General features: G+C 37.5%; 4 protein-coding genes and 2 pseudogenes across 4 annotated transcripts; 1 reads left to right on the top strand and 5 right to left on the bottom strand.

Annotated features, from left to right (window-relative positions):
• The first annotated feature begins 46,993 nt into the window (after positions 1-46,993).
• LOC113333296 (S-adenosylmethionine synthase-like) lies at positions 46,994-49,213 on the top strand. The gene is made up of 2 exons (XM_026579804.1): positions 46,994-47,111; positions 47,787-49,213. The coding sequence occupies exon 2, from the start codon at positions 47,797-47,799 to the stop codon at positions 48,970-48,972; it is 1,176 nt and encodes a 391-aa protein (XP_026435589.1). The 5' UTR covers positions 46,994-47,111; positions 47,787-47,796; the 3' UTR covers positions 48,973-49,213.
• A 58-nt stretch (positions 49,214-49,271) lies between these two features.
• LOC113333297 (major pollen allergen Ole e 10-like) lies at positions 49,272-51,019 on the bottom strand. The gene is made up of 4 exons (XM_026579805.1): positions 50,877-51,019; positions 50,049-50,101; positions 49,622-49,880; positions 49,272-49,497 (listed from the first exon to the last, which is right to left on the bottom strand). Exons 1-4 carry the CDS (start codon positions 50,965-50,967, stop codon positions 49,469-49,471), a joined length of 432 nt encoding a protein of 143 aa, XP_026435590.1. The 5' UTR covers positions 50,968-51,019; the 3' UTR covers positions 49,272-49,468.
• Positions 51,020-51,447: 428 nt separating this feature from the next.
• LOC113333203 lies at positions 51,448-59,188 on the bottom strand (annotated as a pseudogene).
• A 9,003-nt stretch (positions 59,189-68,191) lies between these two features.
• LOC113332689 lies at positions 68,192-76,400 on the bottom strand (annotated as a pseudogene).
• Positions 76,401-79,012: 2,612 nt separating this feature from the next.
• LOC113332690 (pentatricopeptide repeat-containing protein At3g06430, chloroplastic-like) lies at positions 79,013-81,592 on the bottom strand. The gene is made up of 2 exons (XM_026579209.1): positions 80,577-81,592; positions 79,013-80,446 (listed from the first exon to the last, which is right to left on the bottom strand). Exons 1-2 carry the CDS (start codon positions 81,111-81,113, stop codon positions 79,337-79,339), a joined length of 1,647 nt encoding a protein of 548 aa, XP_026434994.1. The 5' UTR covers positions 81,114-81,592; the 3' UTR covers positions 79,013-79,336.
• A 14,223-nt stretch (positions 81,593-95,815) lies between these two features.
• On the bottom strand, positions 95,816-101,646 carry LOC113333369 (squamosa promoter-binding-like protein 1). The gene is made up of 10 exons (XM_026579879.1): positions 100,517-101,646; positions 99,822-100,003; positions 99,034-99,638; positions 98,870-98,944; positions 98,678-98,785; positions 98,472-98,589; positions 98,202-98,343; positions 97,869-98,019; positions 96,884-97,510; positions 95,816-96,504 (listed from the first exon to the last, which is right to left on the bottom strand). Exons 1-10 carry the CDS (start codon positions 101,167-101,169, stop codon positions 96,040-96,042), a joined length of 3,126 nt encoding a protein of 1,041 aa, XP_026435664.1. The 5' UTR covers positions 101,170-101,646; the 3' UTR covers positions 95,816-96,039.
• Between the last annotated feature and the right edge of the window lie 42,533 nt (positions 101,647-144,179).

The raw sequence follows: 144,179 nt of genomic DNA, 5'->3' as shown, positions 1-144,179 counted from the left end.
TGCGGGTGTTACAAGTACGATAAACCAACCTAGACGGGTTTCAAACTCGGAACTGTACAGAACCTGCAATATTTGTTCTTGAGAATTTTCATCTTGAATAGACTACAAAACTTGTTCTTGTTATAATTAAGTTTGTATACATTTCGGATATATACTGGGCTGATTCTTGGAAATTTATTTTAAGATCCCCCAAGTAAACTTGTTCTACAACTCGGGTACAGGATCTCATGTGTTGATCTATACTATTGAATGTGACAAGTTTGTCCATACAGGTTTCCAAACGAAACAATTGGTGGTGTACTTGGTACCTCCTTTTCATATCATATTACTAAAGTCATACGGCATTGTTTCATAAGATAAAAGTATAAAATATGAGTAAATAAGGTATTCAGTCTTCAGATACCTTTGTTGATGAACTCCCCGTGAATGTCTCCTTTTTTTCAGTCTCCAATCTTTAATATTAATTGGTGAATTCTGATACTCATATACCATGCTTTATTTCTAGTCCAAGACTGACTGTAGTAAATTATAAATCAAGATATAGTATTAGTCAACTACATTTGGCAACAAGCTTGATATACCAAAATTTATGAGTTTGATCGAGCAATGCTTTAACAATCTCCCCCTTTACCGATTTTTAATGATAAAACTATCAATCATATATGGATTTAAAAATGAATAACCTTTCAGCTCAATCTCCACAATGCTTCTTGATTTATTAAATCTTTAACGCTCTTGAATTTTGCGTTCTTCAAGTTCTTATATAGTTTTGCATGTGTTTGTTCAGCACCTTGTTGTCGAAGATTCGTAGATTGATAACAACTTATGAGTTTTGAAGTTAAAACATTTAGAATGATTAATCAATCTACTCAATGGTTGTTATGCTAGCGTATAGTATTTTTACCTACTTCAAAGTCCATTATACTGAAACTTTAAAGAAATACTACGGTAATATGTTCTCTTCCTTATTCTTTACTTGTCTCTCTTTGCTAGATTTGAAGTTCACCTTCGAACAAATAATTCAATCTTCCTTAGACAATACGTTGTAAAGCCATATGTATTAGAAGGGACTACAGGAATAAGGAAGGAAATGCACAAAAAAAAATTCAAGAACCCTACAATTTATCCAAGATATCTACTATGAACACACATGATGAGGATGCGTGGAAAAGAAAATGAAGAATGAATGACTAAGTTCAAAGAGGACATAAGTAATTTAATTAAATTGTTATGGAGCAGGGGAATAACAGTTCCTGGAGGAGTCAAATCATCGCTAAGATTGGACTCGGGAGTAGGAAAGTAATATTTCAAACTGGTAAAGTAGTAGTCGATTCTAGGGAGTCATACAAGTGTAGCAAGGAGTGATATGTTTGGTTTACGCGAGGGACGGAGCCAAGGATTGACTAACCCTGGCTCTAGCCCCCTAAAATAATCGTAAAAAACCCTTTGTTTTATGTTATATTTTGTATTTAGCTCACTATATGTATAACATTTAGTCCACTAAAACTCCTTACACTTTTGTAAAATTATCTTAGCCCTCTCGAAAAAAATTCACTGATTTACGTTGTAATTTTGGTTACACAAGCATTATGGTTGTAGATTCATAGCTAGAATGGTATGCGGAGAGAAGAGTTTAACCTTTGACCTTTTCTAATCCTTCACCTAGATAAAAACAATTAGGTCCTGTTTGGTATAGTTTTCAAAAACAGTTTTCTGTTTTTAAAAACAGAGAAAACAGAAAACAGGAGAAAATGCGTTTGGTAAGGACATTTTCAGAAAATGTTTTCTATCTGTTTTCTGTTTTTAAAAAACAAAAAAATGAAAACAACAAATTATTGTTTTCTGTGTTTTCTCTTTTTTTCTTTTCTTTATTCTTTTCTTCTTTTCAGAACAAAGTAAGAGATGGGGAATGACTGCAAGTGAGTCATGGCTAATATCACTATTTCTTAGACGAATCTTTACATTTGATCCGATTTAGTTGGTTTTCCTTGTTTTCAAAAACAGTTTACCAAACAATTTTTAGAAAATGAAAACAAGGAAAAAAGGGTATGTTTTTAAAACAGTGGAAAACTATTTTTGAAAACTGTTTTTCAAAACTGTAACAAACAGGCCCTTAGTTTTTCTCTCAGAGACACAAATATAATACTAATCCACATGATTTCTCGTGTATGTTTATTTTATTTTCAAGTTATAGTTGTTGTGTTTTAGCTTGTAAATGATTGTAGTGTATAATTGTTTGAGATGTAACGTAAGAAAAACAACCACGTCATCCATAGAATACGGGTTTTGCTAGACTTTTTTTTTTCTTTTTCTTTTTTACCAAGGATAAAATTTTATTAGAGAAAAAAGCTAGGCAAAAAGCCCAATACGGGAGTTTTGGGAACTAAAAGCCCAGAGGAAATGCTGAGAAATCAGATACAACTACAGTTAACCATTATCTAAAGCTATTTTCCAGTTTAAGAGAATATCTCTGAAGCTAGTGAAACAGAACCAATCGTGTTGATCTCCCCAATTATAGATAATCCTCTTGATCTCTATGATGACCATCTCCTTGTCTCTGCCAATCTTTTAAGCCATTATCCTTCTGTTTCTTTCCTTCCATAAAACCCATACAATGGCAAAAGGGAGGATGTACCAGATCTTCTGAGCTAGATTTTTGCATCTGGAGGCATGCCATAATTTGAATTGTTCCATCCCACCTTGATGAGTCCAATCAGCCTCCAGGGGAAGAGAGAGATGTTGCCAAACAGAATTTGCAAATGGACAAGTTAACAATATGTGGTTCACATCTTCTTCCTCTGTGTTGCAGAAGCAACAAAGAGATTCTTGTATCTGACAGCCTCTCTTATTTAAATTGTCAACAGTTGGGATAACGTTTTGTATAGCCAGCCACACTAGTAGCTGAGCCTTTGGAGGGACCTTTTTGTTCCAAACATATTTGCTAGACTTATTACGGGATTTCCCAAAAAAAAATCCGAGTACAAATCGAATGGGCAGACCGGCATTTGGATGTGCATGTGTGCTGGACAAAAAGAACTTCTGCTTCTCTCACTCGGAATTATCCCTTGATAAGTGTATCATTTCCGTAAAAACACGGATCACAAAAAGACGGTTTAAGACAAAACAAGTATGAAAAGAAAGACACACTTTCGACAATTATTTGAGTCTCTGGCTGGTCATCAGCCCATGCATGCCCACGCGAAAATGTATTAGCAATCCACGAGTTACATTTCCAGCGACAATCACTTCTTCTCTCTTTATATCAAATATAAATGTAAAGGGGAAAAAAAGTAGAGATTTACTAAATAAAGAATCCACAATTGGGGATATCAAAATTAATTGGGGGATAGAGGAAAAGGACAAAACCTAGATCCAAATATCAATTCAGGGTCACCCCTTATCTAAGTGTTTTACGTAATACCTAATCTACCCCTCACTAATCATGTTTAGTGGTTAAATATAATTAGGTAAGTTAATAGTTCAGTTTGATAATCATTAAAATAAATCACTATCATTGAATTTGTTGATGCAACAACATTAAATCAATATATTTATGATCATGAAAGTTTATGGGAAGAACCAACCATGAAAGTAAACAAGCTGAATATACAAGTGCTCCAATTAGTCATATATATGTATTAATGTATTGAAATTTGATTTTTTTTCATTGAATTCGCCATTGTTACGCCTGAAAAACTCAGTTCCGGCATGGTAAAAGTATTATCGAGCATGCCAATAGTGGTGCCGGCACGGTCGATTCCCAAATGAACCATGCCGGTTTGAGGACAAAACATACAAAAAAATTTTGTCTGAAATAGCAAGTATCGGCATGGTATTCATCCTGAATAACCATGTCGGAACTCAATATCGGCATGATCTTCATCCTAAATAACCATGTCGGTACTAAGGAACCCAGTATTGGTATGGTCTTCATCCTAGATAACCATGTCGGCACTCAGTATCGGCATGGTCTTCATCCTAAATAACCATGCCGGTACTAAGGAACCCAGTATTGGTATGGTCTTCATCCTAAATAACCATGTCGGCACTCAGTACCGGCATGGTCTTCATCCTAAATAACCATGCCGGCACTCACTACCGGCATGGTCTTCATCACTTCCGGCATGGTTTTCATCATTTCCGACATGGTCTTCATCACTTTCGGCGTGGTCTTCATCACTTTCGACATGGTCTTCATCACTTCCGGCATGACCTTCATCAGTACCGGCATGGTCTTCATCACTTCCGATTGTGAAAAAAATAAATTGTTTTCAAAGTGAGGAGCCGGTAGAGAAGGAGAAGAGAATTTGAAAGGGAGTGGGGAAAATTTAGAATTTGAAAGGGAGATGGAAATGGGGGAAAATAAGAAGTGGAGATGGAAATGGGGGATATGATTTTGTTTTTTGATTTTAAATTTTTTGATTTTTATTTTGAGGGAAGGGTACTTTAGTATTTTTGTCTCCAAAACACCCCTTAGCAGACACTATTGGTTGGGGGAAGTAATTCATATCCCAATTAGGTTTCATATCCCAATTGTGTGTTCTAAATAAATAGATAAATCAAGATACAAAGGCCTACAAGAATATAACAGTTGCGTAAATGTTTCTTTTTTGATTTTTGATTTTTGATTCTTTTTTGTTTGCAAGGATTTTGTTTTTACCCTCCTACTCTTTTCCGAATGATTTAGTTTTTGTTGTAGTCTGGCTGGCAGACAATTAAAAAAAGCAAAGCTTAAACATGCGGAGAATTTGGGCAAAATAGATCCCACGTAGTTGATTGAGGCTGGTGCACCCGTCTCCAAGTGTTAGCTCGTGTCTTTTTTAAACGAGGGAAGCACACACCGTGATTGGATGGTAGCATATTAGTATGAGTGAAAAAAGTGATATTCCTGCATACCGGTACCGATTTATATTAAACAAAATAATTTTTCATTTTGTTGGAAGAATTAGAATCCTTCAAATTTAATTATGAGATAATCCGATTCTTGGAATTGAATTCTGAAAGATGGAATTCAAATCCAAAAGAATTGGCGTTGGGTTAAGGCTATTCAATTACTTTTATTTTTACACTGAAGTTCAATTTCGTTGCATTATATTTTTAGAGGGAATCGAATTTCTAAGAAACAAAATTTTTAATTATGTAGAGTTGATTTATGTTATTTGGTTTAAAAAATTTGCCACATTTTTCCGAAATTGGATTACCAAAAATTTGATTCCTTGAACAAAACATGCTGTTAATTACTCGGTTTGGTTTAGCACCTACCCTAACAATGTCGTCGATATATACCGTAAGACTTAGTCTTATGGGGTGCTGGTCTAGCAGCTAGATTAGTAGCAGGACTACCTCCTAAGTCTTATGGGAGTGCTAATCTAGCAGCTAGATTAGCAGTCCACGTCAGCCCAGCGATGAACCATTCAGCGCCCAGCGATGAATGGTTCACCGCTTTAAATCTCAGTCGTCAGATCATAAATAAATCTCTCAGCGTTGAACCATTCCGCGAAAAGGTGGTCTTTCAGACGCTGAATCATTCAACGTAACTATCTAGCATGCTAGTTCACATGCTAGCAACTGGTAGGAGAGAACTAGTGTTAATTTTTTTGCCACACTTTTTTTTTTTTGAATTGCAACACTTAAGTAGTAATCTAGCACCTCCAACTTAGCCCATAAAAAGCAATCATGAACGTTTATTCATATTATATGGACAGGGAACCACGTTTCACTCGCTGTTTATCAGGAGAAAAAAAGGCAAAATTTTAATGTTAGAGACAATTTTGACGATGTATGTGCCGTGGAGGAGTCCAACAACCTCAACACTACATGCGCAGTTACTAAATGTTAACTTTCAATAAAATAAAAAAATAAAAAAAAAAAAAAAAAAGTTAGCCTTTGGCCCAGTTAGGGTGATATGAATATCCTCTACCGAGTTGACAAATCCTGAGACGAGATTAACTGTGTATGTTGTATATATTGTTTTCTTGGTGGCACTTGTGCACATTGATTGGGCGCTGTTTTTATGTTTTTACCTGTTATTGGTGATTATTTTCGACAGCTTTAACTGTTAACTGTTTGTCTGGAAACTTCTATTGTGATGAGATCCATCAACCAAAACGTCTGAAATCCATAGTCAATTTTGATTGTAAGACTTGCCCGTGCGCAAAACAAAAAAAATTAGGATAACAAGTATAACTGCTGGTTGATTCAATTTGATAATTGCTAAGTTATGGGTCTTATTTCCCAGCAACACCACTTTGTTGTACGTTCCATTTCTCTAAGCTCTAGTTGGGCTGACTGCCCGATGAGAGCGAGTTCCTTTTATGATTATTTTTTTTTGTAAAATGAACAGTAACCCAGATGTGTAATTTGATAAATAGATTGGATATAATATTTCTAAACGATTCCCGACACAAATAAAATTACGTGTGGCTTTTTTTTTTTTTGACTTTTTTCACTAGCCAAAATTATCTCTACCTTTTAGTCCAATTACTATAGCTCTTTATAGTATCCAGTTTTTTCAGGGACAATCATTATGCAATCAGGAAAAGTAATACTTTCACTCGGTTTCAGGAAAAGTGAAACTTTCACTCCGTTTCAGGAAGTGATACTTTCGCCGCATTACAGACAAAGTGATACTTTGGTTCCGCTTCAGGAAAAGTGATACTTTCGCAACGTTTCAGGAAAAGTGATACTTTCGACCTGTTTCAGAAAAAGTGACACCTTCGTCCCGTTACAGAAAAGGTGATACTTCCGCTCCGTTATAGAAAAGGTGACACTTTCGCCCCGTTTCAGAAAAAATGATACTTTCGCCATGTTTCAGCAAAAGTGATACATTCGCCCTCGTTTCAGAAAACGTGATCCTTTCACTCCATTTCAGGAAAAATGATGCTTTCACTTTTTCAATTTGGCATATTCTAGGCAAAAATGAAACTGTGAAAATATTTCTTTTCAGAACGGAGGTAGTATATGCCTCAAAATATCATTCAAAAAAATGCATAACGAATTATAGAGCTACCGCAAAAAATGTATAACAGTTTATACCGTCGTATTTTGGTTTATGCATCCACTAATTTTGTTATGCAATCACTAAAATGATGTATATACCTCAAAAATAATATTCCAACAAAAAAAGACGTATAACGTGTTATGCAGCGCTGTTTCGTTTTCCTTCGGCCGACTCTCCTCATCATGAAAGTGGTGTTCTAGTAGTTTACGCCAGTTTCCTTGACCCTCCGAAGGAGATATGAAATATGTAATTGACAAATCCTTTTTAGTTCGCTCTACAGATAAACCAACTCGAGAAGACACGAAAGAAAATTAAAAAAAAGAAAGAAAAATAAAAAGGTTTGGTGACAATTGATTAGGACAAGCTTGTGGCATGTGGACGGACTAATATCAACACTTAGAGCAAGTCTTATGGTGGAATCCAAGGTATTCCAAGTGTGGGAAAACTGTGGAATGTCAAGTCTAGTGGCTTCCAAGTTGGGGTCTTCCACAAAAAATCCAAGCAGTGTTCCATGGTTTCGTGGGAGGTCCCGTGAAATCCATGGGAACGCTAATCAGATTAGCGTAAAACGTTATTCAGAATAGCACACTAAAAGACAAAAAGCGACAATCAGTATAGTGCCCAACGCTAATCTAAATAGCGTCAAACGCTATTCAGAATAGCGCTTTTCTTTAATCCATAAATTTAAAACGAGCCCTTGAAATCTAATGGCTGAGAAAAAAGCGTTAATCGTAATAGCGCTAGGCGCTATTCTGAATAGCGCTATTTTGATTAGCGTTTTTGTTGTTCTACCACTACACTTGCACTTCCATGCGCAATTCCAAATGTTGAGGTGGCGTGGAAGATGGAAGATGAAACTCTTCCACCATAAGATTTGCTCTTAGATCTCCCGTTACTTCACCAAATGATTTCGGACAGACTCCAGAAAAAACTTAAAAGCTCCTTATACTCACTTAAAAGGAAAAAAAAATTTTTGCAGGGAAAGCTAAAGAGTTTTGAGGAAAATATGACTTTGGTGGACCAGAAAGACTTTTGGTTAAGATGGGGAAAATATAAAATCTTTAACTTTTTTTTCTTCCTTGTCTATGATCAGTGTATGATAGACTGATACTACTCATATCTCTATTTGATGTTGAAAAAGCGAGGGTATAACAACCACACCCAATATTTTGATTAGCAATCTGTATGGACTAACTCCAATATACTTTTTAGAGAATCAACTAGACAGTCAGACTCAATCTAGAGAAAAGTATATTGAGGAGTTAATATCTCTCCCACTTGATTTGATCTTTACTCAAGCAAATAGAAATCTGCGAGTCTTTATCAAATTCAAGGATAACAACTTGGATGGTACCAAAGACCAATATCCAAGGATCAATCAATTTCCCATCAACAACCAAAGGTTGGATTTCACAATTGATCGATACAACGCACAACCTGTGATATTTCTATTATATAACAAAATATAATGTGGAATAGAAATAACACAAACACCAGAAATTTTGTTAACGAGAGAACCGCAAATGCAGAAAAACCACGGGACCTAGTCTAGATTGAACACCACACCGTATTAAGCCGCTACAGACACTAGCCTACAACAAACTAACTTCGGTATGGACTGTAGTTGAACCTTAATCAATCTCACACTAATTCAAGGTACAGTTGCGCTCCTTACGTATCTGATCCCAGCAGGATACTACGCACTTGATTCCCTTAGTTGATCTCACCCACAACCAAGAGTTGCTACGACCCAAAGTCGAAGACTTTGATAAACAAATCTGTATCACACAGAAAAGTCTATGATAGGTAAATTTGTCTCCCACAGATAGACTTAAGAGTTTTTGTTCCGTCTTTTGATAAATCAAGGTGAACAGGAACTAATTGATAATTCGTACTTATATTCCCGAAGAACAGCCTAGTATTATCAATCACCTCACAACAATCTTAATCGTACGGTAGCGAAACAAGATGTTGCGGAATCACAAACGATGAGACGAAGATGTTTGTGATTTATTTTTATCTTGCCCTATCGGAGATATAATCTCAAGTCAATTATTAAATTGAACTCGTACGATAGAAAATGGCAAGATCAGATCGCTCAACTACAAGAGAAGTAGTTTCGTCTTCCTTCACAATGCCAATGAAGTCTTTCAGTCGTTAACCTACAGGGTCTCGGGAATAAACTTAAGGTTAAAGGAGAATCGACTCTAGCAAACCAACTAGTATCATACAGAAGGTGTGGGGATTAGTTTTTCAAGTTGCTAGATTCTCCTTTATATAGTTTTCAAATCAGGGTTTGCAATCCAAGTTACCTTGGTAACAAAACATTCAATATTCACCGTTAGATGAAAAACCTGATTTCTCCAAGCTAATATCTTTCAATCGTTAGATCGAAACTTAGCTTGTCATACACAAATGAAATGTGTTTCATTTAGGTTTGAGTAACCGCACCTAAACGTGTGCACTTGGTTGGTTCAAAAATAGTTAACCGAGGTTAGCCATATGAGTACTTTCATATCAACCATATTCATCTTTCTCATAACTAGTTCAAATGACTCATAAGAACTAGTTGATAGAGTTGTTCAATAGCTTAGGTCTTTACTCATAGACACAATCGAAACACAATCGGTTTGATTCATTTGAATCAATTCATGAGCAATATAGCCATGGTTTGCAAAGATTGCATTCCTTATTGATTTATTGTTTTAAGTTCATGAACTTCCGATTTGAGAAATAACCAGCTTGGGTACGCGTACGGGTACGTGTACCTTAGCTACCGGATTTGAATTTGGAAACTCAGCAGAAATTTTCTGTTCGAAAACTTCCGTGAGTACGCGTACGGTTACGCGTACCTAAGGTGACTGGTTTTCCAGTTTGTAAACTACAAACTCCAGCATAAGTTTTCGGTCAGAAAACTTCCGTCACTACGCGCACCCAACCTGTCTCCTTTACCAATGTCGCATGCACAAATGCACACAATTGGTTTCCGACTCATGGATTTATACACTAATGTGCGAACACACTATATATGCTTATATCCATAGTTGGTTACATAATCTCAACTCTATATTTTAATCATTGAAACATTCTTCTATAATGTTATAACAATCGTTATTCACGACTATCGTCATCAAAGATATTTTCAAGATTGAAACGTCATCATGACTTTCGTCACGGATAAAGATGAAAAGTGGTTAAAGCAAAAGCTTACCAGCACGTATTTCGAGAAAAAGATAGGCGAGTAAACTCGGCTCGAAATAGCAAATGTGTATGTATGAAAACTATCATACTTATACGATTTTGTCTCAAGAGTAGGAGATAGAGAGATAGATTTTTGAGTGATAGATAAGTTCAAGTCTCCACATCCTTTTAGTCGGATGAAGTTCCACTAGTTCCTCGAGTAGTTCTTCGTCTTCGTAAGATAATCGCCATGGAGTCTGGAGCTCAACTACACTAATCTGTCCTAAACCGAGACTTAGCTATAAGTAGTCTAGAAATCAAGACATATAGTATTGGCAACCAAACTTGACAAACATGCTTGAGATAGCAACGCATGCGTGTTCGACCGAGCAGTGCTCTAACAATCTTCCCCTTTGTCAATTTTAGTGGCAAAACTATCAATACATATGGATTACAAAATAAATAAAACTTTGTAGTTTCTCGTCCACATGCTTGATCTCCTTGGTGCTTCAACATTACTCGAAAACTTCGTCTTTTCCAAGTACTCCCATGATTCGGTAGATGTTCAATTCAACATCATAGTTGTTGAAGTTCCGTATCCATAACAATGAGAAAACAAAAACTCTCGATCATTGTTATACAGTGTCATAGTATTATTACACAGTATCAAAGTTCTTATATCACAACTTCGGCAACAATACTATGGTGATATGTATCACTCCCCCTTAGTCAATACTTCGTCTCAACACGAAAGCCACTCCCCCGTACATAATGATCCGAAAACCATATGTATTTGTAGTGTGAACTACATATTAATTCTCCCCCTTTTTGTCAATAAAATTGGCAAAGGTACGAAAACGGGATCCTAATGAAATTTTCATGGAGACACTTCAAGACCAAATAAAAGCACATATCAACTTGTTTTGATGCAATCATATAGCCGAAGATAAATGCATTCATCACGGAGTTTATAAAGATACAATATAACTCCTCAAAATTCCACAACCGCACTCCCCACAAAGATATGGAAATTAAGCGCAAGTTCAAAAGAATTCTCCCCCATTAGATGTCATTCCCGAAAAAACAACAAGAGCGACCTTACTTTTACAAGAAAAGAAGGATTTCTTTGGACATCAAAAACCACAAATGATTTTGTATCCAAAAAATTCTCAATTAAACTAATCACAAGAGAAACCATGATTAATTTAATCGGAATACACAACCAAAATAATCACAAACGAATATATGATTAGTTTAGTTGGAAATGCTCACACAAGAAGACTTATGGAGCCACACATTATATACATAAAAAATGAATCAGGGAAAGATCAATAATGCGGAATATACAAGGATTCATTCTATCTTCATCACTATTTGCATAATGACATACAATAGACATAATCATCGTAAACAAAAGATTTTAACCTATCTTTCATCAATGAATTGACATAATAGGCTTAACTTTTGTTTGTTAAAAAGTTCATCGATCTTGTATCAGTACATGCATATCGACATATAAACGAGATAACTTTTGACATTGTATGGGACAATAATAATTCTCGGATGCAAACACACATATCCCATAACATATTGCAATATATAAAACCATAAATATTATTAATACTGCAAAAATAACCTTCCAAATCAACTTTAGAATTTAACCAAATAAATCTAAAAACATGAAGATGAAAACGTTGTACATAGCTATGTGTACTCACAATAGTGGCTATTCCAAACCCTAGTTATCCATCTTAAATAAAAACAAGAATAAAATTCTCTTAAGAAGTTTCCTAGACAAATCTATCCCAGACGGGCAATCAACGCTCGAACACTTTTTAAGTTACTCATTGGATTCCTTTAGTTTGATCTTCACAAACTCGAGATTCTTAGAGGCAATGACAAATTGATCACGCACGACTTCAAAATATTTAAGAAATTTTCCTAAAGATTTCTTAAAACTCAACAATGTTGTTTCCTTCATCCTTGACTTCCTTCATGCTTCCATCCATAGTTTGCACCATTATCTCAAGGGGAACTATTGTCGTTACCGTACGAGTATATATCAATGAGTAATTTCATGATATATATATACATGTTTAAGACACATATAATGGAACCCTAGGGTTACTCGTTTAAGAAACGGTAATGGGCCAGGTACGCAAACGTTTACAGTTATGAACCAAATACTAAACCGTTTAAGCAAGGGAGCCTTAATTCAAAAGGCTTTGTCAAAGGATTTTAAAACAAGACATGATTTTCTCAAGAGTTTAGATTGATCAACTAAGCTTTATTATGAAAGGAAGGCCAGAACAGAATTCTTCATAAAAGGAATCAGTTCTAAAGAATCAGACGAGCATTACAACCATTTTCTGTCAAGACAAGTTGTATCTTGAACTCTATGTGCATTCTCCTAAGGTTTATATGAGAATGCACATTTAGAAAGTTGGTTAAGTTGTAATCTGAGCATGTATATCATCATCGTTTTCCTTATCTAGGATACAGGGAGAAATAGCGGAAATATTTTCAAGAGAATTATTACATGGAGGACAAGTCATACCTGAATATGTTTTCTTCCTTAATTTTTTGATTTTACGCTTGAGATTGTTTATACTGGTCCTTAGATCAGATGCATAATTATTGATGTGCATATAATCAGAGACTGATACTTTAAAAGCAGTGTGATCCTTTCCAATGGATGATATTCCTTCCTTGATTGAACCATCCTTCTTCCTTTGGCGTATTTTTCTCTTTACTGGAACGTCAACCAACTTAGTTGTCCATATGATTTTCTTTCCTCTAAAATTGTAGAAAGAGTCAGTATCATACATATAACTAAGAGAGGACTTGTCACTGTGCTTTTTTGAGTTCGAGGCACAAATGTTCTCAGTGTGGAGAGAAACATGTTTGATTACTTCTTTCGACATCCATATATGAATGTTATGAAGTTTTTCATTCCTTTTCCGAAAACGACATTTCCGTTCAACATGACCTTTGTTTCCACAAATAGTAGCAGTTAACGATAACGTTTTTAATGGTTCTCCTATGCCCTGTCTTTGAAGTATGAAAATCTTTCTTTATAGAAGAATCAGATGTAATAGATGAATTTTCACATAGTGAGTTATTACTAGCACATACAAAATTGATCTTTCCAGTGCTTGGAGCGTCTATTCCTTTATAGCCCATACCACGTGTATCACGATGTTATTTACATGCTCCTAACATGGAAGATAATTTTGTAGAGCTAGTATTGAATCTTTTCAGATTCTCTTCCAGTGATTTTACCTTGTTAACATCTGTAGATAGGTCATTCTTCAATTGTTTTTCTTTGGCAAGAAAAAGGCATTCTCTGTCATTATATTAGATCTGTTGAGAGTCATACTTTGTCTCAGATTCAGCAAGTCTTTCTCTCAGCACAAATAAACTCTTCTGAAGTTTTTCACATTTAGCAACCTTTGAATGGACTTCTTCAACACGATCTTTAAGGATTGATTGTAAAAGCTTATAACCACTATCATATCCCTTAAAGAGTTTTTTTAGTTTCTAGTTTTCACGACAGAGAGGAAACAGATATTCTGCCAGATAGGCAGTTGATCCCTTTTTTTCTATGATATCGTCAAAGAGTATAATAAACTGTGAGATTTCTTCATCAATACTTGGTCCCTCGTCTGATTCACTTTCATCTGAAAGTTCATCCAATTGTTCATTTAGGCTATTTTCCCAGTTAACATTAGTTTCTGACAGAGGGGAAGATATGATAGATTTCTTGGAGGTCTTAGAACTCTTATCATCATCAAGTGGATCCTGATCTGGTTTTGCGAAGACAGAGATATCACTACTGTCCATAGAGTCAGATCGCTTACAAACACATACTTTTAAGGTCTTAAACGTGTTTTCCTGCTCTGATACCAATTAAAAATACGGGGGTATAACAACCACACCCAATATTTCGGTTAGCAATCTGTATGGACTAACTCCAATATACTTTCTAGAGAATCAACTAGACAGTCAGACTCTATCTGAGAAAAGTATATTGAGGAGTTAATATCTATCTCACTTGATTTGATCTTTACTCAAGCAAATAGAAATCTGCGAGTCTTTATCAAATTCAAGGATAACAACTTGGATGGTACCAAAGACCAATATCCAAGGATCAATCAATTTCCAATCAACAACCAAAGGTTGGATTTCACAATTGATCGATACAACGCACAACCTGTAATATTTCAATTATATAACAAAATATAATGCGGAATAGAAATAACACAGACACCAGAAATTTTGTTAACGAGGAAACCGCAAATGCAGAAAAACCCCTGGACCTAGTCCAGATTGAACACCACATTGTATTAAGCCGCTACAGACACTAGCTTACTATAAACTAACTTCGGTCTGGACTGTATTTGAACCCTAATCAATCTCACACTAATTCAAGGTACAGTTGCGCTCCTTACGTCTCTGATCCCATCAGGATACTACGCACTTGATTCCCTTAGCTGATCTCACCCAAAACCAAGAGTTGCTACGACCCAAAGTCGAAGACTTTAATAAACAAATCTGTATCACACAGAAAAGTCTATAATAGGTAAATTTGTCTCCCACAGACACACTTAAGAGTTTTTGTTCCGTCTTTTGATAAATCAAGAGAAGTAGTTTCGTATGGCTTCACAATCCCAATGAAGTCTTTCAGTCGTTAACCTACAGGGTCTCGGGAAGAAACCTAAGATTAAAGGAGAATCAGCTCTAGCAAACCAACTAGTATCACACAGGAGGTGTGGGGATTAGTTTTTCAAGTTGCTAGATTCTCCTTTATATAGTTTTCAAATCAGGGTTTGCAATCCAAGTTACCTTGGTAGCGAAGCATTCAATATTCACCGTTAGATGAAAAACCTGATTTCTCCAAGCTAATATCTTTCAACTGTTAGATCGAAACTTAGCTTGTCATACACAAATAAAATGTGTTTCATTTAGGTTTGAGTAACCGCACCTAAACGTGTGCACTTGGTTGGTTCACAAATAGTTAACCGAGGTTAGCCATATGAGTACTTTCATATCAACCATATTCATCTTTCTCATAACTAGTTCAAATGACTCATAAGAACTAGTTGATAGAGTTGTTCAATAGCTTAGGTATTTACTCATAGATACAATTGAAACACAATCGATTTGATTCATTTGAATCAATTCATGAACAATATAGCCATGGTTTGCAAAGATTGCATTCCTTATTGATTTATTGTTTTAAGTTCATGAACTTCCGATTTGAGAAATAACCAGCTTGGGTACGCGTACGGGTACGTGTACCTTAGCTACCGGATTTGAGTTTGGAAACTCAGCAGAAATTTTCGGTTCGAAAACTTCTGTGAGTACGCGTACCTAAGGTGACTGGTTTTCCAATTTGTAAAATACAAACTCCAGCAGAAGTTTTCGGTCAGAAAACTTCCGCCAGTACATGTACGCGTACCTGTAGATGGTGGATTTTCGACAAAGGCTAAAATCGTAAACCCATAATTATACGAACTCCTGATACAGCAATCAGATGTGAGTATTGATACACGGGTCTCTCATCGAATCCTCTGACTGAGAATACTTTCTCTTAGAGTACATGCGGATATGTAGTCTCTCGGCTGGACAACGGCATATCTCATGAATACTGAACACTTCAGTAATCATTTCTATATAGAATCACGAGATTGATGGCTCCTAGACAGCTTGCTCTGCTAGTATAGAGCGATAACGTCTTCAAGATACAAACAACAAGTTTTCCCTGACTATATAAAGGATATGAAGCTCCAGTAAGCTCATGTCAGAATAGTTAATGCTCCTAGACAGCTTGCTCTGTAGTGTAGAGCCATCAGTTAATTATTCTTAAATTCTTGGATTCATCCATTGAATTTCCGAAAATATTCAAATATTTTCGCAATATTTCGTTAATTCAATCTATGGTTCTTCCCAGCAGAATTCCATGGGTTAGTAATAAATATTCAACGCACGGGCGTCTAAGCTACCTCTCAGTAAGCCCCGGCTCAAAAGGTGCAAGTGTACTCAACGTTGATGCACTAACAATCACCGCACGAACGAGTATTGCAGAATACGACGAAACGATGAACCTATACAAAATAGGAAGGAAAATAATAAATAATTAAAATATTGACCAAGGCGCTGGGAGCTGATAGACGCATTTATGTGTCTAATTTGTCCTCAATGTTTCGTATTGTTAGTACTTGTTTTCGTCCTTATTATGGTGTTTTGTGTGTTTGTAGGTATTTTTGGAAAATAATTATTGTTGGAAAATTCGGCTCGAAAAGTTGCACGGAGCACCCCCAGGTCACCCCCAAGGCAGCTGCTATTCGCACCCCAGTTCTGGTTTGGGGGGAGGACATCTTCTTCCCTAATTCAAAAACCAAAAATTGGCGGGAAAAAAATACTATCAACTGGCAGATGTTTTGTTGGAATTTTTGAACGTGTTCTAGGGAGATTCAATGGCTGATTTTTGGTAGGAAGTTGTGATATGTCCTAGCAAACACGTTTTGGGCTTTTGGTTCGATCAAATTTGGCAAGAATTAGCTGGATAATTCACGGAATGAAAAACAGGGAAACACGGGTTGGACACGGGATTGGAGAAGATTTGAGCGTGTTCTGCTCATGCATGAGGGCTCTAGCAACATTGTGAGTCGTGTGTAAACATTTCTAGAGTGAACAGAATGGAAATCTACGCGTGAGAAGCTAAATCAGGGAAGAAAATATTCCCAGAATATTTTTACATCAAACCGAGTTAAGAGAGAATTATCTCGAGTTATAGCGAGACTTCTTGATCCTGTGGAGTATATATATAGTGCTGGGGACTCATAGAAGAAGAGAGAGAGAGAGAATTGGGAGAGGTTTAGAGCACTACAGAGCAAGAAAATTGAAGTTGCAGAGATTCTGGTTCTGCTGCTGCTGCTGCTCGAGGAGGAAGAAGAAGAGGAAGAACAGACTACCAAAGGAAGTCGTTTACCAACAAAGAAAACGACTGACGTTTGTGGGTCATAGTTTTCCAACGACAACAGCACTTCATCTCTATCGTTGATTCTGGACGCCTTCTGTGGGTCGCAGAATCCTGTTTTATATCATTTTCTTGTCTTTCTCTTAATTGTAAAACACTTTTGAGCATCAATGAAATATTTTGAGAGGTTTTTCATCATGAGTAGCTAAACCCAATCCCAGGGGTGACAGAGGAAGACATTCTCACAATAATTATGTGGTAATCTCTATTTTTTTATGCAATATTTTTATGTGATTAATTGCATTGATAAAAATGAATTAAATGATTTTTATTAATCAACTGTGTTTTCCCTTGATAATGCATGCTTAGTTTTAGACTCTCGATGCATTATACTTGTGATTAACATTTGATATTTTGGAAATCTGCTTTTGGCAATATTTTGAATCAAACCAATTATTTAAATTGCATAGTAAAAAAAAATATTAGATCATATAAGTATTGTTGAATGGTGGAATCTTAAACCCCTATTTGTCCACAAAATTTCACATCACTTTGCTATTTAATTTTGCTACATTCTTAAGTTTTAAAAAAAAATCTAAAAATTTTATTCCCTTCACAAATCTGAAAAGAACCCATTTTTACCACTATCACTACAACCATTTGAAAATACATCAAATTTTTGGCGACGCCGACGCGGATTTGTGCTTAGGTAGAATTTTTAGGTTTTTGTTATTTTCTATTATTTCATTTGTTCCTCTTTACGTTTCTTTGTTTGTGTCTTTGATTTGCAGGTCTGAAGATTGGACACTAAGGACTTGGAACAAAGCTCAAAGCTAAAAGAAAAGAAAAAAAGAAGACAAATAATTTTTTAGGATTTAGTTTTTTTATTATTTTTTTAATTTTTAATTTTTAATTTTTTTTAGAATTGTATTAGGAAATTTTTGTAATATTTTTGCACTTTATCTTGGACTTTGGACATTTGGACAATTTTTTTTAAACCCTACGGAAGGGTACCCTTAAATACAAACTGTTGGCAGGGAAGGACGACGATTACAATATCGTCTCGGCCCCTCGGGTTCGTACACGACATAGGAGTCGTGGCCCGAGTCGACTTCAGCGGTTCTTCGCCCGTCTGGTACTGGAGGTAAGTCTTTCGAAACACCCGCGAATATCCTGCAAGCGGGTTTACTGTATGCCTTAAGGTGATTATATGCTGAGGACTGAACCAGTTGCTTTAAATTCCTAGTAAAGGGCAAGGACTTTCCATACAAGATAAGGGTTCGGATTTCATCACCGTTCTCTTCTTGCCCGCCTTAGGAAAACGAAACCAAACGCGAACCTAAGCCTAAAATTTTGAATAGAACGAGACCTATAGGGTAACGAGCTTAATAGGACAGTCATTCGAAAAATATTGGTTACTCTTTTGAGCATACTTCGAAGTTCAGGATGGATTCTGTGAGTTGAATGCGTGACTGCGCCGCCTTGAATACCGGTGAGGCCTTGGGTATCAAAGCTCCACTGAGCTTCCCTCGCCTCTATTCAACTCACTTTGACTCGTACTGATTCCAGAGAATTTGCTCAGATTGTAACGAGTTCCTTTTCGAAGGATTAGAAGTTGGTCTAGAAACAATCTAAGTGGAGCCATCATGCTTTTTGTTTGCTAGAAATTTTTAGGTTTGATTTGGTGGAGTCGGCCTGCTGTGTGTTTGCTTAGAACCTCCCTTCCTTAGGATTTTTGTTTGTGTATGCCAAGAGCGCTCGATTCCTTTACAGAGCGTGCTTGGAAAAGAGATAATTTTGGCCGTTTGATTAGTGACGATCCTAAAAGATATTATTGTGGAAGCGGGGAGCTCGAAGACTCTTCTTTTGAGATCCCATTTTTGGAAACTTCAGTTTTGAGAACCTATCTCTTCGTGAGGAAACTACCCCTAGTACTTCTGCTGTGCCACTGATGGCAACTTTGAAAGATTACATGTTCCCAACTATGTCCAACCGAGCTTCGTGCATTAAATTGCCATCCACTACGGCTAATTTCGAGATAAAACCTAGTATTCTTCAGATGATCCCTATATACTTAAGAAAGGATGATGAGAACCCTTATTTTCATATTAGAGACTTTGAGGAAATTTGTGGGACAATTAGAATAAAAGACCTTACTGATGAGGTCTTGAAACTTAAGATGTTTCCCTTTTCCTTGAGAGATAAAGCCAAGACCTGGATAAACAACCTACCATCTGAATCCATTGAAACATGGCAGGAACTTATTGCTGCTTTCTATATGAAATTCTACCCTAAGCATAAAACTGCAGCTGTTAGGCAGAAAATTAGTGCTAGTATGCAACAAGAGGGAGAATCTCTTTATAGGTTTTTAGAGAGATTCAATGATCTCCTATCCCAGTGTCCTCACCATGGATTTGATAAGATGAAACTTGTAGAGATTATTTATAATAGTTTAGACTATTCGACCAAAGCCATGGTCGAGTCTATGTGCGCTGGTGAGTTCACTAGTAAAAATGTTGATGATGCTTTTACCTTCTTAGGAGCTATCGCTGAAAAATCCCAACAATGGGAGTCTTGTGTTGAACCTCCTAAAAGACTCTTGGTCAATAGAAGTAGCACCAATATGGTAGATACGAGTTTTGCGTCAGATGCTAAGTTTGTTGCTTTATCTAGAAGTTTAGAAGCATTGGAAATGGTTCAATCTAAAAATAAGTCCCTTGTTGAACCTAATAGAGCCTCTCAAGTCTCTAGTTGTGGAATAGAGCCCGATAACACTCATTCTTGGAAGGTCAGGTTAGTGAAGAGCAAGCTCATGCTGTCTATAACAATGCTAGGTTTGAAAACCGTCAGAAGTTTGACCCCTACTCAGAGACCTACAACCCTGGTTGGAGAAACCATCCTAATTTCTATTGGTCTAAGGGCCAGAATCAAGGCCAGTCTAGTAATTCTCAGCCCCCCCCAGGTTTTGGTTATACTAAGAACTCTTCAGGTCAGACCCAGAACCCATATGAGAATAGAATAACTAGCTTAGAGGAAACCCTTAGTATATTAAGGAAGAGCCAGGAGATGCTATCACAAAGCCAGTAAATGTTAGTAAAAAGCCAGAGTAATTTTCAAGAGGAAACCAAACAGAATTTTAAGAATAGTGCCCAGTCTTTTGCTAAATTAGAGCTTCAAGTCGGCCAAATATCTAAGTTTATCAATGAGAGAGAAGAAGGAAGGTTCCCTAGTCATACTGATCCTAAACCTAGAGGAGAGAAATCGTACAATCATGTGAACTCTGTTACAACCCTTAGGAGTGGAAAGAAAGTTGATAATAAGGTCGACATACCTGAAAGTGAACATGCTGTAGTTCACCCTTATGAGCCAGAAAATGAGGAGACTGATAGAGTCTCCAAAGAGACCAATGAGGGTCTTGATGAGCCCGGCTTTGTTCCCAGAGACCCGTTCCCCCAGCTGCTAGTTCCGACTAAGATGGAGTCCAACTTTAATGATATATTGAAGGTTTTTAAGCAGGTTAATATCAACCTTCCATTATTAAATGCAATTAGGCAGATTCCCTCTTATGCCAAGTTCCTTAAGGACTTGTGTAAGCGAAAGCATAAGCTCAGTGTCCAGAAGAAATCCTTCATAGCTAGTCATGTGAGTTCTATTATTCAGAATACCACTACTCTTAAGTATAAAGACCCAGTGTCTCCTACCATTGCTTGTACAATAGGTAAGTACCGTGTTGAGAAAGCGTTGCTTGACTTAGGATCCAGTGTGAACTTACTGCCATACCATGTGTACCTTAAGCTAAGACTTGGTGAGATGAAACCTACACAGATGACACTTCAGTTAGCTGATAGGTCCGTTAAAATTCCTCGTGGTGTGATCGAGGATGTTCTCATAGAGGTCGACAAGTTTATATATCCGGTGGATTTTGTTATCCTAGATACCCAACCTGTCCCTGACCCAGAGAACCAAATACCAGTGATTTTAGGTCGCCCGTTTTTAGCTACATCCAATGCGATCATTAACTGTCGAAATGGTATTATGAATTTGTCTTTTGGTAATATGACTATTGAGCTGAACATTTTTAATATTAGTAAGCTACCCTCTGAACTAGATGACTCGAATATAGAAGAGGTGAACATGATAGGAACATTAGTCGAGGAGTCATTACCAAACACTTTGTTAGAAGATCCATTAGAGAAATGCCTAGCTCACTTTGGGATTGATTTTGATGATGATAAGGTGATTAATGAGGTGAATGCTTTGTTAGATTCAACCCCTTTGTTAGATACTAGTAATGGATGGAAACCTAAGTTCGAACCACTACCAGTTTCTAAGTCTACCCTAGTTCCTTCTTTAGAAGAGCCTCCTAAGTTGGACCTAAAACCATTGCCAGATACCCTGAAGTATGTGTTTTTAGGCCCGTCTGAGACTTTACCTGTGATTGTTTCTTCCGACTTGGATAGAGATCAGGAAAGTAGGCTAGTAACCGTCCTTCAAAACAACAAGGAAGCTTTAGGGTGGACCATAGCAGACATTAAGGGTATAAGTCCTACTGTTTGTATGCATCAGATCTATTTAGAGGAAGACACCAAACCTTCTAGGGAGATGCAACGTCGACTAAACCCCAATATGAAAGAAGTAGTTCGAACTGAGGTTCTTAAGCTATTAGATGCAGGCATTATCTACCCTATTTCAGACAGTAAGTGGGTCAGCCCGTTCAGGTTGTTCCCAAGAAATCTGGTATTACTGTAGTCCAGAATGATAACAATGAGTTAATCCCGACCCGAGTGACCACGGGTTGGCGTGTTTGTATTGACTATAGGAAATTGAACAAGGTCACTAGGAAGGACCACTTTCCCCTTCCCTTCATCGACCAGATGCTAGAGAGATTAGCTGGACATAGTCACTACTGCTTTTTAGATGGCTACTCTGGATATAATCAGATCGTTATTGCCCCAGAAGACCAGGAGAAAACCACTTTTACCTGTCCCTTTGGTACCTTTGCGTATAGACGCATGCCTTTCGGGCTATGTAATGCCCCTGCGACTTTTCAGCGTTGCATGATGAGCATATTTTCTGACATGGTAGAACGGTTCTTAGAGGTCTTTATGGATGATTTTTCAGTGTTTGGTTCGTCTTTCGATGAGTGCTTGCATCATTTGTCATTAGTTTTGACTAGGTGTAAGGAAAAGAATTTAGTGCTTAATTGGGAGAAATGTCACTTTATGGTTCGTTCAGGAATTGTTCTAGGGCATATTGTATCTTCAAAGGGTATAGAGGTAGATAGAGCCAAAGTTGACCTTATTAAAACTTTACCGGTCCCAAAAACCGTAAGAGATATTAGGTCATTCTTAGGGCATGCTGGTTTTTATCGTCGTTTCATTAAGGATTTTAGCTTGATGTCTAGACCTCTTTGCAATTTGCTTGCAAAAGATGTTAAGTTTGTCTTTGATGATGCTTGTTTAGAGGCTTTTGAGAAGCTTAAGTCATTACTCACTACCGCCCCCATAGTCCAGGCACCCAACTGGAACCTACCCTTTGAGATCATGTGTGATGCTTCAGATTATGCTATTGGTGTTGTGCTAGGTCAGCGAGAAAATAAGTTACTTCATGTGATTTACTATGCTAGCAAAACTCTGAATGATGCCCAGTTGAACTATACCACTACCGAGAAGGAACTATTAGCCATTGTGTTTGCCTTAGACAAGTTTAGACCCTATCTCTTAGGTTCTAAGATCATCATATATACTGATCATGCTGCTTTAAAATATCTTTTGTCTAAGAAGGATACTAAACCTAGATTGATTAGGTGGATTCTGTTGTTGCAAGAGTTTTCTCCAGACATTAGAGACAAAAAGGGTGCCGAAAATGTTGTAGCAGATCACTTGTCTAGGCTAGTTGTTAGTTCCCCAGATGATTCCCTTCCTATAAGGGATAGCTTTCCTGATGAACAATTGTTCTTTGTTACCCAATTACCTTGGTATGCGAATATAGTGAACTATCTTGTTACTGGTCGAATGCCCCAACATTGGGGTAAACAAGATCGTTCTAGATTTTTAGCTGAGGTTAAGCACTTCTTTTGGGATGATCCTTATTTGTTTAAGTATTGTCCAGACCAGATTATTAGGAGATGTATACCTGAGAGTGACCAGTCCAGTATTATTTCCTTTTGTCATGATCATGCTTGTGGGGGTCACTTTAGTGCTAAGAAAACTGCTGCTAAGATATTGCAGTGTGGATTCTATTGGCCTTCGTTGTTTAAAGACTCCCACAGTTACTGCGTTACTTGTGAACGATGCCAGAAATTAGGAACCATTTCCCGTAGGAACATGATGCCCTTGAACCCTATTTTAATTGTTGAGGTCTTTGATGTGTGGGGTATTGACTTTATGGGTCCGTTTCCTAATTCTTTTGGTAACCTATACATCCTTGTCGCCGTAGACTATGTCTCTAAGTGGATTGAGGCGGTTGCGTGTAAAACCAATGACCATAGGGTTGTGATTGAGTTCTTGAAAAATAATATACTTACACGTTTTGGTACACCACGAGCTATAATTAGTGATGGAGGGTCGCACTTTTGTAATGGGCCTTTTAAGCTTCTGATGAAGAAATATGGTATTACACATAAGATAGCTACCCCGTATCATCCACAGACTAGTGGTCAGGTAGAGGTTTCCAATAGGGAGATAAAACGTATATTAGAGAAAACAGTTAATCCTAATCGGAAAGACTGGTCGTCTAGGCTTACTGATGCCTTATGGGCTTACCGTACTGCGTTTAAGATCCCCATTGGAATGTCGCCTTATCGGCTTGTTTATGGCAAGGCATGTCACTTACCTGTTGAGTTAGAACATAGAGCTTATTGGGCTGTTAAGCAGCTAAATTTTTCACTTGACGAGGCAGGAGCCCATAGGAAACTCCAGCTCAATGAGTTGGACGAGATTCGTATAGATGCTTACGATAGTGCGAAGGAGTATAAGAACAAAATGAAACTTGTGCATGATAGAAACATTTTACGGAAGTCATTTTCTCCAGGTCAAAAAGTTCTTCTGTATGATACCCGCTTGCATCTTTTCCCTGGGAAGTTACGTTCTCGGTGGACGGGTCCTTTTATTGTTCGCACTGTTTTTCCTCATGGAGCTGTTGAGATCGAGACACCGGATGGTAGTAGTTCTTCGAAGGTTAACGGTCAGAGATTGAAACCCTTTTTAGAGCCCTTTCCTACAGGTGATGTTGAGGAGGTCCCTCTGGAGGACCCTGTTTACCCTTGATTGACCATCGAGGCAGTTGTATGTTGTATATTAGTTTTTGATTTTCTTCACCCAGGTACTATCTTTCCAACTTCTCCTCGTGTTATTTTACTTTTGGTACTGCTCTTTAATTAGAAACATTGAGGACAATGTTAGATTTAAGTTTGGGGGTGGGGAAGAAACTTTTTGTTAGCTTTTAGTTGCAATAAATAAACTCCAGAGCCTAGAAATTTATGCGTATTCAGGATGGCACTAACTAATCTAAGTGGATGGAAGCATCTTGGTTGTAGGAGTTGAGGAACCAATCTGATTAGATGGAAACATCTATAGAGTCTATTCATAAAAGCACAGAGCTCAGGTGTTAGAAATAACATGATAGTTGCACCATATCTCGTTGAGTCCTTTTCATTTCTTTTTTATTTTATTTTTTCATTTTAAACTATGTTTCTCTAAGTGATTAGGTGGGGCACACGATTCAAGTTGTTACCACTGCTAGGGTGAATTAGAGTGACTGAGTTACTAAAAAAAAAAAAAGACCGGACCAGTTAGACCAATCGGAATAAGTATTAACACTTGGATAGCAATATGCGTGTGTTCTCCCTGTTTCTGTCGCCTAAGCAAGCGTGGAATGCAGGACCCGTGGGAACTATCGTGTAATCTTCTGACAAGAAGCATGCGCTTGGATCAAAAAGATCTACTCATGCCGTTGAGTTAAAAAAAAGGTTATTGTTCTGTGTAGTCAACTGCTGGTTCCCTTGTATTTGCCAGTTTGTTGATCTAGATTTAAGTTATTGACCACTGGTTCCCTTGTATATGCCAGTTGTGTTGATATTAGTCAAACCGGTATCTCAGTACATTAGGATAGGTTCATTCTGGCAGTGGCATTCAGACAGATATGTGAAACATCGATCATTTGGTTAACATCAAAACCATCTACATTTTTCTATTTCCATCTCCTTTTTCTATCCATATGATTAGTTTGACTCCGAATATGATGTCCATAGTGCAACTATCTGAGTAGAGCTCTGTCATTTTATATGAATTTTAGTATGCTTGAGTGTAAACTCGTGTACAACAATTGGAATTTCGCATCAGGGTACTTCCTCCTGTAGTCAGTGATTGTAAGCCAACCAAGGAGATTCTTTAGTGCCTTCCAAGGTTCGACATAGATAGCTAGGGTCTGGAGTAATGGTTTTGTGGGTACACCTCTGGTAAACCCTCCCGAGATTAACTCGGTTTTATTTTTATTTTTGCTCGAGGACTAGCAAATAATAAGTTTGGGGGTATTTGATAGACGCATTTATGTGTCTAATTTGTCCTCAATGTTTCGTATTGTTAGTACTTGTTTTCGTCCTTATTATGGTGTTTTGTGTGTTTGTAGGTATTTTTGGAAAATAATTATTGTTGGAAAATTCGGCTCGAAAAGTTGCACGGAGCACCCCCAGGTCACCCCCAAGGCAGCTGCTATTCGCACCCCAGTTCTGGTTAGGGGGGAGGACATCTTCTTCCCAAATTCAAAAACCAAAAATTGGCGGGAAAAAAATACTATCAACTGGCAGATGTTTTGTTGGAATTTTTGAACGTGTTCTAGGGCGATTCAATGGCTGATTTTTGGTAGGAAGTTGTGATATGTCCTAGCAAACACGTTTTGGGCTTTTGGTTCGATCAAATTTGGCCAGAATTAGCTGGATAATTCACGGAATGCAAAACAGGGAAACACGGGTTGGACACGGGATTGGAGAAGATTTGAGCGTGTTCTGCTCATGCATGAGGGCTCTAGCAACATTGTGGGTCGTGTGTAAACATTTCTAGAGTGACCAGGATGGAAATCTACGCGTGAGAAGCTAAATCAGGGAAGAAAATATTCCCAAATATTTTTTCATCAAACCGAGTTAAGAGAGAATTATCTCGAGTTATAGCGAGACTTCTTGATCCTGTGGAGTATATATAGAGTGTGGGGACTCATAGAAGAGAGAGAGAGAATTGGGAGAGGTTTAGAGCACTACAGAGCAAGAAAATTGAAGTTGCAGAGATTCTGGTTCTGTGCTGCTGCTGCTCGAGAGGAAGAAGAAGAGGAAGAACAACCAAAGGCAGTCGTTTACCAACAAAGACAACGACTGTCGTTTGTGGTCATAGTTTTCCAACGACAACAACACTTCATCTCTATCGTTGATTCTGGACGCCTTCTGTGGGTCGCAGAATCCTGTTTTATATCATTTTCTTGTCTTTCTCTTCATTGTAAAACACTTTTGAGCATCAATGAAATATTTTGAGAGGTTTTTCATCATGAGTAGCTAAACCCAATCCCAGGGGTGACAGAGGAAGCCATTCTCACAATAATTATGTGGTAATCTCTATTTTTTTATGCAATATTTTTATGTGATTAATTGCATTGATAAAAATGAATTAAATGATTTTTATTAATCAACTGTGTTTTCCCTTGATAATGCATGCTTAGTTTTAGACTCTTGATGCATTATACTTGTGATTAACATTTGATATTTTGGAAATCTGCTTTTGGCAATATTTTGAATCAAACCAATTATTTAAATTGCATAGTAAAAAAAAAAATTAGATCATATAAGTATTGTTGAATGGTGGAATCTTAAACCCCTATTTGTCCATAAAATTTCACATCACTTTGCTATTTAATTTTTCTACATTCTTAAGTTTTAAAAAAAAAATCTGAAAATTTTATTCCCTTCACAAATCTGAAAAGAACCCAATTTTACCACTATCACTACAACCATTTTAAAATACATCAGGAGCATGGGCTTACCGACTGGCCGGCGGTGTCGGGGTCAATCCCATGCCAGTTTTATATTTTTGTCATATTTTCTGTTATTTTCTTTGATCTCATGAAAATCCTTTCATTTGAACAAATATCCTTCGTTTTGAGGAAACTCCTCGATTTCGTGGTATTTTCACAAAACCATGGGAAATAATATAAAATTAGGGAAAATATTGTGGGGCCGTGATTATTGGCCAACCGACCATGCCTTGATCCCATCCGGCCCCACACCTCATGGTTCCTCATTATTTTATTATTATTTCCCTAAACTCATGAAAACTCCTTAATCTCATGGTATTTTCACAAAACCATGGAAACATAATATAAAATTAGGGAAGCCCGTGGGACTGGGCCCCAGCCGGCCGGCCATGCCTCAGCCGGTCCCACACGCTCTATTATTTTATTATTATTATTTTAAGGTTTCCTTGATCCCATGAAATCAAGAAATTTCATGGTATTTCTCTCAAATTATGAAAATTCCTTCAAATCATGAAAAAATACACATAAAATTAAGGAAACTCGTGGGACCGGCCCAAGCCGGCCGGCCATGCCCTAGCCGGCCCCACACGCCCTTATTTTAATATTTTAATATTATTTGCTTCCTTGATCCCATGGGAACTCTCACTTTAAGGAAACTCCTTAATTTCAACAAAATTCCTTGATTTCATGATATTTTCATAAAATCATGAAAAATATTAAAAAATTAGGAAAAGGCACCGTGGGACCGTGGTAACTGGCCGTCCGACCATGCCTTGGCTCCAGCGGTCCCACGTCACATATTCCTTCACTTTATAATTATTTTCCTTCATCTCATGAAGTTTCCTCAGTTTCAGCAAAACCCTAATTTTGTCATATTTTCTCGAATGGATGCTCAACTGCACGCCAGAAATATCAAGATTCTTAGGATTGAGACACGGACATGAGCATGTTACCTTGACTAACCAGGGTTGGCTCCTTGGCTCGCAATGAGCCGGTCCCACGTATTTTCATGATTTGACCTAATTTGCGCAATTGCACGTATTAGGTCCAAAACTCTTCCAAATAATTTTGGATTTTCATGGAATGATCGTCAGTCGATCCCGTGACCACCCAGGGTTGATTTCATGACCCCTTGGTTGGTCCCTCACATCTTCATAATTAATTAGATTTTATCACCTAAGGCTCAGGCGAGCATTATAGGAGAAATAATTGAACCATCATTTAATCATTCTTTCATCAACACGTCACCAGCTCTTCAAGAGACCTTGGTATTTTCTCACATGAGCATATGGGCGCTTCATGGTCGGTCCATGATCCCATGTAGACGGTCCCTCCTTCGTCCCATGGTTGATCTTGAAATAAATCATCAATTGGTCATCAATTGATCAAATTAGGTTTTCTAAGTCCAAGGATCATAATTCCAGATTCGAACACTAATAACTTTACGAAGATCTCATGATCAGTATTCTTATTAATTGTGCTCGGTTCAACTACCTACCAGTATTCTAATTAATGTTTTATTTTGGTCACACTACCAATAATTCATCAGACGAGCAACACTTGCTTAGATGAGCAATATTTGCTCAAACCAAGGAATATTGATTCAACCCTCAATATTCAACAATTCATCGAATGAGAAATACTTGCTCACCTCAACTATCAACGTGAGAATTATACCTCCGTCTCAACAGACACGTTCAATTCATGAGCTTCAGAACATTTTGCAAAATCATGTTCAACTCAGCAAGTACATGGACTCATCGTCCCATAAAGTCATGAAGTCAACAACTGACTAATTAACCACGAGACGTCAATCGTGTCACATGGGGGATATCAACTAGGGTTTTGGTCTGGCGGTCTACGGCACGTGTGTTCATACACACGATCGAATGTGAGCAAGTCGTGCAATCAGTTGAAGGATTTAACAAAGTAGTGGATGGAAAATCGACCAAGTCTCCGCACGATGAGCAACTAGTTTCAAACACGATTTCCACCTGCCCACTCTTTGATTCCATCAACTGTCACACTTCATGGGATCATGGTGTCTACAATTCCAGCAATATACATAAGTTTCTGAATCATGATTGGAGAGGGGACGATCTCACGTCTCACAGACAACACGAGATTAACTCAACATCTGAGTAATTACTCTCAACAGAGATTCAATCATTCAGAACTTATCTTATTCAGAATTCACAACACACCCACAATCTTTGATTACCATTGATTCCACACATTTCTCCGCTTCCCTCCTACAGATCAACCCATCCTCTCTTGTGACCGAATTTACACTGGAACGACCATTGTCTTGATTTAGGCCGGAGTACTACAGATTGATCTCTCGAATTCAAAGCACTCCCTTCTTGCAGTGCATCTGTGTGAGGTTGAACATTTCGCTCGGTTCAAGGAGTCTCCTCCGTACGGTCGTCTCCTTAATCCCGTGAAAACCAGCAAATCGTTTTGCCCCATCTACAGATTGGCGACCACAGTGGGAGATTAATCTCTCGGTTGAAATCTCAAGCTTTCACAAGATGGTTGATCTTAGGTCACGTACGATCGCAGATCCTAACAAAAATAATGGTAATACCAGCAGCAACAACAACAATGAGGATATCCCGGAAACAATTCCGGCCTCTAACACCGGCGGTGATGATATTACTCTTCCTCATGCTAACACGGAAGGTCATACTCTGTTCGGCCGACACCCCGAGGAAGTCAGAGGAAACCCACCACCTACCATTGCTGATCTCATCAAAGTGCAAGAGACCCTTGCACAGAATCAAACCGATATGGCTGCTACACAAAAAGAGCTGTTTAATTATCTGAAGACTCTCACTGACAAGATGTCAGAGAAAACTCAAGAAAAGGGAAAAGAGAAGGAAAAATCCTCAGACGTTGATCCTTAGGTAATCCCGATTCATACAGTGGATGATGAAGAAGTCCGCAAAGCTGCAGATGATCCGTCAGCGAAGGAGTCGTCAAACTTCATCACTCGGTAGGATTTGGAACGCCTTCTGGAGAATCGTGGAAAGGACAAGACCCCGCATGTCCATCGTCACCAACCTCCATACCCTGCCGCTACTCAAAGGATTCCTCTTCCCAAAGGTTACATCTCTCCAACTTTTACTTTGTACGATGGAACCGGCAATGCTCGAGAACATGTTTCTCGGTTCCTGGAAGCTTTGGGTGAACATGAGCATAACCATGTTGTTCGCCTCAAAGAATTTTCAAAATCCTTGAAAGGCAGAGCATACGCCTGGTACAACAACATCGCACCAGGAACTATCAACAGTTGGGGAGAAATGGTTAATGCTTTCTATAGGAAGTAATTCTTCGTTTCAGAGCAAGTCACTCTATTTGATCTCGAAAGGATGTTTCAAAAGAACACCGAACATCCTAACGACTACGTGAAGAAGTTCAGAGTTCAAGCGTTGGATTGCCATGATCTGAATGTCATAAAACAGCAACTTGTGGACCTATGCATCAATGGAATGATTTTAGTCTACAGAGCCTTATTGGAGAATCTCAGGTTCCAGACTTTCTCAGAACTCCATGAAGTAGCCAAGATGTCGGCAACTACTGCACCCGCTTTACTAGAAAGAACAAAAGCTACAAAGGCTGGAGAACCGCGAGACACTCGAGGTAGCAGACGTCTGATCAAGAAGCAGTAAAACCTACAGCCTTCCACAAACACTGTTGCATAAGGGAGCAAACGGAAAGCCAAACCGCCGCGCAAGCATACCTCATCTCCTTCAAAAGCACAAAGGAAGGATAAGCAAGATGCACAAGCCTCTGACCAAAGCACAAGAGTTCCTGATCAAGAAGAACCTGACTTTCCTTTTTCCATTAAAGAGATGATCGAACTCCTGGATGTCTGGGTCCAAGATGGTGCAATCAAGTTGCCATATGTCAAGAAAGAACCAATTGAAGAAGACATGGAAAGTCCTCGTTACTGCCGCTTCCACAGGTTCGTCAATCATCCCACAAGCTACTGCGGAGTTTTGAAGCACATTTTCAAAGAGAATGTTGATCCACAATAGATTCAACTTGGGACTGAAGGAGTACACAAGAATCCTCTCCCAGTCAAAACCTTACACTCTCTAAACAACCTATCAAAGAGGCAGTTCAATCCTTGGTCGAACATGAATTGCGTTATCTGTCGAAGGCACAAAGGAGAGACATGTTCACAGTACTGAACCACATCGTGTCAAGAAGTCCATTTCGAAAATACTTCTTGAGCCTCCAACCACAGACCAAGATATGTACGACTGAGGACTGCTTACCGCAGTCAATCTCAGAAGAAACAAATTTGGAAGAACGTTGATCGATGTTGACACCTCCATCAACAACATTCCACTGAAAAACATAGGATCCACGTGCATCACTCGACAAGAAGATACTCATGCTCCATATCAATCAGAGACCTTGAAGGAGCGATCGAAAATACTTATGGCTACATCATTCTCAAAGTGAACATAAGTTCAACCTGGACAGAAACCAAGTTTCGCATAATCAATCAAGAAGATCCAGGATATGACATGTCCTTTAGACGAGCGTGGATCCATGCTGAAAAGATGAGTACTTAAAAAGCACCTTTGGTTACACATCTCTCCAACGAAGAAATTTCTAATCCAGAAGATTTGACGTACATTCCATCATCAGCGTACTTTGAGTAATTTCGACGAGGTTGAAGCAAGAACCTGCAAAATATGCATAAACATTCATCAAGAGGTTCCGCGCTCAGGAAAGTCTCATTCCATGTCTATGTCATTTATTTCCCCACATGCTATCCTAGCATGGGGACTTAATTATACTAGCAACTCTACAAGACGTTATGAATGGTAGCTTCACCTCATTAGTATTTTACCAAGTGGTTGAATCTGACGTTTCTCCGAATCAAGCACTGAAATATTCATTACTGACGTTCAAACATGGCAAATAACACTTTGGGCGTTTCTCCTACAAGTCCATGTGTTCCACAAAATCAGAAAGCTCTGATGTCTGCACAAGTGTCGAATCCCACTACTGCAACGAAAGGGATGCTGAATCAACAAAAGATACTCCAGGACCGAGACGATCAAACCCCTAAGACATTTAATGCTTAAGGAATATACGCTTCAACGCTCAAGCATCTAAAAAAGCCATCAAATTGTACTCTCAATCAAAGAGTACATCTTCAGCACAAATATCTCGACGATGACACATTGATTCAACACCAGCACGATCAAAGTGTAACTAAACGATAAGTCATCATTATCCCATGATAAGACTTATGAAGCATATGCAACATCATGGATGGCGCTAACTCCTTCAATATACACTAGGCAACCTGAGGTGATTCTGTGAAACTTCATCAATGGGTTTCCGCTACATCACAAGCCCCTGCATGATTGAGGAACTTTCTCTCTTCACTAATCACATCCAGTATGAAAACTCTTGATGCCATCTACCGCAACAATGTCGACTCACTGACAAAGCCAGTTCGTGGTAAAGTTATGCTTTCAAGAGCATTCAGGTTGAACTCTCAGTACATCTTCATCTAACGGACGCTCAACTCATCAACTAGTTCGTGAATGTAAAAGGCTCACTGGATGAAGTAGCAAAGATTATATCTATAATCATGGTTCTAGCCTTTTGGGTCTTTGGAACAACTACAACCATGACATCAACATCAACAATAATCTCTAGAGGAACACCATCCATGATCTCATCATCGACAAGGATCTCTGGAGCGTAATCATGGTCTAAGCACCAACAACGGTCTCAGGAGCAACATCCTCAGGGCTTCATCAACTAATCATTCTCTGAATTATTATACATGAAGCGGACTCCTCTAAGAACCAATGATTCATATCAAGATGTGTAGACCTGATAACATGCTCACATGAAATTCTTCCCAAAGCTGGCACGACTGGTGCGCATAATCCAAAGCCTTCTACAAGATGTTCTCATCACCTCTACAAATGAGATACAACACACTTCAGGCCATGGATTTGCAAAAACGTACCAATGGGTGAGGAATGGGACAATGCTTCATCAACAAAAGATGTTCGTTTATGTATCTTCTACAACATACCAAAAGGGCGCATTGATCGGACATACGAGCTGAAAGATATGGCCTTTATAGTCAGGTTTATGAAATATGAAAAATATGTAGGGGATTACAAATCAAAAATGTGCACGCTTCGTTGGCTGACCTCTACAACTCCGAATTAAGTGATTATTTTCTCATGTGACAACTCAGTCTCTTAGCTTCAAAAGTTGGGGTCAAGCATCAGATTCCGACGTCGTATGAGGTTCCTACAGCTTCCTGAGCATACAACATGCAAGCAAAAATTCTTAGATGGGATTCATGACTTCCACAGTCGATCGATGTCCACCAGGTCTTTTCGCTAAGTCCTTCACCAAGGTACCTACAATTTAGACTACCTGGGTCTTTACATCAATTTTTCTACCCGGATCCTCTATTTAGGTCCTGCCATAAGAAGGGAAAACGAAAGAGAGAGATTCAACAAAATACTGGGGATTGACGGTCCACTGGTCAAGACGATCGATTTCACAATCCAAAACCAACCAAGAAATCAAGACCAGAATAAAACCTCACATCTCTCAGAAGTCCAAGGTTCAAGATATCATGGAAAGAAAATTAAAGAAAGTCAGCAAAATAAGATTTCTGCTTTTCTGCATCCTCCAAGACTTGCAAAGCAGCTTTCTCCGCCTCCAGCTTCTTGGTCAGCTCAGCAACTTCATCCATCTTCTTCAACACGGCATCAATGGTGGTGAAAGGAGTGTCACCTTCCAATGCTTTCCTGATAGCATCAATCTTTTGACGAAGCCACTTCAGATTGAAGCCAAGTTCTTCAGCTTTCTTCAAGTTGTACTCCCAATCAAAGAGTACATCCCGGGTGACAGTATTTCCAGCTGTGATGCGGATATCATTTATAATACTCAAGATGGCTTCTACTTTCCTCGTCAAGCAATAACTATGCTCCGGATCCTTGGTAATGACGATGTGCCCATACATCTTCCACGGTTTCTTGTACATATCAGCATATCCAATGAGAACGCTAAATCCACCAACGAACTTGCGATATGGGAGTATCTCACCAAATGAGGAGTAAAAGCAGTCCCTGCGTTGGGATACTCATGCACTATTATCCGGTTCTCAGTCGCTGGAGCAGCGTCAGCAATCATAGGAACAACTTCGGTTGGAGCAGCTTCTTCCATTCTCGATTCGGGTTCCACCATCTCACGAAAAATTGGAGTTTCAATCACCTCCACGGCATCAACAACAAGCGTTCCATGACCTTGAGGTACAGGGGTGGAGGTCTCATTATCAACGGCTCCATAGTTTCTCAATTCATCATTATTGGATCCATTATTCCCAACTTCAGCGTTTGGCACCTAATGTGAAGATTACATGGGATTAGAATGATTCAAGCATGGAAACCCAACACAACCATAATTTAAGAGTTTAAGTGAACTAACATCATCTAAGTTCCTTATTATGCACCCAAGACATGCACAAATAGTGTAGAAGTCATGAAACACGTTTTCAAACAAGCTCAGCTGAAGAGATTATACACTGCCCTGTATTCAACAGAGAACTGGGAGCAATTGATAAGGAATTTAAAGGTTGGATCATATACCATTCTCTTATTATGGATGTTGACTACAACATATCAAAATTTCATAACAATCGGATGAATGATCTAACAGATGTGACCAAAACATTGGACAACATGCAATCTGAAAAAGTTCTGAAGGTCTCCTGGAAGTTCACTATTTCGCCTTTTTCAGGCCCTAAACATACTCAAACTTCAAAGAGCTTCTTCACTAAATCATGGAAATTTCCTGGGATTGAAGATACATATGCAAACCTATAAAATCCGACTTCGGACGAGGATTCTACAGCGTTTCTAGTAAAATCTGAAGTCTGAAATTTTCTGGTGACGTATTTCGGCAAAGTTATCCATAAATTCACATGGATTTTCATTCATTCATTCACGAATCAGCGATGTCATATTTCTTTGGAGAAATTACAGGATATATACTTACTAAGGGAGTCTCTAACTCATTTGAAGCCTCGACAATGCCAGAATCTCCGTTGACAACAACGTTATCTCCATTCGGTTCGGGATTTCGGGAATTCTCCATATTCCCATGTCCCAAAAAAGAGTGTGCTTCATCAACATGCTTTTTATCTACAATGGTTTCTTCCTGGATTCATCAACAAAAGTTATTATTATTTTATTCAAGGAGATGCCGCGATCACCTGCACGAAAGAGATATTTACATCGACTTCTTCATCAGTACCGGATTCCTGAATTGTTCGCCTAGGAACAAGTTGAAGACCGTCAATCGATGGAGAGAAGGTATGAAAAGAAATAACAAAACCTTGGTCTCGTGATCCTAATTGCACGGGCAGGAAAAAGTCATGACACAAGGAGCGCTAACAACTCACCAAAGAAACGGCTGGGACTGCACGTCATTTGCTAACATCTTGTAGTCCTTACTTCTGGGTGCTCCACCCCGAAGACTTTCTTCCATTTCCGAGGAGTCTACATTGATCTGAAACCTCACTACACGATCATCCTGTGGTATAGTTGATGAAATAACCAGGAGTACAACTCAGTATGAAGGATCTCTCACCATTACTCAGAGGTCCCAGAAGTACCATTTCTTGAAGTTGCACCCGCGGAGATGTCATCCCTTGAAACATCGTTTTTGAAAGTGTCATCATGGGAGTCAGTCATTCTTGCAAAGTGGTTGTGACAGATGCATAACATTCAGCGCATCATTCAAAGCGCAGGATTCAACAAAACAACGAATCATGGAATAAAGATGCTCGCATCAGCGTCTGCAAAAATGGTAACTTTCAACTCTTACTTGTTTACGATTCCACTAACAGTACATGAGTTAATACTTCAAATCTTGCTCGTTCCTTCAAACCTGCTAAGACGAGCAAAATTCTGACATGATTTTCATAAAACCGTGAACAACCCACGTAAATTTACAATGTGAACATTCACTGGTTTCTCAAAATATGGACAGACATCCATTCTATGATTGTGAAAACTCACATATAGACATTATTTTACCATGTATAATGGTCTACATTCAACAGTTGTTCAAAATCAAAACATGATTTTACAAACTATATAAATATTTAACGTGAAACTCACGTAAATTTGGAAAATATATCTATATATTTTTTTGCTCCCTCGCACGAGCATCTGTCTCTGAAGCGAGAGTATATTCTCAAAGATTTTTGAAAGCTCGAAATAAAAAAAAATTCATGAAAGCTCATAAAAAAAAATTTACTACTAACAGACGCACGTCTATTTAAAAAACAAAAGCTTTTCTCTCGTACGAGCATCCACCTTTGAAAGGAGAGTTTATTCCACTTTGTGAAATCTCACATATTTAAAAAATAAAATTTTGTTTTTCGTGAAAGCTCATAGACAACATTTTTATCTTTAGACTCAGGTCTATTTTGTTGTTTCTTAAACTAACGAACGAACAAGTGTCCGTGCTAAAATGGATTCCTTTCTTAGGCCCGGCCCGCGAATCCTAAACGACCAAGGTTCCATCACCAAATCAGCGGTGCTACCACTTTATGCTCATCAAAAGATGCTCTATCATGCCACTGAGATCTTCATTCAAGTCATGGTATGCTCGCACTATCAAAATCCGGTAACGTCTTAACTTACGACTAAGTTCAATTACTTATATTGTTTATGACCGGAAAATCACCATTCAATGTTGACTGAGGAACATGGCTTTCCTCACTAAGCAGGGGACTCAATGTAGATGGTGGATTTTCGACAAAGGCCAAAATCGTAAACCCATAATTATACGAACTCCTGATACAACAATCATATGTGAGTATTGAGACACGGGTCTCTCATCGAATCCTCCGACTGAGAATACTTTCTCTCAGAGTACATGCGGATATGTAGTCTCTCGGCTGGACAACGACATATCTCATGAATACTGAACACTTCAGTAATCATTTCTACATAGAATCGCGAGATTGACGGCTCCTAGACAGCTTGCTCTGCTAGTATAGAGCGATAACGTCTTCAGGATACAAACAACAAGTTTTCCCTGACTATATAAAGGATATGAAGCTCCAGTAAGCTCATGTCAGAATAGTTAATGCTCCTAGACAGCTTGCTCTGCTAGTATAGAGCCATCAGTTAATTATTCTTAAATTCTTGGATTCATCCATTGAATTTCCGAAAATATTCAAATATTTTCGCAATATTTCGTTACTTCAATCTATGGTTCTTCCCAGCAGAATTCCATGGGTTAGTAATAAATATTCTACGCACGGGCGTCTGAGCTACCTCTGAGTAAGCCCCGGCTCAAAAGGTACAAGTGTACTCAACGATGATGCACTAACAATCACTGCACGAATGAGTATTTCAGAATACGACGAAACGATAAACCTATACAAAATATGAAGGAAAATAATAAATAATTAAAATATTGACCAAGGCGCTGGGAGCATGGGCCCACCGACTGGCCGGCGGTGTCGTGGTCAATCCCACGCCAGTTTTATATTTTTGTCATATTTTCTGTTATTTTCCTTGATCTCATGAAAATCCTTTCATTTGAATAAATATCCTTCGTTTTGAGGAAACTCCTCGATTTCGTGGTATTTTCACAAAACCATGGGAAATAATACTCCCTCCGTCCCTAATAAGATGACCTACTTGGTTTTAAACTTTCTCCGATAAATAGATGACCTATTTCACTAATCAAGGAATATTTCTAAAACTACCCTTTTAATTGATTATTTTTTCTATAAGAAATATGTATAATTTGATAGTCATGTTTATATTCATTGCGTAGGTGTTTTAAAATGCTTTTCAACGGTATAAAGTTTATAAAAAACCGTGGTATAATTTAAGAGATAAATCGTTCCTAAATTTTACTAATTATTGTCCATAAGGGTATAATTGTAAAAAATAATTAAATATACTCCACTTTCCTCCTTGCCTTCAAATTTGTGCAAACTACAACTAGGTCATCTTATTAGGGACGTAGGGAGTATAAAATTAGGGAAAATATTGTGGGGCCGTGATTATTGGCCAACCGACCATGCCTTGATCCCAGCCGGCCCCACACCTCATGGTTCCTCATTATTTTATTATTATTTCCTTAAACTCATGAAAACTCCTTAATCTCATGGTATTTTCACAAAATCATAGGAAATATAATATAAAATTAGGAAAACCCGTGGGACTGGGCCCCAGCCGGCCGGCCATGCCTCAGCCGGTCCCACACGACCTATTATTTTATTACTATTATTTTAGGATTTCCTTGATCCCATGAAATTCCTTGATTTCATGGTATTTCTCTCAAATTATGAAAATTCCTTCAAATCATGGAAAAATACACATAAAATACATAAAATTAAGAAAACTTGTGGGACCGGGCCCAAGCCGGCAGACCATGCCCTAGCCGGCCCCACACGCCCTTATTTTATTATTTTAATATTATTTGCTTCCTTGATCCCATGGAAACTCTCACTTTAAGGAAACTCCTTAATTTCAACAAAATTCCTCGATTTCATGATATTTTCATAAAATCATGAAAAACATTATAAAATTAGGAAAAGGCACAATGGGACCGTGGTCACTGGCCGGACGACCATTCCTTCGCTCCAGCGGTCCCACGCCACATATTCCTTCATTTTATAATTATTTTCCTTCATCTCATGAAGTTTCCTCAGTTTCAGCAAAACCCTAATTTTGTCATATTTTTTCTCGAATGGATGCTCAACTGCACGCCAGAAAATATCGAAATTCTCAGGATTGAGACACGGACATGTTGATGACGTGAGCATGTTGCCTTGACTGACCAGGGTTGGCTCCTTGGCTCGCAATGAGCCGGTCCCACGTATTTTCATTATTTGACCTAATTTGCGCAATTGCACGTATTAGGTCCAAAACTCTTCCAAATAATTTTGGATTTTCATGGAATGATCGTCAGTCGATCCCGTGACCACCCAGGGCTGATTTCATGACCCCTTGGTGGGTCCCTCACCTCTTCATAATTAATTAGATTTTATCACCTAAGGCTCAGACGAGCATTATAGGAGAAATAATTGAACCAGCATTTAATCATTCTTTCATCAACACGTCACCAGCTCTTCAAGAGACATTGGTATTTGCTCACATGAGCATATGGGCGCTTCATGGTCGGTCCATGATCCCATGTAGCCGGTCCCTCCTTCGTCCCATGGTTGATCTTGAAATAAATCATCAATTGGTCATCAATTGATCAAATTAGGGTTTCTGAGTCCAAGGATCATAATTCCAGATTCGAACACTAATAACTTTACGAAGATCTCATGATCAGTATTCTTATTAATTGTGCTCGGTTCAACTACCTACCAGTATTCTAATTAATGTTTTATTTTGGTCACACTACCAATAATTCATCAGACGAGCAACACTTGCTCAGATGAGCAATATTTGCTCAAACCAAGGAATATTGATTCAACCCTCAATATTCAACAATTCATCGAATGAGAAATACTTGCTCACCTCAACTATCAACGTGAGAATTATACCTCCGTCTCAACAGACACGTTCAATTCATGAGCTTCAGAACATTTTGCAAAATCATGTTCAACTCAGCAAATACATGGACTCATCGTCCCATAAAGTCATGAAGTCAACAACTGACTAATTAACCACGAGACGTCAATCGTGTCACATGGGGGATTTCAACTAGGGTTTTGGTCTGGCGGTCTACGGCACGTGTGTTCATACACACGATCGAATGTGAGCAAGTCGTGCAATCAGTTGAAGGAGTTAACAAAGTAGTGGATGGAAAATCGACCAAGTCTCCGCACGATGAGCAACTAGTTTCAAACACGATTTCCACCTGCCCACTCTTTGATTCCATCAACTGTCACACTTCATGGGATCATGGTGTCTACAATTCCAGCAATATACATAAGTTTCTGAATCATGATTGGAGAGGGGACGATCTCACGTCTCACAGACAACACGAGATTAACTCAACATCTGAGTAATTACTCTCAACAGAGATTTAATCATTCAGAACTTATCTTATTCAGAATTCACAACACACCCACAATCTTTGATTACCATTGATTCCACACATTTCTCCGCTTCCCTCCTACAGATCAACCCATCCTCTCTTGTGACCGAATTTACTCTGGAACGACCATTGTCTTGATTTAGGCCGGAGTACTACAGATCGATCTCTCGAATTCAAAGCACTCCCTTCTTGCAGTGCATCTGTGTGAGGTTGAACATTTTGCTCAGTTCAAGGAGTCTCCTCCGTACGGTCGTCTCCTCAATCCCGTGAAAACCAGCAAATCGTTTTTAGCAGCAAATCTTACCTTATTCTTCTCATTACCTTATACATGAAATCCACAGAGTATAGATCTCTTATAGGTGCTTTTCAGTACTTAACATGGACTAGGCCAGAGGTTAGTTTTGTTGTAAACCACGTATATCAGTTCATGCGTAAACTTACTACCACTCATTTGGTTGCAACCAATTAAGAGAATCCTGAGATAAGTAAAGGGTACAATAGATCGTGGTTTGTTTTTATCTAAGGGTCTAACTACTTTACAAGGTTGCAATGATGCTGATTGGGCTGGTTTTCCAGATGATATGCATTCAACAAGTGGTTTTGCATCTTTTTTTTTGCCATAATCCCATCTATTGGTCAGCTAAGAAACAATGTACTATTTCCATATCAAGCACTGAGGCTGAGTATCGTTCTCTTTCTCAAACTGCATCTGAGGTGGTTTGGTTATGTCAGCTTCTCCATGAGTTGTACATTTTCCTACCATCACCTCCTACTCTGTATTGTAGTAACACTAGTAGTCGATCACTTACATCTAATCTGGTTTTTCACAACAAAATAAATTTTATGGATTTGGAATTTCACTTTGTGCGGGAGATTGTTCAAGCAAAGACACTGAATGTTTCATACATCTCCACTATTTCACAACTGGCTGATATTTTTACAAAGGGTCTTCATGGATCACAGTTTTAGTTACTTAAAGAAAAACTGAATGTTTACAGTCTTTCTGACTTTCAACGACTTCAGTTTGCGGCGAGGTAATGGTTTACACTATTTAATTTGTGTCAGCATGGAGATCGTGCCTCTATTCTGATAGCTATGGTGTTTGTGGTTGTGAGTAAGGTTGTGAAATCGTGAATCGTGAAGCAAATCGTTTTTCAATTTTGAGAATCGAATTGCATGTTAAATCACGAACTGAAGATTCATGGTTGATTTTTAAATGGCCACACACACATATATATATAAATATATATATATATATATAAATATATATATGTGAGTATCGTTGAGCTAAATAAAATGGTCTTATGTTTTGATCTTTGACGTACAAATAATATAGATAAAAATATGTTGAATATTAACATCACCAATTAAGCTGTTACAATGGTAGAGGGTATACTCAATCACATGGGGCTCCCAGGTTCGACTCTCTCCAGCCTTTAAAAAAATTCAAAAAATAAATTTCACTTTTCAAGGGTCGTTATTTGTTTGACTTGGTCCAATAAAGTCAAAATCGTATCAAAAAAAGTCAAATAGCCGATTCCAGAAAAATTCGATTCAGAAGCACGATTTGGATCAATTTCGGAATTTTTGGCGCGAATCATACGATTTAACTCGTGAATTGCACGATTTTTAAAACCATGGTTGTGAGTGATTGTCAGGAGCGTAAATAAACTCCTTGTCGGATGTATTATCTCTTTGAGATCACCATCTATTAATGGGAAGAATCTGTTTTGTTATCTATATGAACCATACAGAAGAAATCTACCATCTAACCAGAACACTTTTGAATGAGAATAAGATAAAACTAATCCTCTGCAAAATTAGAGTTTTATAAATTAAAACCATCGTACTAAAATATATATTTTTTTGATCGTGAAAAGAGATTGTATTAGAGAATTATGAATTGTTTACAAACAGACCAGAAAATAAAAATTACAAGGGATACCCTCAACTGAGAGTAAGGAGTCAAAGAGACCCAAAAGACACAACGAAGCCCAAGAAACCAAACAAGATATTTCCCATAAAGTTAGAAGGCCCAAGACAGATGAAACCCTAACTAAAATCATCTTTTCCAAAGCCGTCAGTCACATTTTGCACCACCACTACAATTGCAGCACTGCCGCTTGCTTTTGTGATCGTCAGAGACCAGCACCGTTGCTGATTAAGAACTCAAGATCGGAATCCAGATCATCACCTTGGTTGGTTAAGAATTGATGTGAGAGATTGGTGATAGGGGATGTATGAGCCACTTGATTATGTGGTCAACAGAAACCAGCACATTTGCTGATTATGAATTGAAGATCGGGAGCCAGATCATCATCGGAAACCAAGACCTTTCTTGGTTAAGAACGATGTGAGAGATTGCTGATAGGGGATGTATGAGAAGTCTTTAAGGGATGTGAGATGGGGTGTATAAAGAAGTGGTTGATGGAGGTTTCGTTTAGGTTGAGATTAAGTGTGGTTGTATTGGCTTTGATTGATGAAAATTAGTCAAGAATTTCACTGATGAAAAAGTAGTAAGATGGGAACTAAGATGAGGTGAGATTGGCAGGGGACAACATCGATCCAGGGATATCAAGTGAGATAAATGGAGAGAGAACTTCAATCAACCTTGTCTACTTGACCTTTTTTTTTTTTTTAACAATCCAGACATTCCAGATGATTAACAACCAAAACTACAGTGAAAGAAGAGACAAATACTTGAAGTCCTGCTCGGATCTAGTCCAAACCTAGATCCGAACAGGCAAATGGTGACGGCGTTTTCTTTCTGGGAAGATTTCAGAGAGGAGAGGAGGAGAGAGGAGAGAGAGAAATAGTTGAAGCCCGGCTTAGCTGCTTGAACACATGACTTTTTCAAATCGTACTAAAATATAAAAAAACAATCAAGTGAACTTTCAAAATTGTTGGATGCTGAAACTTATTTTCAGATAGATAGTCGTTGGTGATACTTTCCCTCGGTAGAGGTGGATAAAGGAAACAAAGTGTTTTTTTTTAAATTTCGATTCCTGCATGAATATCTCCTTTATCAGTTTGGTTTGTTCAGGTCTCTTGCTTGATTTTGGCTAATTCTGCCTTACCTTTTTCATTTAAATCTCCTTTTTTAATAATGACTTTAGATCAACCACGTTCGACCAATGTCAGCTTTCCTCCGAATTTTTTTGGCTTCTCTATAGCAAAAATCAAAAAAAAAAAAAAAAACAAGAATGAGGACCTTTCAGAGGGAGTGGTTGGTCTATGTGGAGACGGTTATGCAGTTGTTTAGTTGGTTTGTTTGTTAGAAGAATATATACTTCTAACAAACGATTTCACCAATAATACCTCAATGCCAGTATTTCACCAATAAATGATTCAGCTCTCGTACGTGTTGATAGCCCCAACCTTTATGGAATCTTATTCTTCCTGAGTCACACCTCATTAAAGAATCCTTATTCTTTAAGCCACAGAGCTCTAGTGTCATTTGACTGACAAGACGTTTAACAAATGGAGTCGGAATAAAAGAATGATGTATTATGCGGTAATGATCCCATCGTGTAACATTAGGAGGCAGCGTGGAGTCACTGCCTTACCAATCCGTTTAGGTACATTACATGATTTTAGCTAAATAAAATTGGTTAAAAAGCCAAAATCAATAATTTTTAGATGAAAAAAACATGTAAAATTTGATATTGTTTAAATGAACGAGAATGTAAAAATAGTCAGGATGTAAACAGTTTCATCCTATTCATTTTCAAATATTTTTTTTAATTTTTAATTTACAACAGGATGCATCCAGTTTCATCCTCGCTCTTTTTTAAGTTTATGCTAGGATGAATCAAGTTTCATTCTTGCTATTTTTTTGAAGGTTATTATTGGGGCGTCGCATTCCATTAGAGGAGCGTCACCTAATAGGACAAAAACGGGTCACCCATAAGTAATATCAAAAACCCCTTATCTCAAATAATTTTGTAATGACTAAACAATCCTTATTTAGTTAATTTTAATTTAATTTAATTAGATAAAAATTAAATTAATGAATTTTGTTGTATACTTGGTGAATTCTGGGACAGTTTTTGTGGGAAGAAAAACTGGCCGTAAAATAAACTTCTACGGTTGAAAATAATCCAAACCTGGACGTAAAATCACTTCTAGGGTTGGAAATAATCCAAACTTTGACGTAAATTCACTTCTACGGTTGGAATTAAAAGAAAACTAGACATAAAATCAAATTCTACGGTTGGAATTAAAAGGAACCTGGACGTAAAATGAGCTTCTATGGTTGGAACTAATCCAAACCTGGACGTAAAACTACATGAAAATAAAATTCTACGGTTGGCATTAATCCAAACCTGGACGTGAAATCACCTACGGTTTTTAAGTTTTTATTTTAGTTAAAGGGTAATCTAGACATTTTGTATATGTGTTAGGATATCCCATAACCACTTTTTTGTACATTAAGAATTCAAATAAAGCCCCTCTATTGGAGTGTGACACCCCAATAATAACCTTCATTTTTTGGTATTCATTTCACTCATACTAGTTTTTAATCGTCCATTAGAACCATGTTTTAAAAATATTTGGACAAATGACCGATTTTCCGTTTTAGCTATGCAAGATCGTTTTTTTTTCGGAAAAAATAAAATCCTCTCATTATCGACAATTTGAACAGCGCCGGAACAATTTTGATCCAGCTCCTTTTAGTTGGATCACTAGTCGAACCAATCCAACCGATTGGTTAAGGATTGATGAGATCTGAAGTGCACTGCCACATGGCAAACATGCACTGCGTAACCTGAACCAATCAATAGGCGCCGTGTCACTGAAGTTCAGCCTAACTAGCTAACTGTGTGAGGCACTGAGGCCAGAGTTGGCTTAAGTCTAGTTTGGTTGGTGTGAGTGTTGAGTCTTTTTGACTTTTAGTTTGACAAATATTCGGTAAACAAAGAAACATGTCTCAATTTCCAATTATGTGCTTGTTATGGTTACTACTTACTAGTAATGTTAATCAGGAGTTTAACTAAGCTAAGCATGATATTCCAACCAAACACCTCACCAACTCCGTATCTTGACTTGACTCACTTGTTACAGTAGAGAAATTTCTCATTTTATTTGCAAATCATTTTACTTTCTCATTTAATTTTAATTTACAACATTGTATATATCGCGTATCTGCCTTTGTCGTGGATTGTTAAGATACTTCCAAATAGAATAATTAACGAGTAAATAAATTTCGATTATGGAGTAACCAAAGAATGAAAAGAAACTAAAAGAAGTAGAACTTTTTAGGTGGTTATGACCAGAAAAGGTTCTCATATGCTCACATATGCCGCCACTATGTGATGAACCTTTATTTTGCTTTCCTGTTTTAGTGCTTCATTACCTCATGATGAAGACAAATTAACAAAAAGACCTCTATTTTTCGATTGATTAAATATTTAGCACATTTATAGTTTATGCTTAATAAAGACATCTTTTAACAGTAATATGTATAGGGGTTTTCATCAAACTTATATTAATATTCATTTTAATTTACATATGTTTGTGATAAAAGAAATCCGATTATCATTGATTCAGGTGTCTTCGTAGTACACAAAAAAATTGATGCATAGATTAGTTAAGTTAAAATCTTAAACAACCCATTTGATGTAATTTGCAATTTGATCAACTCTGCCTGCAGTGAAGCTCTAAAAAGTTGTCCTTCCAAGAAAAGATATTTATTTATTTTGATCAGAAGAAAATATATATCTTACACCAACCTAAGTATGAATACGAAATTATTCCATGGCAGTGTCAATTCCATTGTATATACATAACTCATTATTAACTTAAAATGTTTAATAATAAATTTTTGATACAAGGGAAATATGGTCTTACTTGCATTCCATGACAAGGATGTATACCAACTTCAGTTTTTAACAACTGTTTTACCAACTTCACATATTATCAGTGTCGAGTCAAATTCTAACTAGCTTGCCGGAAAGACCAAAATACCATCACTAAAAACTACACTATGGTGCCGTTGTCACGCTAATACAGCTTAAAAATAAATAAATAAATAAATAAAACCTCCATTATGGTCTATGGTCGAGTCTGATTTTGTGCTCACTTGTTACCGAGCGTTTGCTTGACATCTCAATTTAGCTCACTTGAATCGTCCATAGGATTGACGCGGCCAGCCGTTATAGAGTTTTCGCGCTCGGTTAAACAATCGGTCGGGTTGTTGAATACCTGCTATCACCAGTAAATAAACTTCAAAAATAATTGCTACTCCCTCCGTTTCGATTTACTTGACGTTGTAGAGTTTTTCATGGAGATTAAGAAATACCATAGAGAATAAAATCTTTCTGATTCTACCCATATTAATTCTTCTTAAAATTTTAAATAATTAGTTTTTAGTTTCTAGATTTTAGAGAAAGTTATCAATTCCCTAGTAATTTACTTGGGATATACTACCAAATTAGAGTAAATTTAAAATTAGAGTATTGATTACAATAAAAATTAATGATATTGTATGATTTCAAAGCAAGGAAAAATTAGTGAGAATACGAGAAAAATACTAAAATTATCATCTATTTTGGAACATAAAAAAAACCCTAAAACATCGAGCAAAACGTAACCGAGGGAATATTTACTACGTCACCTAATCAACAGGATCTCAACCGCACACTTAATCCAACTCTTACATTTTGACGGTGAAGTTAAATTCTATCCGTTAGATGTTGATTCCGAATCAGAATTTCAAAATGTTGAGAGTCTATAAATAGTGAATTGAATTCTGAATGAAAACTTGTAAGAGTTCCGCAATAGGAAGAAGGAACTAAAAGAAATTTGATCTTTACAGCACTTGCTTTGAAGGGTTTTGCTCTTTTTCAGGTATTTTTGAGTTTCCTTCGTGGGTTTTCATTTTTATACTCTGTTTCTTCTTAAAATCCTCTTCAATTTCTTTAAGAAATCTCAGTTTTTTACACTGTTTTATCATGTAACTGAAGGTTTCGACTCTTTTGAAGTTGTAATTCAGCATCATTCAGATACTTTAGATTTTGGGTTTTGTTAATTCAGGGTTTATTGAAGTTAAACCCGTTTAAAAAATCGAAGTTTATCGAGTTTTGGAAGTACTCAAATTTATGTTCAATTTGATGACTTATCTTTTATTCTGATAGTTATGTATTGGACTAGTGTTTGAATGGTGACCATGGATTGGATGCTTAATAATCTGACAGTAAGTTGCTTGATCTAGATCAGTATATGAGGTCTTAGGGTTTAGAATGTTTAGATCCCTTGGATAAAGTTATCAACTCTTTATCCTGAAAAATTGGAGAATATCGAATCAATACTCATGTTTTATATCCGAATTTTAGAATATCAACTTTGTGGAAAGATTGTCGATGCCCTGTTGCTTTTGTTGCAGCTGTTCTGTTTGTAAAAAGTTCGAAGAGACTTATTCGCTTACAGTTAAAGTTATCTCTTGATGAATTGTTTTGTATTTGAAATTGAACTGGAGTTCTTTGGTACTAATATGACATGAATTGTTTGTTCTGATTTTTATAGTTTGGGAGAGATGGCTTTGGAAACTTTCCTATTTACCTCTGAATCTGTTAACGAGGGACACCCCGACAAGCTGTGCGACCAGATCTCCGATGCGGTTCTTGATGCCTGCCTTGAACAAGACCCTGACAGTAAGGTAGCTTGCGAAACTTGCACCAAAACAAACATGGTCATGGTTTTTGGAGAAATTACAACAAAGGCTGATATCAACTATGAGAAGATTGTTCGGGATACTTGTCGTAATATTGGATTTGTATCTGATGACGTCGGTCTTGATGCTGATAAATGTAAGGTTCTGGTTAACATTGAACAACAGAGTCCCGATATTGCTCAGGGTGTCCATGGTCACTTAACCAAGCGTCCTGAGGACGTTGGTGCCGGTGATCAAGGTCACATGTTTGGGTATGCCACTGATGAGACCCCAGAGTTGATGCCCCTTAGTCACGTTCTTGCAACTAAGCTTGGAGCTCGTTTAACCGATGTTCGCAAAAATGGTACTTGTGCTTGGTTGAGACCTGATGGTAAGACCCAAGTCACTGTTGAATACCAAAACGACAAGGGTGCCATGGTTCCCATCCGTGTCCACACCGTTTTGATTTCCACACAGCACGATGAAACTGTCACCAATGATGAAATTGCTGCTGATCTTAAGGAGCATGTCATCAAGCCAGTCATTCCCGCGAAGTACCTCGATGATAAAACCATCTTCCACTTGAACCCATCAGGTCGTTTTGTTATTGGTGGTCCGCATGGTGATGCTGGTCTTACTGGACGTAAGATCATTATTGACACCTATGGTGGTTGGGGAGCTCACGGTGGTGGTGCATTCTCCGGCAAAGACCCCACCAAGGTGGACAGAAGTGGGGCCTACCTTGTAAGACAGGCAGCAAAGAGCATCGTCGCTAGTGATTTAGCTAGACGATGCATTGTCCAAGTTTCATATGCTATTGGTGTTCCAGAGCCTTTGTCAGTATTTGTCGATTCTTATGGAACTGGAAAGATCCCTGACAAGGAAATTCTACAGATTGTGAAGGAGAACTTTGATTTCCGACCAGGAATGATCTCAATCAACCTTGATCTTAAGAGGGGAGGAAACAGCAGGTTCTTGAAGACTGCAGCTTACGGTCACTTCGGTAGGGACGACCCCGACTTCACATGGGAGGTTGTGAAGCCACTCAAGAAGGCTTAAGTTAAAAGCTTGTTTACAGAGGTCCATCTTTATCCATCTCGGTTGATTGTTTGCTAAAATGTCTGTGTTTTATTTGTCTAACTTAAAGTTAGATCTTGAATGTTCGTTCTACTTTGTGAAGTGTTTTTCACAGTTTCCTTCTTGTGTACTTTCTCTGCGATTTGTCTCCTAGTTAAGGAATGTGAATGGAATTTGTTGAATTTAAGATTTCAATGAAAGAAAAAGTTTCCATTTGCTTAAATGTTATTGTTTCATTGCAGATATCTCTTCTTCTAGCTTAATTTTGCATCTTCTTTGTAGGTTCCCGGAGAGTTCAAGGAATTCATTACTCCAATTAATAATCAAGTTCATCTAATTATTACCCTAAAATGCATCAGTACATTTATTTAATTTTGATCTAAAATAAGAGAATGCATACAATTTTTGTAACACATTTCAAATCCTGACATTCATGATGATGGGCCTTAACTATTCCTACCAAGTTTTACTCCACTTCTCAGAGTTCATAAATACAGTCACCAACAGCTGCAATGAAAATGAAAGAAAAAAAATCAGAAAATGATAAGAAATTATTCGAAAGATCCAGAGCTACAAAAGAACACAGCTATGAATTGAATTTGTATATATTGAGGGAGTTAGTGATACTAACATGGATCAGAAGTAGTAGTGAGACCAGTGCCATTAAAATAGCAATCCCAATCATGTTTACCAGCAGCTTTGAAATGAAGATTCATGACAACTGATGCATGGGCATATGTAGTGTTAGGGTAAAAACATGACCCATCTCGAGCTATAGGACTGCAATCAACTCCCAACTGAGTGCAACCAAAATCAATATTGTTGCGTAGGTATTTCTCTTCTGTTGATGGTTTCGCAATACACCATGTGTCGACATTTGAATTTGCCATCTGTATTTACAGCAATTAGTAATTGTAATGTAAATAAACACTGCCAGGAATTGCAAGAAAATTTCATGTATTTCCAATGCAGCAATGCTTAAAATTGTGCTACATTTGTAAGGTGGTTATGATGTTGTTGTGAACCAAGCAGTTCTTAGAACTTGTAATGAGACTTACTGGCCTACTCTGCGCATATCGATATCGATTACTGCTAGGGCCAGGGGCAGATTCTGCATCAAACAATTATTAAAAAAAATATCAAAAATATAATCTTGATTTGTTTAAGCAACTTGGTAAATGGAAGTATCTGTCGAAAGAAAATGCAATGGTGCATAATTGGTTATGATATTTGTTAGACGAAATGACACTATTAATCACTTTTTCCTCTGTCTTATGTGGAATTTAGTATCTTTAGCGGTGAACTGGTAGCCAGTTGGCAATGTTAGTAAAATAGCAAGTAATATGCGAGCAAGACAGATAGAACTCAACATTTTTTATACTTCAATGTTTGGCTCTCTTTTTTTTGCAAGGGGCAGAGCAATAATAATGACCCACACTGCATATCAGATTTTAGATAAAGAAAACAATTTGTCCACTGATAACAAGGTACACAAACACCAATGCAGAAGTTTGGGTCCATTTTTGCCCTGAAATATATTCCAGGTTCGGAAAATGTGAAAACTGGTGCGATAGTCTCGATGTGTAAAGAGAAACAAGAAATGGTTCTTAGGTGCGACTTCATATAGGTAAAAGAATGGCTGAGATCTCATCGTCCTCGTCGTCATCAAGAAAGTCCATCATCGTTTGCATCTATATATCAGATGTGGATAATAGCCACAAAGATGCATAAAAGATTAAGTAGATCAACAAGAGAATCCACCTCATTAGTCCTATACATTGATCAATATTGTAGCAAACCAAATTAAAAAATCAAACATCCAAGGAAGAAGAAGAAAAATGTAGGAACATCAAAATACTAGGCCAAGGATATGACTGATAACTTACCAGTGCAAGCTGCAAAACACAAAACAGATGCTAAAACCAGTGGAAGAAAACCCAAGTAGAACATTTTTGTACTAGTTTTAGTACTTGCCATGTCTAACTACCTGGTACTAAATGATAGATAAGATGGTTAAAGAGAAAACACACAGAATGTCTAGAAAGAGGGTTGTGATGGGTTAGAGGGAAGCAATGGTGGGGGGTTTAAATAGTGGATAATTTGGGTCTTGATTTCAGAATATCATTCACGAGATCAATAAGTTTTTAAAATAATGCAATACATATGTTTTACCGGTTCTCTTCTTGTTCAACAAATACACTCTGTTCGAGAACCTGGACCCATTGGCCAACAAGGAAAAGAAAAACAAGAAAGCTTGCATGTCATCTCTCTCTCTCTCTCTCTCACTGTACAGTTCAAGCATGCAGTTTTGAACACTAGTGTGCTAATTGCGTGATCTCAATGCCACTTGCTATCTCTCTACCTGATCTCCCTTCATGATTCTCTCTTAACATTTCAAAAATGAGCGGTTTCTTCTTACCATGACAGGCTAACAACAAGAAAACGGTTCTAACAAGATGATGCAAAATAATTGAAGTTTCTATTTCTTATTGTCGTATGTAAACAGTTATTCAGTATACGACATGTCTGCTACCACGTTATAAAGCACTCATTACACAAATTCAACTTGCACACCTGCATATGATCCTTGCAGGAAATATACAGGCCTAATAAGCACAAAATTGCCTCCCTTGCTCGGCTATATTTTCTGGACATTTAACTAATTACTTTCGCTTTTGGTGAACTATAACTACGATGTATATATTTTTTTTCAAAGGGTATCTATGTTACCTCCTCTGGAAATTCAGTTTCCCAATACAATAAGCAAACAGAGAAGCGAAGATTACGGGGTAAGCGAGAAGAAGAACAGCAACAAGCGGAAGTTGATTATGGTGAAACCCAAAATAATCTTCTAAAATTTAGAGACCGTCTTTTCTTCGCCGAAAACCAAAATCTCCTTTTCTACATCCCCATATTGGGAAGTTAGTAAACCATTCAGCGCCGAAGATGTTGGGGTGAGATAATAAAACCACATCCACCACTTCGGAATGTTCTGCATTTGAAACAGATGATTAGCTAGTGTACAACATCACAGTTCAATTGAATCGTTCTGAAACATGATAATAATCTACTATCAGAATAGTAAAAAGTTGGCTTACCGGTTTTGGTATTGGAAACCCAGAAAAAAGAGACTGCATTGTGTAGAATGTAGATGATGATATGGCAGCGACTTGAATGTTTGGTGTAATGGACACAAGCAAACATTCCAAAGTAGTTGAAGTAAAGAAGTGTACAGAACATTGCATAAAAGCTCCAGAAAATCTTGTAAGGTGAAGAGATGTAGCCGACCATTGGATAAGCGATTATCACATACAGAACCGACTAAATCAACAGGTAAGGAATTTCGACCACCACCTATAAATAAAACAAGACACATCCAGTTAAAGAGAGAATGCACAATCAGAAGCTCAAACTCGAAAACACTTTTTGGAACAAAAGAAAGATAAGGGAAATGTCGTGGTAGCAAAAAGAATATTATTCTTGAGAAAACAAATTATATGACAAGTCTGCACCATGAGTTCAGGTCTGAACCTGCGCAAATGCATAAGCCCATGAAGAATACATTCCTGCAAATCTTTCCCGGTAAAGAACGGTGCGCTCAGTTGAAACAAATGGCAAAACTGTTGAGCAGTTGTTTACGCCCAAGAAGATTACGGCGGAAAACATTGAACCAAATACATTGAACAAACTCTGCTGATCAATTCTACAAAACAAGAATATGCTGGTGCATGCTTCATTGAGTTAAGCGGGTAAAGTGGGTGAGGTAAGATCTACTTACATATTCTTCCCTTGCTGCCAAAACAATACTCCAAAAAGCAAAGATGAAACAATCATGTGCACAATTCGCATCAAGTTATAGGCAGGACTCCTCCAATATGACAAGTTTTGTTTCCAGAGACAAGCTTTGAACTGCCCCCAACCACTCTGTGCAAATTGGGTAGCAAAATGCAAGTCCCTCGAACCAGGAGGCGGACTGCATAATTGTTTAACCAGTTCGACCTTTTCTCTACAACCAGAGGAATAAATAAGAATTTTACAAATCGAAATAGAAGGTGCCGCAATCCGTCAAAATTATGACAGACAGTTGTAACAATCTCCAATCACTTGCACGTGAATATACTTAGTTATACAAAGTGGACTCTCTGTAAAGATTAGCAAAATCCACTCCAAGCTGATTTTCTGCTGATTCAGAAGTGACTTCCAACATCCATGTTGCTGGATTGTACTTATCTTTAATCTTCGGGACGCCAGATATACCCTGTCAGGAAATAGGAGGAACCAAGTCAACATTCAAATGACATTTGCTTTCCCCAATTCTTCACAATGATAAGGTGTCTACCTCAAAGTACTCGATAACCCTATTTGAATGATGACCTAATTGTCCTGAGTAGATTATGCGCCCTCCACCTTTCATTAGAATCAACTGCAGGAAGAGTAAATACATGACATTGAATAAGCATTGCAATAAAAGTAGACAGTGCAAGATAATATTTCACATTAACTAACTATTAGTACCTCATCAAACGCCTCAAATATATCGATACTTGGTTGGTGGATGGTGCAAACAATTGTTCTACCTGTATTGACCACATTTTTAACTGCCCGCATGACTATGGCGGCAGCTCTTGCATCTAAACCAGACGTTGGTTCATCCATGAAAATGATTGAAGGGTTCGCAACAAGCTCCACAGCTATCGTAAGCCGCTTCCGTTGCTCAGTTGATAAGCCACTAACACCAGGAATACCTACTAAAGCATCTTTAATTCCATCAAGCTCAATCGTTTCAAGGACTTCATTCACAAACGCCTGTAAATAACATTTTAACCAATTTGAGGAAAAAAATCTATTCACTGAAAATAGCATTAAACCCAAACCAAAAATTTGAACTCTTTCCAAGATATCATACATTCTTTGTATTTGAAGAGATATCAGATGGGAGGCGCAGCCCAGCTGAAAATATTACTGATTCTTCTACAGTAATTTGTGGTGAATGTATGTCTGTCTGCTCACAATAACCTGATATCCGAGAATATGTTTCTTGGGATTTAGGATATCCACCAATGCTTATGTTTCCTTCGATAATACCACCAGTTTTTCTACCAGAGAGGACGTCCATAAGAGTGGTCTTCCCAGCACCACTAACACCCATTAATGCGGTGAGAACCCCAGGTACAAAAGCTCCTGATATATCCCGAAGAAGCTGGATCCTGTTCTCTGTAAAACCCTGTTCCTTCATTTCCTAAATACAAAACAAATACATAGGGAAATCATTTGTTTATATCTTCCCATCCAACTTCTTCAAAATTGTTTGAAAGATTATCCTAGCAATGATTACCAAGGGGGTATCGATGAAGTACTGCACATCTTGAAATGCTACTGTTAGAGGCACAAAAGGTAAAACCATCCCTCCTGTAAAATGAGCCATAAATAAGAACCAGATTTTGATAGCATATAATGTCTCAATAACTTTTGATAAGCACAACTATTATTTAGGTTTTACCCTTCTTTTGAGCACTTTTAGAAGAAAGAGATGATTCCTGCTCGACATTGCTCTTGAGTTTTCGTCCTTGAACTTGAGAGAGTTTCTCTTGTGAAATAATAGCACGAGACATCCCAGGAGCTGCATACATTGTAAAATTTAGGTAATGACACGGATAACTCGGAAATTATTTAAATAGTTAACTGAGGCGGATCATCATCTTACCCTTTAAAAATGTCAAGGCTAAAGTAAATCCGATGTTGAACAGAATTGCGAACCCAAGTAATGCACCCAATGATATCCAGTAGAAGCAACTATCAAAGCTTAGGCCACGACTTTCTAAGGTTTGACCCCCTAGAGTTGTGTTTGATGACATCTGTAAATGACAATCAATAGCACATAAGAAATTTGGATTACCTATTAATTTAATCCTCACATGCCAGTCTAAACATCTCAACTGATTCGAATCTCACTTGTTGCCATCGTGGAGCAAGAAATTCACTCACAGTTATGCCTATCTCCCCATATGACATGGGAGAAATCCAGAAGCCCCACCGCACCCAAGCGGGCATGGAAGCTGCATAAAAAAAAAAAAAACATGTAAAGGAAGCTAAATATTCCATTTTTGAAAATGTTAAAGAAGCTAACACCAAATAATAAAGGGCAGGCCAACTTACGCTGTGGGATCACGAAACCTCCAAATAGCAGGACAAATAATACTACATAACTAGCAGCTACTGAAGAAGCAACTACAGTTTGGAAAAATGCAGCAACCAAACGATACATGGATATAGATGCCAGATGCATAGCAAAAAGTAGTACGAACTGACTGATGAACCTAGAAAGGACAGTCCAGGAATAAAATTTTAGAATAAATTGTAGATTATCTAGAGATACTTTATATATTTTTGTATGAAGAAGTAATTTTTCCATGAGAAACTCACCTTCCAAATTCAGGACTGAAACCAATGACATAGTAAGTAAGAACAGTCCATACAATAGCTTCCAAGAGTGAAAGAGGGATCTTAAGAATAGCAGCTGGAACTGCATAAGCCCAAGCTGGGTAAAAGCATAGTTCTCTCTGCTTGTAGAAAACAGCAAGTCTTGAGACAGTCATAGATAACTCAGGGAATCCATCAAACAGAAGTATCATAAGTGCGTAAAACAGGGCACCCAGATAATAATTTGCATGGATCACGTCAACATGCATTCGAGTTCGCAGAAAGACAGTCATGGTGACAAATGCTATGAAGACAAGCTGCAGCAGAAGACACATGAGGTACGAGTCCACCGTCAGATACAGATGTTCCTACATAACATCTTATATAGAGAACTGATCCAGAAAGTAGGAAGCTTTACAAACCTGAGCTGTTTTGAAGACATATATGAAAGAATTCCTCCTCATGAGAAGATATTCCCTACTCATGCAAGCTTTAAAGAGTTCCCATTTGGGTAGCGAATACTTGCTAAAGGATAAAGAATCTTTGTGACTTTGGGATTTATCAAATGGCTTAGAAAGTTCCTCATCTAGCCTCTTCCCAATTTTGAATGCCTTGAATTTTATACAAAATTGATCAACGGAACAATAATTAAACTGCTGTTCAGTATCATACCAGTATTGTGCCTGATCCTTCCTAGAGATAACCTGAAAAATGAAATAGTGAATTAATAAATGGTTTAGAGATTGCACTTTGAAAGAATAGGAAATAAGAAACCTGTCTTCTTACCTCCTGGAGGAAATCCGCGGCACCTTTTCTTTCTGGGCACCTAAATCCACATTCTTCGAAAAACTCAAGAACATAACTGCATGGGCCATGATACACTACTTTTCTTTCTGCCATCAAAATAATATCATCAAAAAGATCATAGGTCTCTGGTGCCGGCTGGAGAAGTGAGATCAATGCTGTAGCATCTGTTATATGCACCAATTGCTGAAGATATGCAACAACTTGAAAGGTAGTGGAACTGTCTACGCCATTAGAAATTTCGTCCATAAAGAGAGCTTTTGTTGGTCCAACAATCATCTCACCTATTACAAAAAAAAGAGTGAATTCTTAATAAAATGGAATTACAACCAACTGAATTTGGTAATGATGTAGATGTGGTGTACCTGTAGTCAATCTTTTCTTTTGACCACCAGAGAGGCCTCTTCTCATGGCATCACCAACTAATGTATCACCACAAATATCAAGTCCAAGTATCTGATAAACCAGGGACACAGCAAACAATCAGAAAAAAACTATTAACGTTTTAATGCTCCCTATATGAAGTAAGAGAAGTTTCATTGTGGTTCTGTTATAAAGAACTACCTTTACAATGTAATCAGTCTGAAGACTTCTCTGAAGTCCGTCAACAGAAATCGCCTGCTTAGCATGCATTGACCACATCAATCAACATTAGAAAGTACAAAAGCTAATCCACGCTCGGAATAAATGAAAAGTGTGTCTGAACATGTGCTTTATTCAAAACACTACTGCATACTTCTTGTTGAACTCAGTCGAGCTTCTATTGCATTCATTCATACATAGACGAGATAGAAAAGATGGAAGAGAACATGAAAATGGTCGATGTTACCTTCATCTAAGTATCTAAATCTGGGTCTGGAACAATCCCTGCTTCCTTTTCTCTTCGACTGACCTCCAACATAATATCTACACATGCAGAAAAAAAAGATCTTCCTCTTTCGTAGCTTATAAATGATATTACATCAATGGCAAGATCACAGTTTAAATAAAAAGCTACCTGCACGGCTTCCAACACCCTGACAGCAAGCTGAAAAATCAAGTGTTTCTCTTACAGTCATCTCAGGAATATGCAGATCATTTTGGCTTATATAGGCTGATGTTTTCTGGGGAACAAACTCTTCCAATTTGTAACCATTGTAACAAATTTCTCCTGTCACCTAAAACCAGGCGAAGAAACAAAGAAAGATAAGTCATCACACTAATTACAGTTATAGAACTTTTCTTACCAGGGCCTAAAAAGAAACCTCGAGAGAGAAATAAAACCTTGAGAGACTGGTCTAGTTTCCCGGAAAGGGCTAATAAAAAGGTGGTTTTCCCGCATCCTGGAGGACCAAGCAACAATGTCATCCTGCATATCAGACAACCATCCATAAATGAAACTGTATTAGCAAAACACACAGGTTCAATCTCATTAGTGGAGAATAAGATGAAAAAGAAAGTACACAGAAGTTCAGTTTTTGAGAATGTTTTGGAATAAAACCGCTCCAGCCCTTATCACTGACTTAGCAGGGTTTTCTCCATACATATCTCACTCGTAGCCTCATGCCTTGATTGGTTAAAAAAAAGTTACTGAAGTTTCTGAAACTGGCAAAAAAAAAAATCTTACCTTCCCGGCTTAATGATGCCACTGACATCTTCAATAATGCTTATCTTGGCTTCTTGCAACTTTACACCTAATAATCTGGGGAAACCCTGGTAAATAGGAATCCTCAATAGTGAAAGAAAGAAGGAAAAAGCAAAGAATTAGAAATTATATAGATCAACTAACCAATAAAGCCTCAATCCCTTGGTCAAACATCACTACATAATACCATCAAGCATATTTCTAGTATACTCGAGTCAAGTTTCAGGAATGCTAAATAGTGGAAAAAACTGGGAAGCATTTGTTTATTGACCATAACTAATTTATCAAAAACACCATGTTTACTAATATGTAATAAGAAGTAATAGGTACATTTTTGTGATAAAAAAATGTTGCAGATTACTTATGTTGCGAAGTAAGCAAAGGAAAAAGAGGAACAGGTAAGAAAAAACGAATTGGTGAAGTCAATAATAGTTTTGCCTAATAAAAAGAATTTGACAACTTACAGAAATTGTACTTTTGAGGAAGTTCCATATAGTGGGGAGGGGTTTCCCATGAACGACTTCACAGTCTGCTTCAACAAAGAGATTCTTATACCGCACCTCCACAGTGGGCAACTTCACACAAACTCTGCAAATATACTGTAATGTTAAAGAGATAATATCTAATTTATGCAAGGTTACACACATTAAATCCTTCCCGGCAGATAATGGCTGATACTAATATGACTATGAATATGTATATGGACTGCGTTCTCCGAGAAAGTAACCTCATTTAGGCACTCATTGAGAATGGCTACACAGTCAGTTGAGGTAAGGAATTAAATGGCACATTTTCTAACTGGTCTGCTTTCATAGAACTTTGTATGGCCAGCGCAAACATATTAAAAAAAAAGGCCCTGTATCAATATCGGGCAGTAGTGATGGGAATCTAAATTAGCTCAGAAGAAAAGAAAGCTTACTTGTCTATTCTCTTTTTAAGATTCTGCAACAAGCGTAGATTATCATACTCAATGTGCTTGATGAGTTTCTCTATAAACATATGTCGTTCTACAGGTCCAAGCTTAGTGACATCAATCACCCTCTTCCCTGTAACATCCCCACCATCATCAAAAAGAGAAGATCTTAACTTTCTAAAGGTGGGTAATCTCTCAATTGCAGCCCATTGTAAAGCAACTCTTTCATCTTGATTCTCAGCACTCTCATCGACATCTCTGACAGAATTTTCAACAGAAGAATTGCTTCTAAAACTTGAAGTATGCTGTCTGAATGATGATCTTATGCTCCTTCCAATCTCAGCTAATTCAATTCTCAATGTTTCTACGTCATCAGTTCCAATTAACTGATGAGCCATATCTCCGAACTTGAGCAGAGTTCTTCTAACTCAATGGACACAGAGATCCTTACTTTAAATTTACTGATGAGTGCTAAAAAGTGCATATTTCTATATATTTTTGTTGGCATTTAACTCATCTTTTGTGCATTAATTCTACATTTTATCCCATATTCTGTATTTTCATTGTTTTCAAGAATAAATATTTTTCTTACTTAATTTTGCATTTTTAGGTAATAAATAAAGTCTGGATGACTTGCGGAGCAAAAAGAGCAGAAAAGTAGTGAAAAGCCGGGAGAAATCACGCAAGGAAGCCGCGAAGAATGGTGCGCACAACCTCATTTTCTACACACAAAAACGCCTCCGTTCTCAGCCATCAGATCAGTTCTCAGAAGCATCCGATGGTCGCTCCTTCATAGAGCATCAAAATCTGAAGTCTCTGCCAAGCACCACAGCGCTGAAATTCCAAGCCTTCAGATTAGATGGTAGTTGAATCCAACGGTTGCTCCCTTGCTGTTCATCAAAGTTTGATATCTCCGCCTTACACTACAGCACCTAACCTAATCTAGCACCGTTCGTTTCGTTGTATCACTTCATCCGACGGTCGCTCCTCGCTTGCCTCCGCATCACCGTCCGATCTACCTACCAGCTCCACATCTCACGGCTTAGTCTTGCTGAACAGCAAAAATCGATGAACCCGCCACACACTGGAACACCAAACCCTATACCAGCTACCCAAACGCACCCTTCTCCCAAACCATCGACTTCTTCCTCTCCACCTTACCATGTGCAGAGAGCTCTGCAACCACCATGTACGCCACCACCTTCTTCAACTCCACTGCCACCACCACACCTCCACCATCATCACCCCTATCTTTCTCCATCATTACCCCCTTGTTCTAGCCTCCTATTATATAGTTTTCTCCCCTAATTTCTCTCTAAAAACCTAGGGAAGAAATCAATAAAATAGGACGAGTTGGAAATTCAATTAGAAAGCATGGAGAGGAGCAGAACAGCAAGGGGAAGAATGGGTCGAAAGAAGACTCGTCAAATCACATGTTAGGTGAGTTTAATTTCAAACCCTAATTTCTCTGCCAAATTAGGTATTTGGGAAATTGCCCCCAATTTTCAATTGAAAAAGCATGGAGAAGAACAGAGATGATATGGGTATGGCCGAATTAGGTGAATTAGGTGAGAAATCCCAATTATTTTAATGTTTTCAATTTGGGGATTATTTGGGTGAAGAACCCTAATTTTGTATTTTGGGGAAATGGGGTCTGTGGGTATAAATAGCCTTGTGGGTGTTGTTGTAAAACTTTATGCCTGGATTAGCCAGTGTGTCCAGAACCAAGTTCTGTTAATGATCATTTTTGTGCTGTTCATGTTGTGTTCATGTTTAGTGTAATATCCTGTTGTGTTCTGTGTGTGATGTTTGTTCCTGTGATGTTTTGTATCCATCTGTCATGTTATGTTTGTGTTAATTAGCATGTTTGTATTGTTTCTACACATGATCATGTATTTTCCCTGTTTAAACCTCAGAGAAGACCTTTGAACCATGATGGTTAGCTATTAGGATGGTTTTTGTTGAACTCAAAATAGCTTAGGCTAGTTAGATTCCTAAAAGCCCAACTGATTTGTGATTAGTGGTGCTGTAAGAAGACCACTAATGCTAGGGGTCAGTGGTGGCTCTAAGGAGTTAATCAACTACATTAGTTAGTAAGCCACTGCCTAGTTAGTCTGTGATTGGTTGTGCCTTAAACAGACAGCCAATACTAGGGGTTAGCTAAGGATGTAAGGTTAGTTAACTAGACATATGACAAAAACTTAACCTAGATGAACTAGCTAGGTGAAGGGAATTCTCATCCATCTCCTTACACTTCCCATCCACAATTTCTTTCCCATGTTCTGTTTTGGTTAAGTTTTTCTTTTTCTTTGCCACTGCCTTTGGCTCACTGCCACTGAATTTTCTTTGTTTCATTGTCTCTTAACTTCACTGCCTGTCACTAGCTCAGACTATCTAGGAAACTTCAATACACCCCAAGTCCCTGTGGAATGATCCCTTGCTTACTTTCTATACTAAAACTTGGCCTTGTATACTTGCAAGAGTTTTTGTGTGTTTTCCAACCACACCAAGTTTTTGGCGCCGCTGCCGGGGACTTGGCTGCCGTGTTTTTGAAGTTTTTCTTGCTGTTCTTTGCATGCTCATACCTGCTGTGTAGTTCTGATAAGCATCTTAGTGTACTCATCTTGCATATTGCATCTGTAGCTGTAACTTAGTACCACCTCTAGTGCATCTGCATCATTTGCATAATCTCTTCTCCTTTGCTTCAACTGCATCATTCTAGGAACTGAACCTCTTCTCTGAGTTGCCAGGTGCTTGTGGTGCTGCTGTTGCAGCCTGTTGCTGCTGAATTGCTCCTGTTGCTGAAGCTGTTGCCCCTGCTGTTGTTGTTGTGACCTTGCTGTGAGGCTGAGAACAAACCTCTGGTGCTGATGTGTGCTGCTGTGAAGCCCAAATAGAGCTGAGCTGCTTCTCCTGCTGCTGTGCTGCTGATCTGCTGCTGTGCCTCAGCTGTTGTGCTGTGCAAAGGCAAGCTGCTGCTACCCCCTGCTGGTCCTGCTGTTGCTATGATCCAAAGCCCAACTGGGCTGATTCCAAGCAGCTGAAAAAGAACAAAGCCCAACTGGGCTTTGCAACAAATACCCAACTGGGCCTCAGAAAAGCCAAAGCTTAGGATGATATAAAGCCCAACTGGGCTTTTGCAACCAAACTGAGCAGCTGGGCTGTGCTTCAAAGGTAAGCCTAAACCCATTAAGAGAACCCAACCTGTGGGCTTCCATTTTTAATTTGTGGGCTTGTAATAATTTTTTCCATTTTTTTTGTTGGGCTTGTAATTTAAGTTAACTTTTGGGTTTGTATTTGAGCTTAACTGTGGGATTGTCCCTATCAAAATTTTGGGTTTCAAAAACCCAACAAACAACCTAAACAAGGTTAACTGAACCTACCAACTCAGCTGGGCTTCATTAGTTTCTGGGCTTACTAAAGTCGTTAGTGGGCCGTGTACCCAAACTCTAGGCCGAAAGTTGGGCTCTGTTTCACAACAGTTCTCCAAACCCATTGCCTCACCAAAGCACAACCAAAACAGTGGGCTTATCCCCATAAAAACCAAATGTTTCCCATCAAAAACCAAATGTTTTTCATTCCCATAAAAACCAAATTTTTCCCAAAAATCCAAACCCATTAAAAACCAAATTTTGGGCTTTGTAATATAGTTACTTAGCTTTTGAGCCCAATCATGTCTAGATCTTTCTACAGTTGGGGAATACAACAAATCCCTTAGAGAACTTGCGTGTGGACAACTTCACGTTATGAACCTCCCATAGACCATGATGTCAATAGTTAGGAATTATTATGGACATTTTCAAAGTCCCGAGCCTCAATACATGAACCCTAATGACTATTCGCACATGCATCGTTTGCCACAACGTGAAAATGAACATTTTGCTAGTGCCTCACTCACACAATCATCTCTTGTGGATCAATTAGAAGCTCGAATCGCAGCTTTAGAAATGCAATCACATGAGGAATCTGTCACATCTAATTTTCTTAGGCAACCTGAAATCTATGCATGTCCCGCATGTGGTAGTTTAGACCACCCTGTTGAGAATTGTCATATTTTGCATAATTTTAGGCAATCTAGAGAAAATCCAAGGTATGAAATGCCCATAAATTGTGAGAATGGTAGTCATTGGGACATAATCAATCCTTTGAGGGTTGCGATCAATCTTTTATAAACCCTAATGACCATGCACACATGTACCAATCACCACAATTTGAACATGAAGAATTTTGTACTCCCATGAATTTAGACTCCACCACAGAAGCTTTCAGACTCAGTGAGCAAAACTTCGATAGATCTACATCACGAATTCAGGCATATTTAGATCAGATTTTGCTTCACCTACAAAAGGAGGAAATTCATGAGGAAATGTATGTTGTCCCTAATGAAGTGTCTAGTCCATTCATGAAATGATGTTGAATATGAACCTAATTTAGAGGAACATGAATCGACTAACGACACCACCACTTTTAATGAGGACCAATATGCATGCTACCATGATGATGATTATGATGATTATGATGATGTTAGAAGAACATGAAAATATTGTGGAACCTGTTGGTTCAATAACATATGGCTTCTCGCCCTCGACCTTCATGAATGTTGTTTTTTCTAATACTCATTGTAATTCATATGATTTTGATATTGACATGGGATTCGTACAATTATTCTGTGAAGATGCATGACATAGGAATAGTTGAATCTTCTGTAGACACTAATATGCATGAAAATATTATGTGTCTGATTCTCTACCTAGGTCACATTGTGATATTTCTCCTGATTGCCATGCATGAGAATGAATCTGTTGATGTTGATGATCTGATGTGATCTTGCTAATTTGTTGATGATTGTGAGCATGTGTGACATTGTAGATGATTAGGAGATTGATTGATTATAATGATGTGCCTATCTCCTACATGAGTCACAATCTGTGGCCTTCCACCCAACCTAGATTTGGTTTGTACCAATATTGTAAAACCAATTTTCTGAGAATGCCCTAATCTAGGTTTGGAACTGTGTGCTTCCCAAGTCCTCTTGGACCATTTTGCTTCTAAGTATAATACTTTGAGGAACCACAGTTGGAATTAGCATGTTTGCCCGTCCCTAGCAGTTCATTTCGAGCTAGACCTTGTACATGATGAACCCCCAAAACTGCGAGATTTTGTTTCCAAAATTTTATCGTTGAAAAATCCAGGTTTGGGGGTAGCTCATTTTGTTTCACAGTTCACTTGCGCTATCATATTATTATTGTGTGAAGTGTTGAAACCGCTACACTTTGTCTTTTGGGTTGATCCTCAACTCTTTAGATTGTTAGTGTATGGTGAATTTTTGTATATAATCCAGTAGATAAAATTTCTTAAAAACCCTTTTGTTCATTTTGTATATATTTTGCTAATCCAATATGATCTCGGCTGAAATATGTTGGATTTTTGCCTTGAATAACGGAGTTTTAATTCTGCTTTCGCCGAAATCGGGTATTCTCTCTCCTTTTACTCTACTCAGCATGTCCCTTTCCATATGTTGCATTTTAATTTTCCATATTTTGAAACATTGAGGACAATGTTTAGTTTAGGTTTGGGGGATAGAGTAGATACCATATATTGCCATAATTGAAAACGAACTCCTTCTTCTTTTGAAAAAAATTGAAAAATTCCAAAAAAAATTAAAATCAAAATTCAAAAAATTAAAAAATGAAAAATCATAAAAATGGAGCTCATTTACCTTGAAATGTTGACTCTTGTGCAAATATGTATTTTTATTAGGAGTCTTAGTCTAGATATTTAGGCACCCTGATTCTAGCACAATTCACATATGATAAGAAATTTGCACGCGCACGATCTACCAATACATGTATGGCCTCGATCTTCAAGGTGTTTGATAGGAAGTTACGATTGCCAATCACTTTAGAATACTGAACGAAACTTGACTAGCTTGTTCTTTGGTTGGTTGGGATAGAAGGTGGAGGTTACATTAAGAAAGACAACCATCGAATTTAACTGGGTGCATCAAAAAGGGCTACCTCTTGCAAAGTGTCATGTAATCTTTTGTTTCTTTTTGTATATGTATCAAAAGTGTTTCTTAAAAAAAAAAAAAAAAAAAAAAAAAAGAGAGAAAAAAATATCAGAAAAATACAAAAAAATCAAGTACTTATCAATTCCATCATCTCTTGTTCCAAAAATAAAAAGAGAATAGTCAATGTAAATAAGAGTCATGTAAAGAGTCATCTTTTGTTGTTTCATTGTAATAAGCAAGGAGGGTGTATGCCATTGATGTACAACACGAGTAATTGTGAAATACCTCCAACTCATTCACAATTCTCGTAAAGTCCGGACAGCTAGCTAGATTTCGACCTTGGTTCTTAGCCTGAGAAACTATCTCTTGGTGATTAGTAGTCATAACTTCAGATCTTTCTTTACACATGTGTAGATACACTTTACACTCTTATCACATGTCTTTTTTTGTTATCAGTGCTAGGATTGTGCCTTCGATAGCTAGATTGACATCTCCATTTTGCTGTGAGCTTAAACTGTTTTGCACATATCACATTTGATGGAATCTGAGCTCATATTTTGTCCTTAGGTTTTGTAGGTACACCTCTGGTAAACCTTCACGAGACTTCAACTCGTCCACTAGGGACACTTAGTGGTTTAAAAGGCTTAGTGCATACGCTAAATGCATTCGAGAGACCAGCGACAGTGGTATAGTTAGGATTTCCTTAGTTTTGTTTTACTTGAGGACAAGTAAAATTCAGGTTTGGGGGTATTTGATGAGTGCCAAATATTGTATATATTTATCCCTTTTTGTTGGCATTTAACTCATCTTTTGTGCATTAATTCTACATTTTATCCCATATTCTGTATTTTCATTGTTTTCAAGAATAAATATTTTTCTTACTTAATTTTGCATTTTTAGGTAATAAATAAAGTCTGGATGACTTGCGGAGCAAAAAGAGCAGAAAAGTAGTGAAAAGCCGGGAGAAATCACGCAAGGAAGCCGCGAAGAATGGTGCGCACAACCTCATTTTCTACACACAAAAACGCCTCCGTTCTCAGCCATCAGATCAGTTCTCAGAAGCATCCGATGGTCGCTCCTTCATAGATCATCAAAATCTGAAGTCTCTGCCAAGCACCACAGCGCTGAAATTCCAAGCCTTCAGATTAGATGGTAGTTGAATCCAACGGTTGCTCCCTTGCTGTTCATCAAAGTTTGATATCTCCGCCTTACACTACAGCACCTAACCTAATCTAGCACCGTTCGTTTTGTTGTATCACTTCATCCGACGGTCGCTCCTCGCTTGCCTCCGCATCACCGTCCGATCTACCTACCAGCTCCACATCTCACGGCTTAGTCTTGCTGAACAGCAAAAATCGATGAACCCGCAACACACTGGAACACCAAACCCTATACCAGCTACCCAAACGCACCCTTCTCCCAAACCATCGACTTCTTCCTCTCCACCTTACCATGTGCAGAGAGCTCTGCAACCACCATGTACGCCACCACCTTCTTCAACTCCACTGCCACCACCACACCTCCACCATCATCACCCCTATCTTTCTCCATCATTACCCCCTTGTTCTAGCCTCCTATTATATAGTTTTCTCCCCTAATTTCTCTCTAAAAACCTAGGGAAGAAATCAATAAAATAGGACGAGTTGGAAATTCAATTAGAAAGCATGGAGAGGAGCAGAACAGCAAGGGGAAGAATGGGTCGAAAGAAGACTCGTCAAATCACATGTTAGGTGAGTTTAATTTCAAACCCTAATTTCTCTGCCAAATTAGGTATTTGGGAAATTGCCCCCAATTTTCAATTGAAAAAGCATGGAGAAGAACAGAGATGATATGGGTATGGCCGAATTAGGTGAATTAGGTGAGAAATCCCAATTATTTTAATGTTTTCAATTTGGGGATTATTTGGGTGAAGAACCCTAATTTTGTATTTTGGGGAAATGGGGTCTGTGGGTATAAATAGCCTTGTGGGTGTTGTTGTAAAACTTTATGCCTGGATTAGCCAGTGTGTCCAGAACCAAGTTCTGTTAATGATCATTTTTGTGTTGTTCATGTTGTGTTCATGTTTAGTGTAATATCCTGTTGTGTGATGTTTGTTCCTGTGATGTTTTGTATCCATCTGTCATGTTATGTTTGTGTTAATTAGCATGTTTGTATTGTTTCTACACATGATCATGTATTTTCCCTGTTTAAACCTCAGAGAAGACCTTTGAACCATGATGGTTAGCTATTAGGATGGTTTTTGTTGAACTCAAAATAGCTTAGGCTAGTTAGATTCCTAAAAGCCCAACTGATTTGTGATTAGTGGTGCTGTAAGAAGACCACTAATGCTAGGGGTCAGTGGTGGCTCTAAGGAGTTAATCAGCTACATTAGTTAGTAAGCCACTGCCTAGTTAGTCTGTGATTGGTTGTGCCTTAAACAGACAGCCAATACTAGGGGTTAGCTAAGGCTGTAAGGTTAGTTAACTAGACATATGACAAAAACTTAACCTAGATGAACTAGCTAGGTGAAGGGAATTCTCATCCATCTCCTTACACTTCCCATCCACAATTTCTTTCCCATGTTCTGTTTTGGTTAAGTTTTTCTTTTTCTTTGCCACTGCCTTTGGCTCACTGCCACTGAATTTTCTTTGTTTCGTTGTCTCTTAACTTCACTGCCTGTCACTAGCTCAGACTATCTAGGAAACTTCAATACACCCCAAGTCCCTGTGGAATGATCCCTTGCTTACTTTCTATACTAAAACTTGGCCTTGTATACTTGCAAGAGTTTTTGTGTGTTTTCCAACCACACCATTTACATATGCATTTTAAATTTGTTTATTTTGACAGCAAAGGAGACAAGTTTTACCCGATAGAAAAAACTTAAATGATTTGCACTAGCAAGAACTTTTCTTTAATCAGAACGTGCACATATAGAGTTGATAATCTAGTGAGAAGAATTATTAGTATATATATAGTTTATGATGTAATGCAGTGCGTCATTCACTGGTTTGCTTGCAGAAGCAAAGATTAAACGAATTAAATCTTAAATCAAGACAACACCATGTTTTGAGGGTGAGAGAGACTGAGAGAGAGAGAGGAAGAGATAATATATACCATAAAAATCCATCAGCACCATTTTCTACTCTGTTCAATCTCCATAATTGATTCATAAAAGTGAGTATAATGAAAAAAAATTATCTATTATTTTGTTTATTCAGGCAAGAGTTGACTGATAGTTGATAATTTAATATTTTTATTTAAATAACAACTAAAAACCTGTTTCTTCTTTTTTCTCTCTCTGTTATTTTTTGTTTGTTCTACCACATCAGCCAATTTATAGTTGTTTCAGAAGGGAAAAAAAAAAAGTTATGGCTGTAGGCTACTAAGTTTCAAGATGCTAGACTTTTGCTGGAACCCATTGTTGAGATCCAACCACTGCATCATACGATTGTAAGCACCATGAAAAATGAATAATTTTGTCATTAAATATGAACAAGGCCAACCATGAATGTAAAAGAATAGTATATCATCCAAGAAGTCTAGACGGCTGCTGGTTAGAATGAGACTAATATGAGTAAAACGAGGGATATCGTATTTTTGTCGTGGAACCAGTAACTTTGTTCATGGTCGGGTAATATTGGAGTCCCAGATTATCATTCTATCTTTTGAATGGGCATATACTAACCTTACAGCAACAGTGCTATATAGACTGAATTCTAGCCGCAAAAAGAAGAAATGATCTATATATGAGCTGAGGAGATTGCTTATGTTACATTTACCTTTACAATGTAACCAGTCTGAAGAGTTCTCTTCAGTCCATTGGAGATCGCCTGCTAGGACATTTGTGACCATAAGAAACCAGCATCAGAAATTGCACAAACTAGTACCAAGGGACAAAAAAAACATGTAGCAAAAATTACAACATTTGGTGCCTACTAAGTTCGAATACAAAAAAATGGTCTATTTCTGATGTTAAACTGAGTCAAATTCAGTCAGAATAATCAAAAGCTGCCCTGCAAATGATGTAACCAATTCACCTGCTTAAGCCAGACATTTTTTTGGGCCACTTCCTAATATGCAAAGTTGATATAACTTATCTAACATCAGGGTCAGAATGGAAGTTTAACAAAGATAAGTGGAATGCTTACCTAAATTTTGCTGTACTTCTCCTTCTTGGGATTTGTGTCGCACACTTTCTAGGCAAGGTGGATTTCTGCTGTTAATAAACCTTGGAGAGCAAACTTTCCCCATAAAACCTGGTTTTCAAGCATACTTTCTTACAGGATCACATACAACCATGAAATTCAGTTGTTGCCGTTGTTCTTCTATTTCTGACTCTACATATCATAACTGACGAGCATTGTCCAAAAGCTCATGGATAGGGTCCCCTGGATCCATGAGCTGATCTGGGAGACATAGCAGGTGGCTGCGAGAGTCGGTCAGCAAGAAAATCTGACGAACACCAAGCTGCTTTACTGAAGATTCTGGTTGTTCCATCCACAGCTGTTTATAATTGGTCATCCTGAGAGAGGACCATTAGGTAGGTGTTTTTGCTTGTCTAAAATCCGTCAATTAGAACAAATTTTTGTCACATTTAACATTGAGAATGGTGAAATAATACATACATGACAAGTTCATGTCTCCCACCCAAATATATTACAAACACAAATACTAATGTTCGATAAGCTTACCCGGTCCTTGTGATAGTTAATGGTAAGTAAATTACAGAAAACAATATATATATATATACATAAATCTTTTCCAAGGGGTATCAAATCACCTCCTCTGGAAGTTCATTTTTTGTATGCAGTAAGCAAAAAGAGATGCTGAGAGAACTGGATAGACAAGAAGAATAACAGCAACAAGGGGAAGATGATTATGGTGAAATCCAAAATAATCTCTTAAGAAATGAGAGACCGTCTTTGTTTCACCAAAAACCAAAATCTCCTTCTCCATATCTCCATACTGTGAAGTTAGTAAGCCATTCAACGTCCACGATGAAGGGCAGATATAATACAACCATATCCACCATCCTGGAATTCGCTGCCAATTGGAATTTCGGTTTTACTAAGGTAATGTCTCAGAAATAATTCAATAAGTAGTTTCCCCTAATATTTCAGTACATTGCCAGAAAAAAATGCATACACAACCAATCCCAGTTAACGAATTACCATAAAAGTAGAACATCGGCTTACCGGTTTAGGAATCGGGAACCCAGAGAAAAGATTCAGCATTGTAAAGAATGAAGCTGACAATATGGCAGCAACCTGAACATTTGGTGTAATCGACACAACCAGCATTCCAAGATAGTTGAAGTAAAGCAACGTACAAAACATCGCGTAAAAGTTCCAAAACACCTTATATGGCGCCCACATGAAACCGATCATCGGATAAGTGATTATAACATACAAAAGTGATTGTGTAAACAAGTAAGGAATTTCAACTGCCACCTGCAGTTATCAATAATACATTTTTAGTTAGCAGGAGTTAACAGCAAGAAAGTCGTACTCGAGAGAAGACATGGATGAATTGTCATTCCAAGCAGAACGAATATGATTGCAGTTGATAACTTGGAACAAATTTAAGATAAGTTGACACCACGCCTCCACGAGTCTCAAAGCAAAGATTTGAACCTGAGCAAATGCATACGCCCATGAAGAGTACATTCCTGCGAATCTTTCCCGGTAAAGTACAGAGCGTTCAGTTGAAACAAATGGCAAAACTGTTACACAGTTGTTTATGCCCAAGAAGATAACAGCGGAGTACATTGAACCGAATACATTGAACAAGCTCTGCTGACTATGTCTACGGAATGAGAAATAACTATTATGTTAGTACCAGGAATACCAGGAATACATTGTAAGGCGCTTGCGTTGCTCAGTTGATAAGCCACTAACACCAGGAATACCTACTAAAGCATCTTTAATTCCATCAAGCTCGATGGTTTTAAGAACTTCTTTCACAAACACCTGCAAGTAAATGAACAAATTTGAGTAAATGCTTTTCTTTTTTTAAAGGGAATAACACTGAATTTAAACTGATGACTCAAATTTCTTGGAAAAATACATACATCTCTAGTATTTGAATCAATGTCACATGGAAGCCGTAGCCAAGCTGAATAAATCACTCATTCTTCTACAGTAATTAGTGGTGAATGTATGTCTGTCTGCTCACAATAACCTGATACCCTAGAATATGTTTTTTGAGATTTAGGGTATCCCCCAATGCTTATATTCCCTTCGATTGTACCACCAGTTTTTCTTCCAGATAGAACATCCATAAGAGTTGTCTTCCCAGCTCCACTGACACCCATTAATGCTGTAAGATTACCAGGCATAAAAGCGCCAGTAATATCCCGAAGAAGTTGGATTTTGTTCTCCTTAAAACCCCGTTCTTTCATTTCCTGATGACATAAAAATTATAAAGCATTGAATATACTGAGTCATCCTAACTGCTTAACATTTAGAAAGATTGTCTGGACAATGATCACCGAAGGGGTATCGATGAAGTACTGTACATCTTGAAATACTACAGTAAGAGGTACAAAAGGCAAGACCATCCCACCTGTAAAAAAAACCAAGAATCATAAGAATTTAATATGGATATTCCCGTATAACTTTCTATGACCTTAATTTCTTTGCTATATTACTACTTTTAGTGAAATTAAGCAGAACAGCAGGATAACAGTATCACCCGTCCTCGATAGATCAGAATTTTTTAAGGTTCTAGAAGGCAACTCCTCGACATGTTGACTATGCTCTCTTGTTTCTCGAATTTGTGAGAGCTTTTCATGAGATATAATAGCGCGAGAGATTCCAGGAGCTGCATAATTATGCGACTGTTGTGATACCATGTAGATTGTATTTTTAGATACGTCAGCTATATCAATTTAGATGGATTATCTTACAGTTTAAAAATGTCAAGGCTAGGGTAAACCCAATGTTGAAGAGTATTGAGAACCCAAGTAAAGCAGCAAGTGATACCCAGAAGAAGTAACTATTGAAGTTCAATCCACGACTTTCCAATGTTTGTCGCCCTAGGGTTGTGTTCAACGACATCTGCAGCAACAATTAAAGGCAGAAGATCAATCATGATCCTAGCGATTTAATTCTCATGCTCCCCAAAGTCTAAACATATACTCATTATGTAATGTTAACTATGCTACAGGACTATTTATTTATGAGTAGGTATGTACATGTCCATATAATATTTCAAATCTCACATGTTGCCAGCGTGGAGCAAGAAATTCGTTTACAGCTATGCCTATTTCCCCATATGACAACGGGGATAGCCAGAATCCCCACTGCAACCAAGCTGGCATAGAAGCTGCAATTGGAAAAGCAACAAAATATGCCATATAAACAACTTAGGCAGGAAGCTCAAGCTGGAAGAGACGGTCAGAAGATAAAAGGGTAGGCCACCTTACGTTGTGGGATGACGAATCCTCCAAATAACAGGATAAACAGTAGCGATAGCATACCAACAACTGTAGAAGCAACTACAGTCTGAAACAATGAAGCAATGAAACAAAACATGGATATAGACGACAGATGGACGGCAAAAAGTATGACAAATTGGCTGCCAAACCTACGACAAAGTCAACAATTAAGAATTAAATACTGTAGATAACCCAAAGGTGAATGGCTTTTTATCCGAGATAAAAACGTTGAGTCCAACTAACCTGCCAAATTCGGGACTGTACCCAATAACATAGTAAGTAAGAACTGTCCATACAATAGCTTCCAAGAACGATAGAGGAACCTTTAAAATAGCAGCTGGAATTGCATAAGCCCAAGCTGGGTAAAAGCATAATTCTCTCTGCGTGTAGTAAACAGCAAGTCTTGAAGCAGTCATGGACAACTCCGGGAATCCATCAACCATAAGTATGATGAGTGCATAGAACAAAGCACCCAAATAGTAATTTGCATGGATCTCATCAACATGCATTCGAGTTCTCAGAAAGACAGTCATTGTGATGGATGAGATAATGACAAGCTGCAGAAGACAAACGGCGCAAGATAACACTGTTAGATAACAGATACACTATTACACTCTAGTAAGAAAATAAAAAAATTATGGACGAGAACTGACCGACAAATCATGAATGTCACTTTGCATACCTGTGTTGTTTTGAAGACATATGTAAACGAATTCCTCTTCATGAGAAGATATTCCCTCGTCATGCAAGCTTTAAAGAGTTCCCATTTGGATAGAGAATACTTGCTAAAGGACAAAGCATCTTTATGGCATTGAGACTTATCATATGGTTTTGAGAGCTCCTCGTCTAGTTTATTTCCCATCTTGAAGGCCTTAAATTTTTTGGAAAATTGATCGACTGAAACATAGCTATACTGTTGTTCAGTATCATGCCAATATTGCCCCTGATCCTTTCTAGAGATAACCTGAAAGAAAGATGGTTGAGGATTTACATTAAATATAAGTAAAATTACAGGGACAGAAACTAGTGTAAAGCGTAAACGGGTCTGCTCACTTCCTGGAGAAAGTCAGCGGCCCCTTTTCTTTCTGGACACTTAAATCCACAATCTTCAAAGAATTCAAGAATGTAAAACCGTGGACCATGATATATTATGCTCCCTTCTGCCATCAAAATAACATCATCAAAAAGATCATAGGTCTCTGGTGCTGGTTGAAGAAGCGAAATCAATGATGTGGCATCCGTAATATGCACTAATTGCTGAAGATATTGAATAACTTGGAATGTAGTGGAACTGTCCAAGCCATTTGAAATTTCATCCATAAAAAGAGCTTTCGTTGGCCCAACAATTATCTCCCCTGCATAAGACGTTGGTAATTCTTAATAACACAACAACTCATAGTCCTGTAAAAGTTTTGAGCACGACTGATCTACCTGTAGTCAATCTTTTCTTTTGACCACCCGAGAGACCTCTTCTCATGGCATCACCAACCAATGTTTCACCACATAAATCAAGTCCAAGTATCTGAGAAACCAGAGATATGGTAGAAAACTATTGAAATTGAACTATTAATCCATGCATTAAGAGAAGTTAGATTTTGGTTTGGAGACAGATACCTTCAAAATGTAATCAGTCTGAAGAGTTTTCTTTAGTCCATCAACAGATGTCGCCTGTTAAGACATTTGTTTACCATGACTTGTCAAATTTTCTTTTTACCTAACTCATGCAATCCAACTGAAAAATTACAGGACACTTGCCTACATGCATAACTCACTAGAGCTTTTATCAAATGTTCATGCATGAAGTCTATATACGGACTTGGAAAACATGTACTATAAGCAGCAGAATGGTTGGCATTACCTTCATGTAAGTATCTAGATCTGGATCAGGGACAATCCCTGCCTCTTTTTCCCTTCGACAAACCTCCAACATAATGTCTACAGACAGGCAGAAAAAAAAGGTTACTTGTAGGCTGAAGCCAACGACCTTACATCAATAACAAGATCATAAAAATATTAGAGTTGTCAGATGTCCATGTAAATACAAACCTGCTCGACTTCCAACACCCTGACAACAAGCTGAAAAATCAAGCGTTTCTCTCACAGTCATCTCGGGAATGTGCAAATCATGTTGGCTTATGTAGCCTGATGTTTTCTGAGGAACAAAATCCTCTAGTTTGTAACCGTTATAAGATATTTCTCCTGTAACCTAACACAAGGAGGGAAAGAACAAATTAATTCTAACTTACGTCTCCATATAAGATTTTTTTTAGCAGAATTGAAGAGGTAAAACTCAAACCAGGAGAAATGTACATTCAGAGACTGATCGAGTTTCGCGGAAAGTGCCAATAAAAAGGTGGTTTTACCACATCCTGGGGGACCAAGCAACAAAGTCATCCTGCAACTCAGACAAGAATAGATCAGTGCAACTTGATTTATGAAACATGCAGTTTAGAACCCACTTGCAAAGACTGGAAAATTCACTAAGAAAAGTGAGCAATTTAGATCAGATTTCTGAAATGCAACACTCCTTTCAGATCTTACCAAGGATATACAAGGAGGTTTCATTAGATATCACTTAAAGCCCAATTCTATGGTGGTTCAGCAAAACAATTCTTCAGTTTCTGATTCGTTAAGAAAGTAATAGCGTCTATAACTTACCTTCCCGGCTTGATAATGCCACTGACATCTTTAATTATGCTTATTTTAGCTTCTTGACACTTAATTACACCAAATAGCTTGGGCAAACTCTGCGCAACAGAAAATAAAAATACAACAGTGAAAAGAAATAAGCGGACGAAATTTACCGAATTTATACAGCAAAAGGATATAGTATATCAAATAAACAAGAATCTCACTAATGCAAGACTAAAACATTTAAGTTCCCTTTGGAGCACCATATTTCACAATTCATGGTGTTCGACGCACACTCATTTTCACCACCAAATATTAGTCCTTTTGAAAATCCTCGATAAGGGAACCCACCAACAAAACTCTGTATTCTTGGAATAGCATAAGACTTGAAGAACATAAAAAAAAATGGAAGGACACGGCAGTATATGGACCATGTAATTTTAGTAAAGTTTAAACTCGTCCAGTTACAAAAGAAAGATAAAAGAGGAGTAGCATAAGCAGCAAAAAAGAGCAATTGAACAATTTAGTTATGTTTACTCAAAGAAATCAGCAACTTACAGAAACTACATTTTTGAGAGAACTCCATAAGGTGTGGAGGGGTTTCCCATGAACGACCTGACACTCTGCTTCAACAGACAGATTTGTATATCGCACCTCCACCGTTGGCAATTTCAAGCCAACCCTACATATTACTGATAGGTTAGGAATGCACTATATCCATTTATGCACACAAAGACACACGCTAGGCTTTCCCACAGTTATCCAAAAGTTGAGTGTTTTATTATGATGTATGCATATAAAATTGACTTCCAAACTTGTGCAGCTCATGGACTTGAGCATGCGTGCATGCATGAATCACCTAGTGTCACAATAACTACACTTAAAAATGAATAGCAGAAACTTTACTTCACAAAGAATAGTAATAATAAGAAGGAAAAAAAAATGACTCAATGAAGATTATACTGTTCAAACAACAACCCCAACTAGTGTCTTTAAGAGAACATAGAAGCGACACATTGATATATTCCCATTACCATTTAACCTTTATAGTGATGCCTGTAATAACCATAAAAAATTAAATAAGCTTACTTGTCTATTCTCTCTCTTATATTCTGCAACAAGCGAAGATTATCATTTTCAATGTGATTAATAAGTTTCCCAATGAACATATGCCGTTCAACAGGTCCAAGCTTGGTAACATCTACCCTCTTCCCTTTAACATCCACACCATCATAAAAAAGAGACGTTCTTAACTTCGTAAAAGTGGGTAGTCTATCAATTGCGGCCCACTGTAAAGCAATACTTTCATCTTGATCCTCAACACACTCACCAACATCCCTTACAGTCCCAACTGAAGAAATGCTTCTGAAACTTGAAGCATAATGTCTAAATGATGATCTTACGCTCCTCCCAATCTCTGCTAATTCATATCTTAGCGATTCTACTTCATCAGTTCCACCCAGCTGATGAGCCATTATTAGAACTTCCTAGAGGTCCTTTAAACCAAATAAAGATATAGATCTTTATGTATATACATATACTACTGCTATTTCTTCTATTAGATAGAACCAGTATTAGCATTATAATGAACATTAAACTTGGTATATTTATATTGTCTATGATGCAATCCAATCGTCATATGCTAATTGTTTGCTTGCATAAGCAATGAGCCAAAATTGATTTACACGTCAGAAAAGAAAATAATTAAAGATTCCCTAAACCAAAAGATAAATAAATATATACTACTACTAGTTCTTCTATTAGCAAGAATTAGTATTAACACTAATGAATATCAAACTTATTATTATCTATCTACTCTATGATGCAATGCAATGTGTCATTTTAATCGTTTGCTTGCATAAGCCATGACCAATGAGCCAGAATTGATTTACTGATCAGAGAAGAAAATAATCAAAGATTATTATAATGCATTTGAGTAAATATCAGAAGGGGAAGTGAGAAAGAGAGTGATCAATAAATTATCAAAGGACATTAACTGCACCATATCGTAATTCATGAAAGTGAGCAACAGTTAGATCTTTCTGTTTTTAGGGTTGACAACAAGAAAGCAGTTGACTAATTAGTTTTATATTTGACTTGTGCACCTATTGTGATGTTTAGTTTTCTAATTGGACATAAGTCGCATAACTGCTAAGTGCAGATTCTAAAACATTATTTAAAAAATCAATTAGCACTTGAGGGATGTTTGCTGCTTTTAAGAATAAGAAAAAAGAGAAATCAAGAAAACAAAAGAGAATCTGCATTCTCCATGCTGCTGTTTAATATTATTATACTAAAGAGCAATAACTACACCATACAGCTTTGTTACTTGCTGTTTGTTAACTAGTTAGAAACTTAGAATGAAAAATATCTCTTTTTGTTAGAATAAGAATGCCTCATATCATTCAGGTCTGACTCTCTGATGTAAGACATCTGGCCAAACAGACATCGAGTCAGTGAAAACTGTATCTGGCTTGGCTGACTCGGCTGACTTTATTTTTGACAAAGATTGGCTCCGACTCTTATTGAACCTAACAAAATGTTAAATACTACCTCTGTTTTAAAAAAGAGATACTATCACTTTTTCATTTTAGCCTAAAAATAGGTCAAATTGAAAAAATGATAGTATCTCTTTTTTTTTAAGGAGGGAGTATGTCCTTTTGATCCGGATTAGTCTTGTACACGAGTTAGATTCAGAAGAAGATAGCAAAGCACAAGCATCACTGATTCATAAGAGGGTGAAAATAGTAAAATTATGAGTTTATTACAGTCAAAGGACATACTAATAAAAATCCAACTCTTACAGTGCAACACAATTTGCATAGGTTTTGAGTAGCTCAAGACACGTATCTTGCAACAACGACGACTACTTAACAGGTAGAGATGGCTGTTCATCAGGTTTGGTCGGGCCAGAATTGAGATCATATGAGGCAGCAAACAGCCCATGTCAGTCCAAGGTAACACTCTTCACTATGGGGTTCACAGAGATCCCTCCCTGCATGTTTGCATTACAGCATCCTCACAGGGAAATCTGCTTACCAGCCATGTCAGTCCAAGTTAACACTCAATTCGTCTATTTCTTCAGCTTGGAGTCTATACTATCGCGTTGAACCCTATCAAAAGTTGGTTCACGCGCATAACATAGTTTATACGTAAGTACTACATTGACTTGTTAAACAACCAATAACAGAGAGAAAATGATCATTGACAGGCTTTTAAGGGAGCCTGAAAAAGTATATAAAGTAAAACGCACATATGCATGTATATCTATGCAAGCATATGAAAACTTGTGTATATGTAAAGCTAAACATGTATGTGGCACCAACTATGATGTAATAGAGTTGGTGCACATGAGGCAGAGGGAAACCAACAACTAATGAGACACAAACATGTCAGCTAGGTCAAAACCACCCAAAAAACAGCTGATCTGTTGACTTGGCTTACCACAGCATTGTAAATTCTGTGTATGCGGGAAAAGGAAGAGTCATTCCTGAACCCTGAATCAGCAATCTCAGATATTTGTCGCAGAAAATGCATGGATCAGCTGGCACACAGGAAAGTAGCCAGCAGAACTAAGGAAAATTACTACAGTACTTCCAAAGAAGAAAAATACATCTGTACGAAATGTTTCCTGTTAAGTTTATTGAAAACATACTTGCAAAAGACGAAAACCTCTATTGTGCACAGCATTGCCTACCCAACAGATGCATTAATTTTTTTCCCAACTAATTATAACATTCACATATTCTCTTTTGCCAGATAAAGGTCAAAATTCAAGAACCAAATTTGGAAAGAGATTTTGCTAGTTGAGCGACGAGCACATTACTTTAAAGAATCTCTACGAAAAAGAAGTGTTTAGAAGTTTGGATAAAGAAATAAACTGAAGGCAAAGAAAAAAGGAACATACCAAGCATAGCGCAATGTCTACCACAAAAAGCTGAAATAGAAGACAGCTACTTAAACAACAGGTATTGAGCGAAAGGTGTCTTCCCGCTTTACTTCTCTATTGGTAATCTGGTGGACAGAATCCAGTATCATATACAGCAAGAGGGATTAAACCTGAGATAAACACCCAGAATGACAATGATGACACAAAATGGCTCCTGTGGATGAAAAGGAGTACCCACTTGATTAGTCCAGCTGAGGATCCCACGAACTATCCAACATTAAAAGATACTTAAAAGGAAATCAATATACAACGAGTTGCACAAAAGCAGTTTGGACCTTTATATTAAGTACTTTGGAACAGTTGTGTGGATACAGAGTTAGTCAACACTACTTTACACAGACATTACCAGAAGATGGACAAAAAGGGTATACATAACGTTATTCATCCTCCAAAGCAGTGGCAGATTACTTGACCAAAGCAGTGGCAGATTACTTGACCATAATGCAATGCGGAAGAAGAAATCCAGTATCGCGGCGCTCCAAAAAGGTGATTATTTCTTTTAAGGGAATAAATAAAACCAATAACTTATCATTCTCCATCCATAGGAAGCCTTTGACTAAAACTACCTTCTAATGATCTCACTCGCTTTCTGAACCACTAATGAGCACATTCGATTTTTCCTGCTCCAAATCATAGATCTTGTCAGTCATACCTTCTTTCTTGTATGCCTCTACCATGATATCAAAAGTTGCAGAATTTGCTGGGCATTGCTTATCCTTCATTCTTTGGTAAACTCTCTCCATCTCCATCAGATCATCTGCCATGGCACAAGCGGAGATCACTGCATTAAAAAACGATGTATTTGATGGTATTTCCAACTTCTCAGCCAATTGAATGCTGCTCACCACCTTGTGAAAAAGACCAGCATTAGCATAACCCCTAATAAGACAGCAGAAGGTCTTGGTATCAGCTTTCATCCTCTCTGCACGCATCTGATCAAAAGTGTACTCCATATTTTGAGCATCTCCAGCATTTGCGAATGCCTCAATCACGTTATTATAAGTTGAGGTAGTCCAGGGAAAAGATAGCCTGCGCATGTACTCCATTACCGAGGACATCTTATCATACATCTGTTTTTTCCCATATGCACCAATAAGAATATTAAAAGTACGGGTTTCAGGTTCAATGCCGAAGTTACGGAACTTTTCATACCAACTCTCCATCATCTCAATCTGACCCTTGTTCCCAAATAAGCTGATAACAGTGTTCATTGTCCATACATCTGGTATACATTCCGTGCTCTCCAACATCCCTGAAAGTACTTTTTCCATTTCATCAAACATATCCGCCTTCCCGTACCCACTCAAAACAATATTCTGAGTAACTGTATTTGGAGTAATCAACCATTCAGCCATTTCCTCGTATAATCTATCAACTAATTCAAATCGAGATGCATCAATACAAGCCTTTATAAGAGTACTATAAGTATAAACATCTGGCTGACAAAGAGGAAGCCCCTTCATTTCTTCGAGAACTGCGAACGCTTTCTCAAGCAAATTGCTCCTACTGTAAGCTGTAAGCAATGCTGTGTATAACTCCGCTGTAGGATCCAATCCTTCCTCGAGCATTTCATCAAACAGCTTTTGCGCTCGACTGGGTTGCCCAGATTTACCAAGGAGAACTAATAATTTCATGTATGTCCCTTCTTTAGGATGATAAAATGGTTGTTCTTTCAGCATCTCAAACACCTATACAGAATCAAAGGACCTCATTTATTCTCAATGCTAAATTCAACCATAATTACTTACATGAGCTCATTATTCCTCAATTTCTACCAAATATTCATTAAAATCATCAATTTAAAGCCAGAAATTATACCTGTAAAGCTTCATCCCATTGTTTCTTGTGCATTCTATCAGCTAAAGATTCAGTAACAGTGTTAACCCAGGCTTTAGCATTATTCCTATTATCAATTTTCTTCTTCAAATTCTTTAATGGAGTTCTATTACTAGACCTCACAAACTGAGCTTCAGATATTCCCTGAAACTCTCCTTCTTTCCAATGTCGTTTCTTCTCAGTCCCTTGATTTTGGCTACGTTTTGAAGGTCTCGGTGAAGAAGAAGAAGATCTAGAAGAATATGAAGAAGAGTTCTTTTGAGCTAAATATTCAGGAAATTCTCCTTCTTTCCAGTGGCGTTTCTTTGCAGGAGGAGAATGATGTTCTTCTTTTTTAGGTCTTGTTGTTCCTCCTCTTTGAGCATGAACTGATGGTGATGAAGAGAGTCTGCAATGGAAAACCTTAGAGAAAGAAAGGGTTTTATCGTGTATGGATTTAGGGTTTAGGGTTTTAGTTTTGGGATTTAGAGGAGAAGAAAAATGAGAAGAGGAAGAGAAAGAAAGAGATAACGACGCCATTTTTGGGCTCTCCCCGGAACAAAGGAGTGAAGTTATAAAAATGGAAAGTTCAATCAGTGATATATCCCTATGAATTTACTTGTTTACCCCTATTAATTTTTATTTGAAAAAAAATACTACATAGAAAAGATTTTTTACGAACCAAAGGAAAAAAATTGAGAAAAACGGAAAACCAACATTAATCCGGCAAAAACTCTGCCTACTTTATCAGCTGCCAAGATTTCTCTAAACTTGGCAGAAAACTCACTAGGAACCAGCTGGATAAACTTCTTTGCAGGTTGAATGCCAGCCAGATGCTCAACGGCTCTATTACTCTCTCTATAGCAGTGGCTAGTATTCACATAAGCAAACTGACTCTAAAGATCTCTTATTTTCCTCCAAATTTGAATCACTTCTCTGCAGGATGAATACCATCCAGATGGTCAACAGTTCTGTTACTCTACCTATAGCAGTGGCTAATCTTCATATAAGCAAACTGACTCAAAAGAACTCTTATTCTCCTCCAAATTTGAATCATACACCAAGAGGGCTAGGCCCATTGCTCTACAATAGCAACCGCACAATCATAGTGTCAAGACAAAAATGGATACGAGCAACTTGAAACTTCACAACAAGCTTCAACCGCAACTCCACACCCTGCATCTCATGGGCAATAACAGAGACAAGATGAGACCCACCACGGGCAGCAATCAAGGAATCCCCAGAGCATCTTTAATCACAGCTCCAAAACCAACAAACACATATGGGGATCTAACCAATACCAAAAAATAGGTTGTTTGTGCATAAACTCACAACTAATACCCGGGCCATTGAAGAAATTCCTCAAACCAGGCTTGTCCTTTATTTTAAGCTTTTTAGAGCTGAGCTTTAGACAAACCTAATAAAAATGTTCAAGCTAACTTGATCCACAAAAGCTAGACTAAGAAGTAAAGGCTTTTAATTCCTATCACACCATATATAGTATAATGAAACTATTCAAAACCCAATTTTTTGATCAAACTTACCAAACAATTATTCTTAAAATGGTCGCGGCACCATTTAATTTCCTCACGCCAAATTTGAGTAACATACCCTACCAAATTTGAGCAGCAAAAGGCCAGCCATGAAAGATATGCTCCTCATTCTCAAATTGAGCATCACAAAACAAACAAGACGCGAAAACAATCACTCCTTATTTCACCAACTTGTCTCTAGTTTTCAACCTCCCTTGAAGAGCCACCCAGGAATTAAAAGAGTTCATGAGAATATGATATTTAAATCAAACCAAATAATACCAACCAGGAGCATCTCTATGAGGACTTAAGAACTTTATAAATATTTTCATGCTGAAATCTTCACTGGAATCTCAAGAGGATAAAACTAAACTTGATAGATCATTTTAAACACATTAGTAACAGAAATGCCTTCAGTCATAGGGAAACTTCACTCATTACCTTCAATGAAGTCAGCCACCACACACTTCTTGTCTAGAAAGTAAGTTCGGAGAATAATATGATCCCCACTCAACCAACCTGAAAAAACGGGGGTCTAACAACCACATCCAATATTTCGTTTAGGCAATCTGTATGGACTAACTCCAATATAATTCCAAGAGAATCAACTTGACAGTCATACTCAATCAAGGAAAATATATCCAAGAGTTATATCTCAATTTCTCAAATCAATCTGCAATCGAACAGCTGTGAGCCGGTTTAATATGAGAAATAATTTGGATGGTACCAAAGACCAATATCCAAGTGTCAATCAATAACCAAAGGTTGGATTCACCAATTGATTGAACTACGCACAACCTGTGATATTTCAATTATATAAACAAATATAATGCGGAAAATAAACAACACAGACACCAGAAATTTTGTTAACGAGGAAACCGTAAATGCAGAAAAACCTCGGGACCTAGTCTAGATTTGAATACCATACAGTATTAAGCGCTACAAACTCTAGCCTACTACAAGTTAACTTCGGACTGGAATGTAGTTGAGACCTAACCCATCTCACACTGATTTAGGTACAGTCCCTTTCCTTACGCCTCTGGGTCCCAGCAGGACTCTACGCACTTGATTCCCTTAGTTGATCTCACCCACAACTAAGAGTTTCTACGACCCAAAGTCGAAGACTTGATAAAAAAATTTGTCTCCCACAAAAAATTCTATCTTAATAGATAAATTTGTCTCTCACAGAAATACCTACGAAGTTTGTTCCGTCTTTTGATAAATCAAGGTGAACAGGAACCAATCGATACACCAGACTTATATTCCCGAAGAACAGTTAAGAAATATCAATCACCTCACAATAACTTAACTATATGGTAGTAGAACAAGTTATTGTGGAATCACAAAGAATGAGACGAAGATCTTTGTGATTAGTTTTTATATCTTACCTATCAGAGATAAATCTCCAGCAAATCTTAGAGAAGATAGTACTCAATACGATAAAACAAGTAAGATCAGAACATGCAACTACAGAGAAAATTGTTGGGTCTGGCTTCAGAATCCCAATGAAGTCTTTAAGTCGTTAACCTTTAATGGTTTTAGGAAAAACCTAGGTTATAGGAGAATCGACTCTAGTCGCAACTAGTATCACACATGGGGTGTGGGGATTAGGTTTCCCAGTTGTTAGAGTTCTCCCTTATATAGTCTTCAAATCAGGGTTTGATAACTTTAGAACAAAGCAATCAATATTCATTGTTAGATGAAACATGATTCAATATTCAAGCTAATATATTTCCACTGTTAGATGGTATTAGCTTGTTACACACAAATGAAATATACCTTCATTTAGATATGGATAACCGTACCTAAACGTGTATATTGAGTTGGCTCAATAATAGTTAACCGAAGTTAGCCATATGAACACTTTTCTCTTAATTATGTTCATCTTAACACTTCTAGATCAATTGATAATCAAATGAATCTATTTGTGTTACTCATAGAGTTGTTGAATTGTTTATATTCACATAGAAGTATACAAGACACAATTGAAGCAAAATCGGATTAATTCAAAAGAATCAGTTCATGAACATTTTAGCCACGGTTTGCAAAGATTGCATTCCTTAATTTATAGATGTATTTTTTCATGAGTATGAAATCATACTTAACCGATTTTAAAAATTGAACCACTTAAGTTTGCAAACGGGTACGCAAACTTTAGCTCTGAACCGAACTCAGTTGAAACTGTTTGCGAACGGGTACGCGAACTTGGTTCCCCGACATCAACAGTTAAACCAGTTTACAAACAGGTATGCAAACTTAAGTACCCTGACTTAACCAGTTGAATAAGTTTGCGAACGGATATGCAAACTTCCGGTCCTGAATTCCGTCAAAACAGTTCGTACACTAAGTACACAAACCACAATGTATCCAGACATGGGTTTTAGCTCTTAACTTTCATTTCAATTATTGAAACATTCTTAGAAGACGACAATATCTGTCTCACACAAACTATTAGCTTATAAGCAATTTTCAAGTGATTGAATGATCAATACGAAACATTCCGAGTCTACATTAAATGACTGTCTCACACAAATCATGTAAGATGTTACCAGGTGATTTTCACATGATCATCTTTTGACTTTCTTCAAGAATAATGATGAACGTATTTAAAGCAAAAAGATTTCCAACACATATTTCGAGAAAGATATAAGCGAGTTATACTCAGATCGAAATATCAAATGTGTATAATGTAAAGTCAATATAGCTATACGACTTCGTCTCAATAGGAGATAGAATAGAATAGACTTCTGAGTGATAGATGAGTTTAAGTCTTCACATACCTTTTGTTGATGAAGTTCCGCAAGCTCCCCTTAGTAGTTCTTCATCTTCAATCGATGAACTCCGTGAAGTCTAAAGATCAACTACACATTTTATCCTAATCCGAGACATAGTTATAAGTAGAGTAAAAATCAAGACTTATAGTTTTGATAACTAAACTTGACAAACAAGCTTGAGATAACAACGCTTGCGAGTTTGACCGAGCAGTGCTTTAACAATCTCCCCTTTGTCAATTTTAGTGACAAAATGAAAAACCGAGGGTCTAACAACCACACCCAATATTTCGTTTAGGCAATCTGTATGGACTAACTCCAAGAGAATCAATTAGACAGTCAGACTCAGTCAGGGAAAATACATCCAAGAGTTATATCTCAATTTCTCAAATCAATCTGCAATCGAACATCTGTGAGCCGGTTTAATATGAGAAATAACTTGGATGGTACCAAAGACCAATATCCAAGTGTCAATCAATTTCAATCAATAACCAAAGGTTGGATTCACCAATTGATTGAACTACGCACAACCTGTGATATTTCAATTATATAAACAAATATAATGCGGAAAAGAAATAACACAGACACCAGAAATTTTGTTAACGAGGAAACCGCAAATGCAGAAAAACCCCGGGACCTAGTCTAGATTTGAACACCACACTGTATTAAGCCACTACAGACTCTAACCTACTACAAGTTAACTTCGGACTGGAATGTAGTTGAGCCCTAACCCATCTCACACTGATTTAGGTACACTCGTGTTCCTTACGCCTTTGAATCCCAGCAGGACTCTACACACTTGATTCCCTTAGCTGATCTCACCCACAACTAAGAGTTTCTACGATCCAAAGTCGAAGACTTGATAAACAAATCTGTCTCACACAGAAAAGTCTATTGAATAGATAAATATGTCTCCCACAGAAATACCTACAATTTTTTGTTCCGTCTTTTGATAAATCAAGGTGAACAGGAACCAATTGATACACTGGACTTATATTCCCGAAGAACATCCTAGTAATATCAATCACCTCACAATAATCTTAATCGTATAGTAGCGAAACAAGATATTGTAGAATCACAAACGATGAGACGAAGATGTTTGTGACTACTTTTTATCTTACCTATCGGAGATTAAATCTCGAGCAAATATTAGAGAAGATAGTACTCAACACGATAGAATAAAGTAAGATCAGAACACGCAACTGCAGAGAAAATAGTTGGGTCTGGCTTCAGAATCCCAATGAAGTCTTTAAGTCGTTAACCTATAATGGTTTTAGGAAAAACCTAGGTTAAAGGAGAATCGACTCTAGTCGCAACTAGTATCACACAAGAGGTGTGGGGATTAGGTTTCCGAGTTGCTAGAGTTCTCCATTATATAGTCTTGAAATCAGGGTTTGCAATCAATGCTACCTTGGTAACAAAGCATTAAGTATTCACCGTTAGATGAAAATTTGATTAGAGTCAAGCTAATATATTTCAACCGTTAAATCGAACTTAGCTTGTTATACACAAATGAAACGTGACTTCATTTAAGTATGAGTAACCGTACCCAAACGTGTGCACATGGTTGGCTCAACAATAGTTAACCGAAGTTAGCCATATGAACACTTTCATGTCAACCTTGTTCATCTTAATCATAACTAGTTCAAATGACTCAAATGAAACTAGTTATGGAGTTTGTCAATTGTTTATATTCTCATAAAAGTATACAAGAAACAACTGAAGCAAAATCGATTTTGATTCACTTGAATCAATTCATGAACATTGTAGCCACGGTTTGCAAAAGATTGCATTCCTTAATATATAAATGTATTGGTTCATGAACAACCCGATTTTAGAACTTAACCCGCTAAAGTATGCAAACGGGTACGCATACTTAGAGTTCCGGACTTGGTCTGGATTCGCCAGTATGCAAACGGGCACGCATACTGTCGTACGTGACCAAACTCAGTTGAATTCCCGGACTTGAACTGTTAAACCGTACGCATATGGGTATGCATACCAAGTTCCCGGACTTTAACTATCAAACCAGTACGCATACGGGTATGCATATGGTTCCCGGACTTTGAATAACTTGCAATAGTTGCATACAAGTACGCATATTGTGTTATATAGAATCAATATTTAATCGTTCTAAACTCCATATTAATCATTGAAACATTCTTGGAAGACGGGAATAGTTGTCTTACACAAACTATTAGCTTCAAAGCAATTTTCAAGTGATCAATAAATCAATATGAAACATTCTGAGTCTACATCAAATGACTGTCTCACACAAATCATGTAAGATGTTACCAGGCGATTTTTACATGATCATCTTTTGACTTTCGTCAAGAATAAAGATGAACTTGGTTAAAGCGAAATATTACCAACACACATTTAGAGAAATATGTAAGCGAGTTAAACTCAACTCCAAATATCAAATGTGTATAATATAAAGTCTATATAGTTATACGACTTTTGTCTCAAAAGGAGATAGAATAGAAATAGACTTATGAGTGATAGATGAGTTCAAATCTCCACATACCTTTTGTTGATGAAGTTCCACAAGCTCCCCTTAGTAGTTCTTCATCTTCAATCGTTGAACGCCGTGAAGTCTAAAGCTCAACTACACATTATATCCTAATCCGAGACATAGCTATAAGTAGACTAGAAATCAAGACTTATAGTTTTGGCTACTAAACATGACAAACAAACTTGAGATAGCAACGCTTGCGATTTCGACCGAGCAGTGCTCTAACAATCTCCCCCTTTGTTAATTTTAGTGTCAAAACTATCAATACATATGGATTACAAAATAAATAATCTTTGTAGCTTCTCATCCAAATGCTTGACCTCCTTGATTCTTCAACATTACTCGAAATCTTCATCACTTCCAAGTACTCCAGTGATTCTGAACGTGTTCAACTCAGCATCATAGTTGTTGAAAATCTGTAGCCATGACAATAATTCCACAAGATTGTTTTCTTATTGTTATACAATGTCATAGTATTGTTACACAACATAAAAGTTCAATTGTATCACAACTTTGACAATAATACTATGGTGATACGTATCACTCCCCCTTTGTCAATACTTCATCTCACAATGAAAACCACTCCACTTTACATAATGATACGTATACCATATGTATTTTTAGTGTGAACTACACATTAATTCCCCCCCTTTTGTCACTATAAATTGGCAAAGATACGAAAACTAGTGGGATCATAATGAAATTCTCATAAAGATACTTCATGACTAAAAGAGAACATATCAACTTTGTTTCGATGATTTCACATAGCCGAAACTTAGTGTATTCATCAAGGAGTTTATAAAGATACAAGAAAACTCCTACAATATTCTACAACCGCACTCCCCATAAAGATTTGGCAATTAAGCATAAGTTCAAATAAGAACTCTCCACTATAAAATGTCATTCCCGAAAGAACCACAAGAGCGACCTTACTTTCACAAGAAAAGAATGATCTCTTTGGACATTAACAATTTACATGAAACATGAATTTGTATCCAGAAAACTCAATTGAATTAACCACAAGAGAACCCATGATTAATTTAATCGGAAACGCTCAACATAAGAGAACTTACGGAGCCATACAGTACTTTCACATAGAAGTGCATCTGGGAAAGATCAATACTGCGGAATATTCAAAGACTCATTATATATGTCATCAATATTTGCATAATGATATCATAGACTTAATCTTTGTAATCAAAAGTTCATTTTATCTTCCATCAATATTTGCATAATGACATAATAGACTTAACTTTTGACATATATGGGACAATCATAGTTTACGGACGCAAACACACATATCCCATAACAATTTTTGCAATATATAAAACCAATAAAGATTAATACTGCAAAATCATCATCCAAATAAACTTTAGAATTTAAATAAATAAATCTAAAAACATTGCAAGATGAAAATCGTTGGCAATAGCAATGTGTAATCACAAAATAGGCTATTCCAAACCCTAGTTATCCTTCTTAAAACACAAGAATAAATTCTCATAAGAATTTTTCTAGACAAAATCAAGTTTCTTTGATAACTTCATACCTTTGAAAAGCTCCATCATAAAAGGTATCACTGATATCCTTGAATCTTTTGACCGTATAAACTCCATGTTCATGGGTTAGAATATTAACTTTTTGATCAACAGTGCGGGCAAGCTGCCTATCTTTTTGACACAGTCCACGATGAGTTTCTTATGATTCCTGATGAAGATCTTTTGATTTTCAAGGATTTTGGTCTAACCATCAATAAACTGATTCATTTGAAATTGAAGATTTGCAAATTCGACCCTAAAGTCATTATGAAAAAGAATTAAATCCTTAACAGATTCTCCAATCCAGGAGTTGTACTCTTTCCTTTCAATCATCTTTTTCAAGACAGGTTACCTAAATAACATTAGGTTTCCTAGTTGTTTGGGTTTCCTTTTCCAAGGAGATTAATACTTGGGAATCAAGTTTATGAATATTATATAAGAAGGTTTATATGGTGATTCTTAGACATGGAATTCTCTTTGGAGATTTGAGGAATTCATTCCACCTCTTGGGGTGGAATTTTAGGGAGTTCGTTGGTGTTGAAAAAGTACATTGTCGTGGTTTTTTGGAGAGATATCGAAGACATCGTTTAGTGAAGAGAAGATCGCCTTGTTCGTTAATGGTAAAAAAGAAACCGTTGGTGTTGGAAGAGACATCGTTTAGAAGGAGATCATCTCGTTATGTGAGATAAGTATTATCTTCTTTGGTTAGACATTATTTTGTGGTTTATTGTTCATGAGAGTTATTTTAGGGTTTATGATCAACACAATGTTGGATCATAGTTACTGATTGTTTTGTCAATCATTAAGTGTAATTCTCTATTAGTGGTTTCATAATAATGAAGAAGTCCTATCCGTTTGGTGGATGTAGCCATATTGCCGAATCACGTTAATTCTTGTGTGCTTTACTTATTGCTTCTTATGTGTGTTTGCATCGTCTATGTATCTTCTACGTCGATCCAAAAATTTAGTCCCTTGTGGGTTAATCCGAGTTGGATTTCCCCGACAAGTGGTGCGGTTAAGTGGTAGTTTCCACAACTTAATTAACATCAATCTACCAGCAAAAGACAAATGTCTTGCCTTCCAAGACTTCACTCTTTTAATGACCTTATCAATTAGGGAGGGAAAATCCATGTAAGATAACCTAGTGGAAATGAGGGAACTCCTAGATACCTCATAGGTAACACTCCTTTTGATCAAGATAAACAAGCCACAATAACATTAAACTTTATCAAAAGACGAAGAGAAAAGGGAGGTCTTCTTATAATTAACCGTAAGCCTACAGAATTTATTAAAATCCTCCAACACTCCAACCAAAACCTGGGCTGGCTTCATATTTCTCTTTACAAAAATACCAAAGCATCATCTGCAAAACACAGATGAGCGAGCTGAGAATCTTATACTTGGGACGTAACACAAAGGATCTAGAGGAGACCTTATGCTTCAGTAACACACTGAACACTTCCATAACCATAACAAAAAGGTATGGGGATATAGGACATCCTTGCTTTATTCCCCTCTTATGCCCCAAAAAACCAAAGGGAGACCAGTTCACAGTCGTTGAACGTCTTGAAGTAGAGATACATAAATAAATCCAATTAATGAAATGAATAGGAAAGCCAAGCTTCTTCATAACAACTCTAATATCATTTCAGCTAATTGTGTCATAAGCTCTCAAAGAACATATAAGAGTACCAATAGTCTTGTGGTAATTCCTAACAATCTCATAAGCTAGAAGAATATTGTCTTTTATAGACCTTCAAGAAATGAAAGACGACTGATTGTAACTGACTTAACCCCTTCAAAACATATTTCATTCAAGAAACTATGATTTGTGTTATACATTTGTATATTATATTACAACAATAAATAACCTAAAATCTCCAGTAGTAGAAGAACTATCACATTTTGCAACCAAGGTAAAAAAAAGTACTATTTATATCCTTCAACAACTTACCAGATTAAAAAAAGTATTATTTATATCCTTCAACAACTTACCAGATTTGAAAAAATTCTACACATTTGTCACAAAATCATCCCCCACAATAGACCAAGAAAACTTGAAAAAATAACTATTATACGGATCAGGTCTAGGAGCTTTTATAGAATGAATACAAGAAAGAGCTTCTCCATACCAACCTCTGATCACATTTGCATCTTACTTGACATTTTTGATCCTAGTTGGGGACCTAGTCCTTTTAGGTTTGAAGTAATGTGGTTCCTGGAGAATGGTTTTTTACAATTACTAGAAGAATGGTGGCTTTCTTTTGATTTTGCAGGTTTCCCTGGTATTGTTTTATGGCCGAAGTTGAAAGCTCTCAACGAAAAGCTAAGGATATGGAATAAAGAAGTTTTCAGACATACCAACACCAGACTGAATAAAATCTTGTAAGAAACCCATTCGATAGACAACATGGTTGAGCACAACATCTTAACTAAAGAGGATATCAACAACATGCTTTTACTAAAAACTGAGTTTGAATAAACATCACAAATGGAGAAAATGTCATGGAAGATTAATTCCAAGACACGGTGGCTTCAAGAAGGTGACAGAGACACTTCATTTTTCATGAGTAAAGCATATGCTAGAAGGAGACATAACAGAATCAAACAACTTTACATAAATGAGGAGTTGGTGGATGACATAATTACACTTCAAGAGCATATTATGGACTATTACAACACTTTATTCACAAAAGAAGAGGTAATTAGACCTGAAATTGAAAATATTGAATTTGATAAGATAAGTACTCAAGAAAGTGAAATCTTCAAAGCAAATTTTTCTGAAGAAGAAGTAATGCATGCTATTCAAGACCTCGACAGTGACAAGGCACCTGGTTCAGATGGTTTCCTAATCATATTTTTCAGCAAATGCTGGAGCTTTCTTAAAACTGACATAATGAGTAATGTGAATGAGTTTTTCTCTACATGTCAAATTAATATCAAGAACAACTCCACTTTCATCGCATTGGTACCCAAGAAAGATTATATTAAAACCATGAAAGATTGCAGGCCAATTTGTCTCTTAACAAGTGTATATGAAATCATTGCAAAAGTGCTAGATGACACTTTTGATAGCAATGGACAAGGTGATATCCCATGTGCATTTTGCCTATATTGAAGGTAGGCAAGTTATAGATGGAACTTTGATAGCAAATGATCTAGTAGACTCAAGACTTAGATCTAGTAAGACTGGAATCATCTGCAAAATAGACCTAGAAAAGGCTTTTAAAAGAATTAATTGGAAGCACTTGGAGTTCGTTCTAAATAAAATGGGCCTTGGCAGAAAATTGTGCAATTGGCTAAGGTTTTGTTACTCGACCTTTTTTTTTGTTTGTTAATGGCTCTTCTTTTGGTTATTTCACTAGTTCAAGGGGTGTTAGACAAGGATGTCTGGTCTCTCATCTTCTTTTCAATATAGTCATGGAGGGATTCTCAAGATATATGGATAGAGCTTCTCAGCCTAGTCTTTTCAGTAGTTTTTTTGTGACTCCATCCAGCATTATTATAAACCACTTGCACTATGGTGGTGACACTATCTTCTTCATTGATCACAACAAATAAAAATTACATAATTTATTCTCTGCTCTCAATTGTTTTGAGTACATTGCTGGTTTAAAGGTTAATACCTCTAAGACAAGACTAAAAGTTATTAGTGACGTTACAAAGATATATGTCTAGCCTTCTGAATTTGGTTGTGCCACTAACAACCTTCCTTTCATTTACCTTGGTATGCCACTTGGAGCTAAAGCGACTTCTAAGCAAACATGAAATCCCATTTTGAGAAGTTTGATGAAAGATTGTCAGTTTGGAGACAAATATCACTCTCAAAAGGAGGTAAACTTGCACTCTTGAAATGCATCCTAAGTTCACTTCTAATATATTATTTCTCTTTGCTTAAAGCACTTGCATCAGTCATAAAAAACCTGGAAAATAAGATGAGAAACTTCCTTTGGGAATAATATAGTGATGGATGAAAAATATCTCATCTTATTAAGAGATATTTTGACTTTAGGTCCCAACTATGTGACCAGTGTTGCATATGGGTCCTAGAAAATTCGATATTAGAGTTTGGGTCCCAGGACTTGAGTTGACCGTCAAAAAATCTAGTTAACTGATGACATGACCAATTCAATATTAGATTTCAATTTATTTACTAACCCACCCAATGTTGTTTCTGTTAGACTGGTGTCTGGTGTAGAAGCGCCCATTAATTAATGGTTGAGATCGATTTAGAAAAGTTCCCAAATTGTTTTAGGTTTTCTCATTTTTCATTAACGCCGCCGCCAAGCTACTGTGACTCAGCTGCATCACCAATTTCACTCACCAAATCTCATTAAACCGAATCATTTTATCACCAAACGACAAAACTTATTAACAATTCTTATTGTAACACTTGTCTCGAATTAAATTCTTCAGCTTATCGAACCTTTCGTGAAATTATGGATACTTGGTGACAAAAAAAAAAAACTTAGCTCTACCACCATCATTACCGAACCTTCCTAACAAAATTTATTAACATAATCCTTCAAAACATTAACAGGATATATCTTCGTAATTTGACTTTATAACACCATCGACAAACCACCACCACCACCCGAATTCATTTCCAAACTCAGCACTTTCCGAAATTCAACGCTTTCCACACCCCCACATGGATTGTTTAAGAAGATAATTTAAGTTTCTTTATTTTTGATTCAACATACTTATTTACTAATTTGATTTTTTTCAAAGGTGATCATGGGGTTGTTGATGGTGGCGGCAGAGTTATTCTATTGTTGGTGGAGTGATGGTGAAGACGATGAGTTTAATCGGTCAAATTCAATTCAACCGTTCAAGTATAATCGACCAAAATAGAAGTAATTAGATTAAACACGTGTTGCATATGTCATCACTGAGATACTGACGGAGTTAGGTAAAAATAAATTAATTAAAAAAAAATCGCAACGGTCAAAATGGTCAATTCAAGTCCTCGGACCTAAACTCTAATATCAAACTTTCTAGGACCCAAATGCAATACTGGTCACAAAGTTGGGACCCAAAGTCAAAATATCCCTCTTATTAATTGGTATGGTTTGTGCTGACAAAGAGAAAGGTGGTCTGAGTGCTTATAATCTGAAGATGATGAATTTATCCAAGCTTACTAAACAGTGTTGGAGAATTGGTCAAAAAAAGAACAGGCTGTGATACAAAATCATTGTGGATAAACATGGTGATGGCTTCTCCTTCTGGGTACCTGACAAGATCAAAACATCTCATGGTGTATCTTGCTGGAAACTATTGCTGATACTGCTCATCTGGTGTGTATTAACTCAAATCTGATGACTGACTCTGGAAGGGAATTTTCATTTTGGAACGATATATGGAGGGGTAATACATCTCTTGCTTCTGCTTTCCCATCACTCTATAAGTTATCACCTAATAAAGCTTTAAAGATAACAAAAATGGTCTCTTCAAATGGAAACTGGCAATTCAATTTTTAAAAGGAATCTCACGGGTTTAGAAGCAAACTCATTGGCTGAATTTTTGCTTGTGATTGGTAGTAATCCTCCCGTTCTATAAAGCTTACCAGATACAAGACGTTGGTCCCTGCACAGTTCAGGTATCTTCAATGTCAAATCATACTCCAAGCTAGTAGAGGATTTTGGTGTTGAAAACTTTCCTCATACCTTTGTTTGGAAGAAGTCGGCCCCCCGAAAAATCAACTTCCTTGTCTGGTGCTTAATCCATGAGAAGCTTAATACAATTGACATCATGCAGATAAAAGGTATTAATATTTACAACTCTTATGTCCTTTGTGGTAATGACACTGAATCTCAAAACCATATTTTCCTACATTGTAAAATAACACATAGGATTTAGTCTTTGGTTTTACCTAGCAATTGTTGGCCGTGGGTAATTCCTATGACTATGAGGATGCTTGCTCTTGGTTGGCACCATGTGCACTTCTCAAACTCGGAAAACTTTATTTGGAGTCACATCCCGGCTGCAGTTGTTTATATAATATGGACGGAAAGAAACACATGTATTTTTTAGCAGAACTACATCTTCAAAACAGAATCTGGTTTGGGTATAGAAGTGAAATCCTCAGTCTTAGCTTGGGCCAGTGCAGCTGGTAGAAAAGTACATCTGAACTTTACTAGCTCAGTACTCAATAACTGGGAAGCAGTTTTTGTTTGATTTTCATGTAATTTTTGTATTTTTCTTAATCTATCTCTGGTAGAATTCTTATACATTCTTCTACCTCAATATATCTTCTCTTCTTATTGAAAAAAAAGACATGTAATTATAGTAAAGGATTCTTGAAGCTTTTCATGTTTAACATTAGTTATAATATCTAAAGCATGTAAAGGTTTAACGTTTCGTGCAGTAAGAGATCAAAATTAAACTCATTTGAAGGAATAAATCAACTAAAGATAAGGGATACCGCCATGAAACAAACAAAATATTGGAGAAAACTAATCAAACATACTTAGCTGGTAGGCGAATTAATAGAACCAACTTGGGGTATCAATAGCCATGATATTATTTCCAACACGAGAACAGGCAAAATGGAAGGGTTGGAATTAGAGGTGTAAAGTGCACCGTGTTGTGCTAGCACGGCACACGAAGAATACTTAGTGTGCTCTGTGTCGTGCCAGGAATTTAAGGCATGCTGTCCCTTGTTGTGCTTTTCGGTCAAAGCAAAGCACGGCATGCCACATGAGCAAAACACACTAAGGTCTTTTCAAATAATCAGTAGATAACTTACTCAAGCTAAGGTCTTAAGAAGGGTCAGAATTGACAAATAAGGTCCTTGCAGTAATTAGGACTCGGAAAATCATCTAAACAAGTCATACAAAACACCAGTTCTACAGTAGAGATCTCAGAAACACTTTTTCTTGCAAGTTAATTCTTGCTGAACACATTTCAGATTCACTAATAATCACTTTGATTAATGGATCTACGAACATAAATAAAATATACAGAGCATATCCGGAAACAATCTAAAAAATATTCAGTCCTCGCTCATATACAGCCTTAATTTAATAATGCAAGAAACAATACCATGATAAACTCTTATTACTAAACCATCTTTTCATCGGATTAGTAGGCATTATTATTGTTGGTTCCTCCTTACATAGGTCCAAAATCCAAATGTTCCCACCTGAAGGGGACTAGAATATACAGAACTTCGGGTGAACTTTTGAATAAGAGGCCAAGACAAACACAAACTGCAGCAATGGAAACCATTGACAACATTGTCGGTCTATATCCCAAGAAACTATTTCTTTTTCTATAGGTCACCTTTTGAAGACAAAGTCTGCATGACTGCGGGATGCTGCTCAATTCAGTCTTCTGGAACTGGAACCCAGATACTTCGGATGAATCGGAAACCTCACTTTTCTGCTTTTGATTGCCGTTGCTGTTCTCGGATGCATTAGGAGGAGGAATGTTAAGTATTATATGGCCCGTTTCCGATTTGTTATTACTTTTCTTCTGAACCAAATGGATGTAGGAGTAATGGCCTCTCATTCGTGCATAACCTTCAGGTGTCAAACCTGTTTTGTCACGGACACTTTTCCAAGCTACAGCTCCCACCTATGCAAAAGGAACTGTATATTAGGACATCTGATAGGTGTAAATATAAAATTTGTGAAAGAAATCGACATAATGTCTTGTATGATAGGTGCACCAAGTCTGATTTTGTTAACCCATTTATAACATGAGTAAATAAATTGTACTAAGGGAATGGTGGGGACTTCCTCACTGACACTTGGTAGGGTTATATGAACGTATATAGGGAGAACAATATCCAACTCCAGAGATGTGCAAAATGTGTTCTGTCAATTAAATAATCTAGGTTTTGACATTGTGCCACTGGTAAAACATGTTTAGTTGCATCCTAGAGTATTCCAAAGCATCTGTACTGCGATTAGAATTGAACTACTACGGATATGTAAGAAGATTAAGGAAGTACCAATCCAGGATCATCAGTTAGCACATCCAGCATGCTCTCAGACCCAATTCTACTGGCTGCAATGTGAAGGGGAGTCAAACCCCCAGGACCAATGGCATCAGGTCTAAACAAGAAGCGTCTGTTGGCCAGTTGAGTCTGTCCTAGGCTTATTTTTTCTGAAGCTGTGTCAGGTACATATCTCAATAGGCGCTCCACCATCAACCTACAGTTTCTCCGGACGGCCCTATGAAGAAGACCCATATCTGAAAGTGCGAGTTCTATTGAGGCATAGTCACCTGCATCTACACTTCCTTCAAATAGAATGTCTAGAAGTTTCTTCACCACGGCACACCAATCGTGATCCATAGCAAACTCCATAAGCCCTGTGAACCGTGTGAAACTAAACATATCGGTATTAGGATCCATGTTACCTACTTTAGATCTCAAGCGGCACCTATGAAGAAGCCAACCCATTTCATGAACAAAACTTAGGGCTTGATCCTTGGATCCCATTCTTCCAGATCTTCTTCTGTCATCATCAGATTCCGACTCCTCCAAGGCACCCTCCAACATACGAATCTCTGAGCACACATCTTGTTCTGCAACTATGAATGGGAAGGAGCTACTATTTAGACCATCATCTTCAACCTAAACAAGGCCACAAAAGAAACAGGATCCTCGGTGCTTAGTCTACACATATTATCATAAATAATGTTCATATTCTTCTAACGTAGATAAACACACAAAAATTGAATTTGAATTGGAAGCACGAGGAGTATCTTGATAAAAATGAATGTGAATTTCCAGCTCGTAATGTGGGCGAGGATCGTGACACAGTCTAGGACTAGGGTGTTACTGTTACAACTGGCAGCATGAGAGGGGAAGGCGGCCTAACACCTCACAGCAAGGTATATGTCTAGATGTCCACTCACCTTACAAGTGCATGTAAAAATTGCTTACTCGTTAAAATGAATGACGTCCAATCAATTTTAGAGAGATGACAAACCTCGATGAATCCTCTCCCAATGACATCAGGGACAGAACAAGTGAAGCTGAGGGACTGGAGCTCTTCATCCTCACTAAATGTTCCAGTGCCCTCCACCAAATCATTAACATCCTCCTGAACCAGATACTTCCCTCCCAACGCACAGCGTAACCTGCAATGTGAAACAAAAGCGAGGGATTCATTATCAGGCGCTAGTTTGAGATTTTAAAAGAAATTTTTTTACATTTTGAAATTTGTCCATAGTTAACATCCTGCGGCAGGTGGAGGAGCTGAGGGCAACCAGAAAAATCAAGAAGACATAAAAAGAAAAAGAAAAAAAACGGGAAGTGATACCTTGTGGTCGGCTGAACTAGATTGAAGCCTTTAACTATAAACCGTGCACTCCCAGATACAGAAAGTGCAAGGGGTTTGATACTAGAGATCACACAACCACTGTGCTCTTTGAAAGGTAATAGCATGTCAAGAACAACCTGACCTGCATCAGACAAAAATTGAATAAGAAAGCCTTATCTTTCATGTTAGTTGACAACTACATTCTTATATATAAGCTTATTATATGTTTTTAACAGTAAAGTAAAAATAAAAAAAACTATACAAACAGACCTTGAAATATAAAAGCTGTTCGATGCTGTATCCTAACATACACCCATCCTTTTCTCCAGAAGGGATCGCTCGAAACATCCAAAAGCCTGCTCAAACTGGAGCTTAGATCACAACAAAGCTGCACTTTGCAATTAAGAATTAGGATGTGACTAAAAAGCACTGTGACAGTGATCAGATTTCATTCTAACGATGCATAAGAAACATACCTCCTCCCACATAGAATCCGCCAAACGAAGGTAGATCGTTAGCATGATACAACCGGGCCTAATGTAGCTCTCAATTTCCGTAGGACTGTTAGATAACCAATCAAGAACCTGTTTGAAGTATATGAAGCATTAGACCCCGTATGGAGAAGATAAAGAGTAAATCACAGTTATTCAAAGGCTCCTCAAAGATACCTGTGATCTCAATACAAGAGGAAAATCATTTGGATCTTTGCCAAAAAGTTTGAAAACAATGCGATCTGTACGAGTCTGGATTAAAAAATATGGAGGTTAGAAATCCGACAAAATCGCAATGTTATAGATGCAGTTCAAAAGAACATAAGAGACGAAATGTAAACCTGAGCATCTCCACTAGAACTGGAAGGTGACTGGTCTGATGCTGAATCGGAATTCACACTTGTTTGAGGGGGGCTTGAGTGGTGAGAGTGTTGATTAACCCATGATGGGCAATCTAGAGAACTACTAAGCAAGTTTAGAGGTGTTTCAGACCTCTTTAACCCTTCCACACAATCTTGTGAGTCAACATAGGTGCAATTCAAATCAAAATTATTTAACTTGATTCTCCCCGCAGTGAAGTTTCGAACTTCTGCTTCGGATGGAATGTCATTTTCTACTGTTTTCAAATTATTTGCTGAAGTTGTTACTTGTGAAATCCCTGGGGCAGCAACACTAACAGATAGATTTGCAGGTCTAACATGCTCCTCTTGAGCACCATGTATTTTAGAGGATGAGCCCAAACATCCAGAAGGTTCAGAACCAAGTGAGAATAACCTATCCACTATTTTTGAAGGTGCTCCCGTGAAAGTCCCCTCATTGATCAAATCCTGAGATCCCTGCTTGATTCCAGATGTGTTACCCACACCAGATCCGTTAGCTAAGCTACCAAGGTTTCTCAAAACATGAGAAAGCATAACCTCATCCTTTGGTTGAACAGAGGTATCGGCTGCAGGTCACCAAGCAAATAAACCAATCAAGAAATATTATCTAAATCGTTATAGGGTATTTCATATCTGAACATCAAAGGCAACCAGTCTGAAATCTTCACCGAATAAATTCCTCCCTCCAGTGAGAAAGTACATTAACGAACTGTTGAAATAAAATGAGAAGTTAGGGAATATCCACTCACAATGAATATTGCTGAGAATTTTTAGTAAAGTTACGAAAAGACAACTACGAGCCTCCTCATCATTCATGGAGCTACCATTAAAAGTAGCTTCACGTTGAGGTTTTCTCCTTCGTTTATTATGACCTGCTAAACGTCTACGACAGCTTCTCTTCCCTTCATCAAATTCTTCGAGAAGATGAAATCTGCTCACAAGAAAAACCCATCATTCAGTCTATGTGTTGTAGATAAGTGTACTAAAGAAAATGTTACACTGGACTAGCAACTACTAACATGTCATCAGAACAAATTGATAAGTTGCAAAACTGTGGCAAATGCTTTCCATTTCAAGCTCAGTAACATGATTTACAAGGCTTGCACCACCTCAATAGGTGCACCAGGTAGGAGACCAGGGTAGTGCAAAACCAGGAAAGGTAACCCATGTCTGCACATTACGCAGATCAAAGGCTAGCACTACCACACCACAGGGTGTGAATACAATACCGGAACTTAAACTTAAACAATCTAAAGATGTTTCTCCCTGGTTATAATCAATAGCATGAGGATCCCACTAAGGGATATCTGATGTAAACCTATCAACGCTATATCTAATCCGGAATACTTAGTAAAACATATTTTAAAAAGGATAACAAACTAATCAATTGTATCTTGGTTCCAAAATATTAAACACAGTCTACAATTAATGAATGATGAATCACCTGCTACACTGCTGACAAAATCTCTGCATAAAATTGCCTACGAGTGATTGACTGGTCTTGGAATGAATTTCACAGACCTTATGCCTTCTATGATAGGGTTTTGCTTTGCTCAGATCAGCCCCACAACCCTCAACCTGACATACGGCACGACTTGTAGTAGTCGTAGTACTAGTAGTACAAGTAATAGCAGTATTAGTAGCAGCAGAGTTCTCTGCTAACTTCATTTTCTTTCCATTTCCACCCACATCACCACCTTGTGTGATTGGATAAACATGTTCACCAAGGTTCAGAGTAAGATTCTCAGCAACATCATTCATCAACTCAGTATCATCATCTTCATCACTTATAACTACTCCTCTCCTCTTCTTTTCCAGTTCCTTTTTACTTTTATTATCATCACCACTCCTCAAATTGATCTCATCTGAACAGGAAGATGAACTATTTGAACCACCACCACCTCCATTAGTAGTCACAGGAACAACCTCGCCACCTCTACTAGATAAAAATTCTCTACTATTAAACGGAACCGAATTCAAAGGTGTTGCAACAAATAGATCACCATCCCATTTCCAATCATTCAAATCCCATTCTAAACTCTTCTTTCCAGTACTACCCATCCAATCCTTCTCTTTCATAGCATATCTAGTCCCCATTAACAAATACCCTTAGTTTTGGAAAGCTCCCTTTATAGAATAACGATTAATCTACTTAAGTGTTACCTCAAATATCCAAAAATTCATCCATAGCACATCCATGAATTCAAACAAGAAACCCCCACATACCCTACACACAATCAAAAAGACCTTAATTTATCAAAATTACCAATAAATCTATCTACCTTCTACCACCATTTCATTAGCACATAGTATACTGATAGCAAACATAACAATCTTTATCCAGGACAGAAAGATTCTTCTTCTGATCAGAATTTGATCAATGAATCAAACGAAATAAACAAAGTAACCATCTTTATGAACAGAATGAGATTTGTGAATTGGTTGAATATAGAGTTTTCCTATTAGAAGTTTTTAGGGTTAACAACAAAGAAAAGGGGAAAAGGAGAAAGGAGTTGAACTGAATTTTGTTGAGAGAAAGAAGAAGAAAAGGGGAACAGTGTACCAGACAAAATAATAAATGGGAGTGTCTCTTTGTTTTAGTACTATATACTCTTCTTCTCTGCTATTGGTTTACGCGGACCAAATGAATATTTACGGTTAAAAGATTTACTTGATGACTCCACTCCGATTGTAACAAACTTTAGTGAATGTCATAGGACTAAATCCTAATGATAAACGGTAAGATTGTGTGGGAATTTTCTTTTTGGTGGAGCACCATTACCACCGTCCATTTTGATAATACTTGCGAAAATATTTGTCAAACAAACGGTTGATCAAATTTACTACTAGATTGCTTAATCGTTGTTTGCATTTCACAATAATTAGCTGTGATGCAGCTAGACTAGAGTCAGGGCCGTTCCTGACAAAATTTTGCCCTGAAGCGAATTTTTTTGTTATGCCCCTAATTTTTTTTTGTTTGCACTTTGCACTACTCTAATAATAAAAGATAATTATTTGTTATCTTAACATCTAAAAAAATACTTATAAAGTTTGTGAATTTTTTTTATTTAGACGCAAAAGACACTATGCGAATACCGACCCTAAATGCAAATCATCGTAAATTATCAATAAGAAAATTACAATTAAGATTATATCAAAATTCCCAAAACTTCAAAGCTCTAACTCTTTTCTATCTATATGTATTATGTGCTTTGGAATTAGATAGAAAGGGAAATGAAAAGGAATTATTGAGATAGTTTTATCAATTAGTGAAAGATTCAATACAATTGGTAAAAGAAAAAAAAAAAAAAAGGAACTGTGTGTCAACGGGAGGAAAATATTTATCAGAAGGTCCCAAGACGTTTTATATCAATTGAACATTTGCCCTTTATATTTAAATGCAGTTTCAAGAATAATTCCCTATATAATTATTTTCTTAAGAAATACCCCCAACACAAAACCAGGCATCTGATGCCCCTGGGCCTTGCTGCCCTAAACTGGGCCTTTCCCTGATTCCCCTATGGGGCCGGCCCTGCTAGAGTTGCACAAGAACCTATACCAAAACAATCCGTCAAAATGGGTAAGTCGGGACTAAACCGAGTCGAGATCAACAACTTGGTCAATAGGTTCGAAATATCATAGGAACTTCGGCTCGATCAACAAGTAAAGTATTAAAGCCGATCGAACCGAGCTGAAAAGATCCGAATGATGTGAGTTGTATACGTAGCATATATGAAACTTAATGTTAAGCGTCCACCTTATCATATCCTGGCTAAATTGGGGCCTATAACACTTAATTTGGGCCTATAGCTAGATGACAAAAAAGTTCATTAGAAATAACCTTCACATCACCCCTTATCAAAATAATTATCCAAATACCTATTTTACCCCTGATTAATTAGCATTAATTAATAATATTAGGGGTTAATTATGTTTTGGATGTGAGATTAACTAATGTTAGAGAGTTCTTCAAAACATCAAACATTTAGATTTTTTTTCGTAAACAGTACCAAGAATCGGTTTACGTTCATGCAAATGTAAATCGATTTTGTATTGGTGTTTCCAAATTAACAGAGGACGTCTATAATCGGTTCACGTTGCTATATGTATAATCCGATTTTAATAATCGGGTTTTGCATATTACATATATAAACCGGTTGTTTCCTTTCATACGATTTTTTTTTTCATTCGTTCCATTATTATTGTACGATGTATTTAGCACATGCATCAAGCCTTTAAACCCCTAGGCAACCCTAGTGGACGAGTTATAGTCTCGTGAGGATTTACATAGAGGTCTACCCACAAAACCTATACAAAAACTTCTAAAGCCATCAATCTTCCTCCGAAGACGATACACGATCCATGAAGTCCATGTCATCCTCCGGGATTTTTTCTACAAAGAAGTGACAGCTTGCATCGAATGCGAATGCTTCCCCCTTTTCCTCCAAGTAGCGCGCTTTCACGACTTCGTGCTACAAAAACACAAAAACAAACTTACATTTGTTATGGTGTTTCATTGGAAGATAAAACAACATGGGTTACGTAAAACAAACCACAAAAATACTTACAAATTGTTCAATGGACAAGTTGAAGGGGAGAGTGTTAAAAATCCGAGGTTGGATAGCTAAATAAGCAAGTATCGCATTTTCGATGACTATGTGCCTATCATGGACTTGTTGAACACTTCTTCCATTAGGATTTCCAAATTCTTGGCTAGATTTGTTGTACACCTTAGCCCAAAAGGTTACAGAAGCTACCCTTACGGAGGACTGACGTCTAACTCGAGTTTCCGCATACCATGCTTTGGCGATTGCCAAATCTTCGTTCGAATCACATGATGTCATTTCTTGTATGTAGAGGTATAAAATGAGTAGTTGTGGAGTATATGGAGTGAGGGGGAATAAAATGATCAATTTTGGGGCAAATGGGGTCCAAGGGTGAGGTCTCTATTTATAGAGAAAGTTCCTAACGGCTTTTTTTTTTTTGAAAAACGTGAAATAATTTGGCATAATCGATCTTCTAAAAGGTATATATAACCCGATTGTGTTTTAATGCCACAAGGAATCGGTCTTTCTTGTGACCAACATAAACCGATTAAAGACATGTTAAAATTTTGAATTTTCACCGACACTAATCGGTACATAATCAAACATATGTGACCCGATTCTATCTTGAAAAAAATACAGGAAAAATAGCTTGCACAATCGGTTTATGTTGACATATCGAGTAGCCCGATTGTTGGCATGTCAGGCTAGAATTATTGAGCAACAACACATAATCGGTTTATGCATTTAGTTCAACACATAGATCATCCAAAATACAAACCTTAAAAGAGTGTTAAGACTTAAAACAACCACAAGTCTTATAAACCTAAACTTTTAATATGTAAAGCTTAAACGTAAAAACTTAAAGAGCATGAGCACCACCATCATCACCACCGGGAGCATTTGCAGCACCACCATCAGCAGGAGCACCAGCACCAGCATCGCCAGCATCAGCACCATCAGGAGCAGCAACACCATCAGGAGCAGCATCTTGTACTTGAGCCATTTGTTCCCACATATCTTCCATTTCTGCATGGAGCTCCCTCTCAGCTAAAATCATGTTTCTCCTCATCCTAGTGAACCTCATGACCTCATAAAGCTCCTCCAGTGCAAGCTTGTCAATCAATGCGAGGACTTTTTCAAGATGGGTCTCATGCCCATAAGCAAACTTATAAAGGCTTCTTTCTGGCACTCGTCTGGTTTCCTAAGAATGTCCTCCAATTTGAGCTCTCGAGAGTAAAATGCTAGGTGTGAGAAGTCCACATCTACATAAAACCAAAAAAAAAAAAAAAACTAGTCAACAATCGGTATATAATCAAACATATGTGATCTGATTCTGACTACAAAAACATACAGGCGTGTGAAACATTAGTAATCGGTTTGTGTGGTATATGTATAAAATCCGATTATGAAAAGGAATCTGAATAGTCAAACATAATCGGTAAATTATCAGACACATAAAACCCGATTATGGGATCGCATAATTAAAAGAAAAAATGTTTCCAGTTGCAGATTATTCTAAAGCACCTATAAACCGATTCTGGTGATGTATTTTCATGTTTCGTTTCTAACCCTAAAATCGGTTGATGTTAATCACATATAAACATATTACTATGCATGCTCTTCACGGCGGAAAACAAAATCCAGAATCGGTTTATAGGATATGTCAACATAAACTGATTCTTGATGTAATCAGAGATTTTGATTTTCGAAAATTGAAGATTTAAACATGTAAATCAATCAAGAAATGCAAATCATAGAATAGGTTGATGTAGATTTAACTTTTTCTTGGTTGGATCGAAGATCTTGGAGGAGAAGATAAAAAAAAAATTGATTAGGGTTTTGAGAATTTGGAAAGATTATGATGAAAATAGAAACTTTTTTTAGGTTTAGGTTTTTATGTTTTTGGATTTACTGAAAATGGTAAGGATTAGTATTTATATGAGATTGTTTTACGAACTAATGTGGGAGTAAATTAGTATTTTTTAGAAGTTTGGGTGCCCAGAATAATTTGGTGGTGTGGGAATGAAAATTTAATAGGCCCCAATTTAGCCAGGTATCATATCTATTACCTAAATTATTTTTTATTTTTTTACTCAAAAGAGGCAATACAATAGAAAAACATTAAACCACCACCAAAACGGTAATAGATTGATAAAAAAAACAAAAAATAGCTCAAACTATAGTAGAGCTACATAAACAAAAAGATTGCAATTATCTCATAATTGCTTCCCAATTATGCAAAACTGTATTCTAATGATAATCCATCAAATACATATATACCAACACACCAATTATACATAGAAAATGTTCACGCTTTGAGTGATAAAGTCCACATTCTTGTATTTCCCACTAAAGAGTTTTGAATTCCTTTCAATCGATATGGCCCATCAAATCGCAAATGGGTAGATATCCCAAATTCTCTTCCTTATAGAATGTGTGTTGTTTGTCTTCCTTTTTCTCCTTTCCCAAATTGCATTCTTGATATAATCTTGAAAAACAACCCCAAACTATAGAAATTCAGAAAATAGTGTCAAACTAACCTTGTAGCTTCATAATGTAGAAAGATGTGTTGATTCGACTCAGCAGTCTTTTTACATAGTAAGCAGTCATTCACCATGATAGTGTTCTTGTAAAAATTAATCCAAGGTAGCTGCAACATCATAGAAAAGTGTCCATACAAAGAAAATAACTTTCTGGGAAATTCTAGGATTTCATATGCATTTGTAGATATCAGACGTTTATCATCTTTTAGTGCCTTATAACATGCAGCTACAGAAAAACCTTTATTTCCAGACTGCCAGAGTCTTTGATCACTGTTGGTAACGGGTATTAAACTCAACAGATGTGCAACATCTTTAATTTCCTGATCTATAAGCAATCTATTGAAAGCAAAATTCTGGATGTTGTCATTGCTCAACATCAACATCTCTTGGATAGTGGCATCATTTTTCCCACCTAGTTTGAACAATGTAATTTGATCTATATGGACCTTGTTTGCAAGCAATTTCATCAATAACTTTTTGAACTGAGCCATTTATCAAGATGTGCCTTAAAATTTCGATGCACAAGCAAAATTTATAAAGACAACTTCTTTTTGGTAAGGGCAAGCTTTATTTCCATATGGGGTTGAGAGTCCTCAATCAAAATGAAAGAGTTTATCAATATATACCAAATTAGATGTTATTATAGGTAAAAAGAAAGGTCCTTTCGTCGAAACTCAACCAAACATTTGTTTGTTCGAATGATACACAATGAGAACACCATACGACATATCATTTACCACTTGGTAATAAAATAAATTATTTGTTGCTTGGTAATACTTCTTTAGTTTTTTTTTATTATTATAGGACCGTGATCTATTAATAAAAGGGTTTGAAAAAATCATTTAACAAAACATAATAACCGTAGGATGTTCTTTATCTGACCGCTAATATTTCTGACGACATGGAATACAATTTTGTTTTAGGATGCGTTTGGGTTAATCACTTACGATCAAACCAAGAATACGGGAAAGATAATATAACGGAAAATTTTCAGTTAAATGATAAATATGTTAGATCAAACTTGCTACATATAGAAATCTTGGGATCTTAAATAACTTACTGAACTGAGTAGCAAGATCGAACATTAAATGGTGGTGAAAATGTTTTCCGAGCCTCGATCAAATTTAGGGTTAGAAAAAACGTCTTAAAAAAAGCTGATGAGTTTAATCAATGGTGAAGAATGATAGCATAATTAGTCTTTCATTGTTTTATTTACAAGGACATGGGTGATAGCGGCGAAAGGTATGGCAGTGGTGCTTAGTCGACTTTTTCTTTTCAAACTTCATCGTAGGCTACTATGATAGGCGAATAACTATGATGGTGCTTAGTCGCATTGGATACCTTGGCTCCACTCACCTCACAATCTTCGTTAAAGGCTACTATGATAGAAGACAACTTTCCACAGAAAATCAACAGAGGCAAGCGTTTAGAGAAGCTAATTGATATTTAGTTTTTGTTTGTATTCTCAAAGCGATGCGCCACCAAACACAATTCAAAACTAACTCATGTGCCATGTCATCAAATATTTTAACCATTAGATACAGATTATCCAACGGTAATCATGTTGTGTTAAAAGTTTTTGTCAGTCTATCCCGACCTATTATTATATACCATTTTTATTTATTTTACCAAAAAAATATTCTCATGCAAGTATATTTCTTCATCTCATAATGACTAATACACCATATTATATTCTCTCTTTTGTTTTTAAAGATCGCTATATTCCATAACCCTTGCTCTAAAAGTGAGCGTACTGTTTATTTATTTTTATAATGTACCATATTGTAGTTACATGAAGAAAAAAGCTTGAAAAGTTTTTTTAAAAGGGAAACTCATTGTGTAAATTTTATCTGGAATTGGAGCATAATTGTATTCCATGTGGATCTTGTGCGTTATTTGTTTGTCAATACTATTTGCTTTATTCTGAAATTCATGATTACTCAAGATGGGTACCGATTTTTCTAGGGCGGGCACCAATCCATATAAATAAAAATCCAGACTGTTGAATTCTGGATTGGGTCTCATCCTAGTAATTCAAATTATTTTTTTTACAAAAATGCTTTCATTGGAGAAAGAGCTAAATAACATGAATTCCCTCATTATCAGTGGTTCTTTGTCTTACGATAAATAACAGATAAATGACGAAGATAAGAATTTTTATACTAAACTTTTGGAAGAAAATATAAGTTACAGGCCTAACTTTGATGATCTTGCAATGCCATCTCTTCTTTTGCAACATAAAATTGTGCTTGAAAGATCTTTTGATGATGATGAAGAAGTTACATCTGTAATTTGGTATTTTGGTTCCAACAATTCTCCTGAGTCCGACGGATACACACTGGAGCGCTTCTAGGTTGTCTGAGATATCGTTAAAAAAAATCTAATACGTAAACAAAGAAGTTGAGAGAGTTGGTAATCTGGATTAGAGATTAAATTACACCAAAATGTGATGGAGTTGTATGTATGAATCAATTTAGACTAATTAGTCTTTGTTGGAGGTGTCTACAAGATTTTCTTAAAGTTATAGGAGGAAAGATTAAAACTAGTCCTTTCTTCTTTGAAAAGTGAACTCCAAGGTGCTTTTGTTGATGGCAGAAAAAGCAGTGATGGTATTCTAGTTGCAACTGAAGATGTTGAAGGGAAAGATCTCATATTCCCGGTCTTGTGGTCAAATTTGATAAAAAAAAATTGACAACCTAAATTGAAATTGCTTGGATGTTACAATGATGAATTTTGGTTTTGGAAATATATGGAAGAATTAGGTAAAATGGCGTCTGTCTTCTGTTAGATTTTCTATGGCAATTAGAAGTCAAGCATCTAGTTTATTTAGAAGTTGGCAAGGGATTTAAACAAGGTGATCCAATCTCACTTTTCCTATTCATTATGGTAGCTGAAGTTTTATATCTCATGATCAAGAAACCTGCTTATATGTATATAAAATATGGTTTCAGGTCACCTCCTCATAGGTAATTTTATCAACCATCTGCAATTTTCAGATGACCTTATTGTTTTCATTGATGATAATAGTGAAATTTCCAATCTAAAGAACGTAATGCTGACTTTTGAGTTGATCTCTGGTCTTAGAGTTAACATTAAGAAAAATGCAGTGGTTCTTGCGGGAGAGGCTCAATTTTATTTTATTTTTCGCTGAATTATTTGGTTGTCTTTATGTTAATTTTCTTATTAACTAGTTGGGTATCTCTTTGGGTATTATATCCAACTTATGCCCACAATGCAGTTCTAATCATGAATCATCCGCTCACTTCCAACTTCACTATCAGACAACAATAAATTATTGGAACCTCCTGCTATATCACCTAACAAACCACCATAACACTACTAATACAATAGCCACCTCACGACCCCCTCAGACGACTGAATCCCAACTCCTAAAAACAAAACCTCATGCTTCGGTCACCACAACCTTCTACTTCCTATTTTAGTCCTTATATAGAATGAAGTATTATTGCTAACGACAACTAAACCTGACAAGTGTAATGCAAATACCTATCAAATTCCAGCAGGAATATACATGGGCACATGATAACTACCACCGGTATTACCTGGGATGCAACCATATGCAAACCCCGCACAAAGAACAGTAGAAACATCAACCATCTTAGTGGGATGACTCAAAGCTCACTTAGATTGGATCAAAATCAACACAAATGGAGCAGCAAGAGGATACCACAAAATGAAGGAGACATGTATTATATGCGGAAATGAGAAGGCCAGTATAATCTTAGCAATATCAGAACCGTTGGGTATCACCACCGCTATTGCAACTGAAACTTGGGCCATGATCATCCCTATTGCAGCTGAAACTTGGGCCATGATGAGGGGATGTACAATTCGAAACGGAAATGGAGAATATAATAAGATTTCTAACCTCAGATACCGACACCCCATGGTATTTATCTAATTTGATTATAAAATCAAATAAAGATTGTCCCAAATCCCACAATACACCATATGGTTATATACATGGAAGGAAATCAAGTGGTAGATGGTCTTGCGAGTCGGGCAACATATGATTATTTTATGGGAAAGCTCATAACAATAATTACTATTATGGGACCTTAGAACTTACTTTCTATAGAACTTACTTTCTATAGAACTTACTTTCTATAGAACTTACTTTCTATAGAACTTACTTTCTGGGACCTTAGAACTTACTTTCTATAAGTACTATTATGATTGCGGAATCTGTGGGTATAACATACCCCCGTGTAATCTCAGTTTAAGTTTGATAAATACCATGCTTCAAAAAAATAAAAAAGGTGAGGTAATAAATTCAAATCCTTTTGGGAAGTTATTCTTTAGAGATTTCAAAAGAAAGAAAGTGGTTGTCGAAGGAAATATGTTTCTAAAGGTGGCAGATTAATGTTAGTCAACAATGTACTATATAACATTTACTATTTTTCTTTATTCAAGCTCCCTAAATCCGTTAAAAAATAAATGGAAATGATGGCATTTCATTTGGGTGGAGGGTTCGAATTCAGTTAAGAAGAGGTTTTGAGATGGATAGGGTGAGCTTTGTTATTCTAAAGAAAGGTGGTGTGGGTATTAAAAAGCTTAACATTATGAACAAATCACTCCACGTTGTATGGCAATAAACATGTTGCTCTACGGATAAATGTAATTAATCCTAAATTTGGTGAACACATTAATGTTATTTTTCCTAATACTGACTAATAAGCATGTCAATAAGATTTTGTGGGCATGGATTTTTAAATTCAAGGATATTATGGTCTCCAATACTTTATTACATGTCAGAAGTGGTGAAAAAGCGGGGGTCTAACAATCACACCCAATATTTCTTTTCGGAAATTTGTATAGACTAACTCCAATAGAATTCCAAGAGAATCAACTAGACAGTCAGACTCACTCAAGGAAAATATATCCAAGAGTTGTATCTCTGTTTCTCAATGTAATCAGCAAATCAAACAGATAGAAATCCGCGAGCCTGATTATTATGAGAAACAACTTGAAGGATACCAAAGACCATTGTTAAAGTGTCAATCAATTTATATCAACAACCAAATGTTGGATTATCTAATTGATTGAACTATGCACAGCCTGTGATATTTCAATTATATATAAAATATAATGCGGAAAGAAATAACACAAACACAAAAAATTTGTTAACGAGGAAACCGCAAATGCAGAAAAACCCGGGGACCAAGTTCAGATTTGAACACCACACTGTATTAAGCCGCTACAGACTCTAGCCTACTACAAGTTAACTTCGGACTGGAATGTAGTTGAGCCCTAACCAATCTCACACTGATCAAGGTACAGTCGCGTTCCTTACGTCTCTGAATCCCAGCAGGACTCTACGCACTTGATTCCCTTAGCTGATCTCACCCACAACTAAGAGTACTACGACCCAAAGTCGAAGACTTGATAAACAAATTTGTCTCACACAGAAAAGTATATTGAATAGATAATTATGTCTCCCACAGAAATACCTACGAGTTTTTATTCCGTCTTTTGATAAATCAAGGTGAACAAGAACCAATTGATACGCCAGACTTATATTCCCGAAGAACGGCCTAGTAATATCAATTACCTCATAATAACTTAATTGTATGGTAGCGGAACAAGATATTGTGGAATCACAAAATGAGACGAAGAGATTCATGATTACTTTTTATATCTTACCTATCGGAGATTAAATCTCGAGCAAATATTAGAGAAGATAGTACTTAATACGATAACAAAGTAAGATCAGAACATGCAACTACAGAGAAAATAGTCGGGTCTGGCTTCAAAATCCCAATGAAGCCTTTAAGTCGTTAACCTATAATGGTTTTAGGAAAAACATAGGTTAAAGGAGAATGGACTCTAGTCGCAACTAATATCACACAGGAGGTGTGGGGATTAGGTTTCCCAGTTGCTAGAGCTCTCCCTTATATAGTCTTCAAATCAGGATTTGCAATCAATGTTACCTTGGTAACAAAGTATTCAATATTCACCGTTAGATGAAAACTTGATTAGATTCAAGCTAATATCTTTCAACCGTTAGATTGTTTTAGCTTGTTACACAAAAATGAAATGTACCTTTATTTATACAGGGGTAACCGTACCTAAACGTGTAAACTTAGTTGGCTCAATAATAGTTAACCGAAGTTACCATATGAACACTTTTATATCAACCTTGTTCATATTTATCACAACTAGTTCAAATGACTCAAATGAAACTAGTTATAAAGTTCAATTGTTTATATTCTCATAGAAGTATACAAGACACAATTGAAGCAAAATCGTTTTTGATATACTCGAATCAATTCATGAACATTATAGCCACGGTTTGCAAAGTTGCATTCCTTATTGTATAAATATATTTGTTCATGAGTATGTAAACATACTTAACCGATTTTTGAACTTAACCCACTCGGGTATGCAAACGGGTACGCATACCTAAGTTCCCAAACTTTGTCTTGTTCGTCAGTATGCAGACGGGTACGCATATTGTCGTTCATGGCCGAACTCAGTTGAAATCAGTACGCATACGGGTATGCATACTATAGTTCCCGAACATCAACTGTTGAATCAGTATGCCTACGGGTATGCATACTAAATTCCCGGACTTGGAATACACTTGCAACAATTAGCATACAAGTACGCATACTGTGCTATATCCGATCAATGGTTAATTATCCTGAACTCCCATTTTAATCATTGAAACATTCATGGAAAACGAGAATAGCTGTCCCACACAAAATTTTATCTTCAAAGCAATTTTCAAGTGATCAAATGATCAACACGAAACATTCCGAGTCTATATAAAATTACTGTCTCACACAAATCATATAACATATTACTAGGCGATTTTCACATGACCATCTTTTGACTTTCGTCAATAATAAAAGATGAACTTGGTTAAAGCGAAAGCTTACAAACACATATTTCGAGAAAGATATAAGCGAGTTAAACTCAGCTTGAAATATCAAATGTTTATAATGTAAAGTCTATATAGTTATACGACTTTTGTCTCAATAGGAGATAGAATAGAAATAAACTTCTGAGTGATAGATGAGTTCAAGTCTCCACATACCTTTTGTTGATGAAGTTCCACAAGATCCCCTTAGTAGTTCTTCGTCTTTAATCGATGAACGTCGTGAAGTCTAAAGCTCAACTACACATTATATCCTAATTCGATACATAGATATAAATAGACTAGAAATCAAAACTTATAGTTTTGACAACTAAACTTGACAAACAATCTTGAGATAGCATCGGTTGCGAGTTCGACCGAGCAGTGCTCTAACAAGTGGTAGTAGATGTCTTTGAATTCTTTGGTGCAATGACATGCTTAAATTCTTTCTTTCCTAGACTTTTCAAGATTTCTAGTAGTAAGGATTTTATTATTAAGGCAATGGTTTACAATTGCAATGGTTTTCAGACATGAAATCTCATCTGTGCAAGACTATTGAATGATGCTGAAGTGATTGAAGTCTTGCAACTTCTGAATCTTATCCTTGAGCCAAATTCTTTAGTTGATGGAGATGATGTCAGATCTTGAAGGAAAGGTGATTCCTTATATGTGGCAGGCTGTTATGCTATTTTGGACTATTTAGAAGGGATTGCATTTCCTTGTAAGATTTTATAGAACCACAAAGTTTCCATGAAGATAGTATTTTTCATTGGTTTCTCTACTGCAACACAACCCCTACAATGAACAGAATGAAAAACACCATCATGGTGAATGACTGTCTTCTTTACAAAAAACTGCTGAGTCGAATAGCCATATATTTCTTCATTTTGAAATAATTATAATATTTGTTGATTCTTCCTAAACTGTATCAACTTGCATCTGGTTGTAAATGATTGTGTCATAAATACTCTTTGGGAATAGAAAAAGAAAAACAAGAAGAAAGCAAAACAAAAATGAAAGTTATTGGTCTAATTCCATTTTCCATTTGATGGATTATTTGGATCTAAAGGAATCAGAGAGTATTTTAGGGTAAATATAGATCCAATGAAAGACTGATCAATAATTCTTTGCATAAATAAAAAGGTACCCACATTCAACAATCCTGCTGAAAACATTGGAAAAATGAAACTCGAAGAAAAACGAGGTAACAGAGCAAAACCAAATTCCCTAACAATGATCTTGTTGTACGCTTATAAAATTCTAATCTTTAGAGCAAATAAGAGAATGGAAAGTGAAGCAGGTGTTCAACTTTGATCTTCGAGCGGTCATGGTTGTCGGTTGGCCCGACCAGCAAATTGGGCCATCCGACGGGTTCTCCAAAAAAAACTGTCCGTCTAAAAAATTTCCGTGTGAACAATGAATCGTGACCAATGAAATTTAGCAACACTTATATGACATTAGTGTCTCATATACCAAGTGCAATCTTGTGCACCCCGTTAAAACCGGGATGCACTACTCCCCCCTGATTGGTGGAATTGATTAAGCAAAACAAGATAGTGGTTTTACTTTTTTACTTTTAATCGTATTTTCCTTTTTTTTTATGTTTATTATTTTCTCTTTCTTCTTGTTTCATTACTTTCTTCTATCTTCTTCCGTATACATAGAACCATTCCCAGTGCCAATCGAAAAGAAGATATGAACATTATTATATTGGATGAATTACAATCTATGTTGTTTCTGATCAAAAATAAATAAATCAATGTCGTTGATTACAAAAGTGGTGCAATCCCCTTTAACATTACAGATTGGATATGATGGCACTGATTGATAATCATTGATGTACATGACAACATCTACAGTGATAATCAAGTTAAAAGTGTTAGTGCATAACTCGGTCGACCTCGCATGCATTGCTATATCAAGCATGTTTGTCAATGTTAGTGATCAAAGCTATGAGTCTTGATTTCTAGTCTACATAGCTAAGTCTCGGATAGAAAAGTGTAGTTGAGCTCAAGGACTTCATGGCGATTCATCATACAACGACGAAAATCTACTCAAGGAACTGTGGAACTTCATCAACAAAAAGGTATGTGGAGACTTGAACTTATCTGTCACTCAAAAGTCTATCTCTTCTATCTCCTACTTCTTATGAGACAAAAGTCGTATGCTATATAGACTGGATCATACACATTTGATATTTCGAGCCGAGTATATCTCGCCTATCTATATCTCGAAATCATGTGTTGGTAAAGCGTTTCGCTTTGATCGGGTTTATCTTCACCTAATGACGAAAGTCATAATGTTTCAATCACTTTGAAAATCGCTTTGACGAGAAATAATGTAACAACTATATAACGTCCTCTAAGAATGTTTCAATGGTTGGAATGAGAGTTTAGGTTTATATAACCAATGATGGATATAAGCATTGTGCGGAAACACATATGTGCATAAGTCCTATTCCTTAATCCGAAGTTTGCGAACTTTGTTGATTGAGAGAAACCGGAGGAATTGGCTTTGCCAAGTCCGCGAACTCAGTTTGTGAACTCAGTCCGCGAACTGGCGGAAGTTCTATTGCCGATAATTTCTGCTGGATTTTCCAAAAACTCATTTGCGTGTTTAGTCCGCGTACTCAGTCCGCGAACCTAGTCCACGAACTTGCGGAAGTCTCCTTGCCGAGATTTTCTGCTAAGTTTGGAAAACTCTGCCGGTTGTCTTAAGTCCGCGAACTTGTTTGCGTACTTGAGTGGGTTATGATCTAAAGATGTGCTCTGAACATGAAACTTAAATTACTAAGGAATGCAGTATGCAAACCGTGGCTATAAATTTCATGAGCCGATTCAATCGAATCAAATCATCTTTGTTTCAATTGTGTCTTGTGTAGTTACATAAGATCTCATAGCAATTGAACAACTCTCTAACTAGTTCATTTGAGTCAATTGAACTAGTTATGGTAAAGAAGAACAAGGTTAATATGAAATGCTCATATGGTTGACCTTTTGGGTTACTATGTTGAACCAACATACACGTACACGTTTGGGCACGGTTTTCACAAACCCAGTAAACGTATATCTCAAGTGTGTGTGACAAGCTAAGTTTTCGATCTAACGGTTGAGAAATATTAGTTTGAATCTAAATCAGGTTTTCATCTAACGGTGAATTATTGATTTCTTTGTAACTAAGGCAAAACCCTGATTTGAAGACTATATATAGGAGACATCTAGCATTGGGAAAAACTAATCCCCACACGTCTGTGTGATACTAGTGCGCTCGCTAGAGTCGGTTCTCCTTTAACCTTTGGTTTTCTTCTCTAAAACCAGGTTAACGACTTAAAGACTTCATTGGGATTGTGATGCCAGACCGATACTACTTTTATTGTAGTTGTGTGATCTGATCTTGCACCTTCTATCGTACGAGTACAATCTATTGATTGGCTTGAGATCGTGAGAGTTCTCCGATAGGCAAGATAAAGAAGTCACAAACATCTTCGTCTCATTGTTTGTGATTCCTCGACAAACCGCTTGTGTAGTCAAGAAGCATTGTTGAGAGGTAATTGATTAATCTAGGCTGTTCTTCGGGAATATAAGACCGAATTATCAATTGGTTCCTGTTCACCTTGATTTTATATCTTAATACGGAACAAAACCTAGGGTTTTTCTGTGGGAGACAAATTTATCCTTTGATAGAATTTTCTGTGTGAGACAGATTTGTTTATTATCAAGTCTTCGACTTTGGGTTGCAGCAACTCTTGGTTGTGGGTGAGATCAGCTAACGGAATCAAGTGCACAGTATCTTGCTGGGATCAGAGGCGTAGGAGTACAACTGTACCTTGGATCGGTGGGAGACTGATTGGGGTTCAACTACAATCCAGTCCGAAGTTAGCTTGGAGTAGGCTAGTGTCTATAGCGGCTTAATACAGTGTGTATTCACTCTGGACTAGGTCCCAGGGTTTTTCTGCATTTGTGGTTTCCTCGTTAACAAAACTTCTGGTGTCTGTGTTATTTCTTTTCCGCATTAATTTTATATAATTGAAATAATACAGGTTGCGCGTTAAGATCATCAATTGGAAATCGAACCTTTGGTTGTTGATTGATATTGATTGATCCTTGGATATTGGTCTTTGGTACCGTCCAAGTTATTCCTTGTGTTTGAATAAAAACTCGCTATTTTTTTAGCTTGAGTAAATCAAAACAAGTGAGAGATATTGACTCCTTGAGATACTTTAATCTAGATTGAGTCTGACTGTCTAGTTGATTCTCTAGCAAAGTATTTCGGAGTTTGTCCATAAAGATTGCTAATCGAATTATTGGGTGGTGTTGTTAGACCCCCGCTTTTTCAAAAAGTGTTTCATGTTTTGCATGATTCAATTTTGGGATAATTAGAATTTGAAGACCAGACTCAATAAAGAAGAGGATGAAGGTTTCATTAATGCGTTCTTTAGTTGTAGCTGGTGCGAATGAAATTAGATGTTAATTTTTTTTGTCCTTATCATGGGTATCACTAGTTTCATTCACATACCCTGTGTTTGATCCGATTTATGAATGAGTTGTTTTGAAAATGTTGAAGACATTATTGCAGGCAAGTAGTTTGGTATAATATTTATCCGAGGGCGTATACATGTACAAACTTCTCTCTCAAAATTTTTTGGAAGAGATGAAAGGAAATAGTAAAATTGGCGTCTTCCAACTATCAATCATCCTTTTTTCTTATCATGAAATGGCCATGTTTCAATTCATTATACATGTATATATATGATATAGTTAACTTTGAAAAAAAAAGGTTCTTCATTCACTGAATCACTCTTGTTATTGGTTGCAAGTTTAATATCGACTATGAGTTGAATCGTAGATAATAGTCAACTTGGTTTTTCATCCACAACATATCTTATAAGTTTCTTTCATATTTCCATAAAAAAGTGGTGCAATCCCCTTTGTGTTAATAACACTGATTGATAATCATTGATACATATGACAACATCTACAGTGATAATTTTTTATAGATTTTTGTTGATTGATTAATTACAGAGTATTTACTATTTGGTTCAAATCTTCAACCGAAGAAGACAAAAAGAAGTCATATTTTGTTTTAGATAAAGAAAGAGAAAATAATAAAAATACATCAAGAATCGTGTTTAAAATGGAAAATACGATTAATAGTTGAAATAGTAAACCCACTATCCGATTTCAGGTTTTTGGTTAAATAGGCACTACATTTGAAATCCTGGGTAAATAAGACCAGTAAAATATAGGTATTGTTCAACTATCCTGAAACTTAAAAATACCGTTTGAATAGCCTAAAATGGATATATCACCCAATTATTGCTACTTTTTTTTAGGATAGATGACTAAAAAATCCTTTCTTCTTATTTTTTCTCAATATCCTCGAACCTCATTGATACAGTTGAGTTTTCTCCTCCACCACCTCAGGGTAAACAGAAACTAATTGAGATCGTGTCTCAACCCTAGTTAGTAAGTTCGCGAATCATTCACGAATTTTTCCGTATCACGAATTTTACCGTTTTATTCGCGTACGTTTGCAACTCCGAACCCAAGTCGCGTATTATGTGGCATTCCCGGATTATTCGCGAATCGTTCACGAATTTTACGTATCCCGAATGATACGTCTGCTTAATTCGCCATAAATTCTTTAGCTTTTACTTTTCAAAGACTCCACTTTTTGGGCTTTACTGCCTCCCGAACATACACGACCGAATATTAGACGTGTTGTAATTTTTATGAAACAAAAACGACTGAAGAGATTTGAAGGTGAAGGTGAGAGAGATCTCAAACTCACTAACCAAGCATCTAAACCACCATACGACGTCCTCTTGGATAACTAATGTTGTATATATTATTAATATCATCATATTGAGTTTATTTTTTCCTTAAATAACTCACACATATGCATAAAAATTGGTCTATGACCTTATAAATACAAATTATTTGTTATATATAGATACCGAATTTTCAGAGCCGAACTCACATTTATAAATCGAATTATACACGTACGTATGCCGTTCCGAATTAATGACAGATCACGTCCCGTTGACCGAATTTTGGACCGAATCTAGATTTTACAAAACCGTATAATACTCGTACGTTTGCCGTTCCGTACGTTTGCCGAATCCCGAATTGCTAACTAGGGTCTCAACATGATTTCGATAATAATTTTTATCCATAAGGTTTTTGTTTTCTAGGTCTCTCTCCCAATCTAGAATTGAATCTTCAATCAACAGATTTCAGGTTTGTCTTCTAAACCTGGTTTTCAATTTCCTGCAATGGGTTTGTTTTGCTCTGAACTTTACCTTGTTAGGATTTCTCTATCTAATCTGTTAAGGGTGTTGTTTTCATATTAAAATTATTAGATCTATTATTTTTGATGGGTGTAATTTGATTTGTATGGGGCTGTCTATAGCGCATGTATCGAACCATTAGATCAGTAAAGGTGTAACCTTTTTAATTTTTGGATTTTGTTTGGGAAATGTTGATGGAGATTCAATAAATTGGACCAGCCGACCAACTCACTTTGGATTCAACAGTGAGTCTGCTGTTAGTGGAGATACCGATTTAGTGGAGTTACGGATTTTTCAAAGCTTCACACGTTCACATGCTTCAGTCGTGAGGTGGCTTCAGTGGTTTGCTCATGAGCATACTTCACACATTTATGTTGTTTGAGATAATAAATTAGTGATTTTAGTGGTGCATAATGTTTTGGTTAATAATGGTGATGAATTCGATCAAATAGGAGCTTAGTTTGGAGTTAAACATCACCCATTTTTGATCGAAGAAGACACTTATTTGATTACTTATTTTTCAATAAAAATCCCTAAATTTTATTTTTTACAAATTTTTGGTTTTGGGATTTCGGTTTGTAGTTATCGAAGGAACGTGTATGAAGTGGCTGTGAAGATAAAAGATAATATAAAATGCACCTGAGTGCATAATGTATATTCTGATAAAAAAATAGGTTTTAATCTAAATGCACCTGAGTGCATAATGTATATTTTTTTTGAATTTTTTTTGTATAACACCTTTGTTTGGTTGATGTTTTGATGGTAGATGTGATGGTAATGGCGGCGGATTTGTTGCTCGCGATTATGAACTAATAATTTTGGGTGTCTATATAATGTTGTCAGTGATCACTAGGATAAACCTAGATTTTCCCGCGAAGTACACAAGATGCACCTGAATGCATAATGTATAATTCTAACGGGAAACGGTTTTGGTTATTTGCATCCGAGTGCATAATGTATATTTTTTTATTCTCATAGGAAAAATGTTTCGACCAGATTGCACCCGGGTGCATAATGCATGTTTCTATAGGAAATAGGTTTTTTAACATGGTGCACCTGGGTGTACAATGTATATTCTTATATGAAATAAATTTTGGCCGAGTTGCACCTGGGTGCATAATGTATTTTTGGCCCGGATGCATAATGGATCTTGTTTTGTAGAGATTTTCGAGCCATTTCCAAAAATATAAATTTTATTAAAATACGATATATATTTCGGAAGTTAAGCACTTTATCGCGATTAATTTTAAATTGGAGAGAGAAAAGGATAGGATAAAGAATAGAATTTAAAGTAAAGGGTATATTTGACTAAATTTTTCTAAGTCTTTTTCATCCAGATCCATAGTTTGCTTGTCTATTACTCGCACACTTTTTGGATTTTGATCATATGACCTATTTTGGGTATCCAATTTTCCGTAATCAACCCCACCAATTAGGAGGGCGGGGTGCAAAAATTTGCACTCATCCCTAATGATATCCTCATCTCTTCCTTACATTACACCTGCCCCTAAAGTTCCATGTGGGTTAGTACATATATATATCTGTTCCAAGACAACTCCAGCCACACATCCGTTGCTAAAGTTCATCAGTAACGGTAATGTTCGTTCCTAAATAATGACACAAAATATGCCGCTGTGCTTGGGGTGGAGGAACCGGACGCGCAAAGTGCGTGCACGCACCTTGCACATAATAAATTATAATAGGGGATAGAAGATCCTAGCCTGGTTCCCACTTCCCATGATTTGATATGCAGTGGGCCTCGATGGGGTTGCATTTAAGATTTCAAGAGGTCAAGGGTGCTCACCGATTCCCACTCACCACCATATGGAACCAAATTAGATATCACTAATTACTTTGTGACCTAATTAATCCACATTCATGCACTGATTAGCTAAATTTTTTCTACGGCTTTATGAAACACCCTAAAAAAGAGGGGATAAAAAACAAATAAATGGACTGTCAAAGGTAAATAATTGTTGTAATCACACAAAGATGAGTTCCATAATCATCTCGATCGTTTATGCGTAACAATCGATAGCCATGAAAAGAAATTAATGGAAATGTACAGTTTGTTGGATTCTTGTACATGTCGACACTTAGCACTTTAATGGCGCATTGAAGATGTGGATCCCTCCAATCAATCAATCAATCACATAGTATAATTATATAAAGTACCTGTGCCAAAATTACATTCGGAGCCCAGAATTTGGTGGCGGCGAAAATCAGTTGGTAATGCGAAAATCAAATGGACTAATTGCACAACTTAGAGAGGTCGCCATTGGTAGAGCCGGTAACGCATGGGAACGATGAAAATGATGTGAGTCAACTTTCAATTGAATCGCAATTGGATGACCTTTTTCAAAGTACGAACCATATCTGATTCGACACATGGGTAAAACATGTCATGTTTCTTTTTAGTACGTAGAAATAATAACCTTAGGTTGTTAGAGTAACGACGATTAATAAGATACCTGATAAGAAAATACCTTAAAACTAAAGAAACACAGGCACGTAAAGAATTGTTTGCACTAAAGGATAAAGTTTCATCCTCGCTTACTTGGTAGTCTTGGTTTGTTCTTAAATGGGAACAAAATGTAAGCTCAATCTGTTCCAAGGGATAACGGTGTGAAGATGCAGATGAGTTGATTTTGATCTTGAATGTTACAACCACAAACGCAACAGCATGCGTAGTGAACCTAACGTACATAGATGGAGTTAGCTAGTTAGGGTTGCATATTTGTCATTTGAGCTGGAAACAAGTTTGGGTTCATCTTCCATCCGTTAGCCATTGTATGAAAGGAGGCCTTTAATTTGGTCGAGACTTTATCCTAATGTTCGCCTCTTGTCCTTTACGGGCACATTGCACTCGCCATAATCACTGGGATATTTTGCAAGGAAATTAACTTGACACTCGCGCATTTAGGTTTTTATGTAGGCAATTGTTTATTTTCATCAACCAGGTGGCCGATACATGTGCAACGAGAAATATATGTCCTCGAAAAGGGCTATGGAGTGAGTGTTTTCATTCAATATGAATGAGTATCACTGGATTTGGTCAAATTAGATGCTATTACGGAGTGAGAGTACACACTCATTCATCCATAATCACTCATGCACTCACTGGAACGAATGAGTGGGCGAAAGGGAAGACTAAGCGGCTGATTTTTTGGCCGTTTGGAAAAAAAAACACATTGAGTGGCTGAAAATCTGCCTCCCAAACCTATTTTTAGAGTTTTATTAATTTAAAACTCGTAAATGCGATCCACGATTAGATTTTATTATTAAAAAATCAAAACTAGTCATAAAAACCCAAGGTGACCAAACTTGTGGTACAAAAATCCCGTTCAAATGTCGGGATTCATTAAAACTCCATCTTAAACAAAATTGATACAAAAACCCCAAATTTTTAAAAATTGATACGAAAACTCCAAATTTCAAAATTGGTTTCATCAAATTTTATGATGAAACCAAAATTGGTTTCATCAAATTCTTTGAGGTTTTTGTGTTACTTTTGTTTTGATGGGGTTTTGGTGTTACTTTTGTCAAATTCTTTGGGGTTTTTGTGTTACTTTTGTTTTGATGGGGTTTTGGTGTTACTTTTGTTTTGATGGGTTTTTTGTGGATGGATAGTGACACCTTTGGGGTTATAACTCGCGGACCGAACCTTAGATCATGGAAGATAAAACCACATTATCATCAGTGCCATAAATTCGTCTCTCTTCTCACTAAATTCTGCTCTCATTAAAAAGAAAAAATCAAAGGAAAAAAAATGTTGGAAAATTAACCTGGCTAATTTGAGGTCTAGAATGATTATTTGACGCCTATGACTAAAAACATGTATTTGTGATTAAGAAGTAATATCTAGAAACGGGAACTTTTTTTGCTAGCCCAATTTTATTTTTTTCAATATAGGAAACCCATCAATATCAATAAGGTTCCATATATAAAAAGTCCAAAATTAGTTATAATAAGATTTGTTTACAAAAATAACCCTTTATTTATTTAAGACAATTAATGATAATAAAAATTTATAACTTTACATAGTTTTTAGTTGGTAGCCGAGCGACAAGCTGAGCACCAACTCCTTTTTGAATAGCAACATCCAGTCTATGAAAAATAAAGCTACCTAGATCACTACCAACGTCATGGTTAATTAAACAATTCTTCAGACTCTTGAAAAAACAAATAAAATCTTCACTAAGTTCCCCTAAGAGCAGTTCCTATGGAATGGCCAAACACAAAGTTTGTTCATTTTGATCCCACTATGGGATGAACAAACATGGAAAATGGATGTTCAAACCAACAAATTTGTTGGTTTGAACATCGAGTCGAAGGAAAAACCGCGCGTCTTAGTGAATGATGGGCGTCATCCCCACTGACGCTGGCGCTCGAAATAAAATCGTCAACGTTATCAATATTAACGTGCGTTATAGCTTATGATGCCCGCGTCATTTCTGAAGACGCCAGTGTCTGACTTAATATCGCCAACGACTACATCTGAACGGTTGCGAAATCTCGTGATCCAACGGCTATAATTAATTATTGAACTCTATATGTACTCCTCATTTCAACTCTAAATTCACACATTCTACACATTCCTCACTCTCATTTCCATTCTTTACTCGCAATTCTTGATTGAACATGTCTCGGCCCATGTTAATTCGGCGAAATCCGTATACCAATGAAGAAGATGAATCTATTTGCAGAAACTATGTTTTCTTATTTACTCAGCTTGCTTCGGCAAACTATCCATGGGTCAATTTCTGGGCGGTTATTCACGATGGTTCTGCAGTGACACTCGTAATCCGAGTCGTCGTGCTATATGCGACATATAAAACCGTTTTGGTACAATTAAGAAAGAAGTAAGTGAGTTTATAGATTTAACCAAACAAGCAAATCGATATCGACTGAGAGATGAAACTGATGCTGAGATGGTAACAAGATCTTTGGCTGAATGGCGAAGATGGAAAAATGTGGCTTTTCCTTTCGAAAAATGTTTTGAAATCCTTAAGGTGTTGAACAGTTTCAACCCCTTCTTTATAGTTGTTGTTCAACCTAGTACTTCTTCTCATCAGTGAAGCTAATGTAAAACGCTTAATTTTAAACATATATAATTTTATTTAATTAAGACTGTTGTGCTTTTAAAACTAAAACTACAAATGCGGCAGAATTAAAAATTACAATAATCTCTCTAACGTCCCTCATCTCTAGCTCCGTTGTTGTCTCTAGCTACATTGTTATTGTTTTCTGGAGACAATAATTCAGAAAATCCTGGGGATAGACCTGTGAAATCCCCAGTTGCCAACAAATTATATAAATTTCCAGCTAGACCTGGGGATAAACCTGGATGACCAGGATGGAAAAAACTAGGTGATTGGAAATTAGGCGATTGGAAAGCACTCTGTGTACTCGGTCCTCCAAGCATATAAGAGGTTTGTTGTTATGGTGGACCCGGTGTTTAGCATTCATTTGGGTTGTAGGGCGCAGTTGGATTGTAGGGCGATAATGATGATGAAATGCGCCTAGGTTCAACCCGAAATGCTTGAGGTTGAGATACAGGCACAATTTGTGGTGCAGTATTGTGCCGTAAAGGTGGTGAAAAACTCTGTTGTACTTGTGTATCTCCCACCACTATTTCTTCACTATCGTGGAATGATCGGTTGCTCCCGGTGGAATCGGAAGACTGTGACAGCCACTCTCCATCATCATTTACAATTGGACTCAATCCAAACATTGTGTTTGTGTGCCATATTCATAGTTGTTCCAAGTGTAGCGCCTCTACTTGCACATTCCGCAAATGCAAATCGTTGAGTTGTCTCCGCAACTCTTCATCAGTGGCAGTGACATTGTAGTAAGGATAATCACGGTCCATACCTTGGGAAACAATGGGGATCGTGGTTGGCTCACCTTGTGAAGTAATACTTTGCATCTTCCAACGAATTTCTGGCATATGTGACGAGGATGATGAAAAACTTGCGCCCGTCGTGGGATACGTCATAAATCTTGGCTCTTGTGGAGGTGGTTGGCTAGGAACGATATTCAGATCATGGAACATCTTTGATAACGCTGGGAAATCAAATCCATAGACGTGCATGTTCTGCGTCCCAATTACAGGATTCGTAATTGAGTTGAACCAATTGACATACTCCGCTTCAGTAATACCCATCCTTGTATTTAGTTCATACCTTTCCCAATCGGTATGTCTTCTCAGCCAATCAAAATCTAATGCAGAGGTTTGCATCTGTTGTAGAGGGTTAATTGCAATTGCAAATAAACCTTATATTTGGTACTGCACTCTTTCTCCCAGATACCAAACCCCTCTTAGTGATTCCGGAATGTAAAAAACAACTCTACGCATAGAATAATCAAGAATACGTTGTCCAACAACATCACCATACTGAGGTAAATCAGCGTAAGGGCGAACAACTAAGTTGATGTGGCTCCGAGTCATCTGATATAACCTATGAACAAAACTGGAACCAAAGACGTCGTTGCCAGTGTTCCTGTCTATGTTAGACACAATATACATGTCCAACATTGGAAATGTAAGGCTCCCGTCTTTTAAGATTGGTTTACCAACACGGAAGTAGGTATACCACCAATACTGCAAATTACTCCATAACTTTAGTATTTCGACTAAATAATCTACATTCATAAAAATTATTTAAATTTAGTAAATAATAATATATTTAAAAATATATACTTTGACATTTACCTCTATGATGCTCCAGAAACCAGTGATGTTTTTATAGCCCACGGACGCTTTATCCAGCCCACATTACAATTCTGCTAAAATTGCAGATCCCCAGTCATAATATGGTGCTTTTTCGAGATCTTCTAACGCTTCAAACCAACCAACATGAGCAACAGATGTTGAGTTTGGAAAGAATGCCTGACCCAATACCCATAAGCTAAACAACCTTTCGAGTTCAGGATAGTCATCTACATGTTTTGGGTTTTTGGGTTGGGATAGGAAAAACTTCAAGGCCGCACATTTAATCCCACCTCCTTTCAAACCCGAATAATCGTCACGCATTTCTGTTTCCACAAACGAGGGACAAAGCATCATCCATTTTTTATTTGACATCCATTCATCTTCGTTGAATGGTTGCGGGTCTCCGGTTCCACTTGGAATTCCAACAATGAAATACAAATCAAGGGGAGTAATTCCTATTACAAGTGTAATATCTTTGTTCCTAACGCCAGCGTCACTGATCCGAGCGCTCGAGTCACCGAGCCAATCGCCCGTGTCTGGCTTTCCAACTCCCGCGTTTTGACTGCTGACTCCGGCGTCAGCCTCTCGATCGCGCGCCTATTACTCCAACTCCCTACATTTTTCCACAGTGGAGAATTCTGTTTGACCATCCACGTGGCTCAACAAATTTTTGTGTTTGGCCATTGCCATAGGAACTGCTCTAAGGTAGTAAAAGCTAAATTACCTCCCTAAAACACGTCAGATATAGTGAAAAAAATTCAAATCATAATTCCTAAAATAACTCCATAAAATATGCGAGATTTGGTGAAAAATATTGCAAATTAATAATCCCTAAAAATAACTCCCTAACTGATTTTTAGTTTGTGAAAGTTCCATTTTTTACAAGTGCCATTCGTGGATATTTCAATTTTCATGGAAAATTCCATTTTTCACGGGTGCAATTTGTGAAGAATCCAATTTTTCATGTAATTAGTTTTGTGAAAATTATAGTTTTCACAAAAAATGTATTTTTTTAGTTTCCATCCATGAATAGTGGTAGACCGAGAAAATTATTGTTTTCACCCGTGATAAACATCTTATGCTATTGTTGGAAATTTTCACTTGGGCGATTGATGAAAATTTCAGTTATCACCTGTAAAAGTTGATGAAAATTACAATTATCACCCATAAAAATAGATGAAAATTTTAGTTATCACCTATAAAAATTTCAGTTATGACCCGTAATAATCATTGAGCAATAAAAATTATGATTTACACCGTTCCATTAAATAGAATCATGTTTTAAATTAATAGAGAGATATATGTAATCGGCTTCCACGTATACATATTCATCAAGTGTTCAATTTGCAAACAAACAAGTGCAACACACTTCACAAAACAAAGCTGCTCCAACATGGCGTGATATATGTAGTGAGAGTAATGATAGATGGATCATTCAAATTGTCGATAAGCAAGCAGTATATATGCTCTTCAAGGCTTGTTCCTCGTGTAGTCATACAAGTGAAACAGATCTACTGATTCTCAATGCAACTTCATATAAATTTACTGATTTTATTTCGTGTGATCTGATAGAGAAAGAAAGGAAAATAAAAAGGAAGATGATGATTTAATGAGAACAAAAAATCAGCCATATATACTTTGAAAAGCTTGAAAAAGTAGGAGAATCATGAGGAAGAAGGTGCGCCACCAACTGCCTTTGAAGTTTCTCTTTTAAGATTACTTTACCTCATCCCTGATAACCCTAATAGGAAGGGAGTAACTGACGGCTGTAATGAGATAAAAAAACTGACCATAAAAATTGGCAAATTTTTTTCCGTTGAAATATCTCAGTAAAAATTGCCGCCCGCAGAAAATGCCGACGACTACTGAGTAGTGATTGACTATTCGTGGGATCGCTTTTTTTCTTTTTTTTTTTCTAATAATAAATTATGGATAAAGGTTAATTTAGTCTTATTCAAAATGTGAAAATTTAAGTCTACTCTAAACTACTAATATCAACCGTAGATCTTGTATTTTGGGATATAAATATATACCATCTTAATGATGGGTTTTTAGAAGAGAGACATATAATTTTGGTTCCTCAGAAATTTCTCCTTATCCTCTTATTTATGTTAATGCCTAATATGTCCTTATTCATCAGTGATGATTAATTAAGTTAGTATTAGTTAAATTAATTAGTGTTTGAGTTTGATTATAGTGTTAGGATTAGAGTAGACACTTATTTCCTCTTTTAAGGTTTGTAGGGAAAGAAGAAGTAGAGGGAAAGAAGAAAAAACTAGGGTTTGTGATTTTTTTAGCAAAAATGAAACTTTATAGTGATGATTAAGGCTGCACAAGAACCGGTCAGTAGTCCCTGGACCGGACTGGAACCTAAAGCACCAGACCGGTACCGAACCGGAACCGGAGTAAACGGTACAAGGACCGAGAGTGAAACTCAAGAACCGGAGTAGACCGGTACAGACATTGGTTCTGGGGTTAGTACCGGCAGGAACCGGACCAAAAAATAACCGGTTAACATCAACCGTTGAGATCTTGGTTATTTTAATCATATCCGTCCATCATAGGTATAGAGTTATCTATCATTTTATCGAGAGTTTCACTTATCATCTTCATCTTTCTTCTTCTTTTTTTGCTCTGAGAGTTTCTCGTCTGAAGAGCAGCCTACTACCACCATCTCTAAGTCTCTCTATCAGACTATCACCATCTTTATCATCGATTTGTTCTTCTTCACCATCTCTGACTGAGTCAGGTACTTCTTCTTGTTTGATCTGTTTAAATCTTTGTAACTCTTAAGATTGATTTAGGGTTTGAATCATTTGATTTGAGATTTTGGGGTTTGAATTAGCATGCACATATCTATAGCCTTATTGATTTGGGGTTTGGTTCTTGTCGTTTGGTTGTTGGAAATGTTGTTTAAGAATTTTTTCTTTGATCAGATCGATGAAATTAACCTTGTTGTTGTGAATGATCATGATAGATTTGATGATTTGAAGACATAGATCTTTTTTATGTACTGTGTGATAACTATGAATGCTTGTATTTTTTTCTTAGTTTTTACTAGATTAAGGAAAAACGCTTTTTTCTTAATTAGAAAGAAATTAGGTGAAATGAGAAAAGGGGATAGTTGGGTAGTTAAAGAATAGAAAGCTGACGACGGGTTTTTTGTTGTTGCAATCATGAAGATTTAGTTGTATGTGTACGTCTCATCGGAAGCACTTTTGGAGTAACAAAAGTGTGAAAAGGAGAAACAAATAAGGTTTTTATTTGTTTTGAGCGATTATGATGAGCTTGCTGATGATAAGTCAGATTCTGATACTGTTGTAGATATTTTTTCTAAGAATGATGATTAACTTGCAAAGTCTTAAAGTGTATGTGAACAGGGAAAGGTTTTAGTATTGCTGGTCATGTGCTGTGTGGTTTATGATTTCTTACTTGACTGTCTTTACTTTTGGTCTGTTGTCTTTTGTACAGTCCAGTGACTTGAAGTGTATTTGACAGTAATTACAGATATTACGCTTTCATTATTAATCTACTTAGGTTTGCTGCTGCCTGTATTTATTTTTGTCTTTTCTCTTGTTTGTGAAATGAATGTCATTGTGCACAATCGGAGTTTATATGTAACTTGAAGATGAACTCAATTTCTAATGTTTTTAATTTTTCATGGTTAGAGTTTAAATGATTTCTTTTCTTCTTGTTCGATTTGTTTCAATCAGTTATTCTTATTTTTCCTTTAGAATTTGTTTCAATCAGTTATTGATACAACTTTATAAATTTCTACTGTTCTGCTCATTGCATCTTTGGTTAACCTGCACAACTGTATCTGTGTCAATGAGTAATAACTGAATACATGTATTCGTCCACAACATATGAGATGTTCAATTTTGTTTAGTGAGATGATGGTTGATGAGTGTTTTGTGTATATTAAGGTGTTCAATTTTGTTGATTTTGATAGATGGATACACGTAATTCAACTCAAGGAAAAGTGAGATATGCAGTATGGGAACACTTTGAGAAACTGGATTTTACAACAGCAAAATATAGGCACTGCTCAAAGATATATGCTGCTGATGCCATGCGAAATGGGACATCTAATTTGATAGCTCATATAAAAAGATGCCCGTTTTTTCAAGCAATGGGGCGACATAGAGCTTGATGTTCATGTTTTATCGTTGTCGCAGTCTTGCATATTTATGGAAGGAAGTGAAAGTGGTGTGGAACTGTTGTTTTAACTTTGTTTTAATGTTAAACACACAACTTTGAACTGTTTGTTTCAGGAGTTTAAGTAACTTGTAACTTGTTTTAAACCTTTGTTCATCTTAAGAACATATGATGTATTTAATGTGTTAAGAACAATTAGACAAAGAAAATATATGTTGCATATTTTGTTTTACAGGTAAAAACCCGGTACCGGAGTGGAACTGGACCGGTCTTACAAGTCAAGGTACAAGTCCAGGTACAGGTACATGTACCGGTCCTCAAAATGAGGTACCGGTCAACACCAGGTACAGGGACCGGTTCCAACAGAAAACCGGGCCGTACCGGCTCATGTGCAGCCTTAGTGATGATGAATACTCTAGTAGTGATGAAGAAGTGGGTGCATCTGATAATCTTGATTTCGATCCTACTGAATTGGATAATTTATTGAAGGAAGAAGAGAATGTCAACCAAAGAATGCTTGAGGATATTATTCAAGCACAAGAACAATATCGTCAGGAAGAAGAAGGTGATAATGCTTCAAATAAACAGGTATGCGCTGTAACGATCTACAAACATGTATTTGCACGTCTCGATCGCCCTAAAAGTTCCCAGAATCGGTTTATTCGATATCACCACATAAACCGATTCTGGGTAAAATCCCCAATTTGAGTATCATAATCGGTTGGTTCATCACCATATAATCCGATTGTAGTTTTTGGCGCGATGGGTACGTGACCAAAATCGGTTTTTGTTGGTGATGTACATATGCCGATTCCTACATTTGGATGTTCCAGTAAAATACACGAAGTTCGCAATCGGTTCATTTACGTATATATGTAATCCGATTGTGAAGACGAAATGTCTCAGGAAAAAAGAGGACCAAAATCGGATTACATGTTATGCAACATGAACCGATTGTGAAATTTGGAAAATTTTCTCTGAAATCATCAAGTCTTTAATCGGACTTTATAATTGCTCATATAATCCGATTCCTAACAATCGGTTGTCTCGACTGTGACACATAAACCGATTATGTCGATATATGTTGTAGATTGTTGTGGTGTTCGACGAAAATCAACCCAAACCCGTATCTCTGCTGGGTATTGATACCTCTGCCCACTATTTCACCGATTTGGAATGGAAAGAAAGAAACGATGCAAAACAATGATTTATAGACAAGGGTGTTAGAGGATTGCTCGGTCGAACTCGCATGCGTTTCTATCTCAAGCATGTTTCTCAAGTTTAGTTGTCAAAACTATATGTCTTGATTTTTATACTACTTATAGCTAAGTCTCGGTTTAGGACAGTTTAGTGTAGTTGAGCTCCAGACTCCATGGCGATCATCTTAAGATGATGAAGAACTACTCAAGGAACCAGTGGAACTTCATCCGACTAAAAGGTATGTAGAGACTTGAACTTATCTATCACTCAAAAGTCGACTCTATCTCCTACTCTTGAGACAAAGTCGTATAAGTATGATAGTTTTCATACACACACATTTGGTATTTAGAGCCGAGTTTACTCTCCCATATTTTTCTCGAAATATGTGTTGGTAAGCTTTCGCTTTAACCACTTTTCATTTTAACCCGTGATGAAAGTCATGATGACGTTTCAATCTTGAAAATAGCTTTGATGACGATAGTTGTGAACAACGACTATTATAACATTATAGATCCGAATGTTTCAATGATTGAAATGTAGAGTTGAGATTATGTAACCAACTATGGATATAAGCATATATAGTGTGTTCGCACATTAGTGTATAAATCCATGTGCCGGAAACAAAGTGTGTGCATACGGTATTGGTGAAGGAGACAGGTTGGGTACGCGTACCCGTACGCGTGCCAGTGGAAGTTTTCGAACCGAAAATTTATGCTGAGTTTGTAAGTTTGCAAACTGTTAAACCAGTCACCTTAGGTACGCATACCCGTACGCGTACCCACGGAAGTTTTCGACCGAAAATTTCTGCTGAGTTTCTAAACTCAAATCCGGTAGCTATGGTACACGTACCCATACGCGTACCCAAGCTGGTTATATTTCTCAAATCGGAAGTTCATGAACTTAAACAATAAATCAATAAGGAATGCAATCTTTGCAAACCGTGGCTATATTGTTCATGAATTGATTCAAGTGAATCAAACCGATTTTGTTTCAATTGTGTCTATTCATAAAAACCTAAGCAATTGAGCAACTCTTCAACTAGTTCTTATGAGTCATTTGAACTAGTTATGTGAAGAAGATGAATATGGTTAATATGGAAGTGCTCATATGGCTAACCATTGGTTAACTATTTGTGAACCAGCTAAGTGTACACGTTTAGGTATGGTTACTCAAACCTAAATGAAATACATTTCATTTGTGTGTGACAAGCTAAGTTTCGATCTAATGGTTGAAAGATATTAGTTTGGTTAAATCAGGTTTTTCATCTAACGGTGAATATTGAATGCTTTGTTACCAAGGTAACTTGGATTGCAAACCCTGATTTGAAAACTATATAAAGGAGACATCTAGCAACTGGAAAAACTAATCCCCACACCTCCTGTGTGATACTAGTTGGTTTTGCTAGAGTCGATTCTCCTTTAACCTTAGGTTTCTTCTCAAGACCCTGTAGGTTAACGACTGAAAGACTTCATTGGGATTGTGAAGCCAGACGAAACTACTTCTCTTGTAGTTGAGCGATCTGATCTTGTCATTTTCTATTACGAGTTCCATTGAATAATTGACTTGAGATTATATCTCTGATAGGGCAAGATAAAAAGAAATCACAAACATCTTCGTCTCATCGTTTGTGATTCCGCAATATCTAGTTTCGCTACCATACGATTTAGATTATTGTGAGGTGATTGATAAATCTAGGCTGTTCTTCGGGAATATAAGTCCGGGTTATCAATTGGTTCCTGTTCACCTTGATTTTATCAAAATACGGAACAAAACTCTTAGGTTTATCTGTGGGAGACAGATTTATCTATCATCGTACACTTTTCTGTGTGATACAAATTTGTTTATTAAAGTCTTCGACTTTGGGTCGTAGCAACTCTTGGTTGTGGGTGAGATCAGCTAAGGGAATCAAGTGTGTAGTATCCTGCTGGGATCAGAGACGTAAGGAGCGCAACTGTACCTTGAATCAGTGTGATATTGATTAGGGTTCAACTACAGTCTAGACCGAAGTTAGTTTGTAGTAGGCTAGTGTCTGTAGCGGCTTAATACAGTGTGGTGTTCAATCTGGACTAGGTCCCGGGGTTTTTCTGCATTTGCGGTTTCCTCGTTAACAAAATTTCTGGTGTCCGTGTTATTTCTATTCCGCATTATATTTTGTTATATAATTGAAATATCACATGTTGTGCATTAAGATCAATCAATTAGAATATCCAACCTTTGGTCGTTGATTTAAATTGATTGCACTTGGATATTGGTCTTTGGTACCATCCAAGTTTATCTCTCTAGTATTTGATAAAGACTCGCAGATTTCCATTTGTTTGAGTATAGATCAAATCGAGAGATTGAGATATTAACTCTTTGATATACTTTTATCTAGATTGAGTCTGACTGTGTAGTTGATTCTCTAGAAAGTATATTGGAGTTAGTCCATACAGATTGCTAATCGAAGTATTGGGTGAGGTTGTTAGACCCCCGCTTTTTCAACTGGTATCAGAGCAGGCAAACACGTTTAAGACCTCAAAAGTCTGTGTTTGTAGCGATCTGACTCTATGGACAGTAGTGATATCTCTGTCTTCGCAAAACCAGATCAGGATCCTCTTGATGATGATAAGAGTTCTGAGACCTCCAAGAAATCTATCATATCTCCCCCTCTGTCAGAAACCGATGTTAACTGAGAAAATCGCCTAGATGAACAATTGGATGAACTTTCAGATGAAAGTGACTCAGACGAGGGACCAAGTGTTGATGAAGAAGTCTCACAGTATATTATACTCTTTGACGATATCATAGAAAAAAGGGATCAACTTCCTACCTTGCAGAATGTTTTTTTCCTCTCTGTCGTGAAAACAGGAAACTAAAAAAACTCTTTAAGGGATATGATAGTGGTTATAAGATTTTACAATCAATCCTTAAAGATCGTGTTGAAGAAGTCCATTCAAAGGTTGCTGAATGTGAAAAACTTCAGAAGAGTTTATTTGTGCTGAGAGAAAGACTTGCTGAATCGGAGGCAAAGTATGACTCTCAACAGATCTACTATAATGACAGAGAATGCCTTTTTCTTGCCAAATAAAAACAATTGAAGAATGACCTATCTACAACTGTCAACAAGGTAAAATCACTAGAAGAGAATATGAAAAGATTCAATACTAGCTCTACAAAATTATCTTCCATGTTAGGAGTATGTAAAGAACATCGTGATACACGTGGTCTGGGCTATAAAGGAATAGACGCTCCAAGCACTGGAAAGATCAATTTTGTATGTGATAGTAATAACTCACTATGTGAAAATTCATCTATTACAGCTGATGCTTCTATAAAAAAAGATTGTCATACTTCAAAGACAGGGCGTAGGAGAACCGTTAAAAACATTAGCGTTAACTTCTACTATTGTGGAAACAAAGGTCATGTTGAACGGAAATGTCGTTTTCGGATAAGGAATGAAAAACTTCATAACATTCTTATATGGATGCCGAAAGAAGTAATCAAACCTGTTTCTCTCCCCACTAGGAACATCTGTGTCTCGAATTCAAAAGAGCATTGTGACAAGTCCTCTCTTAGTTATATGTATGATACTAACTCCTTCTACAATTTTAGAGGAAAGAAAGTCATATGGACAACTAAGTTGGTTGACGTTCCAGTAAAGTGAAAAAGACGCCAAATGAAGAAGGATGGTTCAATCAAGGAAGAAATATCATCCATTGGCAAGGATCACACTGCTTCTAAAGTATCAGGCTCTGATTATATGCACATCACTAATCATGCATCTGATCTAAGGACCAGTATAAACAATCTCAAGCAGAAAATCAAAAAATTAAGGAAGAAAACATCTTCCGGTATGACTTGTCCTCCATGTAATAATTCTTTTGAAAATATTTGCACTATTTCTCCCTGCATCCCAGAGAAGGAAAACGATGATGAGCTACTGTTGATGGTTGTTTTTAGCTTAGGGTTAAAATTGTAAAACCTTGCATCTGATGTGACGTCACTCTGCAAGGAAAAAGAGCCATGAGTGTTAACCTCTCCACTGGCATATTTACTGAGCCATTCAATATATTTACATGAAATTTATCCAGACTGAGGCATGTAACAACCATCCCAGATGTTCTGTAAATTTCGGCGCCTTGCCTATATTCACTTAATATAAGTTTCTTTGAATGCTTTCTATGCTATGTTCCCCGGATGAACCCTTAATGTTGGTATGGCATGAAAATTTGTGTTCACTCGCAGCAGAGTAGCACGAATTTCCAAATATCAAGGATAAGGTCTTTGCATAAGTTATTCAATCAGAAAGCATGCTGCTCTCTGGAAATGAACTTATAAGAACTCTGTGTCAACACATAGAATTCAATCGATTACCCTGACTAATTTGCAAAAGTTAGGATTTTACGCCTTGCGCAGTATATCACACCTTGCTTGTCGAAATTTAAGCCTAGGAAAACTAGGTAATTAATCCGCCATAGAAAAGTAGGTGCAAAACCTTGCCCATAATCAGAAAACAAGGAGCCACAGGACATCAAAGGGAGGCCTGGCCATTCTTTAGGCCAGCCGGCGCCACTTTCCATTTGCCACGCCCCCATCCTAAACCGGCCCTACTTCCCTCGACCAATCAGGTCGCTTTAAAACCGCCACAGTCACACCAGTTGTGGATGGGCCCATACCTGCCGGCCCCAGTTTTCATAGACCAATCAGGTCGATCTAAAGCTGCCGCACTTACGCTGGAAGTGTGGCCACTCCATATTTGGCCGGCCTTCCCTTTTTCAACCAATCAGGTTGCTCTAAACCTGCCACAACTTTAAAAGAGGTGTCAAGATGTCGCCATACCATGTTGGCTTCCCAAAACCGCGCCAACATGCTAACGGCATGCCAAACATGCCAAAAGCATGCCAATCGCACAGCCAAATAGGCATGCCAAGTGCACGTGCCAAACATGCCACTTACCGCGTCAACATGCTAACGGCATGCCAAACGCGCCAACGCGCCATAAATAGCGCCCTACGTACTAACCTGCCTCCTGTTCGGGGCCAACGCCATGATAATCTCAAATTAGGGTTTTTTTAGTCAGAAGCACGACCCTACATTAACCAAAACCCTAATTTTCGCAACACAAATTATGTCACTTCGGCCCCACAACATTCCACGAGCCATGTGGGGCCCAGGAAGCCCTAGGAATGTCGCCATATCATAGCCACCCACGACAATCCTTACTCCTGTGGCCGTTTCCACACTTCGGCCTTGCTATAGTTCCTTTGGCATAGCTATGGCACCGTTTACACAAGAAGTGTCGCCATGCTGCGGTCGCATGCCACACACACCAATTAGGGTTTCGACAAGCCAGACCATAATTTAGGCAAAGTTGCTACGCAAACCAAGCCAAGTAGCTAATCCCAGAGCGTTGGGATTGATGTGGCAATAAGGCCAATGTTGCCACGCCACATTTGGGTCTAACACCGATGTGCCAAAGCAGCTGCCACGGCTGCGCCACTGGCATGCCGCTATGTCATGGCTCCGCCAGGCGCCACTATACCAATGACACCATTCCGCTATACAACAAGATGCGGCCATAATCAACGACCATCCTTTCTCATGAGATGCAATCTCAGCCATCCAAATTCGCCACCGAACTGACAGACTTGTGGAAAGTCTCAAACGATCAGCTGCCTAAATCTAGTGGCCATGGCTACGCCAGGTGCCACTTGCATCATCGTGCCACTGGAATACACGAGCCATGCCGGCCATGCCACATTGCCACTGGCGTACACCAAAACACCACCGCGCCATTGTCAGGCGCCAACGCAAGGTAGCCATAATCAAGGGCTACCCTCCTTCATGAGATGCGATCTCAGCCATCGAAGTTCACCACCGAACTGACAAACCTGTGGCAAGTTTTAGGCGACCAGCCAAAACGAGCCTAATAACATTACATGTTATTTTCCTGCGGTAAGTCCCTTGACTTTGACTTGCCACACGTAGCAAAGTGCTACATGTTTTCCACGAAAACACTCGAGACATCAAACATGTCACAAACTGGGGGATGCTCATCAGGGTATTGGTATGGCGGTTTACAATGTGCGACGTGCAATGCGCCCGTTACAAGAAAGTGTAATGAAGCAGGACAATTAGTGGTGGTAAAAAGTAACGGTGTAAATGAATTCATTTCCTTTATCATGGAAGCATAATGACTGACAATTACACGTTACTCTATTCTTCCACCACTCAATCGTTTCCACTTACTACGAGACCGGGGTACGTTTCAATATGACTTGTATAAATAGGCTTCACCTATTTTCACCAAACAACAAGTTTTTGGTCGGCAACAACACAGTATCTATAAATCACCCGGTAGCTTTCCATTCTGCTAGCCAGTTCTACTTTCAGATACAAGTCATAAACAACCATACCTTCAGAATCAACTATTCTGGTCTCAACACTCTCTTCGCTTTCCTCCCTAAGACCAACCCTTCTCCTTCACTTTGTGACCGAAGCAAGTCTGGAACGACAATTTCTTGGTTTAGGACAAGATTGTACAGATTGATCTCTCGAATCAAAAGTACTCCTATGCAGTGCATTGTTTAGGGTTTAGATTCATTTCTCATCCACACACCCAAATTTACCAAAATCAGCAGAAACGGTTTTCACCCTCAAACAATTGGCGACCACAGTGGGAGATTAATCTCTCGGTTACAATATCAATTTTTAATTTCCAATTTCATTTTTCAATCCCGATCTCAAGATGGTAGAACTCAAGTCCGGATCAACAACAAACCCTGAAAACACTAGCGTTGAAAATTCACTCGGCATTAACGTTCCTTCCAGTGGCATTAATACGCCACCTATCAATACCAGCGGCGTGGAAAGCGTTCCTTCAGGCGCTACACCCACGGTCACTAGAGCAAGGGCCGCTGCCGCCACCCCCAATGTTTCTTCAAGTGTGACACCTCCAACCGTCACCAGAGCCGCTGCTACTCCACCATCAGGACGATAAACTGGGGGAGCCAGAGGAAGCCGATCCCATGTTACCATTGCTGATTTGATGGAAAGACATGAGGTTCTCGCTAGAACTCAGACGGACATGGCTTCGACTCATAAAGAAGTGCTTATTTTCCTCAAGACACTGACGGATCGGCTACCACAGGCATCACGCCAACCACAGCCAACGAGAAACACCTTCAATACTCCTGGCGCCGATAATTCAGCAGGGCGCACCTTTGTAGATGAAGAGACTCGTTCAGGATCTCCAGCGGAGAGGAATCAAACATCCAATTTTGTCACACGAGAAGTTTTGGAACGACTTCTTCAAAACCGAGACAAAAGCGATTCTGCGGACATGCATCAGCATCAACCCTCGTATCCTCCTGAAGTACAAAGAATTCCTCTTCCGAGAGGATACTCTTCTCCTCGATTCTCCCTGTATGACGGCACCGAAAATGCGCGTGAACATGTTTCTCGATTTTTGGAATCCTTGGGCGAGCACGAATACAATCATGTTCTCCGTTTGAAAGAGTTTTCGAAGTCACTTACCGGAAGAGCATACACGTGGTATAACAGTATTACACCAAATAGCGTATCCAACTGAGGTGACATGGTCACGACTTTCTACAAAAAGTACTTTTTTGTGTTTGCGCAAATTACCTTCTCAGATTTCAGAAGGATGTTTTAACGAAACAATGAATATCCAAATGATTATGTCAAAAGATTCAGAATTTAAGCGTTGGATTGTCACGACCCAAATGTGACCGAGCAACAATTAGTGGATTCTTGCATCAATAGCATGGTTCCGATCTACCGTGCCTTACTGGAGAATCTGCGATTCCATACATTCTCTGAACTTCATAAGCCTGCTAAATGGTTGGCCACAACAACACCAACATTGTTGGAAATAACCAGGCCAGCCAAGGTTGAAGACGCACGCGAAACTCGAGGAAATAGACGTCTCATGAACAAGCAATATAAAACTGGCCCATCTGTGAGCGTGGTAAGTGAAAGAGGAAAAAGGAAGGCTCCAGCGGCATAACACAAATCCAAGCGCGTAATGCCAATACATCAGGCGGCTCCACCGCGAAAGACCGCAGCTAAGGCTCCTGCGCAGCATCAAGAAGCCGGAGAAAAGGCCTTAGATTTCCCGTTCCCAATCGAAGAAGTAATTGAACTCTTGGAAGCATGGATCCAAGATGGCGCCATCAAGTTGCCTCCTATCAGGCGCCCATCAACTAAATAGCAAATGGCAAACCCTAAGTATTGCCGCTACCACAGGTTCGTCCATCACCCGACCAGTGACTGCAATAGATTAAAGCGTATCTTCAAAGAAAAGATGGAGGCATGGGAACTTCAACTGGGCAATGAGGGAGTTCACAGAGATCTTCTTCCAGTCAAGAGTTGCATGCTATCTGGGGACTCTGTTCACAAAATTGTGCAATCCATGATGCAGCATGTATGCGAAATTCTCTATTTCTCCAAGGCGCAGCATCAAGATATATTCGCATCCCTTAATCATGTTGTGCCGGGCAAGCGACTTTTTCCTATTGAAAAAACCACACCAAAATCCCAAGCTCTCACAGGAAGCGGTGTTGGAAAATGCAACTGGGGACTGCTGACCATAGTTTATCTAATGGCGCCGATCTTGATAGCACATTGTTCGACGAGGCATCTGACTTCAACATCGTTACCATCAAGACTCTGAGAGCTGCGAGAATTTCGAAGCAGGAGGCTACTCTTTCCCCAATTGTGGTCAAAAACTTGGAAGGAGAAGCAATAGACGCATATGGCTACATCAACCTTGAAATTAAGGTGGGAGATTCTCTAACACATGGCAAATTCCACATTGTCAAAGAACTCTCAAATTATGACATGATTCTGGGGCGCTCATGGGTACATGGAAATAAAGCGAAATTAGGAGTATCCCCTCTACCGGTGTTGATACCCGAAAGAATTTCCAACAAGCCATCCAACCCTGAAGATCACATGTTGTCGTATCAACAACTTACCAAGGTAACTCAATTACCTGGAAAAAGCCCGTCGACGTTCATCCGAAGATTCCGAACACAAGTAAGTCTTATTGAACAACCCTTTCTGCACCCAGTCACTTCTCCTCTCGGTCAGGCATGGGGACTCGGTCCACTTATCAACCCGGGCGTCATTAAGAGATGTGAATGGGATGCTGGGCCTTTCAAATGCTTTGTAAAAAATTTAGAAGCTGCCTCAGTCAAAGATAACGATCTCAAAAATCAAGTGGTTGCACGACGCCCAAACCCGTTTCAAATTAGAGATATGGTAATCAAGGCGATCACGTTTCAAGTTGGAGATGTAACAGTGAAGCTAGCCGCTCCACCTGATTCGCCTAAAGAAAGGGAAGACGAGACATACCTTGTTGCAGATGTTATCTTGGGTGGTTACTGCAAACTCATCAATGCCTACAAACTGAAAGGCGTGAAAATTCATTCACGATGGCTCAAGCCCTTCAATACCTAAAACGTTGTGCTACCTTTTCCTCCAACGTTTTCCTTTTAAGTATTTCCTTCAGTAATTTCCTTTTTCCCTGCAATATTTGTAATCCCTCCAAAATGATTGCATTGCTTGCATTCATAATTAAGGTTTCGATTTTAATTAAAAACATTTTTATTTCAAAATAAGTTTTCCTAAATCATCTCAAAGGAAAAGTATCCAGCAAACCCACAAAGTCATTACACGTGAATTAAAAACCAGAAAAAATCAAACCCTACAAGAAATATCTTATTCAAAAAAAAAAATACTAAAGAAGGGAATTTATAAGGAAGAAGATCATCGAGTGGCGGCACAGAAACTTTCCTTCAAGAATATCTGGCTTCAACTTTTGCCCGACGAGGATTCTCTACTTCTCACGATGTGCTTCCTAGCTTGTGATGGCTCACACTTCTACATACCTAGGCGGCATGTCACAGACGTCCTGTGTAATTTGCGAGGGAAAATCCAATAAAAGCATTATTGCTGCATTTATGTGATTTGGCTTCCCATCCACTGAATCACTTTGGAAGGTTGAAGAACTTGTTTTTCGCAAAAGGGGTTTTAGGTCTCTTCCGGGAGATTTTATTCAATCAAAGATGTGAAATTATCAAAGCAGCATAAATGAAAGAATATTACTTGGTGAAACATGGCTTCAGTTGCACGAACAAAAATAAAAACCGAAGTATCAAAAACATCTACAAGCTACGAAAAGATTGTTTTTCTCTACGGAAGGAAATCATAAAATGGGAAAACCAGTTGTCAATGACAAACACCTTGGTCAATGACGCCTCCATCAGAGCTTTTTCAAGCACTTTCCCCAGCACCTTCTCCGACAACAAACATTCCATCCAGAAGCTATCTCAGCAGCAGCTTCAACATCCCATCCAGAAGTTGTTTCAGCTTCAACATTCCATCCAGAAGCTGTTTCAGCAGCAGCTTCAACATCCCATCCGGAATCCGTTTCAACAGTAGTTCCAGCATATGTCCCTGGAGTTTCTCCAACGAATCCAACATATGCTTCCACCACCTCCCCATCTACCTTGACAACATCCTCAGTGATCGCTCCAACTTCCCCAGCAGCAGTTACGGCGCCCACTCCGGAAGCTGCCTCAGTCTCGCAAGCCGTGTCAACATCTTCCTTCGGTACTTTTCCAACAACCTCTTGAGGATGCTCCAGTTCATTCACGTCAGAATCAAGGATTACGATACCATTATGGACAGGGTAATCAAACTGGCTCTCGCCCAGAAGTTTCTCAGGCTCAGTCCTTTGCCGTTTCAACCGAGAAGAGAATCGCTTAGCTCTGATATTGGGATGTGGAGAAGCTTCATCATGTTGATATTTCCCGACTTGCTTGGATGCTTCATCATGTCTCCACTTCTCATCCATGTCCATCAAATCCATGAAAGCCTGAGCATGCACCCGCACGATGCGTAGATGGGTGAGAGACATGTCTTGTATAATCCGGCCGGCTGCATGGAACAAAGGGTTGATTTGGTTTAATATATCCTCATGTGAAGAAAACCTGGGTTCTTCGACTTCAAAAGTTTTCTCTGAAGAGTCAGAGGTATGATCATCACCGGAAGATCCCATTGTGCACTACAAAAAAAATATTACATTATGTCTGCATCGACAATCTACATGATGAATAACACAAAATGGAGAACTATGAGAAATGACGCGAGACGATACCTGTGAAGAGGATGGATGCAATTATATGATGATCTATATGAAAGAAAGAATAATTGGCTCACCTGGACTTCTGATGGAAAGAGGCATGCCGCTACAGAGATAAAGCCAATGATGCGAAAATAAAAGGGTGGACAACGCCATTTATATACATTGTATTTTGAAGTTTGAGTAGAAGAAGGTTTCTTCTTTCGGGTCATGCAGATAAGGAAACCGGACCCGCAATGCCATCCAGGCGCTCTCCCTGCCATTCTGTGACCTAGCCAAAGGAGCGTCTTCTTCACCGCTTAAAGCAGCGCAATCTCCGCGCGCTCCACCAGACAAGCAGCGCCATCTCCTCCCACTCTACAGCCTAGCAAGCAGCGCATGACTCCAGCACTCCGTGATCAAAGCCGCACTATCTCTGCCCATTCTGCGACCTAGCCGGCTCCATCTTCACTGTTTGGTAGACGAAGTTCCAAGCGTTGTTCCCGCCATTCCACGGACTGCAGCCAGTTTCCATCATTCCATGGACTGAAGCCAAGCGCCATCTCCATACGTTCCGTGACGTAGCCAGCTTGCGCCATCCACCGACTCGCGGACCCAGTCACAACGCTATCTCTGCCGATCAGTAGCCAGAATTCCAATGCCAACTTCAGCACCCCATGGCCAAACCGGAATTACGTAGAGCCGCCAATACAAGGATCACGGATTCTTCATTCCTTCCACCAAAGGTTAGTCGAACTTCCCTGAAAATCTCTTCACGTCTTTCCCTTTCGATTTTACTCTTGTCTGTCACCATCTCATGCTTACCCCGCAACAATGCCATTGTTACGTACTAAGCAGGGAACTTAATGTTGATGGTGGTTTTTAGCTTAGGGTTAAAATTGTAAAACCTTGCATCTGATGTGACGTCACTCTGCAAGGAAACAGAGCCATGAGTGTTAACCTCTCCACTAACATATTTATTGAGCCATTCAATATATTTACATGAAATTTATCCAGACTGGCGCATGTAGCAACCATCCCAGATGTTCTGTAAATTTCGGCGCCTTGCCTATATTCACTTAATATAAGTTTCTTTGAATGCTTTCTATGTTATGTTCCCCGGATGAACCCTTAATGTTGGTATGGCATGAAAATTTGTGTTCACTCGCAGCAGAGTAGCACTAATTTCCAAATATCAAGGATAAGCTCTTTGCATAAGGTACTCAATCAGAAAGCATGTTGCTCTCTGGCAATGAACTTATAAGAACTTTGTGTCAACACATAAAGTTCAATCGATTACCCTGACTAATTTGCAAAAGTTAGGATTTTGCGCCTTGCGCAGTATATCACACCTTGCTTGTCGAAATTTAAGCCTAGGTAAACTAGGTAATTAATCCGCCATAGATTAGTAGGTGCAAAACCTTGCCCAGAATCAGAAAACAAGGAGCCACAGAACAGTAAAGGGAGGCGTGGCCATTCTTTAGGACAGTCGGCGCCACTTGCCATTGGCCACGCCCCCATCCTAAACCGGCCCTACTTCCCTCGACCAATCAGGTCGCCTTAAAACCACCACGCTCACACCAGTTGTGGCTGAGCCCATACCTGCCGACCCCATTTTCCATCGACCAATCAGGTCGCTCTAAAGCC

The sequence above is a fragment of the Papaver somniferum genome, unplaced genomic scaffold (assembly GCF_003573695.1).
Source record: "Papaver somniferum cultivar HN1 unplaced genomic scaffold, ASM357369v1 unplaced-scaffold_132, whole genome shotgun sequence".
NCBI lineage: Eukaryota > Viridiplantae > Streptophyta > Magnoliopsida > Ranunculales > Papaveraceae > Papaver > Papaver somniferum.
The sequence above is the reverse complement of the archived record's forward strand: the minus strand, read 5'-3'. Positions and strand labels throughout refer to the sequence as shown.

What these genes read in the sequence shown, in the direction of transcription:
- LOC113333296 (XM_026579804.1), top strand. Translation starts at nt 47,797, where the DNA reads ATGGCTTTGGAAACTTTCCTATTTACCTCTGAATCTGTTAACGAGGGA.
- LOC113333297 (XM_026579805.1), bottom strand. Translation starts at nt 50,967, where the DNA reads ATGGCAAGTACTAAAACTAGTACAAAAATGTTCTACTTGGGTTTTCTT. An exon ending in GTGTTTTGCAGCTTGCACTG is followed by an intron (nt 50,102 to 50,876) that starts GTAAGTTATCAG and finishes TGTTTGATGCAG; the next exon opens with AATCTGCCCCTGGCCCTAGC. An exon ending in CACTACTACTTCTGATCCAT is followed by an intron (nt 49,498 to 49,621) that starts GTTAGTATCACT and finishes TTTTCATTGCAG; the next exon opens with CTGTTGGTGACTGTATTTAT.
- LOC113332690 (XM_026579209.1), bottom strand. Translation starts at nt 81,113, where the DNA reads ATGGCGTCGTTATCTCTTTCTTTCTCTTCCTCTTCTCATTTTTCTTCT. An exon ending in AATGGGATGAAGCTTTACAG is followed by an intron (nt 80,447 to 80,576) that starts GTATAATTTCTG and finishes GATTCTGTATAG; the next exon opens with GTGTTTGAGATGCTGAAAGA.
- LOC113333369 (XM_026579879.1), bottom strand. Translation starts at nt 101,169, where the DNA reads ATGGGGACTAGATATGCTATGAAAGAGAAGGATTGGATGGGTAGTACT. An exon ending in GTTCTAGTGGAGATGCTCAG is followed by an intron (nt 98,945 to 99,033) that starts GTTTACATTTCG and finishes TTTTTAATCCAG; the next exon opens with ACTCGTACAGATCGCATTGT. An exon ending in CGGATTCTATGTGGGAGGAG is followed by an intron (nt 98,590 to 98,677) that starts GTATGTTTCTTA and finishes TGCAAAGTGCAG; the next exon opens with CTTTGTTGTGATCTAAGCTC.